This window comes from Carcharodon carcharias, chromosome 6 (genome assembly GCF_017639515.1).
Source record: "Carcharodon carcharias isolate sCarCar2 chromosome 6, sCarCar2.pri, whole genome shotgun sequence".
NCBI lineage: Eukaryota > Metazoa > Chordata > Chondrichthyes > Lamniformes > Lamnidae > Carcharodon > Carcharodon carcharias.
In genome coordinates this window covers 77,141,413-77,285,591 of record NC_054472.1, presented here as the reverse complement: position 1 = coordinate 77,285,591, position 144,179 = coordinate 77,141,413, and the positions used below count along the sequence as shown (strand labels likewise).

The 144,179-nt window shown below is 44.0% G+C and overlaps 1 pseudogene; it reads right to left on the bottom strand.

Moving 5' to 3' along the window:
* Positions 1-13,806: 13,806 nt before the first annotated feature.
* Positions 13,807-13,906, bottom strand: LOC121279443 (annotated as a pseudogene).
* Positions 13,907-144,179: the final 130,273 nt, after the last annotated feature.

Below are 144,179 nucleotides of genomic sequence, written 5' to 3'. Positions count from 1 at the left end.
CGCTGGATCATTCTATGAAATCTCCTCTGTACCTCTCTAAGGCCTCAACATCCTTCCTGAAATGTGGTGGCCAGAATTGGATGTAATACTCTAGTTGGAGCTTAAGCATTGTTTATAAAAGAACTCCCGCTACTGCCACTCGGCCAGTTCCCATTCTGTCATCTGTCAGTCAGATAGCCCAGGCTGCTGCCACCTGGGAGGTGCAGTCCAAAGCTGGGCCCTCAAGGCACAGAGCTGTTCCAGGGCATCCTGCAAAGCCATCTGCAGTCTCCTCCAGTGGAGGTCTGTGGCCTTCGACCAGTAATGCTGCAATTTCTGGGGTATCACTGTGTAGGAGCATTAGGCCAGGCAAAAGCACCTGAAGGCTGGCACTAAGGGCTTTCACAAGGAAGAAAAGTACAGTTCTTTTGTATTATTGGATGAATTTTTGGATTAAGTTGTTCAGAAAGGCTTTTTGTTGGTGGTTTTTAATCACAGGATTTTGGCAAATAGGGCACTATAATGGGGATGTTGCAGATGGATGGGAAGCTGGGGGGGTTATGGAGTAATAGTGGTGAAAGGATGACATCCTAAGGGAACAGAAGTCTCAGTGGGTGCCCATGAGCAACTCACCTGGTGTGAAGTGTCCTAGAAGGTTGCTCCTATTACACTGGTATCCACTTCTCATTTTCCACCTCCTCCTCTTCCTAAGGCTAGTTTCCATATGCCTTGTGGCAATAGCTGCCATAGTAATATTCTGATTGTTGAGGATGCAGCAAGCTACCATGAGTTTATTGACATGCATTGACCATTATTGCAGGGCTCTCAAGTGGTTCAGCCAGCAGAACAGTTGTTTGAGAATGTCAATGGTATACACCACCATATACCTAGTGATAGCGTAGTCATTGTCTTCACATGGATGTGTAGTGCAGGCTGTCAACCATGTTTACAAGAGGTATCCCTTCTCTCCAAGTAGTCAGTAAGGTTCTTCATGATGACCTGAAGATAGCAGGAATTACAGCCTGCCTCCAGAGGAAGGCACCATGTCTGCTGTCAGGATAGCGAGCTTTCACAGACATGATGGTTACGCACCAACTGCACATTAATCGATTGAAACCTTTGAGCTTCTTGTATCTCTCCCTGTTTACATTTGGGACTCGCAGCGCTACCTGTGTGCATTTGATGGCTCCCTGCATCATTGGGAATCCTGCTAGAGTGGCAAATTCACATGCCTGGTCAACTTTTAACTCTCTAGTTAGAAAGAAGCCAATGAATTCTCCTTTCCTCACATACAAAAACATTATCAACGTAGGATGTGGCAATGGAAAATAAACTGGGATATGCTTACAATATCACCTGCACCCACCTGGAAGAAACCAATCACATAGAAGTTGAGAGTGACAGTGACCTTAATGGCCACTGGCAGTGCTGTCTTCAGCCTGTTGTGAGGCTGCAGGTTCTGTTGAAGGAGGTGACCACCTTCTTGAAGAAGCTCAGGCACATCAGACATTGCTCTTGGCTGAAGTGAGATTATAGGAAGTGCACTCTGAAAACCTGTAGTGTATGGAGTCTTCTGGGGCAAGCCTTCCATCTCTTCGCTCTGTACAGAACTTCATCTCTCTGCAGCTTCTGTTCTATTTCCCTTTGATAATGCAAACCCAGGGCAACTACATCCCATGGCAGTCTTTCCTCAGACAGGTCACATAATTCCCCTGTCCTTCCTAGCTATCAGAATGCAGTAAAACTCTCTCCCAAATCAACAACTTACTAGCGCAGCTCCAAGAACACACCATAGTATTTCCACAGGCTTTGCAAGAGCAACAACAAGTCAAATGCTTCCCATAGGCTAATTAGATGGCTGGCTCTTTAAGTTGTGCTAATGGGAGAGTCCCACAGGCAGATGAATGCATGTTCATCTGGGAATGGTTAGCACGGCACAGTGTTTAGGATGGTGCAAGTTTGTAGAACATGAGTCCAGTCAACCTGAGAGGCTGTTTGATGTTAAAAACTTACACTGCATGCATGGCACGCTCTTGCTTGCACCCTTCCCAGAATAGGGAGCCACACGGGTCACACTAGAAACAACCAGAACCAGTGCAAGGACCATTTTGAAGGTCTCTGTTCACGTGGCCAAGATCCTGTATGTCTTTTTAATAACCTTCTCATCTTGTCCTACCACCTTAAGAGGCCTATGTATGTACAGTCCCAGGTCTCTCGGTTACTGCACCTGCTTTAAAATTCTGCCATTTAGTTTATATTGAATTTCCTTATTCTTCCTACTAAAAGGCATCACATCTCACTTCTCTGCACCAAAGTGCATCTACCCATTTCATCAGTCTACGTTCATGTGAAATCTCCTCACTATTTACTACATTTCCGAATTCCATGACTTCTACAAACTTTGAAATTGTGTCCTGTATACCCAAGTCCTGGTCATTAATACAAATCAAGAACAGAAGTGATCTGAATACCAAATTCTGAAGGACACCGCCGTCAGATAGTCCATTTAACAACAACTTAATATTTATATAGCACTTTTAACATCATGAAATGTCCCAAGGTGCTTCACAGCCACTTTATAAAACAAAGTTTGACCTCGAGCCACATGAGGGGCTGGATTTATTGGGTGCTGTGGTCCTAGCCCAATCAACTAGAAAATCAGTTGCTGGGGGAAGCCTGCTCATGAATTCACAGGTTGTCCCGTAGCAATTTAACGCTGGTAGGTTAGGGTGAGACTCCACCCCTTTCTGGAGAGCTGCCATCAAATCCGATTAGCCAGCAGCTTTACTGTCCCAGCAATACCAACAGTAGCAATTGCTGGGACTACAATGCTGAGGAACCTGGACTGGCAGGTAAATCTGGTGGGGGAGGTGGGGGCTTGGGTTCAAGAGGTCAGCAGCGAGGGGTAAAGTAGGGGGAATGGCCTTGGTGGTGGGGGTGGAGACCAAAAGTAGACTTCCCCCTCCTTGCCCGACATCAGCCCATGCAGTTAAAACTGCTGGGCTTCCTGCATGGCTTGGGCCTCACCTTGTCATTGGCAAAATACTGGCAGCAGTGGGTTAAGGCACTTAAGTGTCCATTAATTGGTTACTTAAGGCCCTCAATGCCTCCTCTGACACCTGTAAAACTTCAGACAGGTTGGAGGTGGGAAAGTGGATGGCGGGAAGGATGCCTACTGGATTCTACATGCCCTTACCTCCAAACCTGCCAGTGGGGGAGTGTAAAATCCACCCAAGGAGTTATTAGTTCAGATGACTAAAGGCTTGGTCAAAGAGGTAGATCTTAAGAAGTGTCTAAAAGGAATGCAAGGTAGAGAAGTGGAGAGGTATAGGGAGGGAATTCCAGAGCTAGGGGCATGGGCAACTGAAGGCATGGCCATCTATAGAGCGATTAAAATTAGGCGTGCATAAGGGGCCAGAAATAAAAACTATCAGGTTAATGTTGTGGTAGATGGTTGACAGAAAGCAAAAAGTGCTGATAACAGTATCACCTATCAGGTCAGATGTGAGAGGTCTGCTGCTGCTCACTGTCACCCATTTACAACCTATCTGAGTCAATGGTTAGTGACTAAATCAATGGTACAGTAGAAGGCAAAGCAGCTAAGGAAATGGTTCAGTTTGGCATCAGCACAAATAAATACCAATGGCATAGACGGGAACTCCTATCAAAGGACAGGTGAGGTTCAGCTTGGCAAGGGAGCGAGGCCTCCCAGGTCACCATCCAGACAAATCCTCATATATACATGCTTGATAATATTAAAAGAATAGGAAGTGGGATATCTGAATAAGGAACAGGAAAGGAAAGCTAGGAACCTAAAGCAAGAAATGGAAAAGGAGAAATTAAACATCCGAGGATTAAATGAAGTACAGTGGATAGGAGAAGACAACATCATGAGTGATGAAGTGAGAATGATATACTCAGGAGGAGAAGAAAAGGAAGAGGGAATAGCAATGATGCTAGACAAGGAAGCTGCCAAATATGTGAATAAGGTGAAATGCGATTCACCATAAATTGATGCTAGTGAAACTAAACGGGCAACCAGTGGACATCACCATCATTCAGGCATATATGCCCACAAGTGAACATCCAGACAAAGAGGCTGATGAAATGCATGTTAGAATTGAAAAACTAATCGAACAGGAGAGTGGGACAGACGATGCAATTGTTTAGGGAGATTGAAACAGGATTGTTAGAGAAGGAAGAGATGGCAAAGAAGAAATGCCATATGGTCTTGGAAAAAGAAATGAACGAGGCCAAAAACTGGCAGATTTTTGCAGAAGAACAGAACTCATGATAACAAATACATGGTTTAGGCATCATAAGAGAAGACAATATACATGGAATATGTTTGGCGGTACAGGAAGATTTCAATTGGACTATATAATGGTGAGATACAGATACAAGAATACTGTTAAGAATTCAAACGCTCAGCTGAATGATTGAGATCTGAAGACTCAGATCATAATTTTGTGAAAGTGAAAACAGTATTCTGGCTAAAGAAGATCCAAAGTGGAATCCACAGAAAATGGTGGTATCTAGAGAGGCTGAGAGAAGTAAATTAAGAATTTATAAATTAATTAAACAAATCTCTAGCTAGAAAAGATAAGTATAGCACCAATAGGAATGAGCAATGGAAATAGATTAAAGAATCTGTCAAAGAAGGAGGGGTTACCAGCATAGGGTTTTGAAAAGGAAACCATGGGTTACGACTAAAATATTGTAAAACTGGAAGAAAGGAGAAAATGGAAGAATATCAATTCTGAAGAAGGCAAGCTGAAATTCAGAGAATTGGATAATGAGTTAAGAAGAAGAATGGAAAAGGCACAAGAACAATGGTTAAAAGAGTAGTGTGATTTACTTGAAGAATTGGATCCACTGGGAAGGATAGACCATATGTATGCAAAAATAAAGGAGGTTAGCAGCATTCAGCAATAGAGAATAAGGAAGGTGCTTTATTAACAAACCTGGATGAAATGAAAAGAAGATGGAAGGAGCATATTGAAGAACTAGATGCAAAACGTGAAAAACCTGAAATGATTGAGTTAGAAGAAGAGTAATGTTCACATCATTTTCATTGGACCAGAAATACTAGAGAGCGAGATAAAAGCAGCAATAAATTAGATAAACACTGGAAAAGTGACTGGAATAGATGAAATATGGGAACTAACTTAACTTCGATGTTTACTAAGCTGTGCAGATATGTACTTATCAGGACAATGGCCAGGGGACTTCATGCAGACAATAATAATCATCCTAAGAAATAAGTCAAAGGCATGCCGACGTCCTGACTTTCGTACAATTAGCCTGATTGCTCATGTATCGAAGGTTCTTTTGAGAGTTATAATAAAAAGAATGAATGGAAAGGTGCAGAACTATATCAGAGATAGCCAGTTTGGATTCCAGGGAGGAAGAGGGACAAGAAAAGCAATTGGCTTTATAAGATGAACGAGCGAAAACAGTTTAGAATTTGGACCAGAATTACATGTTTGTTTTGTTGATTTTGAAAAGGCATTTGATCGGGTTGATTGGATGAAGCTCTTGACAGCACTGAAAGACATTAGAGTAGACTGGAAAGATAGACGACTCATAAGAAATCTGTACATATGACAAACAGCAACAGTGAGATAAGCCAACGGGGAGTCAGAACCATGCATAATTGGAAGAGGAGTTCGACAAGGGTTTTGTTTATCACCAGTCCTCTTCAATGTCTATGCAGAAGCAATGATCAAAGAAACGTTTGAAGTCACAGAATCTGGCGTTAAGATAGGGGGCGGGGGTTGCGAATGATAACATCAGTTAGATTTGCAGATGATAAAGCACTTGCAGCAAGTACAGAAGAAGGATTACAAGAACTAGGTGAAAGACTAGCAACAGCAGGCATGAACTTTGGAATGAAAGTGAACATTGACAAAACCAAAGTGATGCATATCACAAAATCACAAAGAAATATTCATATATTCATAGAAAGAAAAGAACTAGAACAGGTGCAGAATTCAAGTATTTAGGAGTATAATATCTGCAGATGGAAGATGCAACAAAGAAATAAGAACAAGGATAGCAATGGGGAAGCCCATATTTGGTAAGAAGAGATGGTTACTAACTGGAAAGCTGATTAAACAACTCAAAATACGACTTATAAAGAGCTTGATTTGCAGTGTTGTTTTGTATGTGAAACATGGACCTTATGGCAGAAAGAGACCAACTTGCTGAATAGCTTTGAAATGTGAGTTTGGAGGAGAATGGAAAGAATCTGCTGGGCAGAAGTAACATGATCAAGTGCTGAGGAGAGTGAACAAACAAAGAAATCTGTTGAACATAATTAGGAAAAGGCAGAGAGACTGGGCAGGGCATATCTTGAGAGGAAATGGACTTGTAGGTGAAGTTTTGGAGGGAAAGTTTCAAGGAAAATGAGGACGAGGAAGGAAGAGAATGTCAATGTTGGTTGGCTTGAAAATTAACAGAAGTGATTGGCAGATGAAAAGAATGGCACAGGATAGAGGGCTATAGAAAGACTACAATAAACCAATGACCTGCCTTTGGGCAAAGCACACATGATGATAATGAAGAGGTCAGAATTAGAGTATGCAGATATCTCGCAGGGTTATTGGGTTGGAGGAGATTACAAAGAAAGGGAGGGACTAGGCCATAGTGGTGTTTTGGTGCTGTTCCAGGGCTGGAAACCTAATTGGGGGGATTCAAACATGTACATTAAGGAAAAATTGGAACAGATTTGGGAAGTGATAACACGTTCTCAGGCTTGGGGCAGGAAAGGGAGGTTGGAGATGGGATGGTAGTTTGCAAGGGCAGAGGGATGAAGGGTGTTTTTTTTTGAGGAGAGAGGAGATGCCAGTAGATTTAAAGCAGAGAGGGACAACATCTGAAGAGAAAGAACCCTTTGCAAAAACAGCTAAAGTGGTGGGGTGGGGGGAGGTGGGGGATGGTGCGCAGGTGTCAGGAGGAGAAGCTGGATGATTAAAAAGGTTAGTGGGAATAGGACTGACAGGACAGCAGATCCGTCTCATAGACAAGATGAGCTCAGAGAGCACATGGGGAGAGATAGGAGAGAAACTAGAGAAAAATGCAAGTTCAGGGCCAGAGCAAGGTGGAGCATTAAAGAAGTTTGGCCAAGTGGGCTGCTGGAAGGGAGGGACGAGGCAGATAATCAGATTGTCTTAATCTTAGTGACATGAACTCCTCGCTTTTGTTTTTGGAGGTGAATGTGGAGGGGACAGGGAAGAGGGGTTTCAGACGGCCATTTGCAGTACAGTAAAGAAGCTGAGGGTTACCTGCATTCCATTTTCATTCCAAGATGATTCTGAAATAGTTTTAGCAGATGAGTGTATTATGTGGCCCAGCTATATCTGGCGGTGGATGGCTAAACCAGGGGTCCACAATATTCTTTTAAGTTGGCACAATATCAATTGCACTACCCTCATCAATCCATTCTGTTACTTCATGAAAGAACTCAATCAAGTTAGTCAAATGTACTGTGCCTTTAATAATTCCTTGCTGGCTGCCACTTATGAACCAACATTTTTCCAAGTAATAATTTTGCCTTGGAATATGTCTCTAAAACCCTCTCCACCACAGATACTAAGCTGACTAACCTGTAGTTGATGGATTCATGCCTCTCCCATTTTTAGAACAGGGACATAACATGTGTAATTACTTAGTCTTCTGGCACTGCTCCCGTATCTAAGGAAGATTAAAAGATTGCTTTCCCACCCTTACTTTGAGGCCACTAGATGATAGTAAATTCTGTGCATTGGTTAAGACAGTAGAGCGGTTCAATCTAATGCAATGCAACCTAATGCAAGGAGACTGAGATGCACTTGGTGAATGGGCCAAACATTTAAGCTAGGTAAATGCAGTGTTCCATATGTAGGTAGGACCAACACAGAATAAGCATCATTTACAGGGAACATTACTGAAAGCAGTTGAGAAAGAAAGGATCTAAGTGTTATTGTGCATAAATCACTATATGACCATTGCAGAGAAGCTGTAAACAAAACAGACAGGGTATTGGGTTATATTAATAGAACTATTCAGCACAAAGAACACCATTCTGTTATTTTATTAGTTGTTGGTTAGACCCCATTTGGAATACTGCACCCAGCTTTTGTCCTATTGTGTGGGTGGATGATATAATGGCTTTGGAAAAGATTCAGAGGAGAGTCACAGAAATAATACCTAGCTTAAAGAACCTTAGTCAATCAGATAGGATTGAAGAGATTCGTTTATTTACTCTAGATAAGTGTTGGTGTAAAGTGTTGGTGTAAAGGTTATCTAATAAGAGGTATATAAGGTAATGTAAGGACTGGATTCCAAGCCTATTGATAGAGTATTTCAGTCTGACAGATTGGGAAGACACAAGGACATGCACTTAAAATATGCAAAAGCAGGAATGGGCCTGATGCTTAGTGATTTCCTTTCCCACAGAGTAGTGAGCTTTTGGAATGTATTACCAGTTTGTGCAGTATACGCTGACATTCTACATGCCTTCAAGTGGGGGCTGGACATACTCTTGGTAAGGACACAGGTCACATCATTTAGGATGTAAACAGGCTAACAGGTAAAGTACACATGGTCAATGTGACCACCTGGAATGGTTTTGATCACCTTTGAGAAGATTGAGGAAGAATTTTGAAACTTTTTTTTCCTTATTGCCTCTGAGACTTTTTTTTAAATTTTTTTAGCATATTCTGTCTTAGGCATGGCTGCACCTCAGTGAGAGGCACCCATCTATTATTACTGACCCTCACAAAGTTCCTTGCAAATGGTCATATGCAGGTGGCATTCATGTACCCCCATCTTGGACCACAGGGTTGCTAGCATCATAGGCATTCTACTTGTCTCTGTGGAGAAACTGGCAGTACTCTTTCTTGTGCTTACTGGAAAAGACAGCACACAACACTAAAGAGAGGGCAAAGATGGGGAGAGGGGTGCTGTACCACCACATCCTGAACCCCATAGAGGAGAACGGATTGGAAATGACAGGGCACCAGGGCAGCCATGTGATTGTTGAAGGCAAGACAGGAGTGCCAACCCAAGAAGGTGAGAGAATGATTGCAGGTGCATCTGGTACACAAAAAGCACAACGGTTTATATGTCTGCCATTGACTGCAGTGAGCTCCACGTCAGGCATAGTTCCGATAAGGAAATGGGAAGCCCTTAATGTTACATTTTACGTTCTCATATGTAAGGTCAGGGTCAGGTTGAGGCATGCAGAGCTCGAAAGATTGGGGGCTAGACATCCACCTCAGAGGAGGAAGGGGGATCCTCAGAAAGTGCAATGTCACATCATTTCCCCATAACCTCCACCTGCACAGATTTTTTAAAAAATTCTTTAATGGGATGTGAGCGTCTCTGGCAAGACCAATGTTTGTTGCCCATTCCTAATTACCCTTGGGAAAGTAGTGGTGAGTCATTTTCATGAACCGCTGAAGTCCATCTGGTGTAGGTACACCCACAGTGCTGTCAGGGAGAGGGTTGCAGGAGTTTGACCCAGCAACAGTGAAGGAACAGGGATGAAGATCTAAGTCAGCATGGTGCATGGCTTGGAGGGGAACTTGCAGGTGGTGATGTTCACATGCATCTCTTGCCCTTATTCTCCTAGGTGGTGGAGATTATGTATTATGGGATGCGGATCAAGTGGTTTGCTTTGTTCCAATTATATCAAGCTTCTTGAGTGTTGTTGGAGCTGCACTCATCCAGGCAGGTGGGGAGCATTCCATCAAACCCTTGACTTGTGCCTTGTAGATAGTGGGCAGGCTTTGGGGAGTCAGGAGGTGAGTACTCACCACAGAATCCCCAGGATGGAATCATCCCAGATTTGCACTAAGTGCGGTAGCAGACAGGTAAAATGGTGTTTTACCTGCTGGCTGCAATGGCGGGATTTCGCACCATATCGTCCCAAACCTGCCGCATTAATTATGCATTTCTGGGAAACATGTCGTTTCCATGTTGGGTTCTCATTTGCCCGCCACGCCATCACCTCGCCGCTTCATCATGCTGGGCGCCATATTTAAAAGCCAGCTGTGCACACACCTCTCAGTGCTTCCAGCCCACGATTGGTCCTGAAAGGCAAGAAGACTGCAGCCCTCAAGTTCAATTACGCGCCCCTCGAAAGTCTCTTGGGTGCAGTGGAGGCTCACCGTGATGTCCTCTATCCCCACTCTGACCACAGGATGGGCAGCAACATCATTAATCCAGCTTGGGAGGCGATGGCAGCGGTGGTCAGCGCCAACGTCCTGCAAAAGAGGATAGTCATCCAGTGCAGCAAGAGGATCAATGATCTCCTTCCTTCCGCTAGGGTAACCCACACTTCTTATCACTCTCAACTCACATACTCACAAACCCATCACACGTCCACATGGCCTTCACTCAATACCAGATCAAGGGACATCGCCATTCATGCTCTCACTCATCTTCATTGTCCTCATCCCATCCATGGGACAACTCACCACCCACAACGCCAGGCATTCTTATCATCTGGCCTGGCAGGCATCCTGCTTACACTCTCTCCATCTCTATTTATGCAGGACAAGCTGGCACACAACAACAGGGAGAGGACGCTTACTGGTGGAGGAATGCCTGAAATCAACGTTCTCATGGACTTTGAAAACAGAACCATCCAGCTGGCCGGCGAGGATCTGGACTGTTCCTGTGCTGATGGTGAGATCGGCGGTGCTCTACCAAGTGAGGATCCAGCAGGGCAACATCCATCAGACAACCATACTGTGAGTGATATGTCCTGTTTCACAGGCCATTGCCATGCACTAATTATCCCCCCTTGCTTCCGCAGAAACATCTGCCAAACAGCCGACAGAGTCCATGACCCAAGGCCTCCAATCAAGCCCTGCAGAAACTTCTGAAGAGGAATCTGAAGGCACCCTCCTTGAATTCCCGTTACAGCGCTCACACACACCCTCCACCAATGCAGAGACACACACCTTGGTGGGGTCTAGCTTTAGAGTAGCCTCGGGATCACAATCTGTTGAGCACATTGCACTGTCTGATCCAAAGCAGGCAGCAGCAAGGACTTCCCTGGCGTCCGACACTCAGTGGACTGCTGGAGGCCACAAATTTGCTGAATCTGAGTCAGATGACAAGCCTCTGGGCTCACTCACACCTCAGTTTCTGGAGTTGCAAAGGTAAGCTTGGGAACATCAGGAAGGGATGTCCGCTGTACTCCTCAGATTGCAAGGCATGATGAAGGAGTCCATCCACAGTCAGGCTGAGGTGATAGTGCCAGCATGACAACACATGGAAGTCATCACTGGTAGGATGGTGGCCGCTATGGAGGCCATCGTCAGGGTGTCATTCCTGTACTGCTGTGCGGGCTCAATTCCATCGCTGACACCATAGTTGGCCTCCAACAGTGTGTACACCAGAGGCATTCGGGGTAACTCTATCTCATACCAGCTACCCCTTCTGCTCAAGGAATCAGCTAGGGGCTCTTGGGCACCCATAAGGAGGAGGATCAACAGGTGTACAGCCCAGGGCCATCCACCCAGGTGACTCCAGGAGTGTCTGGCCCATCCGAATCCCCTCTTCCTGTGACCCCAGCAGCTCCAGCTCCACAGGGTACAACTGCTACACAGCAGGTCCTCAAAAGCAGGCCAGGGCCCTCCAGGTCTCGGCCTTCCAGAGGATGCCCGTCAAGGATATCATGGACAGGGCGTCGTGGTTAGCAGGCTGCCTCCACCTCCACTGTGGATGTCCGGGAAGCACCAAGACATAGTGGCAGAGTTAGGAAGGTTAAGATGTCACTCTTATAGAGTCAAAACAATTAAACTAAATTAACAAAATTGGGATAAATCAGGCACAGCCCCTAATTCAGGTCAGCGGTAAAACCAAGAACAAAGTTTAAAGGAAACTTACAAACTTTAAATTAAAATGTGATTAAAGGGGTCGACAAAACACCCCAGTCCCCGCGGTGCCCACCGGGCATGGAAGGCCTCAAGAGTGCCAGCAGACACCGGCTGTTCCCTCTCCAAAGACATCCGGCAGCGAACATAGCCGCAGAAGAGGGACAAACAATCAGGCGGGACTCCCCCATCGATCGCCCGCTGCCTGGACCTGTTAATAGCCAACTTGGCCAGGCCCAAGAGCAGGTTCACGAGGAGGTCCTCCTCCTTCCCGACCCCCTTCCGCAGCGGGTGTCCATAGCTCAGGAGCGTGGGGCTGAAGTGCAAACAAAACATTAATAACAGGTTCTTCAGGTAACTAAAAAGGGAGTGCAGCCTACCACACCCTATATAAGCATGGTCCACGGACTCCACAAGACCGCAAAAAGGGCAGGTGTCCTGGGAGTCCGTGAACCTATGCATCCTACGATTATAGGGGACTGCTGCATGCAACACCCTACAACCCAGGTCCCCGATAGAAAGGGGGAGGACACCTCCGTAGAGGGCCTCCCATCGGGGGCTTCCGCCGCCGGACGGCAACAAGGCATGCCAGGGCGTGTCCGGGCGCCGGACAAGGGCGAGAAAATGGAAGGTGTGCAGCAGCAGTCCATACAAAAAGCTCCTCCGCGCCATGCCAAATGGCACGGAGGGCATGTCCCCGAGGCGGCTCATATTGCGGGGCACCAGCACCCGAGGGAAGGTTCGGGGCTTGGGGCCAATGTGGAATTCTGTTCGAACAGGGGAACGCTCAGACGGAAGACCACCACGCACCTGGGCCACCTCGAGACCTAATATAACATCGGGTCCGAGCACGACCGTTCTCAGGTCTTGGATGGCATCGGCTGCGACCTGGACACTCACAGACACGCGACGCGCCAACTCCTGCAGACGCATCCAGCCCAATCCTCCGCCACCGGGCACGTCTCCGATCCTGGTCACTCCTGCAGCCACAGCCCTCCTCTCCGCCAACCATTGAAAAGGACGGAGGGGCGGATTCCTGAGCAGTGGCTCTCTGACGATAGCCGCTACTCCTGACGGGGGAGAGCTGTGTCGCGAGGCAATCATATTTCAGACTTTGATCAGGTCCTGGTAAAAGACGGAAAACGCCTGCAAGGAACCACCGAGGCCTCTCTGCTCTATAAACAGGAGCTGCACGTCATAATTCAGGCCGTGCACCTGACGGAAGAAATACATCGTCAGGGCACACCATCTTGGAGGAGGCTCGACGTAAAGGTATCGCTGCAGGGTCTGAAGGTGGAAAGTCGCCACCTGTGTGCGTAGGCACACTAGCGCCTGACCGCCCTCCCTAAGCGGGAGACTCAGAACCTCAGCAGCAACCCAGTGCAATCTTTTGTCCCAGAAGAAGTCAACCAAAAATTTCTGCATTTTTGTGACAAAGTCTGGGGGAGGGGCCAAAGTGACCAGCCGATACCACAACATGGCGGTGACCAGCTGATTTATGACCAGAACTCGACCTTGGTAAGATAACACTCTGAGCAGTCCTGTCCAGCGCCGCAGGCGAGCGGTGACTTTCGTCTCCAATTCCTGCCAGTTCGCCGGCCAGGATTCCTCAGCAGGGCAGAGATGGACCCCCAGGTAGAGGAGGCTGGTCCTGCTCCAGGTGAAAGGCCTGAGCTCCTCGGGAAGGGGATCCATTTGCCACTGACCGACCAGGAGTCCAGAACATTTATCCTAGTTGATCCTGGCAGAAGAAGCGGCAGAGAAGACCTCCTGGCACTCGCGCATCCTCCGCAGGTCAGCCGGGTCACTAAACATAAGGAGCACATCATCGCTGTAAGCCGAAAGGACCACCCTGATGCCCGGCCCCCGCAGAACCAATCCCGACAATCTCCTCCGCAAGAGGCGCAGGAAAGGCTCCACGCAAATAGAATACAACTGGCCGGACAGGGGGCAGCCCAAAAATATGGAACGCTTCACGAATTTGCGTGTCATCCTTGCGCAGGGGCCTTGCTAATCTCCTCTGTATCGTTCTGGGCACGGGTGTTAATGACTTATACATAGTGTTCACTATTGGCAATAAACTCCCAAGAAGCTCCCTGCCTATGGCTCCTTATTCTGATGAGCAGTGTTCCTGTCACTCAGATGTGAAACCTTTCTGCACAAGATAAGGGCAGGTGTCTCAGTCCAGTGCCTCTTCCCTGTGCTTTGTGCAGCCATCAGACCTAAGTGATTGTCCAGCCTCACACTCCCTGGACACATTACTGATGCCTGCACCTCAATGGTGCTTGTCATTGCTGCCAGAATGTTGTAGGCAGGTGTCAAAGAGTTCCGTCATTCTCTCTGTGTGCTCTCAGCACCTTTAAGGTGGGGCTGGTCACCATCTCTTCGGCCTCTATGCTTCCAAAGTTCTGAAGGCAGACAAAGGGTCAGATGCTTTTAAAGTTTCATGGCTGCGTCTCCATGATATGACCCTGATCACAAAGTACAAGCAAGTTGCCCTTGGCCAGACAGGAGGCAGGCATTCTCAGAGACTATATAAAGATCAATGGAGTGTCCTCACTGAACGTCTTCATCATCCTCCTACAATCGAGTGATGATTAGGGCCTGCACTGCGTCTCCATGACAGGAGCATTATCACACAGGGTACGTGCGCTGCCATAAGCCAGACTGGAGTCAAACGTTTATGGATGCAATGTGGGGATCTTATGATGTCTCCTCACTGCATGTCGTCATTATCCTCCACAAATCAAGCACCTATGAAGGCTTCCCATGCATGCCTGCCTCGTCTGGCCAGCATGAGGGCTCCATCACCTATATCATTGCATTGGAGCACCTCCTCATCCTCATTCCCATCGACATCCTCCTCATCCGAGGAGACCTCCAGCTCCTCCTCAGCCAGCTCCTCTCTCCATTGCAGCGCCAGGTTGCAAAAGGTGCAGCAGGCAACAACAATGTGTGAGAACCTGCACTATATTGCAGGGCTCCTCCAGACTGGTCTAGGTACTGGAACCTCATTTTCAACATCCCGATGGTTTGCTCCACTAAGTTGCAAGTTGCATCATGAGCCTCATTATACCTTTGCTCCTTTGCAGTCTGAGGCTGCCGCAAGGGTGTCATTAGCCATGGCTGCCCAAAACCCTACCTTCCTTCACCTCACTTCACCCGACTGATTGGAGAAGGCTTTGCCCATTGGACTGCATACTGTGCTCTCAGCTCAGGCGCAGCCATTCTCCTAAACTGCCCTGCAAGGCTGCACTGTTAGCTTGGACCATGGGGAAAACTGGTCCAAAGTAGGATTATGAAATTGCAAGGGGCTGTTAGCGCCTCCACCAGTGACTGCTCCACGCACACCTTTCGCAAGGAGGTTGTACAACATGTGCAGTCATTCAACTGTTCTGCAGTCCACTAAAACACTCATTGCCTGAGGGGTGAAAAGATCTGGAGCAATTGGTGGCACTTTGATATCTCTGTGTTGCTTGAGTGGGCAGATAAGCTAGAGGCCCAAATCCAATCATATCAATGTGGCTGCACCTGAACTGTCTCAGCTGCAGAGGAATGGTCATCTTATAAAAGGTGTCCCTAATACGTGGCCGCTTCCCTCACCCATTCTACCCCCCACATGCTTGTGCGCTACCTTCAACTGCATTGCAGCCTTTGCCCCCTCCTCCCCCCAAAAGTCACCTCAGCTTTTGCTTCCCCCACCCCAACGCGCCTCAACTTTAAAGCCCAACAGGCCTCCTTTGCGAGCAGTCCGCAACGTTACTGTGCACTCACCTCTACGTTCTCCTCAAAGCATAGCCCATCAAGTGCACATCTTTTATGTGCTGTTGTGAAACACATCGGTGTGCACTAACGTCTACGTGGGCAGATGATCCAGATGGGGGGGGGGGGTCGTGGTGGGATGAGTCCAGCGGGCTAGCCTTATAGTGAGATGCTAATGTATTACAACAAGGTTCCAGACATCCCGTGGCGGGAAACGCAGCCCGCCATCAATGGGTTGAGCGGACAATCGCAAACTGGTTTCATAATATCATGAAATCGATTTTTGGCCTTCTTGCCATATTGTCCGCTCATGCCACTGAACATACTCGAAACCAGCAGGCATTGGTCTTGTAGCCACAGTATTTATGTGGCTAGTCCAGTTCATTTTTTGATCAATGGTGACCCCCAGAATGCTGATGGTGGAGGATTCAGTGATGGGTATTGAAACTTTACGAAGATTCCTTAGTGCCACACTCGAATCAAAAGCAGCCTTGATGTTGAAGGCAGCCACTTTTACCTCACCTCTTGAATTCAGCACTTTTGTCCAAGGTTGAACCAAGGCTGTAATGAGGTCTGGAGCTGAGCGGCCCTGGCAGAACCCAAACTGAGCAATGGCAAGTAAATTATAGCTGAGTAAATGCTGCTTGATCGTTCTGCCAACATCATCTTCCATCACTTTGCTGATGATCAAGAGTAGACTGTTGGAGTGGTAATTGACCAGGTGGGATTAATCCTGCTCTTTTTGCATACCTGGACAATTTTTCACATGGTTTGGTATATGCCAGGTACCCTCATGATGGCGAGGTTGTAGCAACAGCCAGAAGGAATCAACTTGTAAGCAGTTGATGATCCCTTTAAATAGCACCAGTGGTGGTCCATCCTGCTGTTGAATGTGGGTTCAGTTGTGCAATGTTAATAGTGGGCATTAGCCAGGGTGTTGATCTCCAAAATGGCACTGCTGGCATCCAATCAATGTTGCCTGTGATTTGATGTCATTCTTGCCTACCTCTGGAGGACATTCACTGCACTTGCACTAATGCCCTTACCAACCCTGTGGACATCATGACTGGATTTTTTGGGATGCCATTGTAACCCACCCTCCCAATGGCTAAAGAATTGGGGGAGCTCACCCACAATTCCACCGGCTGCCCCACATCAATTTAACACTGGGAGCAGAATTAATAGCTTTAAGGTGAGACTTCCACCCTATCTCGGGAGGAAGTCTTACCTTAGAGAGCTGCTGGCCACTTGGATGGCCAACAGCTTTGTCGCCCCAGCCGTGCCAGGCTGGGAGTACTGCCAGTCCCAAACAAGAAAAGCCCAGACTTAAAGGTAAGCCCAGGGTATCACCAGGGCTAGGCTGGCAAGCCTGGTGAGACAGGTGAAGGGCTGGGTTTGAGAAGCCGGTGGTGCGGGTAAAGGGTATGACCTGGTGGGGGTGGTGGATGTTGGTTCCAATGAGCACAGTGCACCTGCAAAGGAAGTCCCCCACCCCTTGACAAACACCAGGCCATGCAGCTAAAGCTGCCTGGGTTCCCGCATGTCGTAAGCCTCCCCCTGCCTCGGGTAAAATAGAGGCTGGAGAGGGATAAGGGCCTTAAGTGGCCATTAATTCTCTTACTGTACCTGATTTGACATTCGATTTACTCGCTCTAATTTACACTTCCTTCTTAGTCCTTGCGCTGTTAATTTCACCATCCTTTAATCTGATTGGTTAAGATGATACATAGTTGTTTGCCCTGTTCATTCAAGTCCTAGATACCCTGCTTTTCTTGGTACGATGTTAGCCGCTCACTTTCAGCAACCTGCCACATGAAGAATTGGAAAGAGTAAGGCTGGGCTTAGCAGAGTCTGCCTGAGTGGTCTAGGTGCTGGGCGGACCCATGCAATCGTGGGAAGGGCTTGTGGCCCGTTCCCTCCGGTGGGAAAACTGGCCCCCATTTAGTCAGTGGCAGGAATGGGCTGACACTGTGAGCCTACTTGCTGGCTAATCAGCTCATTATTTAGCCACAAAGGCCGTTATTCTTGAGCCCACCAGGATTTAGTGGTGACTTAGGGATTCTGCTCAACTCATGCAAGTCTCCTGTGCCTCCTGAATGCCACCCAGTAAGCCTTTTTGGGGGACCTGACTTTGGGAAGTGGAATAACTGCTAAGGGCCACCCCCACTCTTGCACCTAACCCCCTCCCAGCAATCTTCAACCTGCCCAGACTCACCTGCCTCCAGGGATCCAGTGATGATCCCAGGTGAAGGCTTCACTGAATTACCAGCAGCAGCCACCACCTCATGGTGTTGCCTGGAGCGGAGCGATGCTGGCCTTGAGTTGGCCGGCAGCTCTTGGGGATGGGATTTTCACCCTCCTGGGACTTGATTCTGTGGGAGGCCCAACGCCGCCCACTTAGATGCCTGATTGCACTTAAATAGTGTCGGGCTTCCCTTGGAGAGGTGATACGGGTTTCCCACTGGTTCTCCAACTGGTGAGCTGATCCTGCCTCACCTACACTAAATCCAGCCCTAAATATGCGACGGCAAGTCCAACTAATGGCAGATAATATTAAAGTCTAACAATTCTTGACTGCAAGATTGTAGCAGGCTTATATTTTATCATGAGTGACAGCTGCATCTAGGATTTTACCCTAAATAATTATCCAATATCAATTAACATGAAAATTTCATGAAATTGCCATTCTAAATGTATTGATTAGGAAGTAAATTCTCATGAATAATACCCGTGAGGATGTTAAATGTGTAGTCGTTTCTTTGCCCTTTCTTAAACAGTTCTTTTAATATTAATTTATTAATTAAAGCATACGCATTTTCTAATGATGCTTATACAATCCAAAGATATGGTTTTAGCCTTTGTCTACTGTAACATCTACAGATCCCACTGGGAAGTTTTCTTAGGAAGAACATGTGTTTGAACTTATTGTTTTCATATTTAAATCCTCCTGAACATTCTCAGTGTTTTATAGCTGTACCAATCAGTAGCATGAAAGCATTCAGATATACATTACAATTAGACGTCTAGGTCTTCAGTCAGCAGCAATGTACCCAGCTGCCCACAAAGCTTTTTCCATCCCGACGATATTACCTATTTCTTCCAGGATCTTCCGATCCTGGCTGAAGTAGAAATGGATCAGTTTAGGCACTCCAGTCCAGTGAGCATAAGAGAGTCAGTGGGAGGAGAGGACATGCCCCTTTTTTAAGACAGTAGCTGCCATTATTCAGGTAAGTTTTTAAAGGTCTCAAGTCTTTTAATTAATGAGTGAATAGGTGAGTGAATGGGTGTGTGGCAGATGAGTAAATGGGTGAGTGGATGAGATGGATAAATGGGTGGGTGTGTTGTTGGGTGTTCGGGAAACAGTTGGATGGTTTGGTGGGGGTGATGGAGGGTGGGGTCAGTTGTGGTGCTCAGTTCCATTACCCTGACTAATCACTGAGTTAGACCAGATATTAAACTGTCTAATATTTCCAGGGTAAGCATCCAGGTAAATCCTGCATATCTGGCCCAAGTATCCATCCTAAACACAGGGGTGGAGACATTTGTGGAGAGCCCTGGGCAGCAGGGAATTAAGCCCCATTGGGGCTTAAAACTTCCCAGGCAATTTCCACACGTCTAGCATCAAGACTTCCGCAGGATCCTAATATACAGCTCTCAATCTATGTACCATCTCCAATTCTGAGACAGGAAGATTTGGGCCTTATCTGCTAGAGGCAAAAATATGTCTTTAATCAAAATATCTTCTAGGGTGAAGCACAAGTTATGTATAATTAAGGTAAATGCCCTTGTGGAGTAAAGTATTTCCAGTGACAAAGCTGTTGTCACAGGATTTGTAGACAAGAATCATGAGCCAGTCATGAACTGTACAGCTCTTATTTCAAATATTCCACCTGTTTCTGTATCCCTGAAGTGGATATGGGATGCAGATTGCTTCAGAATGTGGAAGGCAGTGGAATTTTCTGGAAACAGCATTTGTGAGCTGGACCTTGTTATCACAGGCTGTCTTCTTGTTGAGCTTTTTAAAAAAAAATAAATTTCACATTGCATGCAGGGAAGGTGCTCTGATTGCAACATGGATGTAGTCCAAGTAGGTCTTTGGGAGATAGCAGGGCAGAAATTTTGCTGGGTCTGTGGATGCATTCTTTGTCCCAAATCCCAGAATGAGGTTCATTTTCATAGTTCTTGTGGGATCACTGTCATTTCACATGAGATACACACCTTTGATGGGGAGGAGGAAGGGGTTTACCAATGAACAGCACTTAAGGAGGCATTGGTGCAAATAAATGTAAAAATCTCACTGATTTCACTGCCATGTGGTTTTCCGAAAACAATTGAACTTTCTGAGACACATAGATGTCCCTTATTTGTTTAGTGGACTGTGAAATGTTGGTGCCATATGGTCCTGCTTATTCTGGAAGTCAGCTTTCCAAAAGGAATTATTGATTGGTTTAAGGAAAGTAACCCTTTAAAATTCAAATCTTCTTAAATTAATGGAGGATACTCAGGTAGGATCCTTCACGGTCTGATATGCTCAATGTTCACAGCATCCAAGTGATCCAGTACAACTGGGCTCAGCCCATGGAAAATCATTCCTTCTACATTATCTGTTCATTTCTTCAATGTACCACTGGTTATAAAATAAAATATCTGCCACCTCACCGGGCTGAATAACACACTCCCAAATTGAGAGCATTCCCTACCTCCAGAGATGTACTATCAGATGTGATGATGTCAGGTCATGTTCATGATGTCAGCATGCCAGTTTCGTATAAAAGGGCAGGTGGACAGGCTTAAAAATCAGGAGCCTGCCCGCGTTATTTAAATTTAATTTAAGTGGGTATTTAAGTCATTAACGTCCCAATTGACTGACATATAATAACGTGTGAGCAAAAATATGCCTACAGAGTCAGATTCACGCCATTTGGGGATCCTGTTTTTTTATGAGGAGGGTTGTTAGGGCAGATTTAAAAGCCTCAGCTGAGCCCTGAGTCTCACCCTGGCAGTTTGGAGTTCTGTAACTCTCTTGTCGCTTATGAGACATCCATCCAGGGAGTCAGGGCCACTGAACAGGTCTGGCACCTGTGCGCTTCGAAAAATGGAGGAGCCGTGGCTGCTGCCCGCGTACCTGGTGTAAACCTATATGATCCACTGATGATGATCACAGATCATCCTAGTCTGCTGGGAGTGCTTCATTCAAGGAGCACAGTTTCTATTTAAAACTCATATTATTTGGGGGCCGTTTCTTCACCTGCTGTGTGCCCGATTTGATTCTTGTCCATTTCCCAGGGTGAGAAGTAGCTGAGAGAAATGGGCATTGTGGTCTCGGTGGGCAACCAGTGAGGAGAGGAGGATGAGGCGAATAAGAGGAAGAAGGGCAGAGTGGGAGGTTCAACGATGCATTAGTGGTGAATGAAGGGGCCAGAGTTGTGCCAGATCCTGAGGGTCATGAAGACGTCAGACATCCTCAGTGAAGGCAAGAAGAAGGTCTTATGTAGTCCCTTGACTCTACAGGCAGAGGCTGAACTATCTGCAGATATCAGGGACTCAATATAAGAGAAGGCTCAGGTTAACAAGAGCCACAGTCACATTACTCTGTGACATGCTCGCAGGGGAGATCTCCTCCAACTGCACTGGGGAGCATCCGTTAGCTGTAGAACTGTAATGCTCAACTTCTTCATGACAGGCTCCTTTCAGGCAGCCTATAGAGGCCTCACACAACCTGCTGCACACCACTGCATCAAGGTCTTCACTGTTGCAATGTTTTGAATGGCAGGGAATTACATCTCCTTCACATTGGGGGATGAGAAGAGTCAATTGGATAGAGCTTTTGCGGTGATTGCAGGTTTCTCCAGGGTGCAGGCAGCCATTGATTGTACTCACATCTCCTTAAAGGTTCCTGCTGGACAGCCCTGCACCTTCATCAACAGGAAGGGCTTCCACACGTTGAACGCCCAGCTGATCTGTGATCATCATTGGCAAATCATGCAGGTTTGCGCCAGGTACCTGGGCGGCAGTCATGCCTCCTTCATTTTTGAAACTCACAGGTAACAGACTTGTTCAGTGGATTCCCTGGATGGGTGGCTCATAGGTGACACGGGCATCCATTGAAGAGGTGGCTAATGACGTCTGTGAGGGTACCCAGAAGAGAGGCGGACAGGAGGTACAATGAGAGCCATAGAAGCAGCAGGGCCATTGTTGAGTAGACCATTGGTCTCTTGAAAACAAGATTCAGGTGCCTTGATAGGTCTGGAGGGGCATTGCAATACACTCCCTCATGTGTGTCCTTGACAGTTGTGGTGTGCAGCACCCTCCATAAACTCTATCCAGAAAGGGGATGCTCGAGAGGATGAGGGCACGGCAGATAGGGGCCAATCCTCAGATGATGAGGCAAGGATAAGGTGAGGGTCACCTAAGATAAAGTGACATTCAGGTTGAAGGCCCTGGCCATGATCGCATGGCTGACCGTGACACTGGCGATGCCTTAATAAGGCAGAGGTTTCAATAGTCTCCAAAGTCCCGGCATCATAGATGTGTGGTCGCAATGTGTACAACCCTTTGCCCATGTTCACTGAGCAAATCCTGTCGCTGTCATATCAACCCACTGAGCCTTTCCAAACATAAACTCACGAGTCCTCCTGTCCTGTTTGAATACAGTCAAGCTTTCCTCTACCTCCAGATAACACAGCCATAGCACAGTATTAATACATCAGCATGAGGGTGTGTGAGATGTGGGCTTATTTACAAACGTGAAAGGAATATTTATAAACACATCAATAAGCTACTCACCCATGTGACCCTCTTGATGACTACTGTGGAGTGCTCCAGCACAGTGCTCCCTCCTCGCTTGCTGCTGCCTTGGACAGATGCTGCTGTTCTGCCATGTCCCTTGATCAGGATGATTTTGGCGGATGTCCTCAGTGTGGCTTGAGCAGCCAGGCATGTTAGAAGACTCCTGCTAAGAGGCAGGAAAATCTTCAGTCACTGCAGCACTGCATGAGGACTGTCAATAGTGATGGACAGAGGAGATGCTGCCACCATCATAAATGCCCTGAGAGGTACGTCCAGATGGAGGCAACTGCTGCTCAACCTCTGCCACTAGGAACATTTGGTCCTGCCTGCCAACTGGTGAGGTCTCTGAGCTTGGAGCCAGGGCGATGGTGTGCAAGTCGGAGCGCATCCAGATTATTGTATTTGCAATGAGCCTGGTTTTCCCCTCCAGGACAGTCACCAATCTTTCCAATTGGAGGAAGCTTGGCGCTCTAAAGAGTGGGTGATCACAGTTCATATGGCCTGGATGGACCCCTCCACAGTCTGGGCCTGGGCACAAAGCCCCTCTAGAATGCTCAAATCTTCACAGGCCTCGCGCTAGACATCCAACATCTCTCGCCTTATGGATGACTCCAGGGGTTCATCATCCAACTCAGAATCAGTCTCCGAATCACCCCAGACACTCCTCCAACTGTCCAAAGACTGCTCCATGCGCGACTGTGAAGTGTCTTCACTATTGTGTGCATGACCCCTGTCCGATGCAACAGTCCCTGCTGAGGTACCAGAATCTGCAATGGTGCTTGGTGTAGAGAGAGGATGCGATGCTGCATCCTCCGAGGGTTCTTCCTCCTCCTTGGAGAGGAGTGGCGGTACGGCATTTGCATGAGGGTCAGCAGAAAAGGCTTCCCCTGTGACAAAAAGACATAAGTAAGGAGGTTACAAGGCATCACAGACTTTGCCACATTGGCACTAAGTCACTGAGCTCAGCAACATTACTCAAGTTCAACATGAGACTTGAGACTTTGCAGACACAATTCACACTTGGAACAATAATCTGAAGCTTCAGGTAATGAAGCTTGTCAGGGTTTCAATATTTGAACTATATTAATGAGCTTCAATGAATCATGATAACCCTTCATTCACTTCCCACTTACCCTCTCCCCTTTCCTATCTGGCTGTGCCTTTTGCCATCTCACCAGACCCAGGCCTTCCTTCAATCTCATCTTTGCCAATGGTCAACACCTCCTCTTCAAAAAGACTCAGTATGACAAGGTTTGGAACACTCGTGCCAGCCCGGCATCGCTCTCGGGCATTGTGGGCTCACTTCTCCTGAAAAGATGTGTAAGAGCGCATTCATTAGCAATTTCCGATTATTTAATAGCATGCTGCTGGCCCTTTATTAGGAAAGTGCATGGCAGTCTGGATGTTGTGCCCTCAATTGCACATTTTGCCAATCACCCACCCTGTAACTGTACCAAAGCTTTAAAAGCACAATGACATTGTTGCTGACAGCTAAGTTTTCGTTGCATCATGCTGCCTTGGAGCTCCAGCCAAATGCACTTTCCTCCTGCCTTTGCAACCATGCCCTGTGGCACAGTGGCACAAGGTTGCACATACTGAGGCCTGACTCACCCTAGCTGCCCTCATGAGGTCATTGAGCCTCTTTGGCTTTGAGACCAGGTTCTCCTCACCAGCACCAACACTGCTGACCTCCTTGGCTACCTCCTCCCAGGCACCACATGATTGGCTTGGCTTTCTCCTCTTCCCACCGGATGGCATCAGTTGCTTACATTGGAAATCAAGGGGCTGGTTTGGCCTTTCTCCCCTGCCACTCCCTGGCTCCAATGGTACAGACATCTCTGGAGAGAAACATGCAACAAATCAGCAACTCCTCCATGCATGACTTCACAGATCCTTTTCTGACCCTTTAATGACATGCGCCAGTGTGGTTGTGATCTTTTTCAGGCCTTTGTACATGTTCAGTAGCCATCAAACATATGTCAACTAGTCCCCTTAAGAAAGAGAAAAGAGGCACAGCAAATTCAAATGATGCATGAGTCAAAGAAATGAAGAAAGCTGAGAAAGAATTGAAGCTATACAGAGAGAGACAGAGAAGGGCAAACTTAGAGAGAATGGGAAACAAAGAGAAAGAGGCATACTTTTATATTTTTATTTTTGTCCATGACTTTCATATTTTTATTTTTGTCCTTGAGCAGTATCCTGGGAGATGTACACACATTAATGAAGTTCCTGGATATTGCTGATGGTGGTCTGAATAATATGCTGCGGCTCTGAGGGTGGGTTTCACACCTAGAAGTCAGCAGCCTTTCAACTTCTGGTCCTACCTTTGAAACACACCTGACAGCTAAGTTTTCGTTGCATCATGCTGCCTTGGAGCTCCAGCCAAATGCACTTTCCTCCTGCCTTTGCAACCACGCCCTGTGGCACAGTGGCACAAGGTTGCACATACTGAGGCCTGACAAAAAAAAAGTGGGAAAACTTTGCATACTCTCATGAAAGTACTTCTATAGGACTGAAAGACAACTCGCAATTTTCCATGCAGAAGCACAGCAAAGATTATGACCCAAGGCAGGTTCAAGATCCTAGCTGTGGGAGTGGAACAGAAAGTAGGCCTAAGACCCTTGAGGAGATTTACTGTTCAAAATGGAATAAGTTTATGGACAATAATGTTTCAAAACTGTATCTTTTCAATGGATCAGAAGCTGCTGAGAGAATAACAGTGCGTGAATGAAATGTGGTGTTACTAATGTACAAGCCAGCCAGCAAACTGTAGTGAGGTGGAGCTACCCAATGAATTGTGAGTTGCAACAAGTTGTTGATAACTTTGCAAAAATTGTATCTGGCACTTAACCTCCCTGTGAATTTCATGAGGTTTCTGTATTTGCACAGTATAATTTCCAATTAAATGCACTACAGAAAGTTAATTCTAGCAATTAATATCATAAGTACTCCTTTAATGACAGGATAATTGCTGATGACTACCTATTAACCTCTCTAGCATAGGAAATGAATAATTAAAAAATATTCTTTTGGGTTTTAATAGTTGTTAGAAGTTTTAAAAATAACATTTTTGCTTGTTTAAGTCAATATTGCTTTCCTTTTCTTTTTTCTCTTTCTTTATCTTATTGATATTGAAATCACTCACATTAATTCACCCTCCATCTCAATCCTTCCTTTTTCATTCTCAATCCTTAAATTTCATTGGTTAAAGAGTATACTAAGGTCCAATTGCTCGCTATGCTTTCAGATGCCCCATTACCATCGTTTCACCTCGCAAATTCAGTTACTTACATGGCAAAACATTTTTGAGCTGAAGGGCGCAGGAAAAAAGTCCAACTAACTGTGAGAATCCCTGCTGTTGCAAAATTTGTGCCTTGGGTGTTTGACTACATTAAGGATGTTATATAAATGGAAATTGCAAAGTGATATATTTTAATTTGGGGGCGGGGCTTTTTGGGGTGAATGGGGATTCAACAATATACCTGATTTTTTTTCTAGATATTATAGGTTCCTTTAATGTAAAAGGGAATTTGTTTTGTTAGAGACACTTTGGCTTGGCTCAAATTTTACATTTACTATAAAGCAACCAATCTTCATACACTACAGATGATTCAGGTTTATGCCAGAAGCAAAACTTATAATTATGAATATTTTTATGATGGATATTTTAATGACTGACAGATAAGTTATGATGCGTATCTCCATCTATGAGGGAGAAGGAAAAATTAAATGACGCCACTTTGTCATTGTAATATCTGATATTATTATTATACCCATCCTAGTATTATAATTAAACAAACAGCCTATACAGTATATTTAACACTGAAGTTCAGTCACTGGTCTAGGTTCTAATTATCTTCAAATTCAGACTGCTTGTGGAGGATATGAAGTTTTAACTCAAGCCTTCGTTGTTATTGTATTTCACAAGTATCACAGCAAATTGAAACCAGGGTTCCAGAGGTATGCGTAGAGCTGAGATGCTTCTATGCAGCAGGGTGGACTAAATATTTACAGCGGTAGCCACTCTTGTAAAAGGTCATCAACTGTCAGCTGGTAATATTCTACTACTGCTCTCAATCATACAAAATCTGTGGAAGAGCAGGAGAATTTGGGGGTACAGGACATTGAAGATAGCATTAATACAAAAGGAAAATATTGTGGATGCTGGTAATATGAAATATAAAGAGAAAATGCTGGAAATACTCAGCAGGTTTGGCAGCATCTGTGGGGAGAGAAACAGAGTGGGTAAATGCTGGTTGGGCCAATTGACCTGTTTCCATTTTATAACTTAGGTCATTCTATCTTTACAACTTACAGACAAAATATGATAACAGGAGGCAGCAGGATACCAACAGGGAAGGTAATGCAAATATTTCCACCCATTTGAAGTGTAACATTAGGGTTTTATTTAAGTTTCTGAACAACAGTTTGTTTCCAGTTTTAGCTTTCAGCTCCGCGTTGTTGTTGCAGTATTGAGAAATAGTTCTTGCTGTATTGGCAAATATGACGAGGAAGTTAAAATAACTCTTTGGATGACAAAGCAGTGTTTTAGTCACATTACATTCAATTTTATGAGCTTTATTTGATTTTGTTGCTTATTTAATATAAGACTTGTTGTTTATTTCCCACACTAAAAGTTACTACAGAAATAACAAGTAATTATACAGTGCCAGTATTGGAACTCTGTGAGGCACCAGTACATGTTGTGAGGGAACACAGGGACAATAACAATAGCCTATTTCACTGAGTTGCAATGTAAATGACAGAACTGTGAGGAAATATTGAGAAAATGCCAGCCACCTCGAAATGTGATAAAGTGAGAGACCAAAATGTGGCACTGTAAAATAAGTTATGGCAGCTGCCTTAAAGAAGCATTAACAGAATCCCAGAGCAATACAATCACTAACCATCACATCACAATGGTACATAGACCAAGAAGAACTTCTACTTCTGGCTTGCTGCATTGTTCCAGTGAAGCCCAACGCAAACTGGAGGAACAACACCTCATCTTCCGACTTGGCACTTTACAGCCTTCCGGACTGAATATTGAATTCAACAACTTTAGGTCGTGAGCTCCCTCCCCCATCCCCACCCCCTTTCTGTTTCCCCCTTCCTTTTTTTTCCAATAAATTATATAGATTTTCCTTTTCCCACCTATTTCCATTATTTTTAAAAATTTTTTTTAAATCTTTTATGCTCTCCCCACCCCCCTAGAGCTATACCTTGAGTGCCCTGCCATCCATTCTTAATTAGCACATTCGTTTAGATAATATCACCAACTTTAACTTTAACACCTATGTGTTCTTTTGTTCTATTGTTGTTGACATCTTTTGATGATCTGCTTCTATCACTGCTTGTTTGTCCCTACAACCACACCCCCACTTCACTTCTCTCTCTCTCTCTCCACCCCCCACACACACACCTTAAACCAGCTTATATTTCAACTCTTTCTTGGACTCGAACTCAAGTTCTGTCGAAGGGTCATGAGGACTCGAAACGTCAACTCTTTTCTTCTCCGCCGATGCTGCCAGACCTGCTGAGTTTTTCCAGGTAATTCCGTTTTTGTTTTTGTTAAGAACTTCTACTTGTCTAGCATCTTTCACGGTCTCAGGAACACTCACTGAATACAGTCATTGCAGCAATATAGGAAAGCTCCTATGCTCTTCATCATTGGATCTATTCCATCCACCTTAAAAAGTAGATTTGGCCTTGGGTTAAAGTCTCATCTGAAAGACAACAACTTCCCACAGTACACCAGCCCCTTAGTACTGCATCGAAATGTTAGTTGCGGTGAGGAGAAATTGAGCATGGTTGGGCCTGTTTTATGGGCGTTAAATCAACAACAAGGGGATGAATTTTGGGTCACAACTTCCCACCCCTGATCTTTCTCAAAAATATGTCGGTTGGTAAATTGGAAGCCATTGGTGTGTAGGGCATCCACCTGCAAACGTGAATTGGGGTCCTAATTCTGGTTGTAGTACCCCAATCAAAATTGGTCAGCAGAGCTTGTGCCATGTATGAACCCCTCAGTCGTTCCAGGTTTTCAGTTGTCTAAGCAGCAACACTTAATGGAAGGACTGGATACCACTCAAAAAAGGTACTGAAAATTTTTAATACTTTCATTTCTGTGGAAAAAGGAAGCTCTTCCTAGCCCCAAACAAAATCCTACAGTCTGCTGCTTCACTACCACTCCCCAAATGGGTTTTGCAGGTTGGCTCATCATTGGAACTGTCTGAAATGTCTACATTTCCAATTGGCCACCTCAGGATTAGTATCTGCAATTCGCTGACATGATACAGATAAAATCCGAGGCCCAAATTTGCTCAAATCACAACATTGGGTATACATCTGGAAGCTGACATGAGTTGAATTGCTCCCTCTCCTGTGATCATGACTCTGTATTGGGGCAGGTATCGGGAGCCCAATATTGGCCCATAAGGGAGTCCTGAACCCTCCCATGTCATCATGTCCATCAGTGCAACCCACCGGAACATGGCCTCCTAATTGGCCACCTCCGCACTTGCCACCCTATGAAGGATGCCAAGCAGTTCCCAACGCTGCAGATGTAATCAGGGGTCTGCAGCAATGACAAGCCAGCAACCACACCAGGAAAGGTGGGTGCTACTGAGGCAAGTAAGAAAGTGTGAGGGCATCTCAACATGGAGGCTTACTCAGCCAGGGGAACAGGGCTGCAATCCTTTAATCCCCTGGCCCTGTCACTGGCGTATGGAACCTCTGACTCTGATGGCCCCCTGGTCTGCCACTGGGAGGGCACTTCAATTGAGCTGATAGTCTCCATAAATGCCAGGGCCTACTCGGATGTTGGTAAATTACCACAGTCACAACACAAAATGGCCTCTAATTGTTTTAATTAATGGTACTAATTGGCTGCCTACCTTTGTGGAGCAAGCTGCCAACCCGGTTTTGAGTTGTCAGTAACCAGGGGAGAGCCATCTTGACTCAGTTTTCCCTAATTATCCCAGGCCCACTGCCTCCAACCTCATTTCCTGGCTCCAGGATAATCCAGCCCAATGTGCAAGTAGCAGAATCTTTTTAAAAGCACAGTTTACAGAAAGGATTGGTAAAAACATTGATACAGAGAACAAGTAAGTTAACAGGCACCAGCCAACAGAAAGTTACACAGATCCAAATGCAGAGCACTGAGTTGATCACTCTCCATATCTATAATATTCTTGCCAAATTACAACAGCTTTAGTTGTGGGTGAATACATAATATTTGAATTTAGACAGTAATTGCTATGAGATGTGATGGATGGTCAGACATTTTGATATCAGCACAGAAACACAGCTGTCTGATTATACATAACCTATATAATATGCACTAGAAAAATAAACTGGATTGATTTGTTTAGTCAAATTTATTTCTGAGATTTGACACGAGGCATTCTGCAAATTGATGCAAAACATTTCAGCACAAGTCACAGATCATTTGTAGCATTGCTGATCCATTTGTTGGTTTATGCTGGTTGGGCAAAAGAATGAGGTGGTCTTTCTTTGTCTTTTTCTATCCAAATTGCACCAGAGTAATTTATTCGTGACCATAAGCAATATATATCGACAACATTTGATTAGACTTGTACAGGGAAAATATTTGGTGTTAAGATAGAAAGAAAAAAAATCACACTGGTATATTTGCATGAATTTATTTTTCTATTCTCATAAAGATGTTCTGGGTTGAACTAATCACTAACGTTGTTTCTGAAATGATTTACTTGTTGGTGAAGTGCTGTAGTTGAAAGGAGTAGCTCTGTGATATTAATAAAACACACTAGATTTTAGCTGCTAAAGCAACCCTGTTTCCATCAAGCGTGTCTCAGATTTTAATAAAGAAACTTGAGTGGTATAGGTGAAAAATGACTTTTCTCACCCGGTCATCTGTCTGTCATGTATTATTCAGGTCAGCGATGTTTGTCCTGAAGTGTATCATTCTGTAGTTGTGTCAGGTATGAACTATGCTCAATGTAATTCCATCAGACTCTGCAAAGTTGATTAGAACAGATCACATTTCAGCAAAGACGCAGGTTATCTCAACAGATTGACTGAAGACAACAAATCATAAGCGTACGTTCACTGAAAGAACAAATTTTAGTTTTGAGGCTCTATATGTATAGAGCCTCAGCCCTACTTCTGAAGGAGCAAGTCCATTCCTGACAATGCTGGGATATTTGGGGTTATATTGGGCAGCTGCCTAGCCACTATCAAGGCATCTTGAATGTCCTGTAGAAGGGGAGATTGGGGAATGTGACTCTAGATGGCCACTTGAGTTGGGGCATTAATAGGCTCTTCTATTCAAAGTGCAGGAAGGAATGTAGGCCATCCCTCTCATTGGCAAGTCCAACAGCAGGCCATATCCCTACTTTTCAAGGCATCATGAAACCAATCTGGAGGCCAGTGGGCACCACCTTAATCCCTTGGCAGAACTGCGTGCCAGATTCATCCTGGCTGAGGAAATCTTCAGCACGGCAAATCTGTTCACTCAGCCATGTCAACTCTAACATCATAAACTATATTTAGATGGAAGATGAAATTATGATTAAACACAGGCACAGCCTGTTCCATGTGGGGATAAAACTGGCTTCAGTCTGAATCCTTTACCCACAAAGGAAATGACAGGTCACATGACTATGGCAAGCCACAAAATGCAACAGGTGACTGCAAAGGCATTTCTCTAAACACTGCCAAAAACTGGCAGTCAACAGGAATCTGAGCAGAGACATAGCATTTCTGCATTTCACCAGAATCCCCACCTCTGCTTCTTGCCCAGCATGTACCCCCACCAGTCCTGATCTGCCTTTTGGTCAAATAATTTTTCCCCCATTTTGTAATTAGTAGTTGATTATTTTTCAGACTACAAGATTATTGTGTTCTGAACATAAATTGAAAACTTGCTACAAAAAAGGAACCGATTCTAGAATCACATGTTCCATGGTATTGCTATGAGTGATTCATGGGGTACGCTCAAATGTGATAGGAAAAGAAGGTGCTTCATTGTTAAAGTAAATTAGGCTTCTACAAAAACATCAATTTAAAAAATAAGCCAACAAAATTTTGCTCATTTAATATTAATACCTCGACATTCCCTTTGAGCAAAGAGGCACATATCATATTTCCTTGTCATGTATCATTTGCATGTTAAAATACATGTTTAATGTTTTTCCTTGTATGCTAGAATTTACAAAGTTTCCTCATCAGAGAGAAACATTAAGGTTGTTATCTTCTAAAACTTCTTTGCCAGTAGAGGCTGAAACCTTTTCACATGCAAATACCTCCTGTAAATTAATTAGTAACTCATACTATAAAAACACCACTTCTTTTAACTGAATAGTTTTAGATCAGGCTTGTCCAACATGCAGCCAGCAGGCCGGATTGTGGCCTCCAGAGCCACTGTTCAAAATGCCGGTCAGACAGATAAGTGAAGTTGAAGATTCTGCAAGGGGCTGCTTCTCCAATCAAAGGACAGTCCTCTCCCACATTTGCTGCTGATAGGCTCACGAGTGAGTCTATCAATAGCAAATCTGGGAGAGAGACAGGCCATGATTGGAGGAGCAGAGAGCACAAGTGGCAGTGAGTATGCTGGGGGAAAAAACTAAGGTTTTTGGTGGTTTGGGGGGGGTGTAGGGATGGGGAAGGAGAGGCTTCCAGGGCCACAGGGAAGGAGAGAGCGTGTGAGAGAGAGAACGCGAGAGAGAGAGAGCAAGAAAGCGATTGTGTGAGAGAGATTGAACCTATCAACAGCAAATCTGGGAGAGAAACAGGCCATGATTGGAGGAGCAGAGAGCACGACTGACGGTGCGTATGCTGGGGGAAAAAAACTGAGGTTTTCGGTGGTTGTTGGGTGTTCAGAGATGGGGAAGGAGAGGCTTATGTGGCCACAGGGAAGGAGAGAGCAAGAGAGAGGGCGCGAGAATGATTGTTTGAGAGAGGGTGCGAGAATGATTGTGTGAGAGAGGGCACAAGAGTGATTGTGAGAGAGGGCACGAGAGTGATTGTGAGAGAGGGTGCGAGAATGATTGTGTGAGAGAGAGCGAGTGTGTGAGAGAGAGAGAGAGAGAGTGAGCGAGTGTGAGAGAGAGCGAGAGAATGTGAGAGAAAGCGAGAGTGAGTGAGTGTGTGAGAGTGAGTGTCTCTGAGAGTGTGTGTGAGAGAGAGAGAGTGAGAGAGAGAGTGTGTGTGAGAGTGAGAAGGGGAGAGAGTGAGTCTGTCTTTCTTTCAATATCCCCTTAAAGCAAGTATTTTACCAGTAAATAATTTGTAAAATAGATATGTTACATTATCTAAAACAGGCTTATCCGACCTTTATGCATTGGGGCGGGGGGAGCACATTTCAATATTTTTCTTACTCAAAAGGCCAATAAGCACATTTCAGGAGGATACATGAATCTCAAAAAAAGGTTGAGTATGAAGAAAAACAACTTGATGAGCAAAAATAAAATGTCAAACCAATAAATTGATAACTAAAAAAAAGAGTAATTAATAAAGATCACGATTAGAGTATGAGAAGGTAGTAGTGTGTATGTGTCGAGTTCACTCCCAGTCTCAGGGTGCTCACTCACACCCTCACCCACTGTGTGAGTGAGTGTGATTATCTGTTGCTGTGTGGGAAAGAGGGTGAGAGAGAATTCTGAGACTGGGAGTGAGACACACACACACACACATTCTCTCTCTCTCTCTCACATTCTGGACCTCACACTATTCTGATTAATGTTGTGACACATCAGCTACATGAGGAATCACCACAGGTGCTATTTAAATGCACCAACATGATACCTTTAGGTGGCCTGTTTTGACTTTATCTTAATGTTGCAGTGTTAGTGGAAGTGCTGCGTGCTGTGTTGTTGGAGGAGCTCACTCAAGTTCTTCAAGTCAGAATGGGTTGGTGCTGGAACTTTAAAAAGAGCTGAGTGAATTTTGAAGGTCTCTGAGAAAAAAAAGTTTCCTCTCAGTCACATGGTAATTGTTGCAGTCCCTTTTGGGCTGGAGCATGACAGGGAGATGGAGCAGAGAGGGGAAGCGGTGCAAAGAGGGAGGGGAAGGAAGGCTCTTAACAGGATGTTACACCCATCTATGATCTTCAGAAGCGCTTTTCCTATTTCCACCTCAGCCAGCAACAGATCTGAGGTGGCTACAATTCACCAAGAAGGTTGACTGTGCCACCTTCTCCAATCAGACTTGCAGCTGCAGAGCAGGGCAAGGATGACATTACCAGTGGCCATCAAGGTTGCCATCGCCCAGTTAGGCATTGGGTGGCTTCTGCCCATGCTGCAGTGGAAGCTGAATGATCAATTCAGATGCTGCAACTGCTGAATCCACATTGAGTTGGTCACCATTTTCGCTGTAGAAAGGATGGGCTCCAATCTCTGCGCGAAGCCCTGTGTCAAACTGGAGCTGGACTCTTCCATGCTGCTTGGCTGTGCTAGCAAGTGCTCTGGAAGCCTGTCAATGCATCAAGCATCTCTGCGTGCCGGATTTTTTCCTGAATATTGCCCCATCAAAGTCCTCACCTGAGTCCACTGCAGCAGAAAGAATAATGGCCCGAATCTTCTGAGCAGTGGCAATGATGGTTGGATTGCTGCTGCGCTTGAAGATTCCCCTGACTGAATGCTGCCACACATTTCTTATGGGATCTTTTGATCCTGAATGTCAAAGAAATGCGTAGGTCAGTGATCCTTGGGGAAATCAGTTGGAGCAGAGAGAGTTGGGGTAAGAGATGACACCCCCCGCCCCCCCCCCCTCCCCCATTTTATAGCACTAGCTGAGATATGGTGAGTTTAAAGGTCCAACAGTCTTTGAATGTTAGTGAATGGATGTAGGAATGGGTGAGGTGGCAGTTGGGGTGGGAGGGTAGTCTGTTTGAGTCGGGGTTAGGGTTAACCGGGTGGGAGTTGGGTCTGGGGAGTGGTAGCCAGGGCTGAGTGGTTGGAGGAAAGTCAGGTCGTCGGGGAGCGGTGTAGTCGGGTTTAGTTGGGTTGGGTATTAGATGGGTGGTTGGGGGTTATTCAGATTGAGCTGGGGGGCAACATGGGTGGTCAGGAGGTAATTGGAGCATGTTGGTTGGCTGGGTGGATGGGTTAGTCATGGCGGCATGGGTGTTGGGGGTGGGGTAGTCGGGTCATGTCGAGGTGGGGGGAGCAGTTGGTGGTCGGGGGATATTTAGGTCTGGTTCAGGGTGTAATTGGGTGATTGGGTGTGGTCGGGTCAGGGGGTTAGTGTCACTGGGTTGGCGGGTAGCAGATGGTCGGGAGGGTAGTCAGGTGGGGCCAGGTGGCAGACAGGTCAGGTTAGGGCGGAAGTTGGGTGGTCGGGTTGTAGTCAGGGATGGTTAGGGGATGATGATGGGACAGTTGGAGGTGGTGATTGGGGGGTTGGTTGTGCAGTTACCCAGATGTTAAACTAGGCTTTTTTCTGTCTAACATTTCCTGGGTAACTACGCAATTAAGTACCATGGAACAGTCCGAAGTCTCAGGCTCTAGCTGCTGGGGGGAGTTCTGAGGAGCAGGGGAATTGCACAATGGAAGTTTAAAATTCCCAGGCAATTCCCACATAGGTCCACATGTCAGGCCATTCACAGGGCCCCGATGTGCATCTTGAAATATATGTCTGATGATCCAGAGACCAAAGGTTTGGCCCAATATGTAACAATGGAACCTGGAGAGAATTTAAGAAATTCGTTGAACAGTACAGGTTTAATATCATCACCTCATCAGCACTTTATGCAAAGGGACATGAGCTTAGAGAAAGACACATCCAGGCAGTAAAGAAAACCCACTCAAAATGTCGAGAGATAAAGGAAGACCCAAACCTTGCCTTATTGTCACTCCGATCTACACCTCTCGAGGCTGACATGAAATCACCCGCAGAGCTGTTGAATGGAAGAAAGCACAAAGACTAATCTGCCAAGCAAGAGAGATCCTTCAAATGACCAACAGGAAATAAGACAACAACTCACTGGTGCACAGGTAAAAGGAGGTCAACACTTCAACAAACATGCTAAATCCCTGCCTGAATTACATGTATACGATTCAATCATGAAAACCTGGGTCCCAGCAAAAGTTGCTGTTGAAGCTGAGACATAACAACATAAAAACTAAGAGCAGGAGTAGGCAATCCAGCCCCTCGAGCCTGCCCTGCCATTCAATACGGTCATGGCTGATCTCATTTTGGCCTCAACTCCAATTTCCCGCCCTCTCCCCATATCTAACGGGTTGAAAGGTTTTTTAATTAGTATCTCCTCCTTAAATTTATTCAGCGTCCCGTCATCCACTGCACTCTGAGGTAGTGAGTTCCAGATTCACTACCCTTTCAGAAAAGTAATTCCTCCTCATCTCTGATTTAAATCTACCACCCCTCAGCCTAAAACTTTGGCCTGTTTTAGAATGCCCAAGGGGAAACATCCGCTCCACGTCTACTTTGTCTATCTCCTTTTGCATCTTATTTACCTCAATTAGATCTCTTCTCATCCTTCTAAACTCTAGCTAGTATAGGCCTAAACTGCTCAATCTCTCCTCATAAGACAAGTCCTGCATCCCTGGAATCAATCTAGTGAACCTCCTCTGAACCTCCTCCAATGCAAATACATCCTTCCTCAAGTAAGGGGACCAAAACAGGGATCTGGGTGTAAGCTAGTATGCAGGTACAGTGGGTAATAAGGAAGGCAAACGGAATTTTGACATTTATTGCTAAAGGAATAGAGCATAAAAATAGGGAATTGTTGTTGCAACTGTACAAGGAATTGGTGAGACCGCACTGAAGCATGGATAACCAAAATGGATAACCTCACACTTATCTATGTTAAACTCTATCTGCCAAATTTTGGCCCATTCACCTAACCTGTCCATATCCATTTGTAAATTTCTTATTTCTTTATTGCAACTTACTTTCCCACCTATTTTGGTGTCATCTGCAAATTTAGCTATAGCACCTTCTATCCCTGAATCCGACTCATTAATATAGATTGTAAATAGTTGGAGCCCAAGGACCGAACCCTGTGGCACCCCAGTAGTTACAGCTTGCCATCCAGAAAAAGACCCACTTATCCCGACTCTCTGCTTTTTCTGTTGGTTAGCCAATCCTCTATCCAAGCTAATATATTACCCCTATCTCCGTGTGAACTTATCTTGTGTATTAATCTTTTGTGTGGCACCTTATCAAAGGCCTTCTGGAAGTCCATGTATACTACATCTACAGGAACTCCATTATCCACTTTGCTTGTCACATCGTCAAAGAACTCTAGCAAATTAGTCAAACATGATTTACTCTTCATAAAACCATGCTGATTCTGATGGATTGCAATTTGAATTTCCAAATGCCCCAATACTACTTCCTTAATAATGGATTCCAACAATTTCCCAATGACAGACGTTAAACTAACTGGTTTATAGTTTCCTACTTTCTGCCTCCCCGCCTTTTTGAATAAGGGTGTTATATTAGCATTTTTCCAATCCACTGAAACCCTTCCAGAATCCAGGGAATTTTGGAATATTATAGCCAATACATCCACTATCTCCACTGCCACTTCCTTTAAGACCCTGGGATGTAGGCCATCAGGTCCTGGGGACTTGTCACCCTTTAATCCAAACAGTTTGCTCAGTACTTTTTCTCTAGTTTTGGTGGGTTGTTCTAAATTCCTCTTTCTCTATACCCTCTGCACTACCTGCTACTATTGACATGGTACTAGTGTCCTCCACCGTGAAAACTGAGGCAAAATATTGATCAAGCGTCTCTGCCATTTCTGCATTCCCCACTATTAACTCCCCAGTCTCGTCCTCCAAAGGATCAACATTCACTTTAACTACTCTTCTTTTATATACTTGTAGAAGCTTTTGCTCTCAGTTTTTACATTTTGCACTAGTTTTCTTTCATAATTTACCTTTGCTCTTTTTATTTTTTTTAGTAACCCTTTGTTAAGCTTTAAAAGTTTCCCAATCTTCCAGCCTGCCACTGATCTTTGCAATTTGGTATGCCTTAGTTTTTGCCTTTAAGTTATCTTTAACATCCTTGCTTCATCTTCGATGCTCTTTCCCCCTCTTAACATCTTTCTTCCTCTTTGGAATATATTTTACTTTGGAGGAATTAAATATCTCCTTAAATATCTGCCACTGTTCATCAACTGTCCTACCTTATAGTCTTGCTGCCCAGTCCACTAGGGTCAGATCTGCCCTCATGCCTATGTAGTTACTTTGTTTAACTCCAGAACACTAGCGTGGGACTCAGGTTTCTCACTCTCAAACTGAACTTGAAATTCTAGCATGCTATGATCACTCTTCCCTGGAGGATCCTTTACTATGAGATCATTAATTAATCCCATCTCATTACACAAAACCAAATCCAGAATAGCCTGCTCCCTGGTTGGTTCCACAACATACTGCTCCAAGAAACAATCTCTAATACACTCTATGAACTCTCCCTCGAGGCTCCCCTTGCCAATTTAATTAATCCAGTATATACACGTATTAAAATTATCCATAATTATTGCCGTGCCTTTCTTACATGCTCCCAGTATTTCCCAGTTTATGCTGTGCCCTACTGCCGAACTACTGTTTGGGGATCTGTAGATTACTCCCACCAGGGAATTGTTTCCCTTGTTATTTCTTATTTCTACCCAGGCTGACTCCACGTCTTGCTCTCCAGTGCCTATATTATTCCTCACTATAGTACTAATCACTTCCTTTACTAACAAAGCTAGACCACCTCCTTTTCCTTCCTGCCTATCCTCCCGAAACAGAGTACCCTTGGATATTCAACTCCCAAACCTGTTCTCCCTGTAACCATTTCTCAGTAATCGCCACCAGATCATACCTAGTTATCTCTATTTGCGCTGTTAACTCCGTAGTTTTATTCCAAATGCTATGCGCATTCAGATACAAAGTCTTTAAGTTTGCCCTATTGTCAATTTCTCCAACTCTTATATGATTCTTTGGTGCAATATGGCATTCACACACTCTGTCCCTTCCTTTGACTTTTTGGTAACAACCAGCCTCGTCATCAGCCTGCACTCTTATCCTCTTAAACTTTGATTTTTTATATTTCAATGCAACTGAACCCTCCTCCCCACTCTTTAACTTGAAGCCCTATCTACAACCATAGTAATGCGATTCGCCAGGACACTAGTCCCAGCAGAGACTCCAAGGTCATACACCATTGAGACAGAAACCCTTAAGGAAATGAGATGGAACAGAATCCATAATCAATATACGCCTGAGCTGGAAAAGCAGAAAAGATCATCAATACCAACAACATCACTAACCAGTGAGACAACATCAACAGCATCACCAACAAGCAATGCAACATTGACAATGTAACCAGCAAGTGACACAACATTAGCAGCATTAAGCAAGACTCCCACAACACCAGAAGAACCATACACAACATTGCCTGTGCAACATGCCATCTCATCACTGAGAGCAATGAATGCCAAATCTAAGAGCTGGAGGCACACATCCTACCACCAAGGAATACTGTTAAATGATATTTTTAGAAAAGAAACAAGCTATAACAAGCTTTTATCTTAAAGTGTTTAGTTTATTTACAAAAGTCAATTGTTAATCTTCTTTAGTTTGGAAAAATAAGTTAATGTTTGGAATAGTTATAATGGTATAGAAGCATTATACATTTTTCAAAAGAAAGAGGAATGTTATTTGATTGTATCGTTATATTATTCGTAAAGAAATAGGAACTAACTGTTATGAAAATGTACATCCAGGGTGCCACAGTTTACTGCTGCTCAGCAGTCATGTGCTGAATAACAATGTATCAGCCACATGGAGAGCTGTAAGAAATGCACTCAATGAAACTCCAGATTTTTGAGTCTAAAGTGTGATTATTTTGTACTTAGTGTTATGCATTCTGCTTCCCTTATCAGCTCCCATTTCTTTCAAAGTCCACGTCTAGAGGGTCTCCTGCAGAAACATGGCCTCTCTCCTCCTTTCCATCTTTATCGTAGAGACCTCCACCACTACATTGGAGAATCTGGGAGGCCTCTCTCTGGCCTCCAGCTCCATTGATCCTCTGTCTTCATTGTGGAAATGCTTTCAGAAACAGTTTCAACACCCTCTGCATCCAGGATGCACCTCCTTACTGGATGCACGTTGACTTTAAGAAGTGCAGGCTAATTTTAACTCATGCTAGTCCCACCTGAACCAGCTGACTGTTCAGCTAGTCATGTGTGTTTAGCTCTGCACAGCATGTTCTAAATTATGGACTTGAGCATGCCTGTGTTATTTTGATCGGCCCTGCACCAGGAAACCAGTACTATTGAACTTTTAGCCCAAAGAACTACCACTAGCATTCGCTAAGTGCCCAAAATTAGCTCCAGCTCCACAAAAATGTATAAAAAGCAACTGTCTTTTAACTTTGTTCTTGCAATACCCTTGTACGCAGGATTAGATGGCACATACACGCAGTTAAGCACTACTGTAAAACTTGCAAAATCAGACAAATGATGTTGACGGAATGAAGACAGTTCAAATAGAACTTGAGATTTTCTGGAAAAAAGAGACTTTTTTGTCAAAGCTTTTCATTTTGCACTCATCAGGACAATTCACAAGAAAATGCCAATGTCCAGGGAAAAACAAATTTATACAGTATGAGAAGATAAGTGATTGGTCAAGACAGGGTTAAGAATTAGGCTGACAATCAATTTAAGATTGTCAGGCTCACCATGTGGCTCATGTGCATGTACTGGAAGCTACATATATTAATACACAGGGCCCGGTTTCTTGAAAACAGGAAGAACATTACACACATTGCCCTTGTTTCAGCTAAACAAAATAAGTGATAGCCATTTGCTGGTTCATTCCCCAGGGCAATGTCTTGACCAATCAAAATCAAGCTGTCTAGTTTAAATTTCAACCAATGCTTGGTAGTTATTGGTGCAGTCTCAATGGAAACGCTTCTACCAATCAGAGTCCACTTGTCAACCAATCAGCACTCACTTCTCATATAGTATAAATTTGTTTCCCCTGACATTGACATTTTCTTGTGAATTGTCCTGGCCAGTGCAAGTCAAAAAGCTTCGGCAAAAAAAATCACTTTTTTTCAGCAATACTGAAGAGAGATAACTTGTGCTGCCTATTCACCATGTCCTTCTGTGGTTATAGATTTGTGGTGATCTGATGTGTAATATACCTTTAAAAAGAATGTTATAATGGAAGACCACATGATCTTAGGTTCCAATAACAAAGTAGCGCGGGCTTACTTAGTAGTTAGTAGAGAGCAGTGTAGAGTTAGAGTCTGTAATGTAGAGGCAGGGTTTGAGTACACAAGTATAGCTGCTGAATTCCTTTGCAAATAAATAGAATGTGAAACTGTCTGCTGATCTACTCTGTCTATGGTACCAACTCAGCCATTCAGAAACAAGGCGCAACCCGGATCCATTAGTCCAACTAAACTTGTGACAAGGATTCAACAAGATTTAAGTGCAGAACAGAGACAACCATTAGAAGCCTAACTTATAGAGCCTTGGCAAACTAACTGGCATCTTCCAATTTGTAGATGCATTTGAAATCCATGCCATAATGTCTTAACTCTGTGTAAGACTAAATTACTTCTCACAATAAAACTTAAGCTTTGATGTTTTATCTTGAAGAATTAATGATGCCTGGTTCAGATATGCAAGATGGAATGATTCCGGATACATTTTTTCATTTATAGAGATTATAAAGAATGTGCAGTGTGGGGTTAGTGGCTGAACCTAACACACAATTCCCAAAAAATGGTAGCAAAGGAATTGCCTGCATCTGTAATTCAACTACTTAATATGTTATCGATAAGAATATTAGAATTTTACATTTTCCCCAGCTACAACAGAAATGCAATATAAAAGCATATGTATTATACAAACACCATTTAATCTATTTTTATTTAAGAACGTTTGGAACGCAATTACAATGCTAAGAATTATAGGTACTATGTCTATAATGTACATGGCAAATACCTGAAACAAAATGTAGTTCCTTACCAAATGCCAACAACGTGCTAAGAAAACTGAATTTTTAATAACTATATTAATATGATACATTGTATTTTTCATGTATTTTATTAGGTATCTGCATGCCTGAATAAAAATGGGTTTCAGCTAAAAAAAAACTGAGGACATTCTGTTCCTAAATTGCAAATAGATTGAAGCTGTATAGTAGTCTGTATAAGCACCGCTACACAGTTCTTTGTGCTGCTCAATATATTCCATTTCTTTCTCTAATCTGGATGAGATATTTATTTGGGGATAGAAAATAAAGTGTCATTTTTTCCATTTGCAGGGAATAGCGGAAGTTGTTACAGAGGCTTTACTGTCAGCACCACTCATGCGCAACGGTTGGTTTTCAATTGCTATGGAGCCATTTTTCTGAGTATTCATTGAATCAGTGACAGGTGAGAGAAGGTCCAAGCTGATGTACAGTAGCATCAAGCCAAGCTGAATCTGCCCCATGTCATAAATGCTATATTTCTCCACACTTTTTGGTGAGTAAATAATTTCGCACATCTCTGTTCCATATTTATGATTGCCATGGAGAACACATTCTTTTCATTTATGCTGACTTCTTTTATGATGTGGACACTAGATTTATTTTTTTCACAATGTGTCTGAGCACACAGTGCTGCTCAATTTATTTTTGCAACAGAATGCAAATACACATGACTTATCAAAAAAATTACCTGATTTAATCTTCAACATACAATATTCAGTCACCAATTTCTTTATATACTACAGGCTTGGATTTTCTGAGGTTCAGCAAAGTAAACTGTCTCCTGCCTCCTCCGCCTCGAAATAAAACACTAACTGAGCTGGGACTTATGGGACAACATAACTTTTACATAAACACATATGAATACACTTATACAAAGGTTTGACTGCTATATTAAATAATTTGCATAATTCAATAAGATTAAGGAACATTGCAAAAATAGTTGGGTAAAATGGTTCATTTAATCACTGTTGGACATTGCTTTCTTTTCTGTTTAACATTAATGAGTTCTTTTCTTTTGATGCACATAGATATTTTGAGAAGAAAGCACTTATCTGACGATATCATGCAGGGCTTTTTCTCATCACAAGAAGCCAGGCCATATAAATGATGCATGTAGCGTGAGCCTAGTATTAGTTCTGACAGAGCCAAGAATGGCAGTGGCTACTGGACAAAGGCAAGATGTCATTTGCATCACTTATACACGATGAACTTGCACTATAAATAAGTCAATACACTCATAGAAAATTTCAACAAATGATAGGATTGGGATTGAGAACTGATGTCATTTCCAAGATTTAGATCCCATATATCTAGAAATGCTTTGTGTTGGTGATAAAAAGTGAGTTTAGTCTTACATGATAACATTAGACACTGTAATTTTTTAAATACAGTTAACTGGTAAGAGTATTTCTGCATGATAGCTTTCAAATATGTATATGATATGCATATTGATTTACCTTCATTAGTGTCGGGCCTGATGGTTTCTGATCAGAGCTAACACAAACAGTTAACATTTAAATAAGAAGCTTTTTGTGGAAGCACATGGATTAGATTCACAAAATAGCTTTACTTTAAAAAGAGGGAAAACAAAATGCATAAAATATAAACAGGAAAATATAATTACTGTTTTAATGCTTTGTTTTAATTTAATCTCATTTTTATCTTAAAAATCAATATCTGACTCTTTATAGCAATAGCCAAATATTGAAATTTATTCAGGATGAAATATTTTCAATTAGAAGTCTCAGATATTGACTTATCAACATCAGCATAGGCTGTGTGTATGTGTGTGGAAGAGAGAGAGAGAGATAAATTATTTTTTAGTCTGTAAACGACAGCTTGTCAACCTTTGTAAACTAGGCAACATTTTTGTTGTAAACTAATGATTTTTCTAGTATTTGTCATAGTTTCGCAATGCATTTAAAATGTTTTTTGTGTTCTACATAATTTGTGTTCTATCACTTAATTGTTAAGCAAACATCAATATGTAGCTATACATGCTACTTGAATCACTTCATAACTGAAATATATTCATAATTATTCATAAAAAATCCTATTGTTAGGAAGGTTTATTTAAGAGTTTAGTAAAATGAAGCAAAGTCTGTAATTAATTACAGTTTCAATTGCCGTGTCTGTTGTAAAGATTAACTGTAATAGCTATGGATATATCAATAATTCAACTGCTATAGAGCTGTAAATGTGGGTTGATGAAATAGAGTTTATCATAAGGCCTAAATTAAAGTGAGAACCCTTGGTAGAAATATAGAGCTGAATTCCATCCACCTAGCACAGTGCAAGTCAGTTGATGTATTTGTGTTCAGCTCATTTGCATGTTGTCAACACACTCTGGTCAGGATGACCACCAGGGATTTGACACGTGTTATGTTATTCTTCGACGTAAGTGTACCAATCGTACTCAAGGATTGGTGAAACAATAATGTAGGTTCTTTAATTGAAGATAAGACTATATGCAGATAATGTTCACTAGGAGACTGTGAGGCACATCAAATCTCAACTCCTGCTGCTTGAAGGCTGACTCACAAGTCATGGAACAAAAACATCACATCCTGTCTAGGTGTGTAATTAATGACAGCAGTTTTAGATACGCCTCCTTAAAGGTATATGCACATCATATTATAACATCCCTTTTTTTCCTAACTAAAGGTTTACTCTTAAAGAATCAAACTATTTAAATGAAAGCAAAACAAAATAACATTGTTATTTTGAATGTACTTTAACACAGAGCAATAAATTTACAAGTCTCTGAAGCATATTGGCTTATCCATCCAGCTTTAGTTATGGTGATCTTTGCTGGAGGCTGCTATACATTTTCAGGAGGCTGGTTAGGGTTGCTTTGTTTGTGTTGCATCTTAGACCATATTCTGTTCACAATATGACTGCTCAGTGTTTCTGGTTATGGTATTGTTCTGATTTGGCATCTATTTCATCGCACTGTCATACCGTTTGGTGTTTGTACTTGATACAATCTTGGCCCTTGGCATACGGTGACAGTTTCTACTGGACTCAAGGTGCCATCAGTTAGATGTTATACTTGAAATTTCTGTCCAATATTCAGGCAGGGTACTTTGTTACCCACATACTGGCCATGGGCACCTTCTTCGATTTTTTGAGTTATGCATCTCGTACACCTGGGAGTAATGGCGAGTGCTTACTGGGGAGCCTTGTCTGTACTTATCTGCTGAGTAGTAATTCCATGTTGGTTCTGCAGTATGAAGTTTGCAAGTTCAGAATGGGTATTTGGCTAAAACAGTGCTGTGTGGCTTTTTGGCTGATGATCTGCATTGCAGAGTTAGATGATCTCTCATTATAAGCACAGGGTTTCTGATCTTGCCTCTTGTGGTCTCTGGTCCTCATCATGGTCTTGTCGTTGCCACGGTTGGTGACCAAGGACAGGTCCTTGTATGCCAGTAAGCTTGTAATCACTTACATTCAGGGGGATTGACACAGTTCTCTACAGCCCAGAGAGAGAGTCCAGATGGCTGTGTTACCTGGCTGGTGCCAGGGTTCAGGACATCCGCTCTGGGCTGAAGAGGAAATTGCAGTGGGAGGGAGCGGATCCAGTGTTCATGGTCCATAGAAGTACCAACGACATAGCTAGAACTTGGAAAGAGGTTCTGCTGAGGGAGTTTGAGCAGCTAAGGGCTAAATTAAAAGGCAGAACTTCGGAGGTAATAACCTTTGGGTTACTACCTGAGCCATGAGCAAATTGGCATAGGATAAATCAGATTATGCATGGGTCAAAGATTGGTTTGGGAAAAATTCATGGGGTATTGGCATCAATACTGGGGAAAGCAGGATCTGTACAGTTGGAACAGTTTTTAACTGAACCATGCTGGGACCAGTGTTCTGGCGAGTTCTATAACTAGGGCAGTAGAGACGGCTTTAAACTAAATAATGGGGGCAAGCAATCAAGTTCAAGAAGATCTGATAAATTAAATAGAGAAGACAAGGCAAAAAAGCAAGGTAGGAATAAGAAAAATGGTGATCAGAGTGTGGCAGGAAGGGGCAGAGTGTACAAACCTAAGAGTGAACCAGCAGATAAAGTTAGAAGTTACAAAACAAGACAGAACTAAAGGCTCTGTTTCTGAAAGCACGTGCATTTGTAACAAAACAGATGAATTAACAGCACAAACAGAAATAAATATGTATGATCTGATAGCTATTACAGAGACATGGCTGCAGGATGACAAAGACTGGGACCTGAATACTCAAGGGTACATGACATTTAGGAAGAACAGGATGCTAGGAAAAGATGGAACTGTCATTAATTAAGAATGGCATTGGTACAAAATAGAGAGATGACCTTAGTTCTGGAGTTCAGGATGTAGAATCAGTTTGGGTAGAGATGAGAAATAGTAAAGGTAAGAAGTCACTTGTGGGAGTGGTTTATGGTCCCCCTAACAGTAACCACACTGTAGGCTGGGGTATATAGGAAGAAATAATGGGGGCTTGTGAAAAAAGTATGGTGATAATTCTGGGTGGTTTTAATCTACATATAGATTGGGCGAATCAGACTGGCAAAGGTAGCCTGGATGATGAGTTCATAGGAGTGTTATTGGGACAGTTTCTTAGAGCAGCATATTCTAGAGCCAACCAGAGATCAGGCTTTACTCGATCTGGTAATGTGCGATGACACAGGAGTAATTAATGACCTCATAGTGAAAATGCCCTTGGTAACAGTGATCATAATACGATTGAATGTCACATTTTGAGGGAGAGAGGAGTGGATCTAAGACTAGTCTAAACTTAAATAAGGGCAATGCTGAGGGTATGAAGACAAAGCTGGCTAAAGTGAACTGGGAAATTAAGCTAAAGGATAAGTCAATAGAGGTGAGGTGACACTCATATAAGGGGCTATCTCAGAATACTCCGAAAAGATGCGTTTCAATGAGAAAGAAAGGCTCTAAGGGAAAGACATACCATCGTGACTAACTGAGGGAGTGTGGGGGAGAAGTTCTGATCTCCATTTTCCCAACAGTGACCATGAGGCGATGCTTGTGCACTTCTCAGGTCCCTTGCTAATGCCACCTCCTTCAATAAGAGTATTTCAAAGTCCAGGCCCTGCTAACTCCTTCCAAGTACAGCACTTGAATTACATATGTTAGCCCTTTGCCAATAATTACAGAGACCAGCTAACACATGGGATTTAGGAAAGACTAATGTAAACTGTTCAATGTATGTTTATACTTTGTGGCCTAAGGCAGCATATATCTGGTAAGAGACCATGAAGCTCATCCTTTCCCTCCTTTAGCAGAACAGCCCATTGTAGGGATTTGGACAGGAAAGCAACTGGAGGAGGAAGCATTGCCTTACCTCTTGAGTTTGTGTTACACTAAGACATTTCTAAACCTATTCATTTACGCAATCACTTACACCAAAGTTAGCACTGACTAGGGGCTCCTTTGTTGCAAGCTACTTTTGCCAGTTTGACATGTTGGTAATCCTTACCTTGTTTCTGTTGTTGCATGTTTGGCAGTAGAAGCTGTCATTGGCCCTCCCTATCTCTACTGGAGTGATCAGCTCACTCAGCACCCTGCCCACCATCTGTACACAGCCCAGAAGCAGCACAGGGCCATCCATCCTCGGAGGATTAGCTTTTGAAGCTGAGGGCGGAATTTTCCGAGCCCACTGGCGGCGGGCGTGATAAGTGGCACGCACAGAAAATATGGCGGGACTCGCTTCACAACGGCATGAAGGCAGGTCGTGATCTTCTACTCTGCCCGCCAATGGCAGACCGTGTTTCCCGCCATCGGTCAGCAGGAAGCTAATTGTAATACATTAGCATATAATTAAAAGATCATCCCACCAGGCTCTTGGAACCCCGCTGTATCATCCAACCACATCGGCGGGAAAGTACGCCGATGTGTTTCACAACAGCTTGCAGGCAACATGCACTTGGCGGCCCTGACTTTTGGGGAATGGAGCTGAGTGAACTGCAGCACTTGCCACAGCTCGCCTGTTGTTTACAGGCCTCAGGGGCGCCGGGGGCGGGGGAAACTGATGCCTGGTCCTGCAGGCGACCGTGGAGGCGGGGGTGGTCCAGGGACAAGTGTTGGCCAGCCTCAGAGGCGACTGCTGAGAGCTAGGGGTGTGTGGGGGCAAGTGCTGGCCAGCCTTGGGGGAGACTGCTGAGGGGTGGGGGAGGAGTCAAGTGCTACCCTGGCGCTGCATCCCACACACAACTGGGGGGCAGGGTAAGCAAGGAGAGTGGCATTAGGAACACCTCTATAAACTGACCATGCCTCAGCAATTAAGACAGATCAAGCACAGCCACAATGATAAGATTGGGGTCAGGCTCCTAGCCTGCATGCCCATGCAAGCAACACGAAGGCACCAAAGGGCCATCAAGCGCTCCATACCTTATCCCCGCCCCCCCACCCCTCCCGCCAGACTTCGACACAGACTTCGAGTCCGCCACAGCTTTATTGAACCGCGGAGCAGTTGGACTGCACACGTTGGACAATCTCCTCGCCAACACAGGCCATGTAGCTGTCACTGCTGGAGGCGCTCAAACCCTTGCAATTTCAGCATCCTGGTTTGGACCAGTGTCCCCCATGTCACAGGTTGACAGGGCAGCCATGCAGCGTACTCATCGCTGGCCATCCGAGGGGTGACCAGCACTCTCCGGGAAGCATTAAGGGGCGGTCACACAGGGCCAGGAAAGGTGCTAAGTACAACCATGATAACCACGTCTCTCTCTCTTTCATGCTGCAGGAGGACCACGTCAGGATCATGGATCCTGGTGACCTAGCTGTAGGCCTGATGGCCTACAGAGACCATAGAAGACAGAGGAGAGAGTGACTGAGGCACCTGGCCATGCAAAGGCAGGAGCAGCAACCTCAGGAAGAAGGGACAGCAGTCGCTCCCGCACACGCTGCCCAGGAGCGACAGCGAGCCGTGGCTGGTCGGCACCCAGCGACACCCAGGGTCTATACTATAGACGCTGCCTGCCATTCCTGCAGATGACTGAGAACCAGTGTCACCGACGACTACCTATGTCTAGGGACCTGGTGGCTTACATCTGCCACTTACTCAGGACTTGGTGCCAAGGGGACATGGAGGGCATCCACTGCCAGTGGCTGTGAAAGTGACCACGGTGTTCATTTTCTGTCAGTGGCTCCTTTCAGGGCTCCGCAGGTGACTCTGTGGAATTTCACAATCCGCCATCCACAAATGCATCCATGAGGTCATGGATGCCATCTTCTTCATGGCACACAACTTTGTGCAATTCACCTGGGACCGGGTCAGCCAGGATGCAAGGGCCATTGGATTCGCCTCAATCCTGGGATTCCCACAGGTGCAGGGTGCAACTGGCTGCACTCATGTGACGCTCAGATCTCCATCACTACACGCAGTAGTCTTCATCAACCGCAAGGGCTTCCACTCACTGAATGTGCAGCTGGTGTGCGACCGCCAGAAACGCATCCTGCAGCTTTGTGCACAGTTTCCAGGGAGTGTGCACGATGCCTATATCCTCAGTCACTCGCAGACCCCTGCAGTCTTCCAGGGTTCACAGAGGCTGCAACATTGAATCCTTGAGGACAAGGGTTACCCATAGAGGACATGACTCATGACATGCGTGCAGTGGCCTCAGATTGCAGCAGAGCGACACTATTATGAGGCTCATGCAGCAGCTCGCAGATGTCGGGATGTTGAAGATGCGGTTCCAGTGTCTGGACCTTTTCTGGTGGAGCCCTGCAATACAGTCCACAGAGGGTGTCACGCATCGTCATTTTCAGCTGCACCCTTTACAACCTGGTGCTGCAATGGGGTGAGGAGCTGGCTGACGAGGAGATGGAGGAGCTGCATGTCTCCTCTGATGAGGGGGGTGAGGGTGAAGGGGTCCTCGGTGGTGACGACGATGGGATTGAGGCTCTTGCACTGGCTAGATGAGACACTCCAACTTGGGAGGGCCTCATAGCTGCCAGGTTTGTGGAGGATGACGACGACATGCAGTGAGGTGTCTCCATAGATCCTCATATAGCAGTTGTGAATGTTTGACTCCAATCTAGCTTATTGCAGTGCCAATCCTATCTGAGAGAATGCTCCTGTCAGGGAGATGCAGTGGAGCCCATAATAGTCGCTCCATCGCAGAAGGATGATGACAACATGCAGTGAGGACACTCCATAGATCTTCACATAGCCTCTGGGAATGTCTGACCCCTGTCTGGCCGAGGGCAGCTCGCTTGCGTTCCATGATCAGGGGCATCTCAGAGACGCAGTCATGAAACTTTAGATGCATCTGATGCTGTGTCCACCTTCAGCACCTCAGCCCTTCAGGAGCTGGTGCACAGCATCACTGGTCGCAGATGCTGGTGTGATGGGGGCCAGCCCCAACTTAAAGGTGCTGAGAGCACACAGTGAGTGAGAGAGAACTCTGTGGCACCTGTTCACTACATTCTGGCAGCATACACCAGCACTGCTGAGATGCAGGCATCAGTAATGTTTCCAGGGAGTGTGAAGCTGTACCATCACTGTGGTCTGAAGGCCGCACAGAGCACAGGGAAGCAGCCCTGGACTGAGACACATGCCTTTTATCTCGTGCAGAAACGTATCACATCTTAGTGACAAGAGCACTACTCATCAGAACAAGGAGCCATAGGCAGGGAGACATTTCTTGGGAGTTTATTGACAATAGTGAACCTTATGTACAAGTGATTAACACTCATGCCCAGGCTGTGCAATTAATTCTCCTTAACTTTCCTAACCCTGCCGCTACATCTTGGTGTCCTCCCAGACATCCACAGCGGAGCTGGAGTCAGCCTGCTGACTGTGATACCCTGTGATGGCTTTGGTAGGTGTCCTCTGGAGGGCTGAGACTTAGAGGACCCTGGACTGCTTTTGGGGCCCTGCTGTGTAGCAGTGGCACCCTCTTCAGCTTGTGAAACTGGGTCGGCTGAAGTCACAGAAAGAGGGGAGTCAGATGGGCTGGTCACTCCCAGAGTCACCTGGATGGATGGCCCCAGAGTGTGCACCTGCTGATCCTTCTCCCTATGGGTGCCCGAGGGCCCCTGGCTGATTCCGTGAGTGGAAGGGGTAGCTGGAGTGAGATCGAGCTGCCCAGCACCCCTCTCGCATACACACTTTTGGAGGCCAACAATGGCATCAGTGATGGAGTTAAGCCATGGAGGCCACCATCCTGCCAATGTTGATCTCAGTGCGTTGCAATGCTAGCACTATCACCTTAGCCTGAAGAAAGATGGACTCCTATATCGTGCCTTGGAATCTGAGGAGTGCAGCCAACATCCCTTCCTGATGTTCCCTAGCTTTCCTTTGCAGCTCCAGCAACTGTGACATGACCGAGTCCAGGGGCTTCTCATCTGACTCGGACTCAGCAATGTCCTGGCCTCCAGCGGTCCTCCGAGTACCAGGGACCTGGGAAGTCCCTGCCTCTGCCTGCTCTGGATCAGAAAGTGCAATCTGCTCAACAGATTGTGATCCCAAGGCTACTCTAAAACTAGGTCCCACCGAGGATTGTGTGTATGCATTGGTGGAAGGTATGGGTGAGTGCTGAGATAGGGCTTCAGAGAGGGTGCCTTCAGATTCCTCATCAGAGGTTTCTTTGGCGCTTACTTGGAGGCTCTGGGTCGTAGACTCTGTTGGCCGCTTCACAGATGTGCCTGTGAAAGCAAGTGCAGATAATTAGTGCTTGGCAATGGCCTGTGAAAGAGGACACATCACTCACGGTATGGTTGTCTGATGGATGTAGCACTGCTGGATCCTCATTTGGTACAGCAGCGCCGATCTCAGTGTCAGCACAGGACCAGTCCTGGTCATCGCCGGCCAGCTAGATTGCTCTGTTTTCAAATTCTGTAAGAAATTTGAATTTTAGCATCCCTCCACCTATCTGCGACCTTTCCCTCCTGTTGTGAGCCAGTTTGTGCTGCATGGATAGAGATGGGGAGAGTGTATCAGGATGCCTGCCCAGCCAGGTGATAAGTGAGCCTGGCCTGTGTGGATGCTGAGTGGTCCCATGGACAGAATGAAGACAATGACGGTGTGTGTGAAAGAGTGAATGGTGATGTCCCTTGCAATAGCAATGAGGGCCCTGTGGATGTGTGATGGGTTTGTGAGTGAGAAAGTTGGGAGTGATGAAAAGAGTGTCTTACCCTGGTGGAACAGAGATCATCATTCATCCTTTTGCAGCACTAGGTGGCTGTCCTCCTCTGCAGGGCTTTCACGCTGACCACCACTGCCACCGCCTCCCAAGCCAGGTTGGTGACATTGCTATCCATCCTGTGGCTAGAGTAGGGGTAGAGCACATACTGGCTGGCCTGCATGGAATCCAGCTGTCGCTCGAGGGACCTGTTGCTGAAGTGGGGTGGGGGGGGGCGCTGCAGTCTTTTTGCTTTTGCTGGCCATGTCTCCAAGGGAGCAGTGGTGAGCTGGTGGTGATGAATGAATTGCTGGCAGCTGCCTTTTAAAGATGGTGGCCGGCACGATGCAACAGCGGGGTGATGGCGAGCAGGCGAATGAGAGCCAGTCCGCCATGGAAACAGTGTATTTCACGGGAGTGAATAAATAATGAAGCGGGCTCAGGAAGGTACAGTGCGAAAACCTGCCAAGGACTCCATTTTACCCGCCCGCTACTGCACTTAGTGCAATTGTAGGAAAATTCAGCTCTGAGGCTCACCCTATAAGAGCAGAATGAAACACAATGAACAGGAGTGGTAGGGGAGGTGGAACAAGAAGTACGAAGCATTGGCCAGAGGGTCATTGACATCCCTCCACTGTTGATAAGGCAGGATCCTCAGCTTCAATTGCCGCAGTTAAAAAGTGGACACATTTGGAGATTGGCAGATTGTTAGTGTTATCAAAGGAATTGCCTCTGAGCTTTCAGCACATGACAAGCAATATGGAGGATTCCACAATGCAGGCTTCCATTGCATGGCATTGAATGCCTGCTGGGGAAATATTTTAAGTTCACTTTCTTGTTACTGAACTTGGTCTCCTGAGAATCAGTGCTTGAAATAGGACAGCTGAATTCCATCCACCGCCACAAATCACTGATCAACTGGTGCATGTTTTAAATGCACCTGACTTGAACCTGCTTGCGTTTCTGAGTTCATATCATGGATGCAAGTTTCATGATTTTCCTCACATTAAGTTGAATAGATGGAGACCATGGGGAGCAGCTGATAGCTGCTCCTTTGGGTGCAATTCTGCATTGAGAGTGGAAAATCATAAAATCACTCCAGTATTTAGATTAAATTTTGCTTCTATGTCTGGAAAAAGTGGTATTTTAATACTTTAATTGTACAACAAGAGGCTGTGTATCTCACAATCAACAATTGTAAAGGAATTTGTTCTGAATAAAATATTTAGCAGATCATATTGATTTTAAAAACCTTTGAAAGCTTGATTTAAATTAATGGAAAATTAAAGTTTTGCTTGCAAAGTTGTCACAATGAAACTGCCTTTGATTTATCAACTTTAAGTAAAAAGGTAGAATATACACTGAAACGTTTTCTGGAATAAATGTCCAAATGAGTACAACGCTGGGAAGATATCCTCTTGCCACTTAATGTGGAGAAATTGTAACTATTTTTATAAAATGCTGGCTGATGATATTGCTGCACTTCGGAAATATTTTCCTGGATTATTGTAAATCTAGAAAAATATCTATTTCCCCGTTGGTTTGTTACAAAACATCAAACTTTAACTGATGCTACAAAACTTAAATAAAACCAGGAAATGCTGGAAATACTCAGCAGGTCTGGCAGTATCTGTGGAGAGAGAAACAGAGTTAACATTTCAGGTCAATGACCATGATGCTGCCTGGCCGATTGAGTATTTCCAGTATTTTCTGTGCTTAATTCAGATTTCCAGTATCCACTACATTTTGCTTTTGTATTACAATGCTAAAAGCTGTGAATGAATTATTTGAGATTCAGTATTTTTGCGGCTAGTATGAAAACATTCAGTCTTTTTAAATTAATGCAAAAGAATGAGCAATAAAATTCAGAAGCATAATTATGGGCGGAGTTTTCTATGCCCGCTGGTGTTGGGCGTGCTCGGCAGCGTGAGCAGACAATATAGCGAGAAGGCCAGAAATTAGTTTCACGACGTCATGAAATCAGTTTGCAATCGTCTGCTCAGCCCATCGAAGGAGGGCTGTGTTTCCCGCAATCAGTTGTCGGGAACCTCACTGCAATACATCTGCATATCATAATAAGGCCAGCCCGCCGGAATCATACCCCCACTCCTGGATCATCTGCTCACGCTGGCGTGATCGCATGCTGGTGCAGAATATGCTTTTAAAAGTGTGACGTGCAGAAGTCGGGAATTACTGCCAAGGTCTTGCTCACCTTGTGGACATCCGAGGAGCAGAAGATGCTAGAGCCCGACAACAACACCACAGTGAAGGAATGTCCATGGCATACTGGGTGGATTCTCATGGACACAGCTCTGCGGTAAAGCAGCTCATGGAAGTTCTGCTCAGAACAGATGATGGTTGAGGGGTTGGAGAGGAAGGTCCAGCTGTGTTTGGGAGAGGAAGAGGAACCAGGAGATGGGAGAGGTAGGTCTAGGATCAACGAGGAGAAGAAGAGGTGTTAAGGTAAGGTGAGGTTGGGAGGGATGCAATGAAGGTGTCAGGATGGGGTAAGGTTGGGAGGGGGCAAATGAAGGTGTCGGGGGGAGGTTGAGAGGGGCTAGAGGAAGGAGAGGATAACGGGAGGAGATGGCAACTGGAGAGGTAGTTATAAGGCGGGGTGGAAGGTGTATGGAGGGGGGAAGGAGTGCAGAGTTGGGAGGGAGTCCAGAGCAAGCAAGGAGTGTGGAGAAGGGAGGGAGTCTGGGGGGGGGGAGGAAGGAGTAAGGGTGGAGGAAGGAATTGGGAAAGGGGAAGGAGTAAGGCTGGAGGAAAAGGTCATGAGAAGGGGAAGACTAAGCGGAGACAGAGATTTTGGGTGGGGGAGGACTAAGGAGTCCGGGAGTGGAGGTAAGGGGTACTGGGGGGGGGGGGATTCTAAGAGAGGAAAAAGGGTTCCAAGGGGGTAAAGGAGTCCAGAAGGGGAGAGGGGTCAGGATGGGGGGATGTCCATGTGAACGTGCAATGAAGGGCTCTAATGAGCCCATGACTGCCTCCTGAAGAGCGAACTGAGGGTGGAATGAGGGAATGGTGAGGATGACCGAGGGCAGAGTGAGGTGGTATGGTAGGAGTGCGAGGGTTCAATGATAGTGGTAGAAGAGATGGCGAGGGTGGTTGGGGTGGACTCAGAGGCAGACACAGACCCTGGGGGTGGGAAGGAAGAGGTCGGGGAGGTGAATGGGGATGGGGGTGGTGTTTTCGGGAAGGAAGGGAACATGCACGTTCACCTGTACATCCCAGAAGGAAAAGGGTTGTTGCTGGTAGGTCATGGAGGGGAGGTGGGAGGTGATGCCAAGGGGATCAACAGTCATGGGGGAAAGGAAATGGGTGACTGGTGGAGGGGAAAAGACGGGGAAGCGCACGAAAAACTGACTCCTGACCATGCTGCCTAAATCAAAAGTGAAACAACAGTTGTTTTGAGTGAGATCAGGTGCTACATGGCAGTGTGATCAGTGGGTGGGTGGAGATGTAGGTCAATTCAGATGGACAACAGAAAACGAACACCAGCAGGCAGCACTGAAAATGCTCAGGGCAGTGAGAGGAATGTGATACATAAAGGATCCGTGTGCGAGGGAGAGTGCTTGCACGAGACTCTGAAAGGCCCTGCCACACACATCCTTCTCCTTCCAGAATCACTCGCTAGCCAGCTGCTCCCTCTGTAGTGACAGAGGACGAGGCTGAGGGGCCGAAAGACAAAGGGGACTCGGAGGGAGAGGACAGCTTCTGAGATTCCTGAGTAGATGATGCAGGGGTGTCCAATTGCTGTTCCTCCTCTCTTCGGGTGCCCGGGGGCCCTGGCCTGACTCCTTGAGGGGAAGGAGCACCTGGAGGGATGTTGTAGTTCCCTTTCCTTCTTGCGTTGCCACTCACCCATGGCTACTGCGATAGAGTGCAGGTCTGCACAGATCTATGTTGTGCTGGATCAGGGTCTCCATGGCATCCACCCTCCTCCCCATGGAGACCTCCATACATGCACAAGTGGGCACCACTTCATCAGAGAGCAGGCAGACACCCTCCTCCAAATTGCATGCCACTCTGTTGACGGCTTCCAACAGCTCTGCATGATGTTCCCACGCCTTCTGATGACTCTCCAGAGAGCCATCATCTGACTCGGACCTCACAGATGCCTCTTCTCCAGCAGTCCTCCAAGTGCCAGGGTGCTCGGCCGAACCTGCCTCCTCTTGCTGCAGACATGTGTCCATGCGGTGACCATCCGATTGTGAACCCAAGCCTGCTCTAGATCTAGGTCCCACCAAGGTGTGTGTCTCTGTGTTGGTGCAGGGTGTGGGTAAGCGCTGTGACCGGTCTTCCAGGCTGCTTATTTCCAGCTCTTCATTGGAGGTAGCGTCCTCTTGGCTGGAGGTGAAGACGTGGATGGAGCTGAGGGACTGGCTGGCTGAGGGTGTCAGTTGCTTGGCAGAGCTCCCTGTGTACCAAAGTAGAGATAATTAGTGCATGTTAGCAGGGGAGACAGCACTCACATTTGCACTGAGAGAGGGATGATGTGATGCAGAATACCACGAGAGAGTTCGTCGTGTCGGCCTCACCATCACCGCAGACACTGTCCATGTCCTCACCAGTCAGTGCAATGGCATATTCCTCAAAGTGAGTGAGGGGCCTGATGTGGGCCACTCCACCACCGGTCTGGGATCTCTCCCTGCTCATTTGAGCAGGTTTCTCCTGCGTGGAAACAGATGGAGAGAGAGTGAGCAGGACACATAGCACTGCGTGGTATGTTTGTGTGGTGAGCGGAACCATGAACAGGATGAGGATGCAAGCTCGAGAGGGTTTGAACCTGATGGAGATGTGAGGGTGTGTTTGAGAGTTAGTGCTGTAGTCCCTTGAGCTGTAAGATCCCGATGGACATATGTTGGGTTTGTGAGTGTGTGAGCTGAGAGTGATGAGAAGAGTGAGTTACCCTAGCGGAAGCCTGTAGTGATACTGGGTGGCTGTCCTCTTTTGCAGGGCATTAGCGCTGACCAACACCTTCCATGATGGATTGGTGACACAGCTGCCCATCCTGCAGCCGGAGCGAGAGTAGAGGACTTCACGGTGGGCCTCTACGATGTTCGAAAGGCGCTAGAGGGACTCATCACTAAAGCAAGGGGCTGCAGCCTTTTTGCCTTTTGGCGCCATCCTGTCTTCTGTGCAGCAGTCGTAGGCTGGAACCACGGAGGTGCGCGTGCGGCTGGACTTTAAATATGGTGCCCAGTGTGAAGAAGTGGTGGGGTGATGGTGTGGCTGGTGAATGAGCTCTCCTGCATTGAAACGGTGTGTTTCCCAGGAATGCATAATTAATGCGGCATGTTTGGGACAAAACAGCATGAGAAGCAGTCATTGTAACTGGCAGATAAAACACCATTTTACCCACCACCCCCACTACTGCACTTAGTGCACTTACTCCCTCGCTGCCCCTGCGGACATGATCCATTTTCGACCTCCAGATAAAGTGGAAGATGGCTCGGGTGATTGCCACCACGCAGGAGTGTGGAATGGGCCAGACCTGCGCCACGTACAGCAACAGCGAGAGTGCCTCACACCTGATGACCAGGTTCTTACCCGCAATGGAGAGGGAGTGTCGCTCCCATATGCCCAGTTTCCTTTTCACCATAGACACTCGCTCTTTCCAGTTTCTAACACGTGCCCTGGTCCCTCCAAACCATATCCCCAGCACCTTCAGGCCATCAGCCCTGATAGTGAAGGGGACAAAGGATCGGTCAGCCCAGTTCCCGAAAAACATGGCCTTGCTCTTCCCACGATTTACCTTGGCTTCCGAGGCCAATTCGAACTGGTCGCAGATGTGGATCAGTCTGCGCACCGACAGCGGATCCGAGCAAAAGATGGAGACATCGTCCATGTACAGGGAGGCTTTGATCTGAGTGCCTCCATTGCCTGGGATCATCACTCCTCTTATGCCCGGATCCTTCCTGATGGACTCAACAAAGAGTTCTATGCAACACACGAAAAGAACAGGCGAGAGAGGGCAGCCCTGCCTGACTCCAGATTTAATCGGAAAGCTATCTGATTCCCACCCATTGATTGAGACTACACTACTGATGTTAGTGTAGAGCAGTTGGATCGAATTGTGAATTCCCTCCCCAAACCTCATTTTGGAGAGCACATCCACCATATAGGTGTGCGATGTTATGTCAAAGGCTTTCTCCTGATCCAGGCTGATGAAGCAGGTATCCACACCCCTGTCCTGTACATAGGCAATCATATCCCTGAGCAGCACGAGGCTGTCAGAGACCTTTCTGCCCGGCACAGTGCAGGTCTGGTCAGGGTGGATCACCAATTCCAGAGCGGATTTGACCCGATTGGCGATGACCTTGGACAGAATCTTATAGTCCACATTCAACAGTGAAATGGGTCGCCGATTTCTAATTTCCTCCCTTCCCCCTTCTGCTTGTAGATGAGGGTGATAATGCCTTTCCTCATGGATTCTGACATACTGCCGGCCAGGAGCATACTCTCGTACACTTCTAGCAGGTCTGGGCCGATCCAGTCCCACAGAGCCGAATACAACTCCACTGGCAAGCCATCGCTTCCGGGAGTTTTACTCTTCTCAACGGACTCAAGGGCCTTAGTTAGTTCATCAGGAGTTAGTGGTTTGTCCAGGCTCTCCCGTGTACTGTCGTCTAAGACCTCCGTGATAGAGGACAGGAAGGACTGGGAGAATGTGCTGTGTGTGGGCTTCACATCATACAATCCGGCATAAAAGGATTTGCTGATCCTCAAAATGTTGGACTGTGATGACTTTACTGAGCCGTCTTCTTCTTTCAGGCTGCTGATCACAGAGCTCTCTCCGTCTACCTTTTGGAAGAAGAAACATGAGCACGTCTCGTCCTGCTCCATGGAGCAGACTCTGGAACGGAAGATGATCTTGGAGGCTTCCGAGGCAAAGAGCGAGGCTTGCTGGCTCTTCACCTCTTGGAGTTCCTCCTTGACATCAACCCCCATCGACTGCAGCCGGAGCAGATTCTGCACGTTTTTCTGGAGTCAGGACATTTCCCTCTGTTCCTTTCTAGCTTTCTGGGTGCCTTTGAGAATGAAAAACCTCTTGATGTTTCCCTTGATCGCTTCCCACCAGTGTGTCAGGGACTCAAAGAGGGGTTTCACAGTTCTCCAACATTTGTAATCCCTCTTGAGCTCCTCAATGTTCTCTGAGGTCAGCAGTCGCACGTTTAGCTTCCATGCCCCCCTGCCCACCCTCTGGTCCTTCTCTAAGTGGCAGTCAGCCAGTAGGAGGCAGTGGTCAGAGAAAAACACCGGCTTGACGTCGGTGGATCTGACTGCGAATGCACGGGACACAAACAGGAAGTCTATCCTGGAACAGATGGACCCGTCTGGCCGCGACCAGGTATATCTACGCTGCGCTCCGTCTGCAGGGTTGCTGAAGACGTCGTGCAGCTTGGCATCCTTAACTGTTTCCATCAGGGATCTGGACGTAGCTTCCAATCTGCTGTCTGCTCTGCCGGATCGTCCAGCCGCATCGATGATGCAGTTGAAGTCACCACCCAGAATGACCGGCCTGGAGGTCGCCAGCAGCAGTGGGAGCTGCTGAAAAACCTCCAGCCGCTCAGCCACTTGTGACGGGGCGTACACGATAATTAACCGGAGTGGAGTGTTCTTGTACATTACGTCTGCTACGAGGAGGCGCCCGCCCACCACCTCCTTAACCTCGGAGACGGTGAAGTTGCCTCCCCACAGCAGAATACCCAGGCCGGAGGAACGATAGTCGTTTCCGCCCGACCAGATCGATGGCCCGGGGGACCACCATCGTGACCATTGCCTGTAGGAGCTTTGGTGCAGTATCGCACACTCCTGCAGAAACAACAGATCAGGTTTTGATCTTGGCAAGGTTGTCCAAGGTCGCAACAGATCGCGTAGTAGATTTAATGCTACGCACATTTATGGATACAATCTTTAAACCCATTTAAAGCATTTATTCTCTTACCAAACCTGTTGTCTCTGAGAGTCCCAGATCTTTAGTCTGCTCCTTCATACCCGTAATGTGCTCAAATTGCCTCACTTTGGATGGGCTGAGGAAATCCCCATTGGCAGTGTTCTGCTCGGGTGGCATCTGGGGGTCCGTGCAGAGAGCGGGGATCTTCCAACTCAGTCCCAGTCTTCTTGGGTTCTGATTTTTCTAGCACTTTTCTGACTCCTGTCCCTTCCCCTTTGATATATAAGGCAAAACTCAGAAACAGGTTATCTGATTGGCTTTCAGTACTTCAATGATTCATCTTTGGCACCTCACCACCCCCTTCACGATCACATAGCATGTGGTCTGTTCACAACAGGGGGTGAGGTGGGGCCTCCAGACACATACCAGTAACAGATGTCCTTTGTCTAGGATACCTTAAGTCAGATAAGGCAGGAAGAAAGCCATTTACATCTTCTTAGAGGGGGGAGTCATTGTCTTTGAGGATTGTTACAGATAGAGTGTTTGGTGATGTGATCAGTCGGGGCCACCAGCTCAATGACATGCCCAGGCATTCGGCATAGAATTAATAGTCACATGGAAAAATATGGATTGATTCGGAAGAGTCAGTATGGATTTCTTAAAGGAAAATAGTGTCTAACTAAATTGCAGCAGTTTTTTGAAGAAGAAACAGAGATGGCTGATGAGGACAAGGCTGTTGATGTGGTGCATATGGACTTCCAAAAGATGTTTAATACAGTGCCACAGAACAGACTTGTGCAGAAGGTTATAGGTCATGGAACAAAAGGGACTGTGGATACAAAATTGGCTGAAGGATCGGAAACAGAGGGCAAGATTTTCCCCTTGTCAGGCAGGCACGGTGGGCGGGCTTGGGTGCGGCCACGAAACCGACTGCCGCATGTGATTGGGCCCCGACCGCGCTTTCACACTGATAGGCCAATTAAGGATTGCCCAGCGGAAAACACGGCTCCGCACTGGCCGGGAAGGGCCAAGCGGGGGCAGGGGCCTTTCAGCCCCGGGGTTCAATGGTAACCCAGCAGCCGGTTTAAAAACAGCCCCGGCAGCCCCAGAAAGGCTGCCATGGAAAGATGTACCTGTGAAAGTGGCTTGTTAATTAATGGCGGGCTCCGATCCAGCAGCCCCGCACGTCAAGTGAAATATCATGCGAGTGTGTGATGACGCTGGGACGCTCACCCATTGTCAACACGCACTATCAGTTTCAAAGTTTGTGGACAACTCAAAACTTGGGAGAGTTGTAAACTGTGAGGAGGACAGTATAGAACTTCAAAAAGGCATTGACACATTGGTGGAGTGGGCAGATAGATGGCAGATGAAGTTCAATGCGGAGAAGTGTGAGGTGATACACTTTGGTGCAAAGAACATGGAGAGACAATATAAAATAAAGAAAACTGTTCTAAAGGGTGTGCAAGGGCAGTGAGACCTGGGTGTGCATGTACATAAGTCATTAAAGGTGGCAGGACAGGTAGAGAGAGCTGTTTGTAAAGCATACAGTATTCGAGGCTTCATTAATAGGGGCATAAGAGTACAAGAGCAGGGAGGTTATGATGAACTTATATAAGACACTGGTTAGATCTCAGCTGGAGTACCGAATATAGTTCTGGGCGCCACACTATAGAAAGGATGTGAACGCATTAGACAGAGTGCAGGAGAGGTTTACGAGAATGGTTCCAGGGATGAGACACTTCAGTTGAGGAAAGATTGGAGAGGTTGGGACTGTTTTCCTTGGAGAGAGGAAGGCTAAAAGGAGACGTGATAGAAGTTTTCAAAATCATGACGTGTTTGGACAGGGTAGATAGGGAGAAACTGTTCCGACTCGTAAATGGATCGAGAACCAGAGGGCACAGTTTTGAAGTGTTTTGCAAAGGAAGCAAATGTGAGCTCAGAAAAACTTCTTCACACAAAGAGTTAGGTTTGGAATGCACTGCCTGGAAGTGTGGTGGAGGCAGGTTCAATTGAGGCATTCGAGAGGGCATTGGATGATTATTAAATAGAAAAAATGTGCAGGGTTATGAAGAAAAGGCAGGAGATTGGCACTTTGGCACTATGTTAAAATGCTCAGAGAGCCAGTGCAGACACGATAGGCCAAATGGCCACCTTCTACGCCATTACAATTCTGTGATGTCAGTGTACATGTGTATTCTTGTGTCCTTAGTCCTTTTCATTATAAAAAGCCCAATATATGAGCCCCGCTAATGATATCCCTGGTCAGGATTCTTCTCCCCTGTACTCATGTCCCTATCATGAACTCTGCACACAGGATCCAAACCACAACTGGTTAACATAGTTAAAAATACAAAACACACAAAATGAATATAAAAACACTGAATTAATGGAACGATTCAGGAAGTTCATCTATAGTTTGAAACACAAAACAAAATATCAAAAATAGCAGGTGCAGCAATCACTTCATGGGGTACATAAATTTTTTAAAAATCAGCTGGATTGCCTTACAGCCTTGTAAGAGGCTAGCAAAGGTACAGCCCCATACAAAGCTCAGAGGAAAATTCCAGTATTGGTGGGATCCTCCACAATCGGGAGGATTGCTCATTTTTGGTTGGTTTTCCCTGGACTCCTGTTAGACTTGTCCTGTGGAGTTTGATGAAAGCCCCAGTAAAATTGAGGGATGGCAGAAGGTAACCCAACTCACAGGCAACATGGATCAGAAATATTTTTAACGTTTTATTGTGGCAACACCTAGCTTGTGTTGTGACAAGTTTAAAATGTGTGTGTCTGGTAACTGACTGAAATATGTGCTTTCTGCCTTGTGCAGATACCAATTCAAAGGGCAAGAAGCATTCTCCAAAGAAGTAGATTGTTTAACAGATGACTACTCTTAGCAGGGCTCACTGGAGAATGGTGATCACTTTTTATATCAAACTTCTCTCGTTTCACACGTGTAAACACCTGTACATCAGGTAAAGCTCTATTGACTTTGAAGTCCAGTTTTGATCAACAGCTTTATTTATTGTCAAACGCCTTTGGTATTTCTTTGTCTCAGGTCAGATTTCAAAGCAGAGATTAGTTGGAATTGCCGCCCCATATCCAGGCTTTTGAGCAAATGTTTGCTTCAACAGGCAGTTGACAGACTGGAGTCAGTGGAGTACCCTGTGTAATGTCTGGCTCCATCTGCATTATGGACATGGATTGAAGATAAAAATGTTAACTCCAACATCTTTAAGAAGTCCATGGCAATTTACTGTTTTCGAGTAGGGACTGTAAATTTAAGCAGAATTTTTTGCAGTCTAATTCAAATATGTTGTGGTATTTGAGCTGTCTCCAATAACAACTTTTGCATAAAGACCTGCATCTATGTAGCGTTTTTCACAACCACCTGATGTCTCAAAGTACTTTACAGTCAATGAAGTAATTTTCTGGTGTGGTCTCAGTTGTAATGTAGGAAATACAGCAGTCAATATGCACCCAGCAAACTCAAACAAATTACAGGGGCTAAGATATGATAATAGATGAGCTGCTTTATTTTTTGTGGTATTGATCGAGGAGTAAATATTGGCCAGGACAGAGGGGATTACTCCCAGCTCTTCATCAAAATAGTACCATGGGATCTTTTACATCCACCTAAGGAGAGAGAGGGGGACTCGGTCTCACGTGAGGTTTCTACTCCACGCACTTTAGAAGACTTCACTTCAGAAAAATTTGCTCAGGTCAGACATTCGTAATGGCGTAAAATAATTTAATCAGAGTTATTCATTCCCAGAGGCAAGCAATGTTTTATTATGTTAAAGGTGTCATGTAGATTGTCAGCTGTGACTCAGTTGGTAGCACTCTAGCCCCTGAGTCAGAGTTCTGGGTTCAAGTCTTCACAAGGCAGATGGCAGGCAAAATGGGCAAGACAGTACAATGGAGCTTTGAAATAAAGTTTATGAACACGAAACAGAAGTGCTGCACTGTGTTAAACATCCAGTGAATACCTTTGTGCAACTACAAATCCTGATCTATTTCGCACACTACTGTCATCACCCTTTCCCCTCCCTCCCAGAACCACGATAGGGTCCCCCCTCTCCTCACCTTCCACCCCACCAGTTTCCGTATTCAACAGATCATCCTCTGCCATTTTTGCCAGCTCCTGCGTTGATGCCACCACCAAACAACTTCCCCTGCCCTCTCCATTCAGCATTCTGAAGGAAGCATTTCCTCCGTGACAGCCTTGGTTCATTCCCCAGGTACTGCAGCACCCACTTCCTTTCCATGCAAGCACAGGAGATGCAACATCTGCCCCTGTTAACTCCTCCTTTCTCACCATCCAAGGCTCCCAAAAAAACTGCTTCTAAGTGTACTACTTTCAATTTAGCATACTGTATTCGTTGTTCAGGACGTGATCTCCTCTACATTGGGGAGATCAAATGTAGACTGCGTGATTGCTTTGAGGAACATCTCTGTTCAGTGTGCAAACATGACCCTGCTTCATGTTGCTTCTCATTTTAATTCTCCACCTTGCTCCCATGCTGACCTTTCTGTCCTTGGCCTGCTAATGTTCCAATGGAGCTCAACACAAGCTCAAGGAACAGCTCATCATCTTTCGTCTCTGCACTCTACAACTTTCTGGACTCAACATTGAGCTCAACATCCATCTTGTTTGATTATTTTTATTTGTTATTTTTCTTTTGCTTTTTTGTTTTGCTGGCTTGTTCTTTTCTTTATCCCTTCATGGTGCATTCAGATGGCTGTTATATAGTCAGTCACACCTCATCTGGACACAACCATTGTGTCTTTACTATACTCAATACCACTCTCTTTGGTTTCTGCATCATGAAATCTTTTGTTTGTTAATTTCTCCTGCCCTTCACCCTATCACAGACCTTCCCTTTTGTTCTTCCTGCCCCTCCCTCCTACTAGCTTAAAATTTCTTATATTTCTATCATTCTTATATTTCTATCTTTCTATCTGGCTGGTTAGATGGGGATGTGAGGAGATGCCTTGAGAGATGGGGTGGGTGCACCAGCAAGGTGTGTTGACATGAAGAGCAAAGTTCAGGAGAAGGATTGAGAAGGCAGAGGGAAGGGGGTTGGGTAAAACACAGCTCAGGATATACTTGAATCTGCGAAGTTACTCACTTTTCCTGACCCAATTAGGTAATTGAACCTCTTGTGGAACTGTATCCAGTGTGGCACCACAATGCTGCTGTTGACCTCCTTAGCAACTTCCAACCATGACTTCTGATTTGAGGCAGGTTTCTTCCTAATGTCTATAGTGAACAGAATTTTCCTGAAGTCCATATAGCCTGCAGCACGTCCAGAGATGCATCCCTTAAGCGTGATGCTACTTTGTGTCTCCATTTCTGCAGCTTCGAGCTCTGTCTGCCCATTTGCTAATGCTTCAACTCAGATCCTCACAATGTTCCTGAGGTGAAATTGACTACTGCTGGCCAGCATCGTGGCTGCTTGCTCCAGGAATGGTCAGGAAAGCTGGAGGTCCAATGCAAATGCTGACCACAGATAAACGTATTGCTGAAACTTCTGTCCGCAATATGTTGCCAGGCTTTCCCGCTGACAAGGGGTTGGGAAGTTGAAATTCAGCTTTAAATCCATCAGCACAAGCTGATGTTTGTGATAGTTGGTGAGATTGACATAAGGTGCCTTAAAGGGTTGGCTTCCATGGGCCACTTATAATGCTGCTAGCCTGTTCTACCAGGCCTTAAATAAAAAGAGTAATAATTATTCTAATACTAGCTGCACAAAGTGCTTACATTATAATACTGTTATATTTCTGGTCGGTTGAATGAATAAGCGATTGAATGAGTGAAATGGTTGAGATTATTGGAGGCTAGCCAATCAGTCCCAGGACATCACTGAAGGAGTTTCTCAGGGTAGTGTCCTAGGCCCAACCATCTTCAGTTGCTTCATCAATAACCTTCCCTTCATCAGAAGGTCAGAAGTGGAGATGTTTTCTGATGATTAAACAGTGTCCAGTACCATTCGAGACAGCTCATATAATGAAGCAGTTCATGCCCATATGCAACAAGACCTGATTAACATTCAGGCTTGGGCTGATAAGTGGCAATTAACACTCATGCCACAGAAATGCCAGGCAGTGACCATCTCCAACAAGAGACAATCACACTTTCACCCCTTAATGGTCAATGGCATTACCTGCTGAATCCCCCATCACCGACACTCATGGGGGTTACTAGTAACCAGAAACCTAACTGAACAAGCCAGATTAAAATCTTGGAACTCCCTTCCTAACAGCACTGTGGGTGGACCTACACCACATGGATTGCAGTGGTTCAAGAAGGCAGCTCGCCACCACCTTCTCAAGGGCAACTAGGGATGGTCAATAAATACTGGCCAAACCAGCGAAGCCCACATCTCATGAATGAATAAAAATTCTATGGTGACCAACTCATCTCCTCACTCCTCAAAGTCTGACCACTATCTACAAGGCACAAATCAGCAGTGTGATAGAATGCTCTCCACTTGCCTGGATGTGCAGCTACAACAACACAAGAAGCTTGGCACCATCCAGGACATAGCAGCCTGACTCAACGGCACCCCATCCACCGCTTTAAACAATCATTCCCTTATTCCACCAGCGCAGCAGTGGCAACAGTGTGTACCATATTTAGGATGCACAGCAGCAACTTGCCAAGGCTCCTTTGGCAGCACATTCCGAACCTGCAACCTCCACCACCTAGAAGGAAAAAGGGAGCATAGGAACACCACTGCTTGCACATTCTCCTCCAAGCCACATGCCATCCTGACCTGAAACTATATCACCATTCTTTCACTGTCACGAGGTTTAAAGTCCTGCAGCTCCTTTCCTAACCACACTGTGGATGTACCTACGCCACATGGACTTCAGTGGTTCAAGAAGGCAGCTCACCATCGCTTTCTCAAGGGCAATTAAGGATGTGGCCTAACCAGCGATGTCCATATCCCGTGAAAGAACAAAAAATTCCTGCTATTTATATAGAAAAGCGGACTGCAGTGGTTAAAGAAGGTGATTCATCGCCACCTGCTCACATCCTATGAATGCATATAAAAAAAGCAGAATGGTATTAAGAGTGAGTTTAGCATTCAGGCTGGGGCAACCATTTTGGATGCAGCACTATTGTGTAGCCTTATGTTGGCAGGTCTTGTCAGGCCTGTCATCATCTTCCAGATTCACAGCCAGTGTTTTTCTGACAGGATTCTGGGCTGACCGCTGGGGGCATGTTATAAACTGGGACCAGTGTCCATGGAACAAATAAGAGAAAAGAGGTTGGGGGGTATCCATCAGCTTCAAATTCCTCACATAAAAAATGATTTTGAATTGGCATTTTCTATATTAAGGCAACTTCCTATCTTGTCACCACAGTGCAAGAATTAGCATGAGATTTTGGAAAGAGATTTAATTTGGAAACTCTATTTTCAGGCTAAGGTCTCAATGAAAATACAAAGGATCATGGGGAGGAAAGGAACCATTGTGCACCTTTGTATAATTCCTTGTGCTCATTGAAATGCACTGGGAGCAAACAACAAACTTGCATTTATATAGCACCTTTAATGTATCACAACATCCAAAGCCCTTCAGGAGCATTATCAGACAAAATCTGACACTGAGTTACATGAAGAAATAATGGGTCAGGCAACCAAAAGCTTGGTCAAAGAGGTAGGGTTTTAAGCATCATATTAAAGAGACTGTCAAAGGGGTGGAAAGGCTTAGGGAGGGAATTCCAGAACTTAGGGCCTGTACAGTTGAAGGCACGACCACTAACTGGGAATGTAAAATCTTATACCAAGGGTAGCTTCAGCAGATGGAGCCTCAAAGATGTGTGTCAGTGCATAGAGGGACAGTTGGATTTTGCAACCACATTTGCAAATGGGTCAATCTAAAAGATTATAGTAGAGTGCTAAATGAGTAAGATTATTCATTGAGCATTGATATCAGATCTTCAAAGCTGTGAAGGCACTGATGGCATAGCATTTAAAAAAGTGAATATGAAGCAGATTTCATAAATTCCTGCTCTGGCTGTGGAGTGTCTAATGTACTAAAATTTCAGGTGTAGGGCTCAGTGGACCTAGAAAGATTGTCTGCAAGTAAAATTTATAAGGTCTACCCTCAAAAATATGTAACATATTTGAGGGTGATTTTGGTGAGTCTTGTACTTTCTTCAGTATTGCTTAGGTGAGTGTCTCTTCCAGGACCATGTTTTTTTTCAGTGAATGTGAAATATGTAGCTCACAGGTTATTAATTCACAGTTGTATGAAAGTTACCCACTGAAAATTTCTCTAGTTAAAATTTGTTTAATCCTGACTTGTTTAATTTATTTAATCCTACAAAATACATTTGTTCATGCATATTTTCATTCAGTTTAAATCACAATTGTATCAGTATGTTTGCAATCAGTGCTTTTCCAAGCAGGCTTACTAATCATTTGGTCAAGTATGAGTCTGTGTACATGTGTGGATATGCATCTCCATATGGGTGAAAAATGTATTTGCTTTTGATCAAATTATGAGTGACAAAGCTAGTAGTTCCCCTGTTGGGGTCAAATTTGTTTTATATTGACTTTTTGATTAATCAATTTAATCTTTTGGACTACATTTCTGATACATTTTGTCATTCTGTTGAAAGCACAGTCGTAACACTCGTGTATTTCTAATTATGACTTTGATCCAGAAAGGCTGCCTGATAATCCAACAGTATGGCCTGGATTATGTGGTTAGCAGTGAACGAATGGCCCTCATGTTCACCTTGCTGACAGCTGTCCACAACAATCTGAATGGCTTTAGAGCGGAGGCTTCCTGTCATTGAGCTTCTAATGCAGCGTGGCATTTTCCACAGAGGATCGGTTGTGTCTGTGGACAGGAAACCGTGAGGCTCTTTAATCAATCAGATTGACAAATCCTCACTGAGACATGTAGAATGTGAAACTCAGATCCATGGCACAGCTGGAGGTGGCGCTAAAGAGGCTGATCACCCTCCTGGGGGTGAGCTGTGTGCCACTAGTTGCTTCCATCAGGGCTCACCATCTTGAGAAGGGTGGCTCCTGCAAGCACCAGAAGTAACTGAATTGTCTGAACATAATGTCACACAGCCGTAGCAGCTGTTATGATATGGCTGTGTCAGGTTATGTTAGGACTAGGACAACATAACATGTTTTGTGAAATAACAAATATATTAAATTTTCCAAGTTTGGACCATGTAGGATTAATCCATTCAATGAATTCGCACGTCGCTCAAAAAGGATAAGGTATTCAACAGCACCAGTGTTATGTAAAGGGCCAGGCACCTGATTTATAAGTAAGATGATTTTGAAAAGCTGCTGTTGCAAAGTGTCTGACTCCGAAGTGTTTTTGAAAGTGTTGATGAGTTGTGGATTTGTCAGAAAGATTCTGCTGCATACTCACAGTAAGGGCAGAGACGTAGGTGACCTGTCCACACAAAGGCTGTAACATTGCGTCACCATCTGCAGTTTTAATGCCTCTTGGCCTCCAGCACAAGGAAATGGAACAAAGGCTGCAGAGAAGGGAAGTGACAGAAGGCTGTCTGGAATGCCAGCCAATACACTCAGCCACTCAATGTGTATGCCCATTTGCATTCTCCTGTATGCCACCCCATCAAACTCATTAGAGTCCCCTGCAACAGAATTCTTAACTTTGTCTTCCAATGAGCTGGTACATGAACCATCCATTATCTCTGGCTTGGCTGCAGCCCACTTATGCCTAATGATTCATAATGTACTGATCCCAACTCCATACTAGCTTTAACATACACACAGTGCCAGTATTTGAGCTGGTGGTTGTGAGTGTCAGATCAAACATTAGGGCCTCTTCTACAGTGCTGATGCTCTCCCTCCTCCTCCTGGGACTGCTGTGGCCGGTCAGGCAGTAATGCTTGGGTGGTTGGAAGCAGAAATCCAGAAGGGGAAGATCAGGGTGAGGGAAGTGGGGTAGGGGCAAGTTAAGCAATCCATTATATTACCATGTATAGCTTGCTCATCATGCCAGATAGCAGGGTGAGGGTTAAACTTGACAGGGGGATAGTAACCAGGATGTAGCTTAAGAAAGAAGAAACAAGGTACACAAAGGATTGGAAGAGATAGATAGCAATGGAGTAAGAAAAAGTGAGGTATCATGTGGGGTCAGACAGAATGAATACAGTAAAATTAAATTCAGGTTTACAGAGCGTGTATCTCAATGCACAAAGCTTGTCGAACTGCAGGCACAGATAGACACAGGCAAACATGATATTGTGGCAATAATGGAGACCTGAGTCAAAAAAGGGCAGAACTGGGTACTAAAAGTTCCTGGATGCAAGATATTCATGAAAAATAGGGAAAGAGAAAAAAAAGAGAAGGAACAGACTGCCTTTAGGAACAGAAAGTAGACTGTACCATGTGCTATTACCACACACTGTTGCTAAGTGGAGAGGAAGCCAGCAGCAAAGCCGATACTCTGCCATATGCTACATTCAGATAAATGAGGTGGCAGTACAAATTTGCATTCCATCTACCTCCACCAGAACTGGCACAGAGGGGTTGCAAATCATGGCCCCTAAGCACAAAAGATGGCACATACCTGATTTTTGTTTAATCAGTAGAATCTAAACTGTCATGACAACGGATCACAGCCTGAATTACCTATGGGAATATTGATCTTTTTTGAGGATCTTGGGTTTTTTTTTAAAAAGGACATACAAGTGAAAGATGGCTGACAATGTAAAGTAACCACTTTCTGGAAAATTGCTATGTGGATTATGCTTGACCAGAGGCGCCCTGGAATGTTGCACCTAAAATGGTTTCAAGGCCCACTTCAGAAAAAGACACTTGAAAGGGAGAGATGCAATGCAAAAGACTGAACCAAAATTTCCTGTGGTTGCAGAGACAAAGGAGACTGATTACCATCTCAGCAGAATCCATCTCCTGTTGAGTTATAGCTCAGAATGTGGAAATGGTCCGAGTTGAATGAAAGCAGATTCTGGGTGAAATGCATGTTTGTTTTTTTCCCTTCGAGAAATAAGCAAGGGGATGGATTAAAAAGCCAGCTGCAAACTTGGCCTGTGTGTTCTGGTTCTGGGTGCTAGTGTGTGCTGTGAAGGTCTCAGCAGAAAAACAGCAACCAGATATCCCTGCAGCTTGCAGGGGAAAAAAAGTTTCTCTCTCCCTCTCTCTGGCTGGAGGCAGGTCAATAAAGCTCAGGCAAAAAGAAAACAGGACAAAAACAGAAATACCTGGAAAAACTCAGCAGGTCTGGCAGCTTCGGTGAAGAAGAACAAAGTTGACGTTTCGAATCCTCATGACCCTTCAACAGAACTAAGTAAAAATAGGAGAGGGGTGAAATATAAGCTGGTTTAAGGTGGGGGGTGGGGGGAAGAAGTGTATATTTCACCCCAGTCCTATTTTTACTTAGTTCTGTTGAAGGGTCATGAGGACTCGAAACGTCAACTTTGTTCTTCTCCGCGGACGCTGCCAGACCTGCTGAGTTTTTCCAGGTATTTCTGTTTTTGTTTTGGATTTCTAGCATCCACGGTTTTTTGTTTTTATTATTAAAAAGAAAACAGGACAACTTCATCAGCTAACCTGCAGAACCAGCTGTTTCCAAACCAACCGCTCAACCGCCAGAGCCAGCTTTACCGGAATCCGACTTAATGACTGCAACATTTCGCCATTTACTCCTCATGGACAAGCCAAAGGCTGATTTGTATATCTTTTTTAACATTTATTTTTGGACTTAACTTCTCATTTCTGATCTGTGTGTATGAGTGTTGCGTTTTTATTATTTTTTCTTGGGTTTTTAGTAACTAATAAGCTTACTCTTTATTTGACTCAAGAAAGTCTGGTTAAATTGTCTTCTTCTAAAGCGTAAATATATTTGGACTGGGAAAAGGTATCCACGAGGGAAGGGATCCCTTTCAAATTAACCTATTGTGACCAGCCAAGAGGGCTGAATAAAGAAGGGGAGCCAGCTCATTCCTCCTCACCTGGGAGCATAGCAAAATTGGGGTCCCTTCGGGAAATTAACAATTTGGGGTGTCTCATCCGGGATTGTAACAAATTGGGAGACCTCACCCAGGGACCAGTCGTAACAAAACCAGGAAGTATAAAGCAGGAAATAGAAATTAGATTTAAATGGTGCACAGAAAGTGAAAGAAATATGGGGGAATTCAAATAGGATAAAGAGAAAAAGATTAGGAACAGATGGTAATGGTAAAAAATAAAAATCACCAATGCCTATTACCTTCTGAGGAAATATGAGACTCCATACTTATAAAATTATTTTTCCAGAGCCAATCACCTGTCAAACTGTTAAAAATCTCACTTACTCCTGAATGCAACAGTTCTAACCTTCTCTGCTGTCATTGGTGTGGAACTAAAGGCAAGCACTCTGAGTTCAGGCTGTTGGATTCATTTCAAGTGTCGAGTCTATTGGTGAGAACTGCACCAGCACACCCTTTGGAGGAGCAGAGCTATCACTAACAACAACCTCTGTATTTGTGTTTAATTGTGCATTGTAGAGGCCAGAAGTAGCTGGCCAATTGGGGGGGTGGGGGGTAGCGGGATTAAGAAGTTTAAAATCCTGGAATGTGATTCAAACCCCCCACATTTTTTTTTCATTCGTTCACAGGATGGTTGGGGTTCGCTGGTTGGGGCCTGTATTTTTTGCTCATCCCTAGATGCCCTTGAGAAGCAAGCTGCCTTCTTGAACCGCTGCGGTCCATATAGTGCAGGTACACCCACAGTGCTGTTGGGAAGGGAGTTCCAGGATTTTGACCCAGCAACAGTGAATGAACGGTGATATATATCCAAGTCAGGATGGTGACTGCCTTGTTGGGGAACTTCCAGGTAGTGGTGTTCACATCTATCTGCTGCGCTTGTCCTTCTGGGTGGCAGTGATCATGGGTTTGGAAGGTTGTCTAAGGAGCCTTGGTGAATTCCTGCAAAGCATCTTGTAGATGGTATACGCTGCTGCTACTGTGCGTCAGTGGTGGAGGGAGTGAATGTTTGTGGATGTGGTGCCAATCAAACGAGTCGCTTTGTCCTGGACAGTGTCCAGCTTTTTCAGTGTTGTGAGAGCTGCACTCATCCAGGCAAGTGGCGAGTATTCCATCATAATCCTGACTTGTGCTTTGTAGATGGCAGACAGGCTTTAGGGAGTCAGGAGATGAGTTATTCCTAGCCTCTGACCTGCTCTTGTAGCCACAGTATTTATATGGCTAGTCCAGTTCAGTGTCTGGTCAATGGTAACCCCCAGGATATTGATCGTGGGGGATTCAGTGATGGTAATGCCATTGAACATCAAGGGGTGGTGGTTGGATTCTCTCTTGTTGGGGATGGTCATTGACTGACATTTGTGTGGTGCAAATGCTACTTGCTACTTGTCAACCCAAGCCAGGATATTGTCCAGGCCTTGCTGCATTGAGGCATGGATTGCTTCAGTTCTGAGGAGTTGCAAATGGTCCTGAACATTGTGCAATCATCAGCAAACATCCCACTTCTGACCTTATGATGGAAGGAAGGTCATTGATGAAGCAGCTGAAGATGGTTGGGCCTAGGACACTACCCTGAGGAGCTCCTGCAGTGATGTCCTGGAGCAGAGGTGACTGACTTCCAACAACTGCATCCATCTTCCTTTGTGCTAGGTATGACATAAATGTCTGTTGTCAGTTTATGGTGGTGGGTTGCATGACATGTCTGTGATCAACTCAAGAGGTGAAACACTTTCGTTATGTTACTTAAACTAGGCAGTTGGGGGTCTGATTTTATTTTAATTGGGGCTTGAGAAACTAAGCAGTTAAATGGAGATAGGAGCTGTTGGTTCAAGCAAGTTAGTACTTTTTGGAGTGCTTCCTTTGGGCCAGGAGGAACAGAAGTTTTGCTTCTGTGCCTCAAGCAAAGCTTGTTAAACATGACTTCTCATTGCAGCTATGATTAGCTGACCACCACCACCCCCCACAGCGCCATCATGCCCCAATCTTTACCAATTGCTGAACTATGTCCAACAGTCCATGGCTGTGGCCTTCTAATGCTGGCTTTCTCATCTGCCAGCTCCAGCCTGTCAATCTGGCTGGCTGCCAGGCAGGAAATGGAATTAAAAAACGATAATGAGCCCCTGCTTTTAAATTTGGCAGAGGCCCTATGTTCCTGTGATTTTCAACTCACTGCCTTGCCTTTCCTTTCCTTTCCTACCCCCTCCCCACCCCAGTAAACATCAGGGCCAAAATATTTGCTGAAAATAACGCTATTCGAAAAACACAGCTAGCATCTGTGCAAAGTCAAAACAAAAAGCAAGTAATTGTGGCTTTGTGTAACAGTGTATATTGGTTGACAGCCAGTTTTATATTGAGATTCATCTGCTTTACACTTTTGCACGAAGTCAAAATTACCCCGATAGTCTAGAAGTTCTCACGAAAGGATCTTTTCTTTCATGCACTAAAACTATTAATTGCATGAATTAACAATCTCCTCTATACATAGGTAAGCAATTGTTGTCAATATACATGTAAATTGTACAAAACATGGAGCTCCTTTAGCTTCTCTCAGTAACACCAGGATTCTTTAAGTGCCAGAAAATAACAACTCCAAAACAAAAACCAGCTTTCTCCTCACTGACCCCTCACCCTACAAATGCTTCCAGGCCTTAGTCAAGGGCATATACCAGTAAGGGTTACCCTGTTAAGCTGAGCACAGTAATTGGAAAGGACTCTGGAGAAACATCTGCTGTGCTGCTTGATGCAAGTTTGAGGCTGAGAATCCAAACTGCAGGTAGTTTTACAACAGTTCCTTGCTTCAGCTGTGGAAACACTTAACCAGGTGATGCCAGCAATATTTAGGAGCCTCCGGGCTGAGTATACGCAACATCAATTTGGGAGATATACAAAATTCAGTTTAGTCAATTTTGAATTCCTAGGCCTCCAGGAGTTGGTTCTTGGATAAACCTCATTAACTTTATATCTTGTTCTGCAGCATGGAGATCCTATCCTTGCAGATATTTTTATAGTGTAGTTCTGTTAATTTCATGCATGCAATTGGATATTTACTTTGCCACAGGGATAGCCTTTGGCTGTGACTGGCATTGCAAATAGTATAAGACAGTTATGGTAAGTTAGCAAAGAAGTAAATGTGGCCAACTCCTAATTTATTGTGCTGACCTTCACTAATGAGTAAATTTGCTTACTGTTGTTACTCACCTCTTTCATGTTGCACTCCTCACTGAGGGCAGAGCTCTCAGTTCAGGAGAACTTTGATATGAGAAATAGGGCTATAAGATGGTACGTTCAATCTAAAGGCAGTCTCACGAAGGTTCTATGAAAACAGTCAGGTGTAAACTGCCTGGATCGATAAGAAAGCTTTTGCTTGCTGACTTCCAGTCTAGGCAAACTTCTGGATTTTTTCAGTGTTGGTTCTGATGAATTAAGCATGACATGCTCCTTACCCACATTGGATCTGGAATTGCTTTCTCACCAAAGGGAAGCAGGGAAATCACAGAATCATAGAATAGTAACAACACAGAAGGCAGCCGTTTAGCTTGTTGTGACCATGCCGGTTCTTTGCAAGAGCAACTCAGCTAGGTGTAGTCCTCCCACCTTTACCCATTGGCACAAGAATATTTTCTCTTCAGATAATTATCCAATTCTCTTTCAAAATCCACAATTGAATCTGCCTCCGCCACACTATCAGGCAGCCCATTTCAGATCTTAACTACTCACTGCATAATAGATTTTCCTCATGTCATCTTTGATTCTTTTGCCAATCACCTTAATTTTTGACCCTTCTGTCAATGGGAAGTTTCTCCCTACCTACTCCATTTAGACTCATGGTTTTGAGCACCTCTATCAAATCTCCTAACAACATCCTCTTCCCCAAGAAGAGCCTCACTTTCTTCAATTTACCCATTTAACCAAAGTCCATCATCCCTGGACCCATTCTTATTATTCAGCCCAGAACTGGACACAGTTCTCCAGCTGAGGCCAAACCAGTGTTTGTAAAGGTTCCCCATAACTTGTTTGCTTTTGCACTTGCCTCTATTTATAAATCCCAGGATCCTGTATGTCCCATTAATTGCTTTTTTAACCCGCCATGCTGCAAGATTCGTGCACACGTACGTCCAGGTGTCTCGGCTCCTGCACCCCCTTTAGGATTGTATCCTTCATCTTATGGGGAGTCTGAAAGCAACGTGAGAGGAGAAAGCAGCGGGAACATGAAAACAGCCCGAGAGCAGCATAAAAATGAAAACAGCGTGAGAGGGGAGAACAGCGGGAACATGAAAACAGCGTGAGAGGAGAGAACAGTTGGATTCTGAAAATAGCGTGTCAGGAGATAGAGCAGTGAGTCTGAAAACAGCGCGAGAGGAGAGAGAGCAGTGGAAGTCCGAAAACCATTTCAGCTGCTGAAGAAACTAATTTTAAAAACTGACATCAGAGGAAACTAGTAAGTTGATTGGCTGGTAAGCTCTTGGTGTAAGGGACAGTGTGTTGATAGCTAGCTTCGGACACCAGAGTCAAGGTAGACCTATAAATAAGAAAACCAAAACTCGAAAATAAAATAATTTTAAAAATAATTAAAATAAATACCCTTAAAACACAACTGTAATTAAGTATAATTTTCAGTTGTAGGTGGTACTAGCATTTAATAAGCACAGTAAATTCAAGTATACATAGGAATCATTCTAAGTTAATTAAGAAAACAATAAAATTAAATTAATTAAATAGCATTAGAACAATGGCAGGACAGGTGTTATGTCATAGCTGTGGAATGTGGGAGCTTTTGGACGCCAAGGTGATTCAGGACAAATATGCCTGCAGAAAATGTAAACAGCTAGATGAATTCTGGATCAGGATTATTGATCCGTAAGCCAAACTGCACAACATCCGGGAGAGGGAAAAATACCTGGACACTTCTCCAGAAGTCGGTCACACCTCTTAGAATAGGGCCGTCTGTTTTGGTCAGCAGTGAGGGACAGGAGGACGTGATCATGACTGAGGCAGTTAAAGGGACCAAGCAGACAATAGCGGAAGAGTCTCAGACTTTGCAATCGTTAAACAGGTTTGAGGTGCTCACAACTTGTGTGGACGAAAGCGAGGTCTGCAAGATGGATGAGCAGACTGGCCATGGCACCATGGTACAGGAAACCATTCAAGCAGCGGGGGGCAAAAAGGAATGTCGTGGTAGTAGGGGACAGTTTCTTATCGGGGATTGACACTGTTCTCTGTAGCAAAGAGCGAGGCTCCAGAAGGCGGTGTTGCCTGTCTGTTGCCAGGGTTCGGGACATTTGCTCCATGCTTGGAGTGGGAGGAGGAGGATCCAGTTGTCATGGTCCATGTAGGGACTAACAACATAAGAAGAACTAGGAAAGAAGTTCTGCATGGAGAGCATAAGGAGCTAGGCACTAAATTAAAAAGCAGAATCTCAAAAGGTAATAATCTCTGGATTATTACCTGAGCCATGTGCAAATTGGCATTGGGCAAATAAGATTAGTGAGATTAATGCGTGGCTTAAAGACTGGTGTGGGAGAAGTAGATTTGGTTCGTAGAGCACTGGCAACAATACTGGGGAAAGCGTGGGCTGTACCATTGGTACAGTCTACACTCGAAACATGCTGGGACTGGTATTCTTGCAGCCGTGTAACTAGGGAAGTAGAGGGGGTTTTAAACTAAATAGTGGGGATAAGGAATCAAATTTTTGAAGATGTGGGAAATCAAAGAGTAGAGGCAAGGCAAGAGAGGAAGGTATTAATGTGGGTAGTGATAAACAGATTATGACAAGAAGGGACAGAGAATATGAATCTAAGAGTAAATCAGCAGATTAGGCTGGAGGTTACAAAAATAATAAAAGGACAAAACTTAAGGTTCTGTATCTGAATGCAAGTAGCATTCGAAACAGATTAACTGATAGTGCAAATTGAGATAAACAAGTATGATCTAATAACCATGACAGAGACATGGATGCAGGATGACATAGATTCCTTTTCGGCTGTAACTTAAAACCGATGATCTCAATCCTGAACTTTTAAAAAAATTTTTTTAAAGAAAATCATGCTTTGATTTCTGATAATTCTAAGTCATGCATGATCAAGAATGAACATCAAGATGCCTGTTAGTAAAAAAGGACAGCAGATCATTTATGACATACTATTCAAGGGTATGTGACATTTAGGAAGGACAGGAAGCTAGGAAAAGGCGGAGGGATGGTTCTGTTAATTAAAGATGATATTAGCACAATAGAGAAGTATGACTCAAGTTCAGGAAACCAGGATATAGTAGCCGTTTGGGTAGAGGTAAGGAGTGATAAAGGTAAGAAGTCACTTGTGGGTGTGGTGTACAGGCTACCTAACAGTAACCACACAGGATGGGGTATCAAAGAAGAAATAATAGGATGTTATCAGAGGGGTGAAGCAATTACCGTGGGAGATTTTAATCTACATATAGACTGGAAAAAAATCAGATGGGCAAAGGTAGCCTAGATGAGGAATTTATAGAATGTTTTCGGGATAGTTTCTTAGCACAGCATGTTCTCTTGCCAACCAGAGAGCAGGCCATACTATTCCTGGCATTGACCAATGAGATAGGATTAACAAATGACGCCCTAGTGAAGGCACCCCTAGGTAGCAGTGATTAGAATATGACTGAATTTTACTTTCAGTTTGAGGGACAGAAAAATGGGCCTAAGAATATTTTAAACTTAAATGAGGGCATGAAAGCAGAGCTAGCAAAAGTGAACTGGCAATTTAGGTTTAAGGGATAGGTCAATAAAGATGCATTGAAGTGGATATTTCAGTATACACAGAATTCATACATTCCAATGAGAAAGAAAGGTTCCAAGTGGAGGACAAACCATCCATGGTTAACTAAAAAGGTAAAAGATAGTATCAAACTGAAAGGTATATAATTGCACAAAGATGAGTGGTAGGTCAGAAGATTGGACAGAACATAAGAAAAAACAACAAAAATGACTCAAAGATTAATAAGAAGGGAAAAAATTAGAGTACAAGAGAAACCTAGCTAGAAATATAAAGACAGATAGTGAGAGTTTCTACAGGTATTTAAAAAATGAAAGTTAACAAAGTGAGCATTGGTCCTATAGTGTGTGAGGGCAGGATTTTGTGTTTGGCGAGCCGGGGCGGGGCCTGCTTGCCGATGCATAAAATGATGCGGGATGACATCAGGTGGAACGCCCAACGTCACCCTGCGTCATTTCAATTTTCAGGTTGGCAGGGGTGCAGCCGTATCAGCTGTGCACCTGCTGACCTGTCAACAGCCAATTGAGGCCACTTAAAAACTAACTGAAGTAGTTAAAGGACCTGCCCATGGCAGATGAACCAGTATTTTGCAATGGTCTTCAATATAGAAGATATGAGTAACACCCCAGGAATAGGTGCAAACCAGGAATTGGAAGGGAGGGAGGAACTCAAGAAAATTGCGATCACCAGGGAAGTAGTGCTTAGTAAATAACTGAAATTGCGGGTTGACAAGTCCCCAGGTCCTGATGGGTTTTAGATGATGGATCCTGAGGGCCTTAAAATAAGTGACTAGTAAGATAGTTTGTGCATTGGTTTTAATTTTCCAAAATTCATTAGGTTCGGGGAGGTTCCATTAGATTGGAGAATGTAATTTCTTTATTCAAAAACGGAGGGAGAGAGAAAGCACAAAACTATAGGCCAGTTAGCTTAACATCTGGCACAGGAAAAATGTTAGAAGCTATTATTAAAGACGTTAAAACAGGGCACTTAGATAAATTCAAGGTAATCAGGCAGAGTCAGTGAAAGGGAAATCATGTTTAACCAATTTATTGGAGCTCTTTGAAGCAGTCTTATGAGGAGAGATTAAGTAGTTTAGGCCTATACACGCTAGAGTTTAGAAGGATGAGAGGAGATCTAATTGAGGTATATAAGATGCTAAAGGAGATAGACAACGTAGACGTGGAGCGGATGTTTCCCCTTCTGGGGCATTCTGGAACGAGAGGCCATAGTTTTACGCTAAGGGGTGGTAGATTTAAATCTGAGATGAGGAGGAATTACTTTTCTCAAAGGGTCATGAATCTGTGGAATTCATTACTTCAGAGTGCAGTGAATGCCAGGACGCTGAATAAATTTAAGGAGGAGATTGACAGATTTTTAATTAGTAACGGGTTGAAAGGTTATGGGGACAGAGCAGGAAATTGGAATTGAAGCCGAAATGAGATCAGCCATGATCGCATTGAATGGCGGGGCAAGCTAGAGGGGCTGAATTGCCTACTCCTGCTCCTAGTTCTCATGTTATGAGTCACATGTGCTGTGGATAAAGGGGAACCAGTGGATGTACTGTACTTAGATTTCCCGAAGGCATTTGATAAGTGCCACATCAAAGGTTATTGCGGAAAATGAAAGCTCATGGTGTAGGGGGTAACATATTGGCATGGACAGAAGGTTGGCTAGCTAACAAGAAATAGAGAATAGGCATAAATGGGTTATTTTCTGATTGGAAAGCTGTAATGAGTGATATGCCTCAGGGATCAGTGCTGGAGCCTCAACTCTTTACAATTTATATAAATGATTTGGATGAAGGAACCGAAGGTATGGTTGTTAAATTTGCTGATCACATAAAGATAGGTAGGAAGGTAAGTTGTGAAGCGGGCATAAGGAGGCTACAAAAGGATATAGATGGGTTATATGTGAGCGGGCAAAGATCTGGAGTATAATGTGGGAAAATGTGGAATTGTCCATTTTGGCAGGAAGAAGAAAAAAGAAGCATATTATCTACATCCCAGAACACTTAAGGAAGTGGCCCTAGAAATAGTGGACGCATTGGTGGTCATCTTCCAAGATTCTATAGACTCTGGGACAGTTCCTACAGATTGGAAGGTAGCTAATGTAACCCCACTATTTAAAAAGGGAGGTAGAGAGAAAACAGGGAATTATAGACCAGTCAGCCTGATGTCAGTAGTGGGGAAAATTCTAGAGTCCATTATGGAAGATTTAACAGCTGACCACTTGGAAAACAATGGCAGAATCAGACAGAGTCAGCATGGATTTACGAAAGGGAAATCATGCTTGACAAATCTACTGGAATTTTTCGAGGATGTAACTAGTAGAATTGATGAAGGGGAGCCAGTGGATGTGGTTTATTTGGACTTTCAGAAGGCTTTCACCAAAGTCCCACATAAGACATTAGCATGCAAAATTAAAAAGCATGGGATTGGGGATAACATATTGAGATGGATAGAAAACTTGTTGGCTGACAAGAAACAAAGAGTAGGAATAAACGGGTCTTTTTCTGAATGGCAGGCAATGACTAGTGGTGTACCACAGGGATTGGTGCTGGGACCCCAGCTATTCACAATATATGTTAATGATTTAGATAAGGGAACTAAAAGTAATATCTCCAAATTTGCAGATGACACAAAGCTGGGTGGGAGGGTGAGCTGTGAGAAGGATGCAGAGATGCTTCAGTGTGATTTGGACAAGCTGAGTGAGTGGGCAAATACATGGCAGATGCACTATAATGTGAATAAATGTGAGGTTATCCACTTTGGTATCAAAAACAGGAAGGCAGATTATCTGAATGGCCATAAATTGAGAAGGGGGAATGTGCTCTTCAAAATGGGGTTTGGGGAGGGAATTTGCAATTGGATCCAACTGCTCTACACTAACATCAGTAGTGCAGTCTCAATCAATGGGTGGGAATCAGATAGCTTTCCTATTGAATCTGGGGCCAGGCAAGGCTGCCCTCTCTTGCCTGTTCTTTTCGTGTGTTGCATAGAACCCTTTGCTGAGTCCATCAGGAAGGATCCGGGCATAAGAGGAGTGACGATCCCAGGTAGTGGAGGCACTCAGATCAAAGTCTCCCTGTACATGGACGATGTCGCCGTCTTCTGCTCGGATCCGCTGTCGGTGCACAGACTTATCCACATCTGCGACCAGTTCAAACTGGCCTCGGGAGCCAAGGTAAATCGTGGGAAGAGCGAGGCCATGTTCTTTGGGAAATGGGCTGACCGATCTTTTGTCCCCTTCACTGTCAGGGCTGATGGCCTGAAGGTGCTGGGGATATGGTTCGGAGGGACCAGGGCACGCGTTAGAAACTGGAAGGAGCGAGTGTCTATGGTGAAAAGGAAACTGGGCATGTGGGAGCGACGCTCCCTCTCCATTGCGGGTAAGAACCTGGTCATCAGGTGTGAGGCACTCTCGCTGTTGCTGTACGTGGCGCAGGTCTGGCCCATTCCACACTCCTGTGTGGTGGCGATCACCCAAGCCATCTTCCGCTTTATCTGGAGGTTGAAAATGGATCGTGTCCACAGGGACACGATGTACAAGCCTCTAGATAAAGGGGGAAAAAACGTGCCCAACATCGCCCTCATACTGATGGCCACCTGTGTGTGCGGCTGCATCAAGTGATGCGTAGACCCTCAGTATGCAAACACCAAGTGTCACTACATGCTGAGGTTCTACCTGTCCCCGGTGTTGTGTAGGATGGGTCTGGCCACGATGCCGCGGAACGCTCCAAGTAGTTGGACCGTGCCGTACCACCTGTCCCTCGTGGGAAAATTTATGCAGAGAAACACCTTCGACCACAAGTCCATCAGGCAGTAGTCGGCACGTAATGTCTTAAAGGCCCTGAGGGAAAAGGAGAGGGTGGATCCTGTGGGATGGTTCCCTGAGCAGACTGACAAAGTCATTTGGCAGAATGCCTCATCACCAGAACTTTCCAACAAACACCAATATGTAGCTTGGCTGGTGGTGAGAAAGGCCCTCCCTGTACGATCCTTCCTACACGCCAGGAGTCTCACCCCCTCTGCACGTTGCCCTCGAGGCGGCTGTGGTGGGGAAGAGACCGTTGTTCACCTCCTTGTAGATTGTCTCTTTGCGAAGAACGTCTGGAGAGAGATGCAGTGGTTTCTGTCGAGGTTCATCCCGAGCAGTTCTGTGACAGAGTTCTGTGCTCTACGGGCTGTTCCCAGGGACACACACCGAGACAAACATCAACTGCAGCTGGAGGATCATCAACTCGGTGAAAGACGCTCTTTGGTCTGCCCGAAACTTGTTGGTTTTCCAGCGCAAAGAGTTGTCCCCGACCGAGTGTTGCAGACTGGCACATTCCAAGGTCCAGGACTACGTGCTGAGGGACACAGTTAAGCTTGGGGCAGCCGCCGCAAAGGCGCAATGGGGAAGGGTCGCTGCCTAAGACCTTTCTGCCACAGTGCACTGGGGGGCTGGGAACGTAAAGAGCCCCTCAGGCTGTACAGATTAAAATGAATGTCTGCCAATGATTGTAATATTCATTGTTTGTTCTGATACACCTTGTGATTCATGTTGTAAAAGTTGAATCTGATTGTATTTTTGTAATGGTGATTTGAAATGGTTCGAAATGTTTTTGAAGATTTATGAATAAAGTATATTTTTGCAAAAAAAAATGTGCAAAGCGACCTGGGTGTCCTCGTGCACCAGTCGCTGAAGGTAAGCATGCAGGTGGTAAAGAAGGCAAATGGAATGTTGGCCTTCATAGCAAGAGGATTCGAGTACAGGAGCAGGGATGTCTTGCTGCAATTATACAGAGCCTTGGTGAGACCACATCTGGAATATTATGTGCAGTTTTGGTCTCCTTATCTGAGGAAAGATGTTCTTGCTATAGAGCAAGAAGGTTTACCAGACTGATTCCTGGGGTGGTGGGACTGATATATGAGGAGAGATTGAGTTGGTTAGGGTTATATGTGCTGGAGTTCACAAGAATGAGGGGGGGAGCTCATAAAAACCTATAAAATTCTAACAGGACTAGACAGGGTAGATGCAGGAAGGATGTTCCTGATGGCGGGGGAGTCCAGAACCAGGGGGTCACAGTCTGAGGATATGGGGTAGACCATTTAGGACTGAAATGAGGAGAAATTTCTTCACCCAGAGAATGGTGAGCTTGTGGAATTCGCTACCATAGAAAGTAGTTGAGGCCAAAACATTGTGTGTTTTCAAGAAGGATTTAGATATAGCTCTTACGGCAAAAAAGATCAAAGGATATGGGGAGAAAGCGGGAGCAGGCTACTGAGCTGGGTGATCAGCCATGGTCATAGTGAATGGCAGAGCAGGCTCAAACGGCTGAACGGCCTACTCCTGCTCCTATTTTTATGTTTCAATGTAAATGATGAGAGGTTGCGTTGCGAGGGGAATTGAATGCAAGTGTAGGGAGGTTATGCTTCAATTGTACAGGGCACTGGTGAGACCACATCTGGAATACTGTAGAAAGGTACTGGTCTCCTTATTTAAGGAAGTGTAAGAAATTGGGATTTTTAAATAAAGTTATTTTCTGCATAATATAAAACCACCTAAAAAGCTTTGTAAAAAGGCAACAATTTTCAAACAGTCTTTGGAAACGGGCAAGGTCACTTCGGTCAGGCTGCCGTGATTCCTGTGTGCCCCCTTATCTATGCAGTTGCTTAGAGAGGACCAGAATATGACCTTCAGCATTGTGCAAACTAAGAAGCTGACCTTAAGCAGGATGACGAACATGGAACATGGTAACCACCCTCATGTCTGCAGTACCTGTCCTGTATCCATTGGTCAGAATAGTTAGATAGATGATTGGGGGTGGGGGGATGCTGGTAGCTTACCCAGTGTCAAAAAATATATATATATATTGGTGTTATACTGTTGGTAGTGGGCTGAGGTGCTGGTGAGCTGGCAGTGCTTGTTGGGCAGCTGCTTTCTTCAGATGGAAGATGGACCACAGGAGGAGGAAGATTGAGAGAAGAGCTTCCTAACACTGTGACTAGAGAGCAGATGCAGTTATCACAAGCTACTGAGATCAATACACTCTGTGCCAACAGTCCGTTTGTCCTCTGGGATCAATAAACTGCTCTCAACTGTTACAGGTCATATTTGTTTTCTGCATAATTAATTAATGTATCATATCTAAACTCTTGCTTCTTAATAAACCATTTTAAAATTACTTATGACTAGTCGTCTGCCTATCTGTGAGTCCGAATCCAAAAATCTTACAAAGGGATGTAAATGTGTTGGGAACAGTTCAAAGAAGGCTTACTAGACTAATACCTGGAATGGGTGGGTTGTCTTATATGGAAAGGCTGGACAGGCTAGGCTTGTATCCGCTGGAGTTTAGTAGACTAAGAGGCAACTTGATTGAAAAATATAAGATCCTGAGGGGGCTTGACAGGGTGGATGTGGAAAGAATGTTTCCTCTTATGGAAGAACCTAGAACTTGGGTTTACTGTTTCAAAATAAAGGGGTCTCCCATTTAAGACAGGTGAGGAAAAATCTTTTCTCTGAGGGTCGTGAGTCTTCGTAACTCCTCAAAAGGCAGTGGAAGCAGAATCTTTGAATATTTTTAAGGCAGTAGATAGATTCTAGTTAAGTAAGGAGGTGAAAGGTTATTGGGGATAGGCAGGAATGTGGAGCTGAGGTTAAATTCAGATCAGCCATGATCTTACTGAATGGTGAAGCAGGCTTGAAGGGTTGAGTGGCCTACTCCTGCTCCTAATTCATATGTTTGAATGTCCTCTTTCTTCTTAACCAAATGTATCACTTCACACTTTTCTGCAATAAATTTCATCTGCCATGTATTTGCCCATTCCACCAGTCTTGCTATGTCTTCTTGAAATCCACTACTACTCTCCTCAGTTTACAATACTTCCAAGTTTATGTCACCCATAAATTTTGAAATTATATCCTGTGCATAAAAATCTAAATCATTAATGTATGTCAAGAAAAACAGCGATCCTAGTACCAATTCTTGGGGAGCCTAGTATATACTTGCCTCCAGTCAGAAAAACAACATTTCATTATGAGTCTCAGTTTTCAGTCACTCATCCAACTATCCATGTTGGTACTGTCAATTTTATTCCATGGCCTTTCAATTTGCTAACAAGCCTGTTATTGGGCACTTGGTCAAATACCTTTTGGAATTACAAACACATCACATCAACTGCATTATCCTCATCAAATCTCTGTTGCCTCATTAAAAAACTCAAATCAACTTTGTTAAATATGATCTGACCTTTAAAAATCTGTGCTGGCTTTCCTTAATTAATCCCCATTTGTCCAAGTGATTGTTAATTTTGTCCTAAAATATCATTTCTTAAAACTTTCCCATCACTAATGTTAAACTGACTTCCCTGTAGTTGTTTTTTGAGCAGGGTATAACATTTTCAATTCTCCAGTCCTTTGAAACCATCCCTGTAGGATTGGAAAATTATAGCAGGTACCTCCACAATTCCCATCCTTACTTCTCTTAGCATCCTCAGATCCATCTGATCCAACCCTGGTGACTTATCAACTTTTAAGTACAGCCAGCCTTTCTAATTCTTCCTCTTTATCAATAATTAGCTGATCCAGTGTCTCAATCACCTTCTCTTTCATTATGACTTTGACAGCATCTTCTTCCTTGGTAAAAATAGAAGTGAAGTATTAATTTAGTACCTCAAGCATGCCCTCTTTCTCCATGTGTAAATCCCCTTTTTAGTCCTTAATCAACCCCACTCCTCTTTTCATCAACTCTTTACTATTTCTATACCTATAGAAGACTTTTGGATTCACTTTATTAGCTACCAGTCTCTTCTAGCACTCTCTCTTTCATGTTTTCTTTTTCTCTCTTTCTCTCTGAACTTTCTACATTCAGCCTGGTTCTCTCTTGTATTACCCACTTGTCATCAGTTATATCTGCCCTTTTACTGCTACATCTTACTTTCTCTTTCATCATCAAGGCAGTTCTGTCTTTGTTTGTTCCACCTTTCTTCCTAACGATATTGTATCTCAACAAGACCTGAACTCACTCCTGTTAAAAGCAACCCATTGTTTCCATGCGTATTTTCTGCCAATCTTTGAATCCAATTTGTGTGTGTCAGATCTGTTATCGCCCCGATGAGATTGGCCCTCCCCCAGTTAATTGTTTTTACTCTGGATTGCTCCTTGGCCTATTCCATAGCTAACCTAAACATTATGATACTATGATCGCTATTCTCTAAATGTTCCCTGACTGACAATTCATTCCCCAGAATGAGATTCAGCAATGTCTGCTCCTCATTTAGCCGAAAATTTTACCGATTGATAAAAATCTCTAGAACACACTTCAAAACTTTTCTCCCTCTCTACACTATGCATCTTTCCTTCACGGTCTATATTAGGATAATTAAAATCTCCATTACAACTATTCTATAGGTTTTGCACCTCATTACAATTTTCATGCAAATTTGTTCCTCTATATCTTTCCCACTAGTTGGTGGCCTATAGGATACACCCAGCAATGTATTTGTACCTCTGTTGTTTCTAACCAGATCTGTCCATGATCCCTCTAGGACCTTCTCCCTCTCTCTCTGGCACCACAATATTCTCTTCATTCAATAATGCTACCCCTCCTACTTTCCTGAACTACTCCTATCCAGGAATATTTAGTACCCAGTCCTGCCTGTGCTTGTGTGTGTGTGTGTGTGTGTGTGGTCTCCAATGCCGTCATATCATATTCTCACGTTGTTCCCCGCGGCTACAGTTCACCTGTCTTTTTTACCACAATCTATGCATTCATGTAAATGTACAGTGAACCTAATTTAAACCTTATTGCATTCCCTCTTACTCTGTCCTTTATTATTTCTTAAAGAAATGCGATCTGTCTCTCCCAATTCTTTATACAGCTTCCTTTCCCTCTCTACTTATACCTGCTGCTTCCCACCCCCCTGCCATGTTAGTTGAACCCATCAGCAACATTTAAAGGGCTGCAATTAAAATTTAAAGTGGAACAGTCACTAAAAGATGAGCTGCAAGTGGGAGCACAATTTGTTGCAGCCTTCACAAATGCTGCAAATGTTTTAAAGAAAAACTTACCATCTTTTCAAAATGGCTAGGGAATAGGAGTGAATAGTACAATTCTGGCAGAAGGTAATGACCTAGCATAGGGGGAGCACCCAAAATGAGTGCTCCTACATTGCTGGCTCATTAAAGCCATAAAAGGCCTAGATCATAGATGTACCAGGATGATGCCTGAGATGGGTAATCATTGTTATTAAGTGGGATTTAAGGTATTGGAACTATTTCCACTGCAGCAGAGTAGGCTGAGGAAATGTTATAATGGTTTTAAGATCTTTAAAGGTTTAGACAGATGGAAAGGGATAATCATTAATGAGGGGTCATCAATATAAATCATTAAGTGAGGAGAGAGATTATAAGAACATGCAGGAATAGGCCATTTAGGCCATCAAACCTGTTGCACCTATCAATGAGATCATAGCTGATCTGTGGCCTAACTTCCTGGCTTTCCCCAAGTTATGAGCAATTTCTTCATTCAGAATAGTTGCTTCATTCCTGGAAATCTCACACTGGTTGTCAGTGAGGTTTGCTTGAGTGTAGACAAAAGCTTATAAAGCTCCAAAAGAGCAAGGACTAAAATGGCTGCATATGTAGCATACCTGGTTCCATTTCTGAAAAGTGTGAAAGCTAGTAGTCAGGTGTGTTCTACTAGAGCCTGCACTGTGAAAGATGTGACTTAATAAGAAGTAAATTGTTCTGTTTAGTACCGGTGAATATTGGAAGTGTTATGAAATTTCTTGGCACAGTTGTCCATGGTAAAAGATCAGAGGGGAAAAGGCTATTTCAAAATTATTCTCTTTTAAATGTATGCAAGTTCTTTCATTCCTGATTATTTGATGTCAGCATTTTTATTTTGTTGCCCTGACAGGCAACTGTTGTCTTTCTGATTGGCACATTCACCAGGGTGTAACCTGTCTCATAAAAGGGTATCACTCTTGCCCAAAGCACCTTACATGAACACCTAGATTAAGTAGTTGAGATATACATCGAGAAAATGCTAGAAATATTAAACAGGTCAATGTGGCATCTGTGGAGAGAGATGCAGAGTTGAAAGCCGAATCTTCCTGGCCTTGTGGTGCCAGGTTTTGAGGCAAGGACCGGGAGCAAAATTTGAAACTCGTGCATCGGCTTGGCTCCCCAATCCATTTCCGCCCCCAAGCTATCTTGCCAGTGGGAGTGTTGACATGGAAGTGACTATACAACTGGCAATGGCGGGTAGCCAATTAGAAGAATTAAGTGACCAATTGGGCACAAGTTGCTGATGCAACTAGCATGTTCCCTTCCTCGGAATGACGCCCCACAAAATTGGAAGGCCAGGAGCGGTTTAGGGTTGACCTCACAGCTAAAGGCAGGATTTCTATTGGGGCCTCATATCACTCGATGCAATTAATGTGCCACAGAAGTGCAAAGGCTGCAGAGTTGGCCATAACCCTTCCTGTGGAGGAGTTTCCCATCGACACGGATGGCCCTATGAGCTGTGAGCCCTCCATTTTTTTTCAAATATTAATTATGCTTTCAAGGGCACTTCTATTTTGAGGCTCCCTCACTCTCCCCTACCTACCTGTCGATGGGGCTGCTTTCTGTCCAGTACAGTGTGTCCTTGTTATGAAGCTATTAATGTATATAATATTTTGGAAAATATTTTTCTTTTAAAATAGAGGTTTAGTCTGCAGGTGTGTCATTGGATTAAAATCATCTAGTCTGGGTGCTTTGGTATGTACTAGTTTGAGATGTAAACAGAGAGGTAGAGTGTATTTGCATTTTTTGATTAGAGCATTCAAGAAGTGGGGAGAAAATTTGACGTCTTTCTAGCTGTTACCAAGCAACATGCTTATATTACTAATAAAATTTGGTACAATGAATGGGGTTTCATTGTTAACAGGTAAAGTTCAAAGAGACTGGTGGGATAATGAGAATTTGAATCCAATCAGTGATAGGTATAACTTCAGTAGTTTTCGAGTGTGCAGAGAGAGGCAATGTAAAATCAAAAGGCAGCTGCAAACTCCAACTGGTTCCACAGTGAAGAGAACCTCATTTTGAATTCGGAAGGTGAAAATGCTTTGCCTGATGCTTGGTTAAGTCTACGGGTTGCTGTTGCCTTAATGGAGATTAGTTTGAGAATTTGTTAAAAGTTATGATAGTAGTAATTTGTAGCCGTGTGTGTGTGTGTGTGTGTGTGTGTATATATATATATTCTTTTTAACCTGTGTAAATTAATAAAATGTTTCAATTAGCTTAATGCAAAACCTCAAGAACTGATGGTCTGATTCCTGAATTTAGAGTCACATCACAAACATAACACTTAAAATTATAGGTTATGACAGTTGTTTAAAGTTTCCCCCTGGGATTTTTAAAAAAAACTCCACTTTACCAACTGCATCGGTCATAATTGGGGCTCGTCTGGGATAAATTATATTTCTAATTCCTCGATTGGTTAGGAATTGGTGAATCTTAGAGCTTATGAGTACAAGAGGTTCTTTGAATTCAGGAGTTGGTGAGGCATTTTAGAAGTGGTGAGACTGCAAGATGGCTTTGGCAATTGCTAACACCCTAGAGTAGAAGAGATAACTATGATTGGGTTGGAGAGAATAGCCAAAAGTAAGTTAACAGAGTTGGTTGATAATTTACAATTGGGGTTACCTGCAGGAGCTAGGAAATCTGCTATAGTTAAAAGTATAGCACAGTATCTACAGTTGGAAGTGAAACTTGACACTAGTGAGTCACAGCTGGAGGTAGTGAGTCTTCAGTTACAAATGAAGATGCTAGAATTGGAACAAGCAAAGGAACTGAAAGCTCAAATTTGAAGCAAAGGGCAGAGAAATGACTTTTAAAAGGGAACTAGAAATTGTGAAGGTAGAGAAGGAGGAAAGAGAGAGAGAAAGAGGATTCCAACTGCAAATGTTGGCAGTTAGAAAAGAGATGCCACTAGGTGAGGAAGGATTTATCTCTACAGTAGAACCCAGTAGGGATATGTTTAAATTTGCACAAGCTCTTCCAAAGTTTGAGGAAACAGATATTGAAGCATTCTTTATTTCATTTGAGAAGCTAGTTAAACAGATGAAATGGCCACAAGAAAACTGGACGTTATTATTACAGTCTAAGTTGTTAGGTAGGGGGCTTGAAGGATATGCTTCGCTTTTAGAAGAAATGCCGGTGAATTATGGTGTGGTGAAAAAAGCTATTTTGAGTGCATATGAATTGGTTCCTGAAGCATACAGGCAGACATTGAGGAAGATGAGAAAACACCTTGGGCAAACTTATATTGAAGTAAAAGAGAGAAACAAAGTAATTTTGACCAGTGGTTAAAAATAGAGACAACCTATGCAGCTCTTAGGGAAGTCATTCGTTTGGAAGAATTTAAAGATTCAATCCCTTCGGTAGTGAGAACTCATGTGGAGAAACAGAGGGTTGATTCTGTAAGACAAGCAGCAGAGATAGCTGACGATTATGAGTTAGTTCATAGAGCTAGCCCTTTTTTCCTTCACCCTTTCAAATTGACAAAAGGATAAAAAGTGGAATGGTGAAAGGAAGGTAGGTAGTCAGGCAAGAGGAGTAGCTGGAAGTTCCTAGGAAGTTTTTTTCTCAGAACAAAAAGGTGCTGAAGGTAGAGGTCACATTCGAAAATTGAGAGGTTTTCATTGTAATAAAGTGGGGTACATAAAAGCTCTGGAAGTAAAAGTGCTCTGGATTCTGAGGTTCAGGCACAGGAGAAACCAGTGGTTTGTGTACAGGTGCAACAGGGAGAATCAGTGAAAGGTAAAGAAGTGGGATCGTGTTCACAGTTTACTCAAGAGATTTCTGAGGAGCAGGTTGCAGAAATGTTTAAAGGCTTAGAATGCGAAGGGAAAGGCTTAGTATGTGCACAGGGTGGAGTAGGTAAATATGTTAAAATTTTAAGAGACACAGGGGCTAGTCAATCCTTAATGTTGTGGGATAGTGGTATTTGCTGTTCAAAGGGAGTGTTGCAGGCGAAGGTAATAATAATTGAGGTTCATGGAGATGTTAAATCTATTCCGTTGTGGAAGGTAAATTTAAAGAGCAGATGGAAGACGGGTGAAGTTATAGTTGAGTGGTGGAAATATTTCCCATTGCAGGGCTTCAGTTTATTTTGGGTAATGATATAGCTGGATTGCAAATGTGGGTGATGCCTGTGCTGGTTGAGCAGCCTGTAGAAGTGTTTTCAACAGAGGTGTTACAGAAAAACATTCTGGATTGTTTCCTGATTGTGTTATAATGAGATCAAAAGCCCATAGGGAAGAACAAAATAAAGATAAGCAGGCAGTTCAAAGGCAAGAAGAAGTCAAAATCCAATTAGCAGTTGGTACCGTATTTGATAACATTGTTCAGGAGGAAGGAATGCAGGACAGTTCAGTTGAAGCGTTTAACTCAAAGAGGTTAGTGAAATTACAGAAAAATGATTTGCAATTAAAACAGTTATATCAGAAAGCCTATTCAGAAACCAAAGCAAAATGTATCCCAGTGTGTTATTATTTTCAAAGGAATATATTAATAAGAAAATGGCGGTCGAATTACGTCTGAAATGAAAGCTGGAGGGAGGTGCATTAGGTTGTTATCCCATTAGGTTATAGAAATGAGATTCTGAGGATTGCTCATGAAATTCCAATGTGGCGACATTTAGGAATTAGGAAAACACAGGAAAAGATAGAGGTTTTTTTTTGGCCAAGATTGCATAGGGATGTCGTCAAATTCTGTAGAACCTGTTATATATGTCAAGTAGCAGGAAAGTCACAAGCAGTGATTAACCCTGTGCCTTGAATTCCAATACCAGCATTTGAAGAACCTTTTACCAGGGTCATGATAGATTGTGTATGATCCCTCCCTAAGACTAAAAGTGGAAATCAGTATTAACAATAATGGATGTGTCTACTTGGTTTCCTGAAGCAATACCTTTCATAAATTTTACAACTAAGATGATTGTGGAGGAGTTAATTAAATTTTTCACAAGATATGGTTTACCTAAAGGAATACAATCAGATCAGGGGTCAAATTTCATGTCACAGCTGTTTAAGAAAGTAATGAACAGTTTGGGGATAGAACAGTTTAAGTCAACAGTTTATCATCCGGAGTCACAAGGAGCTTTGGAAAGATGGCATCAAACTTTAAAAACTATGATAACAGCTTACTGTCTTGATTATGCCAAGGATTGGGATATGGGAATTCCATTTTGTTACTTGTATTAGAGACACTCCTAATGCATCGATTGGTTTTAGCCCTTCTGAACTAGTTTATGGTCATGAGGTAAGGAGACCACTGAAATTGACTCATAAGAAATTGGTGGGTCAAAATTCAGAAAGTACTTTCCTGGATTACGTATCAAATTTCAGGAAAAGATTAAACAGAGCATGTGAGTTGGCTAGGGAACATTTAAAGATCTCACAGCAAGTGGTGAAAGCAGATAACGTTGCTAGAATTCACAGTTTTGCTTCTGGAGAGAAAATATTAGTTTTGTTACCAGTACTAGGGGATTCATTAAATGTAAGATTTATTGGGCCTTACAGGATTGAAAAGAAATTGAGTGAAGTAAACTGTTTACTAAATACTCTAGCTAGAAGAAAGAAGCCGAGGGTGTGTCATGTAAGTATGCTTAAAAAGTACTTTGACAGGGTGGAGGAACAAAAAGAGGTATTACTGATGGAGGATGGTGAGAATGAGGTAGAAGTGCAGGACTCTGAAATTGATTTTCTTCTAATCAAATTGGATAATAAGGGGGTGCTTGAAAATTTAAATGCAGCATTGAGTTACCTTCCAAGCAAGTGTCAAAATGATTTGGAAAAACTATTGCAGTCACAAAAATCTATTTGTGGAAATAAGCTGGGAAAGACACATTTGGATTTACATGATGTATATATAGAAATATTGTCAGCGAGGCACCAGCCTCATAGATTAAATCCGGCAAAGTTATCACAAGTACAAAAAGGAATTGATTTCATGTTTCAAAATGATATAATTAAGTCTAGTTGCAGTAACTGGAGTTCGCCTGTTGTGCTGGTACTGAAACCAGATGGAACACAAAGACTGTGTGTGGACTATCGAAAGGTGAATGCGGTGACAAAAGTGAATTCATATCCCACCATACCACAGTTGGAAGACTGCAATGAGAAAGTGGGACAATCGAAATTTATCACAAAGATTGACTTGCTAAAAGGGTATTGGCAGGTACCATTGTTGGAAAGGGCAAAGGAGATATCAGCTTTTGTAATGCCAAGCGGACTATATCAATTTAAAGTTATGCCATTTGGTATGAAGAATGCACCTGTGACATTTCAAAGACTGACAAACAAAGTAATTGCGGATCTAAGCAATTGTGCAGTTTATATTGATGATCTAATTGCTTTCAGTCAGACATGGGAGGAGCATTTACAGCATTTGGAAGAATTATTTGCTCGACTACAAGAACCTAATTTGGTGATGAACTTGGCTAAAAGTGAATTTGCAAAAGCGCAAGTTACATATCTAGGCCATGCCATTGGACATGGTAAGAGCTCCAACAGGTGCAAAAGTCTAGGCTATCATGGATTTCCCAGTGACTACAACAAAATGAGAAGTTTTGAGATTTCTGGGCTTGAGTGGGTTTTACTGGAAATTTGTACCAAATTTTAGCCAAGTGGTTGCTCCACTGACTGAGCTATTAAAAAAATACCAAGAAGTTTCAATGGACACTGGAGTGTCAGAAGTCATTCGATAGTTTGAAAACCGTATTAACATCAACACTAGTGTTGGTGGTACCCAATTATGCCACGCAATTCAAGTTGGCCGTTGACAATATAGGCATTGGGACTGTACTGTTATAAGAAGATGACACTGGAATTTAAAAACCGAAAGGGTATTTTTCACGGAAGTTGAATGTACAACAGAGAAGATATTCACCAATCGAAAAAGAGACTTTGAGTTTGGTGTTAGCATTGCAGCATTTTGAAATTTATGTTGCAAACAATTCATCAGAAACAATTGTAAACACAGACCATAATCCTTTGAAGTTTTTGGACAAATTTCGAGACAAAAGTATCAGGCTTTTCAGATGGAGTCTATTATTACAACTATTTAATCTACGTATTATACATATTGCTGGAAAAAAATCTGTTCATAGATGCGTTATCAAGAGTTTGAAGCTTAAAGGAAAATGGGACATTTAAAAAAACTGGACACTGAGCTGAAGTAATTTCTGCTGATACCAAGGACTTGTATGTATATATATATATTTATGTTAATGCATGCATCTGCTAATGTATTAGTGTAATGAATATAGGAGATAGTGTAAGATAGGTTTTTAAAATGAAGCCATCTTTTAGAACTGTGACAGTTCATTTTTCAATAAGAAGGGGGATGTCATGAAGCTATAAATGTATGTAATATTTTGGAAAATATTTTTCTTTCAAAATAGTGGTTTTACTCTGCAGATGTGTCATTGGATTAAAGTCAGCTAGTCTGGGTGCTTTGATATGTACTAGTTTGAGATGTAAACACAGAGGTAGAGTGTATTTGCATTTTTTGAATAGAGCATTCAAGAAGTGGGGTGAAAACTTGACGCCTTTCTAGCAGCTACCAAGCAATACGTTTATAATGCTAATAAAATTTGATAACAATGAATGGGGTTTCATTGTTAACAGGTAAAGTTCAAAGAGACTGGTGAGACAATGAGAATTTGAATTCAATCAGTAGTGGTAGGTATAGCTTCAGTAGTTTTAGGGTGTGCAGAGAGATGCAATGTAAGCTCAAAAGGCAGCTGCAAGCCTCCAACTGGCTCCACAGTGAAGAACCTCATTTTGAATTCAGAAGGTGAAAATACTTTGCCTGGTGTTTGGTTAAGTCTATGGGTTGCTGTTGCCTTAATGGAGATTAGTTTGGGAATTTGTTAAAAGTTATGATAGTGGTAATTTGTAGCCATGTGTATATATTTTTTTAACCTGTGTAAATTAATAAAATGTTTTATTTAATTTAATGTAAAACCTTAAGAACTGATGGTCTGATTCCTGAATTTCGAGTCGCATCTCAAACATAATACTTAAAATTATAGGTTATGACAGTTGTTTAAAGTTTCCTTGTGGGATATTTTTAAAAATTAACTCCACTTTGTCAACTGCATCGGTCATAACAGTGCTCCTATTGGGTCTCCCACCTCGGGAACCCGCCCACTGTCCTTAATTGGACAGTGAATGCAGAGGTGTCCTGTTAATTATTCACCTTGCAGGAGATTCTAGCTATTACCCCACCTGCGTGGGGTCAGGGCCTGGAATTAATCACAACATCTGAAATTTTTCAAAGAACAGAAGAAACCACCCAAAGTTTCAGATTGGTGGCCTTTCATCAAAACTGGAAAAGGTTAGAGGTGTAACAGGTTTGAAGCAAGTACAGAAGCAGGGAAAGAGGGCAGGGGAGGAAAAGAACAAGATGGAGGCCAAGATCTCCCTGTATCCAGATAGTCGTACCCCAGAAGTACCCCGGAAGATGTCCCAACAGAAGGACTCTGTGGGAATTGCCCAGGAAGTATCAACTTCTGATGGGAAATTCCTCTGCATCAGTCTCCAACACTGAGTTTCAGAGGGTTCTGACTCATTTACCAGAATAGTTACCCAGGAAATGTTTGAAAGGGAAAAAAAACAATATGGAGCTCCTGGGTAACTATACAACTAACACCCTGACTCCCTACTGAACACCCTCCCCCAACTCCTCCCTGATCCTCTGACACCCCCCCTGGCCTTCCGACTCTGACTCCCCCTCCCCCCACCCCCCCGCCCCCGGACATGACTGATCTGACCTCAACAGCCTGCCACCCTACTGCCCTGCCACTTCAGTGTGTTAATGAACGAAGACTTGCCAAAATATGCCAGTGCAGTAAAAAGAGAGTGTGGCTTGGCTTGCCCTGACGATCCTGTCCTATGAAGGAGGACTCCCAAAACAGGTACGCTCTACATTTCTGAAGGAGGCCCAGTTTGAAAATCCAGACCAGAAATGCAGAGTTCTGGCAGTGTGTAAAATAAAAGGAGTGGAGTGGAAATCCAACGGTGTTTGCCACTCCTCCGAAGATTCAGCCAGTAATGGCTGTGATAGGGTGGAAGGCAGGGGAAGTTAAATGACCAAAGAGATAATGATGCAAGACAAAAGGGCGTGGTAATGAGACAAGAAAAGAAAAAGACAGGTCAAAGAGCTAAATGTAACAAAAGCTGAACCATTATTAGTAACTGTCAGAAAAATGGAAGTAATGGTTGTGATCTGAAATTGTTGAACTCAAGGCAAGCCCATAAGGTATTGAGTTTGACAATTTCGGATCATAAATACTCAGTCCCATTCCTCTAGCCCTGCCCTTCTTACCTTTTAATTTATTTTCACATATTTAATCACTTCTTTTTGAGAAGTTATTATGGATTCTTCTTCCAGCATTATTTCTATTATGGAATTTAATTTCTTAATAAACCTCTGCATTAACAAAAATCCTAACTGTAGCATAAGGGTGTTTTACATAACAAGGATTAATTAGAGACTGGAGAACAGTATCGCCCATAGTGTGATGTAAAGAGTCACATGGCAAGAGATCTGTACACAGAGCAGACAGGTTAGGAAATGGAGCAGGCATGATCTAGAGACTTGTGTCGAAGTAAGCATGGAGTTAGCTGGGCTGGGCTGGGCTATACTTCGTACGTATGTATACAGTTATATGTTACCAATGAACGTTACTGTTCAACCTTACAACCCTCTGAACTTCTTCATGCGGCCTAGTGAATAAACCCTTACAACATGGTGGCAGCTAATGGAAGAATCCATAGTCTCAGAGAAGCTGGACCAGGACTCCAGAATCTGAAAAATTAAAGGATCAGCATTTTGATCTGACTGAAGTGCACCTGAACTGAAGACACAGCTGGGGATCGCCGAAGAGAAATCCACTGCAGACATGGAGACTGAAGAGCAGAAAAGAGAATCCACTGTGCAGAGCATATGGGGGTCCATTGTAAATCCCCACTGATTGCAGAGTTAAAGGACCTAACAAGCGAATACAAAAATTCAGTTCTAAGGCAGAACAGTCAGAGCAGTCCATTTTGTTCATCACCACAGCCAGCACGGGTTCAGAGTTGGCACGATACCATGTGGTGGCTGAGCTCGTTAAAAACCTCATCCAAGTCAGGAATCGCTTTTTAAATGCTCATACATTCTCCAAACATGCTGAAAACAGCCCAAACCATTGATTTTAAAAATTGCTGCAGAAAATAGATTCTCTCGAGGTCAGGTCCATGATCACAACCCGCCAAGTACAGGTAGGAGTGAAAAAACAGTTACTGCAGCACCAACTTTAAAATTGCAACAGCATTTAAAACTGTACTCTCCTGAGCTGAAATGCAACCATGGATTACAAATCAACTCTACCAAATCAATTTGGGATATTGCAAACGCCAAGCCAGATGCAAAATTGGGCATATTGGAGAAGAAAGTTTTTAACTTACAGGAGTACATCAGGACTAAGATGGAAATCAGAGGATGTCCAGGTTAATACGTTTTTATATTCGTTTGGTGAATTTATGGATGAAGTAATCCTAATGCAAAGCATTGATGAATCTTCAACCAGCTTTGGTTAGATATTAAACGTCTTTGACAAGTATTTTAATCTTCAAATTGTGGAGCATGCAGAGCGTAAAAAGAATAGAATACCCCCAATGAGGCAATGAAAGAGAAAAAGACAATACCCAAACAAACCACATGACGTCAGCAGACCAGGTCAGCACAATGGAGTGCATGAGCCAAAGAGTTTAGTGCAGAGGAAAGAGGAGGCACAGGACCAGCTGGAAGGTTTAGAAATATAACTTTTTGAAAATGCTGACACATTACTCAAACTGCAAAAGCAGGTGGCAGTGCTAAGCCAGCCAGCTCTGATTGAAGGCAAAGTCATAGAGTGTTCCAAGCTGCAGGTAGACAAAGAAAATGTAGAAGATTGGTAAATGTTTGTATCAAAGCTAAATTGGAGGACTTGAAACATAAGATTCAAGCAAAGCATGTATCTTTGAACTCACGTTACAAACCAAAGTCTTCAGTGAACCAAACTGTTCAAGATCTGAACAAACAAATTCCTGAGGCATCACAGTGGTATAAGGAAGCTTTGAAAGAAACAAAAAGGTTGAATGTTGAGAAGAAATCAATATGCGCAAATCTGAATCGAGTGTAGACTCTGTATATATCTTCAAAAAAGCACAAGGAGAAAATAACAATTCTGAATTTCATTGTTGGCAAATCAAAGGGGGAGTGGGAAAAACTTAACTAGAAATACAGACAGACACAACAGACAGACAGAAAGGGCACTCAAAGAATTTGGTGCCTTGAAGGATTCTTTGGAGAATCAATACTGTCCCTGGAAAAACATGGTGTTAGAAAAGATGTTGACTGCTACTTCAGAAAAAGCTGCCTTGGAATGATCAGTAGCAACAAAGCAATGTACTGAAGCACAGAGTGAGATGGCAAGAGCTGAACAAGAAAATAAACAGTTGAAAGAATAGCTGATTGTCCTTCAAGATCAAATGCAAAAAGAGTACATAACCCTTCAGCAGCATGAAGAAACGAAGACTGCTTTGAAAAGCTGAATGGAGGAAAAGCAGAGCAAAGTCAAGGAGACGCTGTTAAATTACCACAAAATTCAAGTGGAAACAATGGAGCTTCACAAAGAAAAGGGAAAGCTGTTGAATGAGCTTCACACACTCCAAGGATTCCTCAGGTCAAAGTTTGTTCCTCTGGAAAATTATGAAGGGAAACAAAATGAATTTAATGTCACTAAAAGAACTGAAGAACCAGTTCACAGAGAAGACTTAGCAATGTTCTACATTCCAGAAGACAGACACGAGGCACAGGAAAGAGACTACAGAACTGTAGAAAACGGTTGGCCATTTGGAAGAAAACTTGGAAAAACATAACATTTCAAAGATATATATTAAGAAACAGAAAATGTTTGTTAATGCTATGGGTAAAAGGATAAGCACCTGGAAAAAGTGATGAGGAAGTATGCAGAGGTCAAATTGCAAAGTGAAAGATCACAGGAGAAAAATGCCAGGCTGCAATCAGCTATCCAGGCATTGAAAGAGGGAATACAGTAACAGTACATTCCTGTTGAAGAGTTTGAGACAATGAAAACATCACTCAACAACAGTTTTGGAAACTGCAGAAGGGAAAGGAAGGAAATGAAGAAGTCTTGTGCACAGGAGCAACAAAAAGTGAAACTTGCAGCTCCAGTGCGACAGACAGAAAAAGAGTTCTTTACCACTTCTGTAGCATACCCAACTGAAAATTGAAGTTCTTACAATGGAGCTTGAAAAGACTCAGAAACAATTAGTAGAAGTAAATTACAGAATGTGAGCTTGAAAGATAGCACAGAGGAATTCGGCTGTGCTAAAGAAAAACTGATCTGTGTAGAGCACTAACCTTCACGGATAAAAGATGAGTCTGCTAATGAAAAACGAGGCCTGATTTTTAAAAAAAAATATTTGTTCCTGGGATGTGGGCGTCACTGGCTAGGCCAGTATTTATTGCCCATGCCTAATTGCCTTGTTCAAAGGGCATTTAAGAGTCAACCACATTGCTGTGGGTCTGGAGTCATGTGTAGGTCAAACCAGATTTCCTTCCCTAAAGGACATTATGAACCAGCTGGATTTTTACAACAATCAACAATGGTTTCATGGTCATCATTAGACTTTTAATTCCAGATTTTTAATTTAATTCAAATCCCACCATCTGCTGTGGTGGGATTCAAAGCCGGGTCCCCAGCGAATTCCCCTAGGTCTGTGGAATACCAGTCCAGGAACAATACCACTACACCACCGCCTCCCCTCTTTCTGTCAGCACAGTGGAGTGTCACAGGAAAGAGAACACTAGAAAGAGGATCTGAAATGTTTAAATGATAACCTTGCAGAAGCAAATTTAACAAAGGTAGATCTTCAATTGGAACTTGATGAACTTCAAGTAGCAGAAATTTCTATTAAGTATCATTAAAAATGCCTGGAACTGAAGAAATTGCTGATGAATCAGAACAATTGGTTTAATGCAGAATTAACAACCAAAACTGATGAAATTCTCGAACTTCGATCCCATCTGAAGAATATGAAAGATGAGATATGCAGTATGGAACAGCAAATTCAGACTTTAAAAGCAGAAAAAGAAAATTCTAAGAAACAGATAGAGGATTGAATGATTGAATTTAAAGAGCTTAAGGAATAGTCAGTGATCATGGAAGAAAGATTCCAAAAAGAACTGAAATCCCAGATGAAGTTGTTAAGCTTATATAAGGATTTCACAGATAACTCTGAAACAAATACAACTGAATTCACCAGAATAGTTGCTGAGCTGAATGAAAAGATGTGTAAAGCTTGAAAAACGGATTGGAAAATAAGGGAAAGGGAGTAAACAAATATTTGGCTAAAATTGTGAAACAAGTGGAAATGAGTGTTTCATTTTGGAAACATCAACTTTCAGAAGGATCATGGCAGACCCAACAGAAGAAGAAAACCCGTGTTCATACTATGAAGGGGTGGAATGGACATGCTCTCCAGAAGGAACAGGGCAAGCCTGTGGTGTCCATATAAAGCAGATGGGTTGTTGAAAAGGGAAGGTTCAACTCCAACGAACGCAAAAAGCAAATCAAGTGGAGACAAGCAGGAGAGAAGGGGAGCATGTAAAGAAAGATTGGAATGTAAGTATGTTGGGTAAAGACTTGGAGGGAGATGTGGTATAAGGGTGCTTGGCATAGCAAGGGTTAATATGGGACTGTAGAACAGTACTACCCACAGTGTTATGTAGAGAGTCACATGTCACGAGATCTACACAGACAGGTTAGGACATGGTGCAGGCATGATCCAGAGACTTGTATAAAAGTGAGCATGGAGTTAGCTTATAATCTGGGCTATACTCTCTATGTATGTATATAGTTATATGTTACCAATAAACAGTTACTATTCAACTTTACAAGACTCTGAACTTCGTGAGACCTACTGAACAAACCCTTACAACACTAACCTCTCTCTTCATCGTTATACTGACAATCTTAAATTTATACCATCTAGTTATTGTATCACCAACCAGTGCAAATAGCTTCCCCATTTTTACCTTATCAAAACCCCACATAATTTTGAACAGCTCACTCCAATTTTCTCAGAATGTTCTTTCTTTGAGGGATAATGTACCAGCTTTTCTAGTCCTTCGTCATAACTAATACTACACCTTCTCCAAGGCCAATATAATCCCTTCTCTGATACCTAAAACTGAATGCAATACTCCAGATGGGGTCTGCTCAGGGCTCTGTACAACTGAAACCATCACTTCCTCACTGGTAAATTCCAAACCTCTTGAGATAGATGCCAACATTTCATTAGCCTTTTAGCACAAAGATGTTACCAAGAATGAGACGCACAAGTTCACCAGAGTGATACCAGGGTGTAAATGGTTAAATTATGAAAATTTGTATTGGATTATTTTGGTCTTAACTCTGGTTTTTAACTAAGGTGAGTTAGACAACATACAAAGTTGTTAATTAATTTGCAAAAAGTAAGACAAGTTGCATTTTCCTACTAAAATAGCCTGGACTTGCCACATCCCTTCTTCAATTAGGTAAAAATATTTTTTATTTTCTTTGAAGTAGATACAATGTTCTGACAGGTTACCATGAGAACATGGTCTTATTGCACAATTGCTTCTGTGATTTGGTGAGGACCTCACCATGCATGATGAAATTTGCAGCGTGGTTCAAGGGCTTTGGGCTTAACATTGCAATTAGATTACAACTTCCTTAGCAGATAATACTAGGCTGTATCGCTAACTAGGAAGTAGCGGTAAACTATGTTATTCAAGGTAAAGAAAGAAGTCTGTGCTAAATAATAGCTCAAATAGGTGTAATTAGAGGCTGCGAGATAAGATAATATATTTTATACTAATGCAAGTAAGAAAATACAGGATTTAGAATTATATGCAACCAATATAAATAAAAACAATCTTGCCATCAAGGAAACATGGGCCCTGATTTTTATAGGGGTTTGGAGGGGCTGTGTGGAGAGCCCTGCTAGCGGGTGGCAAATCTGGCAAGGTCAGGGATTTGGAGGCCCAGCTGATCTTAAAAGCAGCGTCTAATTTGACATAATCTCTGCAAGAGTCCCAGCCAACATTCAGGCAATAGGAGAGAGTAAGCATCTGGTAGCAGAGGCAGCAGCTAACAACTGATGCGGACAGCCCTTTGCAATTAATGGGGAGAGAAGGCTCTGGCAAAGAGTAGAAATGGATGCAAGGGAGGCCTAAAGCTTCCTTGAGAGGCTATGAGGAGCTGTCCTGCCTGTCATGGCCACAAGAAAATCTAATTTTTTTTTTAAAAAAAAGAGGGTTGAATTGGATAGCCACCAAAATTGTACCTGCTCAAAATAATTCAGGTAGCTTGCAAACTTTGTGATACCAACTAATTACAATGATTGTTGTACGCAGCCAAATGCTGAACACACTGTTGAGTGACTATGCACCTCAGTAGGGGGCCCAACTTCGTGCAAGTTTGGCACCACTTAAAGCTAGCCTGCACTGCTTAATATCAGATTGCACCTCTTAAAGGAAAGGTGCATTCTGGCTGCAGCAAGGGCTGGGAAGTCATGATAGAGGAGTTAAATGCTAGGGAGAATCTTAAGCAATAGCACAACAGGCCAGAGAGTGGACGCCAAGGTTCTCCAATCCAGCACTGGAAGCCTTAGTGCAGGAAGCGTACAGGAAGAGAGTGGTCTTCTTCCCTCAGGGTGCCAAGAGGCTATTCAGGTATCTCCTAAGAAGGCAGAAGGACAGATAACGGCTGGCTGTGACTGCAATGGTTGAGTTCTGAGGACCTGAATACAGTGCCTCAAGAAGTTTAATGATCTCACATAAATGGTCAAGGTGAGTGAGCATCATCAAATGCCATATTTTACCAGCTGCATCACCAGCCCCACTCACATACTGCTCAATGCACCCACAACCCCATCACTAACCTACCAACAACCTCCATCAACTATAACTTTCATCTCACATTCGTAGTCTCACCTGACACGCTCAGGCTCAGCACTGCTATAAGTGTTATGCACAATCTCTCACCTTACATGCATTATCAGCTAATCAAGTGTGGCAAGCACATCACTCAAACACATTGGGCAACAATCACTAACAAGCCTCCTCCACTCCTGCAGGGCAAGATGGCACACTATTGGAAGCAGCAGGACCAAACCAGCAGGGAAAGGCATGACTGTTTGTCTACACCCTGGTGAAGGATACTGTACTGGAAATCATTGACGTGGCAAAATTGAGGCCATAGCCAGTGTCGGAGCTGAAGCCATCAAGGATGATGGCATGTTTCTAATGGCTCCACCTTCTCACATCCCAATCCTCTCTCAACACACAATCCTGCATCATTTATAATTTACAGATGGCTCACCACACACCCCTTGTTTTTCCTCCCCTTCCCTCAGCCAATCTTAGATGTGTGCCTTTCTCCTTTCAGATCCCCAAGAACTACTACCTGGCCATGCAAAGGGATAGGAGGGCTGAAGTCTGAGGAGCAAAGGACTGATGAAGAAGAAACAACATCTCTCAATCTCAAACTTGTGGCCACTTGCTCAGATACTGAAAATGTATGCTTTAGTGGGTAACTCAGAGGTGAGATCTGCAGATGGTAAGTCACTAGGCATGAATGATCTGCAATCAAGGGAGGCAAGAATAACGGAGGTGTCAGCTCACTAGAGGGCAAGGTCGCACGCGGGTTCTGGAGTAGGGGAGTCAGATAAAGACTTTGATGGGTGGTGTAGAAAAAAAAGGCTAATGGGCATATAAATTAAAAGGCTTGATGATTGGTAGGCCTGCCAGAAAGCTTGCCATCACTGTTAAGAAGCATGGAGAAGTCTAGCACGAGTCTGGCACAAGGCTTTGTGCAGAACTTGAAGCCCACCCTTTCCAGCATGGAAGTGGTGACAAACACCATGAGAAAACTCGAGGACCCGACCACGATGCAATGTCTGATGATTCGGCTTCTACTATAGCAAAAGCAGAAGCCACTCAACATCCAAGTAATGCAGTGGAAGCTCAGGCTGAAGTCACGCAAGCACAGCTTGGTGCTTTCCAGGCTCAGACTATGGTAATCTCATCTGTGGATACCAGCATTCAAAGGGGTTTCAGGGTCTTATAGCAGTCCAGCAATCTGTCCTCCAACAGATTACTAGGATTGCTGAGGTGCTGCCCAGCTGTGGTTCCATGGTGCTGCTGTCCTCTCTCTTGATGACAGAATTTGCAGTCCCACAACTGCCAATCCACCAGTGATCTTGCTGTTGCCTATAAGCCAGCCAGGCCAGATTCTTGCCACCCATGCGGAGGTGGTGCAGTCTGAAGACAGGTCATTTAGGTCAAGGGCTGCTGGACATCATCCTCCAAGACCATTTGCAGTGTCCCGAGTGAAAGTCAATAGCCTTCCACCGGCCCTGCGACAGCCACTGGGATAGCACTGCATAGGAACACGAGACCAGGCAAAGGCATCCAAAAGATAGGCATGGAGGGAATGTTAAAGAGTGTTCAATTGAATTTTGTACAGAACATGGATATTTTGTTGGATAATGCAATGGTTATATCATGGTGACTTTTATCTCAGTATTGTGATCAAGATGATGCTGTGATGGCCCATAACTGGTACAATGGTTGTCCAATGGGGAGCTGAAACTGGAGTCCAAAGATGCACTTAAAGATAGCCTGTCTGGAATGCGGATGTAGTTCCTCCCTTTTTCACCCTCCTGCTCCTCCTCCACCCCCTCCTGAAATGCTCAGTAAATCCCTGGTGGCAAGGTATGCGTCAAGGCAATGGCCAGGTTGTGGAGGATGTAGCAGACCACCATGAATCATAACAAAAGCTCCACTGAGTACAGGACAGCCCCTCCAGAGGGACTGTTTCAGCAGAACCATTGTATCAACACTGTTTGATGATGTTTCTCATGACAGCTTGCTTTTCATTACATGAGAACTGGCCAATGTGATTGGGTTGCAGAGGGATGTCATGAGCCAGGTGTAAAACAAATCACTCATCACCAAGTAGTCACCCTCTGGTTTGGTGAGGTGATTGAAAGATTGCTGGATTAGTGGGCTGTCACAGAATGAATCCATTATGACTGTTGCCAGGATAGTGGGCATTCAACAGCATGATGTATTGTATGCAGTCACAAACCAAATGCACACTGAATGAGTGGAAACCTCTGCATCCCATCATCGAGAGGTAGCACCCGCGGAACAAACGTGTGCAGCTGATGGCACCCTGCACCACAGAGAAGCTCGCTACCCTGGCAAAGTCATAAGTTTGCTCAGCCTACTTCTCTCAATTTAGAGAGAAGACAATGAAGTGCCTTTTCCTGGTAGAAAGAGTCTCGGTTACATCGCTGACGCAACAAGGGGTAGTGAAATGGGAGGTGTTAACAATGTCAAAAATTCCAACCTGGAAGGATCCAGAGAAATTAAGGGGCATGGTCACCTTCACTGCTTCTGGAAACACGTTCTCACCGTGCTGTGAAGCTACTCTTGTTACATGAGGTAGCAACATTCCATGTGCTCCTCCTTTGAGAATCACAGACACCAAACAACACTCGAGAAGCTTGACACCATCCAGGACAAAGCAGCCCGCTTGACTGGCACCATGTCCACCACCTTCAACATCCACTCCCTCCACCACCATACCGACTCCACACGTTAACTGTTTCTCTCTCCACAGATGCTGACAGGCTTGCTGAGTTGTTCCAGCACTTTGTGTTTTTATTACAGGAGAAGCTCTCCCTGAAGATCCTAGATGGATGAGGCCTCCTGCTGAGTGGCCCCATCCTCCCTCTGTGAGCAGTTTGTCCTCTTATTTGCTGCCTCTGCACCATTCCCCTCTCCTGCTGTAGCTTAAGGGGCATTGCAATTATAGCCCTCATGACTGGGAACAAGTATGTCCAAGGTTTTGCAATCTTCAGCAGCTGTTAGCAACTTCTCTAAACACCCAAAACTTCCACTAACTAACAGAAGCAGCAGAAATAAATCAGCAACTAACCTGCAAGTTATGAGTACCCCTTTAAGTAGCACTACTGAGTGGTCGCTCATACAGCTGAACACATGCTGTGTGTGTTCAAGAGAGCCCGTTAGCTGGGGTAGTGAGGTCAAAAATGACAATGCTCAAATTAATATTAGACACTAGCCAATATCACAATTTGGCTACTCTGCAGAAACACTGTGCTAACACTCTCACCATTGATGTACAGTAGTCAGTTTCTTAGTAAATTAGTAAAGCCAAATTTGAAAGTTTTTAAAAGTGCAAATTAATATGCTTACACCTAAAAAAGTAGGCTTGAATTTAAGAGCATCCTTGAAGGTCAGGGACATTTGCAGGAGGGCCCAGGACAGCAGGGAAACAGCCTATCAGAAATTTAAACTTCCTTGGGAATTCTCATGTACTTCTGTGATTCAGGACTTCCCCAGGATCCTGATGCTAATCTTTGGTAATCTGGAGACTAGAAGATTTGGACCAATGTTTACTGCCAAATGAAAACAGTGAAACAGTTTCATAGTCCCTCTTGTTAAGATGTCTTCTTCTTAAGTAGTTCCTCAGGATCGAGGGTGACTTGCTTCCACCCTGGTGTGATGGCTTCTGAGATGGCTGTTAAGTCCAATGTGTGATTTGCAGACTCTGTCACATGCAGGACGAGTGGTGCTTAAAGGGTTGGGCAGATGAGGTGTTTGGGGGCTTATGTGCACCTTCCAACCTTTTGATTTCGATTGCATGGTCTCAACAAAGTCTCTCGATGTGCTCCATGCCGTCCTGAATAAACCTTGGTTGGTCAGTAGAAATAACAATCGGGAATACAGGCAAGTTAATAAGTACAAACATGTAATGATTGTAAAAAGCATGATACCTTCACAATCGCCTCCACTGCCACCAGGCCCCCACCCCGTGCCCCAGTTTGAAAATCTTTGCTTCAGGCTAACAGAAGCAACAATTATGGGCTGCAATTGGACTGATTTTAACTGGCTCAAAACCTATTCAAATAAAGATAAAATCTGGCCCCAAGTTAGTTTTCAGAATTCTGGTTGGACCCCAACTCGAGTGCTGCATTCAGTTCTGTGCACTGCACCCCAAAAAGGAGATATTGACCCTGGATGGGTGAGAAAATGAGAACAGGTTGTACAAACTTATATTTACTTGAATATAAATGATTAAGGGGCAATCAAATTAAGGCGTTTAAGATGCTTAAAGGGTTTCATAGGGTAGATAGAGCAAAATTACTGCCTCTGTGAAGGAGTTCAGGATAAGGTGACATGACCCTAAAATTAGAGCTAAGCAGTTCAGGAGTAATTTCCACTTCTTCACAGAAACAGCAGTGGAAACTGGAACTTCCTTCTCCCAAAATGCTGTTAAGTGAGGCTGGGTCAGTTGAAAGTTGAGACTGTTAATTTTCGTCAGGCAAGCATGTCAAGGGTAATCTAAAATTGATAGATGAGGATAAGACACAGGTCAACCACAATCTAAAAGAATGGTGGAACAGGCTCAAGGGGCTGAATGGCCAACTCCTGTTCCTTTGTTCCTAACACAATGTTTTATAGTATCAGTTTTTGAATAAGAGGTGTCATGAATGTTTTAATCACAAAAAATGATTTATCTTCAAGGGCTAAGGACATTCATGAAGAATGTGTGTTTTAAATGACACTGTCCCTTAAAGAGTTAATGCAGAACCCCGATTGCAATACCTGGAAAAAGCATCCTTTTACAAGAAAGGGTAATTAAGCAGTTGTTTAAAAAAACTGTCAACCTCTTACCTGGTGAACTGTGTACAAAGGGAGTTACATGGGTTTTATGGCTCTGAATAAAAACATGCCTGCAAGACTGTGTTTAAAAATTAGTTTGGGGTTTGCTTTGAGAAGAGAAGGACCAACTGCTTGAGAAGGAAGATAGCAGCCTTTTTGTAGTCCAGAGCCATCTGCAGTCAGAATTGAATGTAAGCTGCTCCTAAGTTGCTACATGCTGGGATAGAGTACCTGTGAGTGTTCCAGAAGCCCACCTGAAAAGCAGTGCCAGAGTCATTGATTGTTTCACAGATCTGTGCTGAGACACCAATCATATAACCTGGACACCATTTCAAGGACTCCACCATCTATCCTTTGCCTTTGAACCACTGAGTTTTTAGCTTTGGCAGAATTCCTCCATTCCTATTTTTGTGTGTGTCTGTGTGAGAGAGAGGGGGGAGGGAGGGAGGAAGGGGGAGAAAGACACTTGGGGTATCTCAAAAGAGTAATTAGTATAATTTCATATTCCATGCTATGGTTGATAAGCTTTACCTTTCTATTCGAAAAGATCGATTTATAATAAACTAATAAGTTTGTTCTTTATTGAAAGAAGCCTGATTAAAGTCTCTTTTATTCTGGGTAATAGTGGTGATGGTAAATAATTGGCCATTTTGGTGAAAGAACTGAACACTTAAGCTAATGTTGCTACCTGTAGAGTAGTGGGGCTAGAACAACTGCGCACCCCTCCCATCCCAGTCATAACAGAAATCAGTGCTAGGTATATTTTGCATATAAATCTATCTGCACAATCCAAGTAATAAAACAAAATTTTTCTAATTATACAACCATACTGACACATTAAAAATTCTTTGCAAACAATAGGATTGATTTTCCTGCGATTAACATCCAGGAAACTCGGGTGTTGATTTCAACTTGCCTAGTCAGTAAGGAAACCAAGTGCTACAGATCAGCTGTCTCTTACTGACTCAATTCCTATCCACTGTTGGAAAAGAAAATCAGGGCATAACATAAGATCAATCTGCAATGCTGATTTTCCAGAGAGAGTGGAAGATATGTCTACCTTGCTTATTCAAAAGTGTCGAACATAGGAAATAAGGATAGACACCCATAGCACCCGAGCTGTGCCTCATTCACGTTGTCATGTCATTCCAGGAGCTTCCTTTGTGGATAAGAGATGGGTTGTCAATATCAGCATTAGAGAGTTGCCCAGAAAAGAACCTAGGCCATGTCATAGGCTCTATTCCAATTGGAGGATCAGAGAGTGGTAGGCAATGGTCCTAGAAGAGAGGAGCTGTTTCCATTGACAGAGGGAACTGAGAACCAGAGAATGCCAATATAAGATTAATGGCAAAAAAACAAAAGCATAACACAGGAAAGCATTTTTATGAAGCAAGTGGTTAGGATATGAAATTTACTGCCTGAGAGTGTGGAGGAGGCAGATTCAATTACGACTTTCAAAAGGGATAAGCACCTCAAGATAAAAAATTTGCAGCGCCATCGGTAAAGGGTGGGGAGTGAGGCTGAGTTACTCTTGTAAGAGCCAGCACAGACATGGTGGGCTGAACGACCTTCTGTGCTGTAACCATGGTAGGATTCTATAAGTAAATTTCTTATCTATGTTTTAGGGATGTCAGGACATGAAGCAGGTGCTTTTAAACAGGTCCCAAATACAGCGAAGTTTCTTCCCTGACTTTGAGGCATGAGACTCCTACCAAGGGTCAGGCTTGTATCAGAGAGGCAACCAATTCATTCAAATGACTCAGCCCACCATAATCTTGGGCAGCTGTAGCACACTGCAGCCTTATTCCATCTGGCCAGCACCCAGGCAGATGAGAGTTAGGAAACTGGGATCCAATTTTCAAAAAATAGGAAAAAATTGGAAGAGGGTTTGGTCCTTGAAGGGGGCATTTTATGAAAATAAATGCTTCAAAGACAAATCTTGGGGCATAATATCCTGAGACCAATCAGTGCCTGTGGTGCCATATCCATGAAGACAGCTTCCCAGGCATCCATTGTACTTGCCTGAAAGAAGCAGGAGGCCCTTTGTGAATATGAATGGGGGACCCAACATCAGTGTCAGGATCACTCCAGGAAATTCAGTAGCACCCAGTGTACTCTGCTGACCAATACCTGGTCTACATGTGGCCTTACCAGCTGGAAGCCATTATCAAAATTGTTTTTTTTTTAAATATATAGTGCCTTTGATGTGGAACCAGAAGGAATGCTACTGCAGGCTTGCACTCAGCCCCCTCTCCTCCACAACTCTGCTGTTTCTTTTCTCCTCCTCTCCAGGACATATATATGTTGGAGAGGCGGCCAGCCAAAATTGGATTCTGGCAGATTGGCACTATTTTTACAATGAGGTCCAAGACTTCTGTGGTGTTACTGTCAGAGCCATCAATTATGTCTCTTAACAACTTAGATTTGACTCGATTCTCCGATTTTATTCTGCCAACTTAACCACCACCCCACCCCCACTATCAGCACAACCATTGCAGCCCTATAAGCTTGTACAATTTGACCTTTGTGAGCCAATATGGAATACAGAATATACCACCCAGTATCTAATCTCTGAGGTTACTTAACAATCAGTTATCATCATGACACCTTGAGCTTCCTGGTTCTGCCATGCATAGAAGCGCACTGTCTGAAAACAGACTATAACTATTTTTTAATCCATTGTCTATTATGGGAATACTTGGAGGAACATGATTAAAGTGGTTTAATTTTTTTCTAATGGATAAATTTGGAAAAATCCTAAACTTCAGATATCGGAATGGTTACACTTTCTCATTTCAACAAATCCAATCAAAGCTTGGTTACTTGCTTAGCGTGACTATTGCAATAATACTTAATCAGCACTGTCAATCACCTATTGTGAGCCACGAGAAATATCAACAGTCGGTAACTCAGTAGCATTGGGCATCTCCCTAGATTAGGGTGTAACTTCACTTCAGTAGTCCAGCTGTTCAAGTGCAGCTAATCTCATTTTTAAATTTTCCTTTCTTGCTAACCAAAGAATCACAGGAATATTACGGCACAGTGTATAATAGTGTATCGCATGCTGGATGATCATGCAACAGCACTGGGGAGACCAAAGAAAGGTTTGTGGCCTGCTGTGTGCTAGAAGATGATTTATAGTGGCAAGTGGGAAAAGACAGCCTGCATTCCTTCGCACCATATTTTCATAAAAGAACAGCAAACACAAATTCAGCCCTTGGTCTACAGGCTTACCTTGGGGTCTGAGCTCAATGTAACATTATGCTTTATGTTCTCCATTAGAATTATTTTGCTTTTGTAAGATAATGTTCTTGTCATTTAATTGTTAGCTGCTGGCAAAGATTATTTCACTTACTTTGGACAACTATATGTTACATGGCAGTGTGTAAAACACCTACGCTCATTCTGCTTGAAGACTAACCTAGTGTTGGACCAAGCTTGTGGTTGTTTGTCCAGTGAGAAGTTGTCAAATAACCATTTAAAGCTTGAGACACAATCTTGAGAAGCACAGCCAGCTAGTGACTGCAAGTAGACTGGAGAAGGGGTTTCATCATAAAGCGTCATAATTTATTACAGAGACTTAACCAAGTTGCAAAAAGTTAACTATGAGGGGCAAATTGTCCACAGCATATTCAGGGGTTAATAAACCTCCGATGTGGCCAAGACTTGAGCCGAATTGCTGATTTCTTCTGGGTCTAATGAAAGATGCCTGCAGTAGGGATGGCCGCCTTGAGCCTCGTTAAGGGGCTGATTACCACTTAAACTGCTTGCTAGCACACATTAAAATGGCTTCATAGCGTTTTTGTGGCTAACACCCTCTCCCATCAGTGACCTGTTTGGCAAAAACATGGTGTTGATGTTGCTTTCAAGTACTAGTTAAAGGGATGCTCGCCATTTTATGCTCACTTCTTGCTGGAGCCGTGCTTCTAAGAGGTCTTTTGAGACAATCGGGAGATATTCTGGTTCAGTTTGCCAAGCCTTCATCAATACTTGACCAACATTTGTTCAGAAAATTCTCAGAGGATTTCTCCTAAAGAGAGGGCTGTGCTACCCCACTTTACTGGAGACCTTCGAGGAGTCACCAGGAATAAATGGAACGTTTGATCATGAGAATTTTGCTAGGGCTCCCAAAGTGAACATTTCAAGTCCACAAATGTTGTCTGACCTAATAAGTATTTCCAGCATTCTCTGTTTTTATATTCAATTTTCATCACCTGCAGTATTTTGTTTTTCTGTTGCTAAGCAGCAACACTGTCAGCTGCTGCAGGACTGGCAGGAGAGTGAGGAGAGATCTTTTCCCCTTCTCTGGACCTACTCCATCAGGACCTCCAGTGGGTGATGGTCAGGTCGACCTTGATAAACACAGCAGATTAACGAGGGATAATGCATGACAGTCACTGAGATGTCATTCCTGTCTTTGGCCAAGGCAGTCTTGGTGCAAGGAGCAGGGTGTGAATAAATGAAGACACTCATAAAATTAGCTAAACTCTGAGGTGAAAGGTCAGTGTTTAACCCATTAAACCACTCAGTCCCCCTGGGGTCGATGTTACCTTAACATGGGGCTGAATTTTACCAGCCCTCATGTAGCAGGAAAGGAAGCTGGGCATGGCCTGTAAATTGCAGGCGAGCCATGTTAAGACAGATCCCTTAATCAGACCCACCACCAGGAGGTTTCCCAGCAACTTGCTCCGTGCCAGATCGGCTGCCCTTCGCAAGGAGGTAAGCATCTAATTGAAGCACTTATGACGCCAATTAGGGGCCATTAAGTGGGGCTGCTGGCATTTTGCCAGCAGTGAAGCAGCAAGGGGAAACCACCGCTTCATGCAGGCGGTCACCTGATTATTTTTATTTGAAATCATCTGTCTGGGGGTTCCTCCACGTAGAAGTGCCCTCGAGACTCCAGCCTGTCTCAGAAGTGCCCTCCTCTCCTGGTGAGACTGCTGAGGCTTCTGAGATGCCACATTGGATGGCAGCATGTAGACCCTTTCTGCCATGTTAGTTGGATAGGTGGCCTGAAGGTGGCTAATTGGGAGGCCGCTTGTGCTAAAATCACTGAGTAATTCCTGCTGCCGGCAAGAGTGGGCACGGGACCTCCATTTTGTCCTGACGTCAGGGTTCCAAAGTCCATGGGAAAACTCAGCCCATGATGTCTGATTTGGCTCTAAAATTATTTTAGCTTTTCCATTGATAACTGTGGAGTTCTTGTAAAATTGAAATAAAACTTTGAACCCTAATAGGTCAGATGTGTGTAAAGCCCTTCTACTTTTTGTCAAATATTAGTTGATCTCCCTCAGCATTACTACTGAGCAGAGTGGGCTCACAGAATAATATTTAAGAGCCCAGTTAAAGTACATTCTGTGAGGAAGTGGTCAAAATAAGCCCAAACGTGAGGCCGAATATTACTTCTCCAGATTAGCAAATGATTGGCCCAAGGCTAGAAAAATGCTACAGGGAAAGATTTGGATTTCTTTGATCTTTTACCGTCCCTTTTATTTAAGACTGCATAAAGCATCAGTGAATTACACCTGAACATAGCATACTGGTGCCAGAAGAAATAGCCTGCGCTTGGAGTGGTGTCAATTGAAAACTCAATAAAAACATTGGCTCCAATATTTATAGGGAAGTGGTGAGGGTATGGGGGTGGAGAGGATACAGAAAATGGATGAAGAACCCAGTAACGCAATGGGATAGAGGTCCTGCTGAACTAAATGGCTGTACCTCATTAACACTTAAAGTTCCATTTTCCACCCAGCAGCTAGACAAATGGTCATAGGCCAGGATGAATCACCAGTAGGAGATCACAGCTGGAGGCTCTTGGAGATGGAACCTGGTGAATGGGGTTGTGGGCAGAAGGTTTCCTTGAAGGGAAGAGAAAAACATTCTTGCTCCTCCCAATTGTCTCACAAGGAAGACTGTGTAAACCAATTATTTTGTGGAGCAGGAAGTAGCCACCTCCTTTTCACTGCTGGATTTCCTGACTGCTGGGAACCTGTGCAGCAATAGTAAATTTTAAATCAGGTTCCCATTTGCAGGTGGGAGTTCAATTTAAATAAATTAAGTTGTCCTGTCCTCCCACAACATAAAACAAGTGGCAGGCATGTGCGTGGCATATTGGGAACTCATTCTAGTTAAGTCTTTCACCCCACACCCCCACCCTCCCCATCTGTCATTTGGGTGGGGGCAGAATTTAATATCAAATGAACAAGTGACAAATCAATGGACCGAGTTTCCTAGGTGGACAGTGGAAACAGATAAATGTTAATTCATTCAAATACAAATTAAATAGACTATTTTCAGAAAATAATACTTCAGGACACATATTGAGTACAAGTGATTTATGGTAAGTGTAGCAGATTCGAGATGAACAGGTGTTTTTGGAGCCACATTTCCAAAGTTTTCCGATACTAAGGTTTTCCTCCTTCATGTCTGGGCCTGTTGTAGACACAGATTGATTGCTCTGATGAGTTAGCAACCCCACAATCATTGTATCATGTGACTGTGGTAGATGGTAAACAAGACAGACCATAGTCATTTTCATCTAGCAATTCCTAAGGTCCTGTGTGGAGTGTGTTAGGTGTTCATAACAGATATTACCTCTTTACTGGTTAAAATGAAAATAAACTGAGTTTACAAGTCTACGTTCAGAGCTTCATATGCACTTTTGGAGCACACATTGGGAATTTGAGTACCAAGGTTAGTGGACCTCACAGAATTTTACATCCACTGAAATAAATGGTTGGGCGATCCTGCGGATATGCTGACCTTGACAGCTAAATTCCCAAATATGTCCTCCCAGTACATCAAACATAGTGCTGGCAGCAGGAATTCATAAAATCTACACATGGTATCTGAATATCTAATGCACAGTGTGAGACTATTTTTTCTCAGGCATTCTGGCGTATCAATATGACAGTGTGATAGAAATCCTTTTAAATAGGCTCATTAACAGTGCTTCATGTTACCAAATAAAATTAGTGGATTCAGCCTTGAGACAATGCAAAGCAGAGAACCTAAATGGGAACATTGATCTCTAGCAAAGGACAAAACTACCTGCTATAATATTTTTTCTTACTTCGAATATATTATTATTTGGGCCCAGTTTTCAGAGCTTTTAACCACATCTACACTGTTTATATTTACTGCTTGTAGTGTTGCTTACAGGCAAAAGTAAATTGGGAAATAAAATCCTTCATACCTTGCCACCAGCATAAGTGTGCCACAATAGTTGTATTGGCCTTTGATCTCGACCCCAACAGAATATCCAGGATGACATCGAGTTATCTTACTTGAATTTTTTTGGCAGACACCAATAGCGATATAGGAACGTGCCAGTGGGCCTATGGATTTTCAGTTCCATTTTGTCTTTTTTCCTCGGTGCTTGGCTTCCAGGCACCATTTATTCCAGTCTCTCTGCCTTTCACTTTGCCCTTCACACTTCCTACCTTCCCCACCAGTTCTCACAAACTTTGTTATTGTCATCTCTGAAAATCAGATATCCTGGCTATTTCTTCTCCCCATTCTCTAACTCAGAAGCGCTAAGGCTAATTTTGACGCCACTTCACTAAATGGAAAATGTGGAAAACTTACCTAAAATGCTGAAAGGTTGTCACAGAGGGAGCTGTCCTCAGACTCTTAGCTCAGGTGACAATGGGTTGGCCTAGACCTCTGGATGGGAAGGTTACTTTTTAAATTTGTTATCTTTGTGGATTCCTGATTTGTTCCATGAAACATTTTATTTTTAAGGGCAAGAAAGTGACATAGAGCTGAATGCTACACAATTCTTTTGTTGTTGATGTGATTTGTGCTTTTCTGACAGAACCAAGCAGACATGACACAATTGAGATTATTCCGATATTTGACTGGTTTCTGTGGACATGGTTTTGGGATTCAGTTGGTTGGAGCTGTGATTATTCTGAGAGATAATGACCTCTGATTCTGCAATTTAATTGTTGGATGGAAAAGGAATCAAGGAAACACAGTTCAATGGCACAAGGTCTGAAAGTTACTGTTGCCGAAATTAACTTAAATACTTAAAATACACACATGACCATCCTTTGTCCACTAATTTAGCAGGCCTTTAAGAAAATAAGCAGGAGGTCAACAGCTATTTTAAAATAATGCACAAAGGAATATCATATGAATATAGTCCACATTTATCCACTAATACTTTTGACAGATGTTTCTAGCCTTATCCTCATAGTTTACATTTATGGTGTCAAAAATAGCCATGGGGAAAAATAATGTTTTCAAAATCAAGGATCAAGCCATTCAGAAGGACAAATAGGACAAAGGAAAGGAATATGGCAATGTCTTTATGCAGTTTGATAGTTTTGCTAAAGCACAAAAACTAAAATAATAATTCTATTCATAGATGTTGGCACAAAATCTAATGAATGGCAGAATTAAGGTCAGTGAGAATAGTTAGTTGAAATGGTGGCAGTATATCTACATCATCCCAGCAGTGCAACTTTTAGATGGGGCAGCTAAGAACCAGAGGAAACCCTCTCTCTCAGCGTACAAAATTCAGGTTGTCAGTAAAACCAGCTTTGGGGCTCACCAGACAGCAAGTGTGAAAAGTCATCAGCATATTGCTGTGAGGTTAGCATGACCTCCACTAGGATTTGAACCTTTGACAATGATGTAAAGAAACTGTCCAATATGGGGACAATCTAATAAACTGAAAGAGTATACCTAGCAGTTGTAGTAAAAAATAAATCTTTAACCCAAGTAAATTATATATATACTATTAGAATAGAATCATCATAAATGAAGGCATTGTTAGAATGTATATGCAAACAAATTTTGTTTTGCATATCTTTACAAGAAAAATATGCAGTTTAAAAAAAACTTTCATATTTTCCAGTGCATCACCCAATCATATACTTCCTTCATTAGCTATATTGAGGACTTTTGTTTCCTATGATTGATCAAATGACTATATGATCTCAATCTTTATGGGGGTGGAGTGTGTGTGTGTGTGTGTGTGTGTGTGTGTGTGTGTTTGGGGGAGGGGCTGAAGTGGTGGTGGGGAGGGTTAGCAGGAAGGATGTGATGAGTCGCAGTAGCAGGCAACAAACTTGGCAAGGCCAGGTTCATAGAGGCTCTGCCAACCTTAATGGCAGGGTCTGAAGTGAATAAATATCTGCAAAGTCCTAACTGACATATAAATTCACTACTTTGATCTGAACTCACATATTTGAGTGAAGACTGCAAATTCTGTTCGATCTCAATATACGGGACAGGGAGTAATTGGAGAGCTTGCAAATGCAAAAAAGCCTACTACCAATCAGAATTCTGAGGTCAGATTTGTCGTTGTCTTTTTTGACTGGAGATGTCAAACTCACGGGTAGTTGTTCTCGGCAGCCTGTCCTTGCTGCGGTCTCAACCGCCCACTGTTGGACAGACCCATATCACCTTGACGCCACACTTCAAATTTGGGCATTCCTGAGCCTCTGCTGAGGCCTCAACACACGTATGATCACACTGGAGCTTCCTGATTGGATGACATCGCGGCACCCACCTGACATCTCAGTTAACCGGCTTATTTGATTAACCGGCATCACCCATTCCCGGAACATGGCGCATAACAGAAATTTTCCTGTACATACATTTGATCATTGTCTAGGCTGATTCCACACCCACTTATTCTGCTGTTGACTTCACGATGTATTCAACACCAAGCAAGAATAAAGTTGGGTGAGTGCACAATATTAATAAAAGCGAAATACTGCGGCTGCTGGAAATCGGAAATAAAAACAAAGTGCTGGAAAAACTCAGCAGGCCTGACCGTTTTTCTCTCTCCACAGATGCTCTCGGACCTGCTGAGTTTTTCCAGCATTTTCTGTTTTTATTTTCATATTTTCCACCTAAGGGTTCAGAAAGCTTGTCAATTTGCACCTGGCTTCTTGTGGACACAAAGCTATCTGATTAATTATATAATTTTGGTGCCATAGGCACTCTATTAACTGAAACAAAAGCTTCTTCAAATCAATGTTGAAAGCTTATAATGTTTGCTTATAATTGTGTCATTTAACTGGCACCTGACAGTATAAATATCCGTCAATGGTGTTTTTTTCTAGAATTCTGGAGAGATGTCAAATATGTTGATCACTTTTCATCCTTCAGTTGGCTAAAGCTTCTTTAATTACATCAAGAATGGAGGGGTTCATCTTACACTTTTAGTTCTATCAATGAGCTCCTAAGGTGGATCTATGTGTGAGGATGTAAGCAGCTCAAGGCTGTATTCCTGCTTAGTCATTAACAATTGATCAACAGCCTCCAGTAGCTGCTGCTATGGGGCAACTTGAAGGCTGGATATTCTTTTCTGCAGTCATTTCACTATTGCATGTGATATCGTGGTGCTGTTATTTTGTGTTGCTGTTTCTGTCTGATCCTACAGTTGTGACTGACTCCCTGCCTCTCTTTTTCTGTTGTATTAGCTCAATGAGCTCTGGAACCTAGTTGTCTTCCTAGAACAATGAGTGTATCATCCATGATCCTTTTGAAATACCTAGAATGCCTACCTCCATGGATAGCTTCTGTGATGGCACTGAACCATCTCTAAAAATGGCCTGGTCTGTCACCACGTCACTTGTGGGCTCCGCCAATGCCTGAAAGCAGTTACATAGTTTAAGTTTGAAATTGTACTTGACTGATAATGATTTGAGCTTCTTGGCATCAAGCCATTTGATTTCAGAGTCTTTGAGGGGGTGAGAATTTTTCTTCAATTTCAGAGCTCATAAACCACAAGAAGACAGTAATCTGAGTGGCCATATTCACTAGTAATATCAATTTTCACTTGCCTGGCATTAATTGTACTCAATCAAGCCAGATAGACAACAGGTATGCTTAGATTAAGAATGGGTGTACATCATGGCGAACTCTTAACCCGATTGTTCATATTTGAGTATTTATGGCAAAATAACTTCTTCCTTTTAAGGAATAATAATTGAACACTCCTTGGGAAAAAAGTGCTATTATTGTTAGGATTACATAGGTTATAAGGTACAGAAACAGGCTATTTGGCTCAACCAGCCCATGCCTGTGAATTCAATACCATAACAAATAAAGTGCCCATTTACAATAACAATTAACTGCAACTCTTCTTTCTTCTTGACACCAAAATATTTCAAATGGAAACTTGTATCATCCTGAATTTTGATCAAACTGAACATTGTCACTGAGTCTATGAAAATAGTGAACTATTCACAGAGCTTGAAATATATATTTCAATATAACTAGCTATTTCCTCACAAACAGCAGAAAGTTGTTTCAAAAGAGGACACCTCTCCCAAAGCAGAGTACTTGATTATTATTGAAACTGTTTTCAGATGGGTTTAGGATTTGCCATGTATTCTCTCACATCAACAACTTCCCCTCAATCTGGCAGCCATCCTATAGCAAGAACATTTCATCCTTTACCTGCAGGTCTATATTAGTAGTCATTGCATTTTTTACTTTAAAAATATTCTACACATTCAGTTTCTGTAATTATAACTGTTGCCCATAATGATATCGATTTCATTGGAGAATATTGATAGCTCATCGTTTTAAACACAAGCTAGAATGATGAACAAATCATCCCACTCTTCTGTCAAGAATGTCTTTTCCTATTTCAGATAACATGGCAGCTGAGATCTCCAAGATGTTGGGGAGTGTGTTGGATGATTGTTTCGCTGTGACAGGATAAAAAACAACACTTTGGCTGTGGAATTAAGTAGCGTAACATCCCCCTTAGTGGTGTGAGGGGGACCTACCGCAGGTTTCAATGTGGAAAATACCACTGGCCATTTTCTGTATGGCTCAGACAGAGTTACTGAAGTAGAATAATACTTGCAAATGTGCCCCTGTATGTGCTTGAATGCTTCAAATGGACAGTAGCATGACATCAATCAGCCAAAGTGGGCTGATGCAGTGCCAGGATACCAAATTTGGTCAATACATATGCAATCAACATCTTTGTAAATCACTTCTGAAACAATAAGTATTATTTTGGGCAGAATTTTGAGTTTGTTGGGTGCGCGCAGTTGGTGGGCCCAGGAGCGGCTGGGAAACAGGCTGCCGCCCGCAATTAGCCCCCAACCATGATTTCACGCTGGCGGGCTAATTAAGGCCCACCCAGTGTGAAATACGGCTCCTCAGAAGTCGGGAAGGGCCAAGTGGGGGCCAGAGCCTGTCAGCCACCAGGTCCAATGGCGATGGGGCAGCCGGTTTAAAAATGACCCAGGCAGCCCCTGGAAGGCTGCCAGCGAAGAAGACATCTTCGACGTTGTCAACAGAAAATTATGGCTTCCAGTGCGGCTGCAGACACCAGACGGGAGCGCAGGTCAGGTGGGCACTCAGCAAACCCCCCCAACCCCCGGTTTTCTGATGAGTGTCTCGTGGACCTCCTGGAAGAGGTGGTTGCCAGGAGGGACATCCTCACCCCCAGGGATGGAAGGAGAAGGCCACCACTCCTTAGAAAAAGAGCTTGGTCAGCAGCCATGATGTTATGCGACGGACCTGGATCTAGTGTTGCAAGACGTTTAATGACCTGCTCCATTCAGGAAGGGTGGGTACCGTGTTGGCATGGATCAGTGTGTTGAAGGGTTAAGGTCTGTCGTTTTGCCCCCCCACCCCTGCAACTCCCGTGAAGCTCAGGGGTGTTAGGATCTGAGTGTCAACTGCCAATGACGCCAGAGGTGGCCAAGGGGGTGAGTCCTGGCTGCTTGGACTAAGTGCCTTGTAGCTTGAGGGCCACGACTCGGATGTGCCCTTCAAGGTGCTCCTCAGGTGTGGTTGGCCAGGCCAGAGTGGACTAATCAATGTTCCCCTGGCCTTCCAGGAGAAGATTGCACATAACAACATTAAAAGATTGCTGACTGGTGGAGAATTGCAAAACTTCCTAATCCTCACGAGGTACGAGCGGGAGGCCTTGGAGCTGGAGATCCAACACGCACCTTGGTCAACTGACCACGGAGAGGCTGGGATGTCAGACGAAGAGTGCAGTGCACAGAGCTGAGAGTTTCGGATGGTGCAAACATTCTTGTATAGTCTCATCATTGAGGGGAGCCTGAAAACTGGATTCCCCATCGGTCATTGAAAGATGATGGCACCATGATGCAGTTCTCCATGGTTTCTCCAGGGTGCCTGGTATGTACAGTGACAGTGTGATGGCTTAAACTAATGGCATGTCATTGTTCTCCCTTAGATTTGCCACCACGCACCCAATCGCAGGACCCCAAAGAACCACCCCTGACACCAGAGGACCGCCAGGCTCCAGATGTACCTACGTCACACCTACTCTCTGAACCAGGCGCCGACTCAGATTACAGCACCTTGGTAGGTGTTAGATCGGGGGCTAGAATGTTGGTGCACAGCGATGAGGGCACTTCATACTCGCTTGAGGTGCAGGCGAAGGCAGAGAGTGCCCAGGGTGCTGGCAGACAGAGGGCTGCTGGAGACCAGGATAATGCTGTGTCGAAGATAGATGATGAGCCTCTGGAGTCATCCATTAGGCAGCAGATGCTGGATGTCCAGTGAGATATGTGGGAGGATCTGGCGAAGATCCATGAGGGTATGCGTGACATGGCCTCCTTTATGGAGGAATACATGTGAAGCATCAGCACTGCATTGACCCTTATGACCGAGTGCACTGCCTCCTCCTTTGAGAGAGTGGCGACTCTCATGGAGAGGCAGCTCCAGGAACAGAATCAGGGGTTCCTGCGCATGTGCTTGAATCTGCAAGCCCTCACCACAGGTACTGGCCTCAGATGGTCAGTGTCAGTGTGGGAGATGGATGAGGTACTCAGTATCCCAGCTAGGTGCCCATCCATCAGTGGTGAGCTTGGAGGTCTAGATCGACCTCATGTTGGCGGATGAGCAGCCTGTCATCTCTGCAGGCTTCTCTCAGATTGCTCTGGATGACGGCAGCAGTTCCTCCGCCCCTCTGCCAGTGACTGTGGCATCTGATGAGGCTGCGGTGACTGGGGAGATGTCAGCCGTGGCACTGGCCACTCCATCCCAGGCGGGAACAGCACAGTCTCCACTGGCCATAGGACGACCGCCAAGGCCATCAAGACCAACAGGACAGCAGAGTCAGCAGGCTGCCTCTAATGCCACTGCCAGTGAGGGGGAAGGACCAAAACATAGCACTCGCAAACGTAAGTTTAAGGCACCATGAGCACAAGAGGGACTGTTCATGAGTGATCTTCTGTTGTGCAATGTTTTGTTTCTGTGTACTGGTCTGGGGTTGAAGACCAGAGAATGTTCTGTTAATTTGTTTGGACTGTCAAAATGAGATTAATTTTCTTTTGTCATAATGACCTGAGTTCGCTGGACGTGGGTGGCTCTAAACTTTATTGCACAGACACTGAGTGCATTTTGGGGTCAAAGGAAAGTGTCATTTCAGACATCCAGTATGGAGTTAGCAGTCCTGGTATGAGGTGTTAGCGTGTATTTGGAAGCCGAGCTGAAGGAGTGTCAGATCAAGGCGTTCCTGATGTCCCTGACTTCCTATAGATTACCAGAGATCTGTCTCCATGCCCTCAGCATTCTCCTCACCACGCTCCTCTTCGGACTCACTACTGGATTCATTGTCTGTGGCTTGTGAAGCTGTATCAAGATCCTCTTCCTCCAGTGGATCCCCCTTGCCAGTGCCAGATTGTGGAGAGCACTGCATGCGGCTACGATCAGTGACACCCACTCTGGTAGGGTATTGTAGTGCTCGCCCTGAACAATCCAGGCATCATAAGTGAATCTTCATAAGATCTATGGTTCTCTCTATCACCACCCTTGTGGAGGCATAGCTCCTGTTATACCACTACCCTGCATCTGTTCTTGGGTGGTGGAAAGGTGTCATAAGCCACCTTTTCAAGGGATAGCTCTCGTCACCCAACTGACATCCATCCAGTCGGAGGGAGCACTGAATAGCCTCGGCACCTGGAAGTGTCTCAGGATGTACACGTCATGGGAGCTGCCAGGATACCTTGCACAGACTTGCAGAATATGTATCCTGTGGTCACTCACACCATCTGCACATTTATGCAGCGGAATTCCTTCCTGTTAATCAAGGCACCCAGCTGACCTGCTAGCGCTTTGATGGCCATGTGTGCAGTTGATTGCACCCTGGATGCGGGGGAACCCAGTAATCGCTGCAAAGCCTCTGGCTTGCTCAGCCTGAATGGCCTCGTCTGTACAGAAATGAATGAAAGTCAATACCTCCCTGAACAGAGCTTCTGTCACCAGCTTGACGCAACTATAGACAGCTGATTGGGAGACTCCACACAGATTCCCAACTGACCCCTGGAAAGAGCTGGATGCAGAAAAGTTGAGGGCCACTGTGACCTTCACAGCCACTGGCATGGGGTGTCCACCCACAGTTGGAGGTGATGTCAGGCCCAATCATCTGACAAATAGTGGTCACTGTCTCCCTTTAGAGGCGGAGCCTCCTTCGGCATTGCACCTCTGACATAATGAGGTAGCTGCGTCGTCGCCTTTAAATCCTGGCAGCAGGATAGTAGCATCTTCTGCGGTCTCTAATGACATGGATTTCCTTCTGTCCTTGCGCCCCTTGTGCCTGCGCATCTCTTCCCACAGGTCACTCACCTGCTAGCTGCATTGGAACACCTGGACCCCTCTCCCTTCTACCCCTTTCTTCCTCCTCAGAGGTGGTGCCTCCAGCAGAGACCACAATCTCCATTACCAGGGTTGCAGAAGGTTGTCTGATACCTGGAAGGGTCCACATGATCTGAATCCTCTGGAGTCCTTGGAGATACCAAGGAGATCTGAAATGAAGCCTGGAAATGCTAAGAATGAAGCCCCGAACAGAGATGAAGCTGGCAAGCACAATCAGTCACTAGCAAACTATCTACCAAACTCCTCACTACTCACACTGGCAATGCTGCTGACTTTTTTTATCCCACCCGTGGATAAGGTTTTGCAAATTGTCGGATGGCCGGCTGCATGTTTTGCCTGTGCAACGAGCTCAAAATTGCACGGGCAATGTAAAATTGGGATCAATTGCCTTTTCAATGGCCTTAATTGGCCACTTAATTAATGGCGGGCATGGCTCTGACTTCTACTCACGCCTGGCGACCGAAATATCGCACGAGTGTGTGATGACCTCGGGCCACTCACCCGACCCCATCACGCACTACTTTATGCTCGGGCACGTGCCCGCCCACTCAGCGAAAAATAATAAACAGGTCAGACCATGTTCTGGGGCTATTCAAGGTATCGGTCACAGGTCCATTTAACAAGTTGTAACTGGTGTTTTTAATTTACTTTTTCTAAGGGAAAGTTTTTGGAGCATTGTTTTGGGTTGCTGGAGCAATTTGGAGATCTTTGCTGCACCAGGAAGGGAAGAAAGACCAGTGCATAGCACTGGGGAGTGGGGTTCGTGTCGGGCTTCAAGGGGATGGATGGTCGGGTTGGACCTTGGGGAGTGAGGTGTGGGGGGGAGGGGTCAGGTCTCAGAGGAGGTGGGTGTCGGGTGTGGCCTTGGAAAGAATGCCGATTCAAGGGGGGTCAAGTTGGGACTTGGCGGGTGGTCGGGCCAGGCCTTGCGGAGAAGGGGAATGGGTTGGGTTGGCATCTGATTGGGGGGGGCCATGGGGGTGGGGAATGGGGTTGGGGTGAGGGTGGTGTTGGGCGTTGGTGGGGTGGAGGTGAGAGTTGGGTCTGGCAGGAGGGCAGGGGAGGGAGTGAGATTCAGGCCTGGCTGGGGTGTGGGGGGAGGGTGGGGAAGAGTCCCTGTGGGGAGGGGAGAATTCCATGGGTTGGGGAGTTCCCGTTAGGGTGTGTGGCCCCTTAGATGTAGGGGGGAGTCCCTTGGTGCAGGGGTAGCTGGGGTGGTTGGGGGAGTCTCTTGGGAGTTCAGGGGTGTGAGGGGAAACCCATGGCAGGGTTGGTGTGGGTCTGCAATAGTTACTGAGAAGTTAGACAAGGTTTTTATTCTTCTAACCTTTTCTGGGTAACTATTGATGTAACCCAGTCGGAACCATCCGAAGTTTGCGATTTAAATCGCATTTTCAGATGGTTCCCAGTGCAGTGTAATTACCCACGAGAAGTTTGCACTTCAGGGCAATTGCCATGCAAATCTTACTTGCAAACGTCTGGGCGGTGTACCCCAACGCATCTTTGGAGTGACCCCTGGTACGCCGCCGTGGAGCTCAGAAGTTATGACCCAAGTAGGTCATCATGGAGTTGTACCACCTCCTTCACACCAACCTGGAGCCCCAAACCAGAGCAAGGACAGCCCTCCCAATGGTCATGAAAATCACCATTATCATAACATTCTGCAGCAATGGACAAGAGCAGATGACATCAATAACATTTCACAGTTTACCATTGATAGATGCATCAGAGAGTTATTCCGTGGGAGGAGAAGGGATTTCCTCTCAGGAGCAAACAGTAGAATGAAAGAGCACATGGATTTGGCAGGATAGCTGGCTTCCTGATACTGTAGAATGCCATTGACTGTACATGCCTCTGGAGGATCCCCAGTTCAATGGGAAGCAATAGCACAACCATTAGGGCTGTCACTATCCGAACATGCACTTGGAATGCGTGCACACCAATTCGTTCAGCCCAGTGAATGTCCATTATTCTGCATTTATGGACCAACATTTGTAGGCCATCGCTAATTAGCTTTGATAGTTGCTGTCAAAGAAGCTTTGGCAAGCTGCTGCAGTGCATCTTGTAGATGGTACACACTGCAGCCATGGTGCACATAAATGAAGTAAAGGTTAATGTGGTGGATAGGATGTAGGTCAAATGGGCTGCTTTGTCCTGGAAGGCATCGAGCTTCTTCAGTGTTGTTGGAGCTACACTCATCCAAACAAGTGGAAAGTATTCCTTCACACTCCTGACTTGTGGCTTGAAAGTGGTGGACAGGCTTTGAGGAGTCACTTTGGAGATACAACCAGTGCCCTGTCCTTTGCTCCTCAATCCCTGACTTTGTTTTAAGTTGCTGAGAATCCTAATGAGTGGGATTTAAACACTTCATCCAAAGATTTAACCTTAACCATGTGTGCACAAAGAAGCAGAAGTTGCTTCAGCAATTATTCAGACTATTAGATTTGTTTTAACAATTATTTCTTATTCATCCATTAAATTATCTGTACATTGAAATTACTTAATGCGAAAACTTAAATCTTGGTACCAATTGAGGCTTTGAGGAGGTAATGTTCCTTCTAAGCTGTGCAGCTGCCTGTCCATGAGCAAGCCAAAACTTCCCCAGCAAACTGCGCATATGAACCCCTCTATGCTGCCTTTCTTGCACAGCCACACAAAAAAACCAAAGGTTTCACACACTTAAACAGATTGGCCGCACACTGCAAGAAAAAAGCTAAAGAATAGGTTGATTAGGTTTTATGTGTCCTGCTGCAGCAGACCAAGCCTCTGACCAGCTCTGGTAGCCACAGTATTTATGTGGCTGGTCCAGTTGCATTTCTGGTCCATGGTGATCCCAGGATGTTAGTGGTGGGAGAATCGATAAGGGTAAGGCCATTGAATGTCAAGAGGACGTGAATAGGCTCTCTCCTGTGAACTGATCAAAAGTTGATTATTGATCAGAAAGCACTTGTAATGCAAAATTGTTCTTGCAAAGGTGATGGAATTAATTGGGAGGAACAGTCCCTAGTGGAGGGTTGCACAGTGACGCAGTGGTTAGCACTGCTGCCTCACAGCTCCAGGGACCCAGGTTTGATCTGGACCTCAGGTGTCTGAATGTTTGCACCTTCTCTCTGTGTCTGCATGGGTTTCTGCCCGGTGCTCTGGTTTCCTCCCACTGTCCAAGGATACGCTAGTTAGGTGGATTGGCTATGGTAAATTGTCGCCGTGTGTGTGTGCATGTGTGTGTATGCCCTGTGGTGAACTGGCATCTTGGCCTGGGTGTACCCCGCCTAGCGCCCATTGCCTGTCGGGATAGGCTCTGACTCCCTGCGACCCTGAATTGGATGAAGCAGTTCTGAAAAATGAGTGAATAAGTCTGTAATGGATTTACTTTGCATAGCATTCACATATACCTGTAGAGGCACATCAAATCTGCCTTGATAAATAAAAACAAAGATCTGAGTGGATACTTTCAGTGAGCAACGGACCTATTCTTACAACAAGATCTCAACAGATGATTGGCCCCGAATGTTCAGTGTGCAAAAGTGAATAGCTCATTCAGTGAACTCCCATATTCCTTCTGTGGGTCTTAAAGCCCACGCCATCCGGCATCTTCTCCTTTGCAATAAAAACAGAACATGTTGGAAATACTCAGCATGTCTGGCAGCATCTGTGGTGAGAGAAACCGAATTAATGTTTGGGGTTTTACCAACAGGGGATAAACCCAGATGCAGTTGCGCATGTGGGCAATGGGACTGTAGTGGCAATGTTCCCAGTAGCCTCTTAATCGGCCAATAAGAGAGCCAGCAGCTTTGTAGCCTCGGCAGCATCACTGAGAGAAGTGGCCATTGCTGACACTACAAGGAGAATGAGAGGGCACCTCTATTTTCGGTGCTCCCGCAGGGGAGTTGCAAAATGTTTTCCTGTGTTGGTGCCAGGCAGGCAGGTTCTGGAAATTGAAGGGATAACCCCTCTAAGGGTGGCGTCTGAGCTGTGTGGACTGCTTTTACCTCCAGGCGCCACTTCGTTGGGCCATGGAGTCTCTGAATACAAGGTTGTAATGAGGTCAGGAGCTGAGTGGCCCTGGCGGAACCCAAACTGAGCGTAAGTGAGCAGGTTGTTTCTGAGTAAGTGCCACTTGATAGCACAGTCAGTGACCCCCCTTCCATCACTTTGCTGATGATTGAGAGTAGACTGATGGGGTGGAAATTTTCTGGGTTGTATTTGTCCTGCTTTTTGTGGTCATGACATACCTGGGCAATTTTCCACATTGCCAGGTAGATTCCAGTGTTGTTGCTGTACTGGAACAGCTTGGCTAAGGGTGCAGCTAGTTCTGGAACTAGTCTTCACTGCTATTGCTGGAATATTTTCAGGGCCCATAGCCTTTGTAGTATCCAGTTAATCTGATTGGCTAGCAGTTCCAGCAACGCCAAGATCTCACTAGTGGATACTGCTGGGAGTGCAACCAGTCCCAAGATCAAGACCAATGGATCCTGGAGTAAGGTAAATCCAGGATATTGGGCAGGGAGGGTTTGGCCGGCTTAGGGAGGAAGGGGGGATGGGGTTGATGTGTTTTGGAGGGCAGATGGATAGGAAGAAAGAGGGTGCTATCTTAGCGGGGCTTCCCCCTGTTGCACAAAAGGCATGCCCTGAAGATAGTACCCCCCCTTCCTTCCCACCCTTCTAAAAAATTTTGAACGAAACAGCCTGCCCATTCTTGCCGAACTACCTATGCCAACAGCATTATGTCATGGGCAGCGTATCATGGGGGTCAATTGGCTTGTTAACAAGCTAATTTTGCCCTCAATTACTTATTTAAATATGGCGGGTAGGCTGCCAGTTTTGGTGCCCGCCCATCTACTGTGTTATAGTGGTGTGCCTGGGGTGTGCGGGAAGGTGGTGGGCTGGGCGCCTGCCCTATCTTACGTGCCACCAGCCCCCCCGCCGGCCCCACCAACCGCCCCCCACCCACCCCTAATACATGCCTGGCAGGGGAATGTAAAACCCAGCCCAATGTCAGTGTTGGGGAGACAGGTCTGAAGCGAGATGCAGCCTTTCCACATTGGGAATCCTTTTATGCGGTTTCTTCCTCTATTGAAACACCTAGACAATCCTTCAACTGTCATCTTCGCAGGCTCACTTTAAATACTTCAGCTGAGGTATTCACATGCACTCATGCAAGTTAGTCAGGAAACCTGGAAGTCAGATGCTAATTCAGTGACTGGTTTAAAAAGCCACTGACAAACCCGCTGCAGAAACCTTCAGGTTTCCTATTCATTTCTAGCCTGCCCCACTGCCTTTATATCAACAAGTTAAAATTCAGCCTAAGTGTCAGTCCACAGAATTTTTTGCTTCAGAGAAGAAACAGAAATTGCTTCAGTCACTGTTCAGACATTAGATTTGTTTTAACATATATTTTCTAGCTCTCCCATTAATGTATCTATACTTTTAAATTACTTAATGTGAAAACTTAAGTCTCAGTTCAGCAATTAATCACTTACATAACATTAATTTAGTAAATCAAACATCCACCTTTAAAGTCTATACTCTTCTATTTGGTCCGTCATTGATGCATATTTAATATAAATTTAATGTATCAATTTCTGAGTTTATTTATGAATTAAATTAGAAAATTCTTACTTGGTGTCTAATAATTCCTTATGTAAATGTTCAGATGTAAAGTTTTCTCATTTAGATTTTCTAATTCATAATAGCTACAGTGTAGGGACTGACCAAAAACTAAAATTTCATGAGTTCCCCCAAAACAGATGTGAGAATTGAGGGTACATGATTATCCCGTGTCAGTTTACAGGCAGCATGCAAACTTGGTGCTGCTGGCTAATTTAAATGGTAGTGGCCTGCAGCACAGTGCTGCATATGCTGCTTGTTTGGTGTGAACTAAGTGTCCCAAGATTGTACAAGGCTAGCACCACTTAAAGCTAGCCAACAACATTTGAAGGGGAGGTGCATTCTGCCTGCAGCAGACAGTGGAAGTTGTTGTTGAAGAATGTAGGGCCTACAGGACGAGTCAAGGTGTGCAACGTGACAGTCAGCAGGCTTCCAGATATTCTGATAGAGCAATTGAGGTATAGGTGGCAAACTCAGAGAGGAGGAGAGATATTCTGTATCCACAGGTGTCCTGGAGGTCTATGTGGACATTGTTGCGAGAAGTTTAATAACCTCGCAGCAGTGATCAAGGAGAGTGAATTCATCTGTAAATGTCATATCCTTACAACTGAACCACTAGCCTCACTCATTGCTCAATTCGCCATACCCCCTTCATTCACCTACCAACAATATTCAACAATCATGACTCATAACTCACATTCGTCATTTCACCTCACGCTCGGACTCTTAGCACTGATGCAAGCCTCGCCCACATTTCACAGCTTGCACACATTATTAAGTTTACAACCCTGACAGCTGCATCAGCCTATTCATGTTGCATCATACTCACTGAGACACTTTCTTCTTTCTTGCAGGACAAGCTGTACATTTTGGTATATGGGTCTGGCATAGAAAGGGTTAATGTGGGACTGGGTACAGTACTGCTCACAGTGTGATGTAAAGAAACACATTATATGAGTCTGATGGGCAGTCTTGGACTGGACAGAGACATGTGTGGAGGCAAGCATGGAAACAGTTCCTAGCTTGGACCTTACACTGTGTATATGTATATAGTTACAAATAGTTAATAAACTGTTAAACTATGGAAGACGCAGAACTACTTCATGAGAGCTCCTGACCTACATATACATCTTACAACGCACACAACTAGAGGCAGCTTCAGCTAACAGGAAGGGTCAAGCACAGTTCCATGCCCACACTATCATGGAAGAGATGGTGCTCGCCATAATTAGAGCGGCTGTCTCTGGGGCCATTGTCTGCGATGGGACTGTGACTATAGAAGGTAATAATGGTATGTTTCTACCTAATTCACCTCCTCACGTCCCTCTTGCCCCTCAAATCACAATCTCTTTAGAAAAATAAGCTGCAGATGGTGTAAGAATACACTTTTTACTTTACCCCCATTTCCTGACCCTCCCAACCTGTAACCCTACCTTTGTGCCTTTCTCCTTTCAGATACCCAAGAACTGCACCTGGTCAGGCAGTGGTGTGGGAGCACAAAGGTCAAGAGGAATAAGAGACTGATGATGATGTAATATTGCCATTCAGTCTTGCACTCACAGCCACCAGTGCAGACACTGGCACTCCATTTTGTTACAACCCCTATATAGGCCAAAAACTTTGAAAGAGGTTTAAAGTTCATGTTATTAGCTGAATGACACAACATGATTTCATGCTATAAAACTTTTGCTGTAACAAATAGCCAAAAAAACACTATTGACTAAACACTTTTCTCTTAGGCAGCTTGTACTTTAAACTACAGAAAGTGATGTTCCCCTTTTATACTTTTAACTCATTGCACTCTCTATGGAATTGCAGTGCTTTTAGCAAACAGTCCACAGTTGCTCCCAGCTTCCAATATGTTCCCGCATCCCCTTTCTGCTGAGTAGTAACTTCGAGTGATTGTCTTCAGGTGTTTTCCTCAGTTTTTGCAAGTTTTTTAAATGTACCACCAGCACTAAAGCCGATCCTGATGATTTTTCTCCATTTACTATAAATTTAAAGCTACAGCCTCAAACTGTAATAATCTTATAAACGTCATAATTGTAACAGTATACTTTAGAAGGTGGCATAGTGACAGGATGCATGTGATGAGTCACTTCCTTGCCCTTCAGCTAAAGCAGGAGGAAAGGGTAGTGCAGGTGCCAACTTGCTGGAAGATGAGGTTGCAAACAGGTTCTGCTGCAAAGGACTCACATGAGGACTTTGAAGGGGTGGACTAAAGGAAAAGACTGATAAGTCAGAAATGCCTGGTTCATTGGTCAGCCTGCCAGAAAGTCTGTTGTCACTGTCAAGCAGCATGGGGGATTCCAGCTCCAACTTGGCATAGAGATTTGGGTAGAGCTTCGAGCCCTTCATTTCCAGTGTGGAAGGGGTGACCAACTCCATGAGAACAGGTGTGAACCTGAACATGATGCAGCATCTGATGTCCACTATCTCAGCTTCCATTGCAACATAAGCAGAAGCCACCTAATGTTCGAGTACTGCAGTGGAAACTGAGTTTCAAACTGAGGTCATGAAATTTCAGCCTGTTTCCATGCAGCCTGTTGCCATCATGGCTGCAGATACCAGTGCTCAAAGCGGGATACAAGGTCTCATAGCAGTCCAACAATCTGTGCATGAGCATACTATTAGGGTTGCTGAGATTGAAACTGAAAATGCTGAAAATACTCAGCAGGTTTGGCAGCATCTGTGGAGAGAGAAACAGAGATCGCTGGGGTGCCCCCCCCTGGGGAAGTGGCAGTGAGTGTGCTCTCTTTGAGGATGACAGCATTTATCTTCCACCACTGCAACTCCACCAGTGCTTTTTCTGTTGTCTGTCAGCCCACCCAGACTGCTGTGTCCATGTCAAGATGGTGTAGGCCCAGAACTGCTCAAGGTAATCCTGCAAGGCTATTTGCTGTCTCCCCAGCTGAGAGTCAGCAGCCTTTCAACAGCTGCGCTACAGCCATTGGGGTAGCACTGCATATAAGAGCAGTAGGATAGACAAAGGATTCAGTAGACTGACTTTAATGGAATGTACAAATGAGCTGAGTATTGTATGAAATATTGGATGGCTTTTATTTAGCATTGTGGTCAAGAGGACACTGTGATGCTAAGTAACAGGAATGGTAGAGTGTGGGTCTGTTGTACAATGGGGATTTGGGTTTGTGTTCATGGGAGCTTGAGTCAAATGAGGTGTTGACGGACAGCTCTGCTGAATTATGAACGTGCCCTTTGCCTCCTCCCTTCCTCCTCCTCTACTTTTTCCTCTTCCTCATCCTGGGGTGCTCACCTTATCACAAGTGGCAAAGGCTGTTCCCTCATGCTGGCCAAATTGTGAAGGATATAGCAGACTGCCAGAAATGGGTTCACCCACTCCAGCGAATAATGGAGAGCCTCCTTAGAGCAGTCAAAAGAGCAGAGCTTCAACATCCCAATGTGTATGATATTACTTAAGGCAGCATGGTCTTCATTGTACCTATTCTTGTCACATGTGCAGAGTGGAGCTGTGAGTCAGGTATAATAACCCTCTGGTCTGATGTGGCGGTTGGAAAATGGAGGGTATAACAGACTGGTGCAAAATGAAAGCATCATGACTGCTAGTAGGATGGCGAGCATTGATCAGCGTGATATACATGACATACTGTGTGTGGCCACACAGCTACTACACATTCAGTGAATGGTTATCTCTCCATTTGTATTACATCTCAGCATTGAGAAGCAGTACCCTCAAAGCCACTTGTGTGCACTCAATGGCATCATGTGGAATCCTGCTATCCTGGTGCTGTTCCACCTGCTTCTCTCTGTTCAGAACTCCCCTCTCCTGGCATAAAGAGTTTCTGTCACCTCTCTGATAATGCAGTGGTCAACAAACTGAGAGACGTTAGACATGTTGTTTGCTCTGGCCTGGAAAGATCCCAACACAAAGAAATTCAGCTGAAGGTCAGCTACGCAGCCACAGGCAGTGCCATCTTTGCTCTGCTCTGAGATTGCAGGTCTGGTTGCAAGTGGTTGCAGAGCTCTGTGTGCACCTCCTACATAAAGCAAAGCCAATGCACACACTGCTCTTGGGTTAGGGTGGAGTTAAGAGAAATACTCCGGGAAGACTTTAGGTGAATAAGGCTCCCTGCTGAGAACTCTTGTCCTCTTCTTTGCTGCCTCTGCTCCATCCCCTCTCACGATGTAGTTCTAGGGAATTGTAACTATAGCATCCATGGCTGGGAGCAAGTGGTTAGACCAGAAACCTTGCAGTCACATACAAAGCATTCTATCTATTCAACACCACTCCCTGAAGACTTCACTAATTTCAACCAACTCCTCAAAACTCCAAGCATGGCCACAAACACAAACAGATCCAGCAGAAAGTAATCAGCAACTAACCTACAAGTAATGATCCCTTTAAATAGTGCTGTTGAGGCCTCCTGCTGCTGAACATATATTCAGTTTTGTAGGTTAAGAGAAGGTGCTAGTTCAATTGTCAAGATTGGAAGTGACAGTCCTGGTGTCAACTCAATATTACACGTTGACTGACATCACAATCTGCCTACTCGAAACATTGCTACAGAAAAAACACTCCTCATCCCCTAGTGTTTAGATTTACTGAGGGACCCCAGGTCTACAGTTAGCTTGGACTTCTCGATCTTCTATTTTACAGTTAATCTATCAATGCATAGATTGATAGATCGTGTTTCTGATAATGTGGCTACATGAAATATCAAATTCTTACCTTGAAAAAGTTTCCTGATAACAGTCAGCTTGGATGGAAAAGTCTGTGGATTGTGAACCATATTAGTTGATTTTCCCCTTCTACGAATATTTCAATACAGGTTATTATTTACACCTGGCAGTAGATATTTTAATTCCCTTATTCTACCGTGTGCACCATAATATGACAGTTGAATAATTATTTGACAAAATGGCATTTTAGGAAGCTCTTTTATAAAATTATCTGATGTGTTCAATAAAGTTATGTATACTTTGTGAGCAGAGTTAGGGATAAACTATTCTTAAATTAATTCTTCCTAAATGAATAGTTGATATTGAATATTTACCAAATGAATATGGTTAATAGTGACATATCCTGGGGAGGTGGAAATCTATAACATTTCTTTGAATTAATTTAAAAATGCTGTATCAGTGGAAATCTTCAAAAATTTAATGGATAGTGGATAATGCAAATATATTCCTATAAGGTGAAGGAGGTGTGCATCAAAGGATAGGATTCCATAAATAGAAAAATTAAGACTAAATTAAAACTTCAAAGGGAGACATATGATAAAACTAAGGCTAACAACACTGAATAACTTCATGATACAGATTGTGTAATGGGGAGGTGCAAGGGGTTGAACAGGGAATATGAAAGAAAACCAGCTAATATGGAATAAAATAATAAGAGGTGAATACAAAGTAACTAGATGTCACAATGGTTCAGTCATAGCATTCTCACTCCTGAGTTAGAAAATTGTGCTTTCAAGATCCAGTCCAGGGATTTGGACACATAATCTAGGCGGTACTGAAGGAAAGCTGAACTCCGAGATGCTGACTTTTGGAGGAGATGTTAAACCAATGACCCCTCTGTCCTCTCAAGTAGACATAAAAGATCCCATGGCATTATTTCAAAGAAGAACAGGGGAGTTCTCCCTGCTGCCCTGGCCAATAGTTATCCCTTGTCTAAAATCTTTAAAACTGATAACTGGTCATAATGCCATTGTTGTTTGTGGAAACTTGCTATGCTCAAATTGGCTGCTGCATTTCCTAGTTCACAGCAATGTCTATACTTCTAAATTAATTGGCTGCAATGTGCTTTGGGACTTCCTGAGGTCATGAATGGTGGTATATAATTGCAAGGCTTTCTTTTTAAAGAGAGGGTTGATAGCTCAGGAATAAAGAACAAATCTACTTACCGACATTGAAAGTGCAGTGGGGGGGTGTTAATAAGTATTTTGCATGTCACAGAATGGTGATGATGGTGAGAATCTAGGTGTACTAAAGGTATAATTATCAATGATAACTGTGAAAAAGAAATAGATTTTGAAAATTTGAGCAGAACTCAAGGTAAGTAAGTGATTGGGCTTTGACACCACATAGTTTGGGTTGTTGAAGGAAGTTGGCAAGTAGGTAGCAGAGGTTTTGGCCATAATTTCTCAAACCTTCTTAAATATGCAAATAATGCTGGGGCTTGAAGAATGGCTGGTACCAATCTTATTTGAAGACGAGGAAGATAAGATGTGTAACTATTGGCCAGTTAGACTCTCTTCAATTGTGGGCAACTATGAAAATCCATAATTCAAAATCAAATTGATGAGCATTTAGAAATGTATAGGTTAATCAAAGACAGCCAGTGTGGATTTGTTAAAAGTGAGCGATGTTTAATAAATTTGGAAGAGATTTTTGAAAATGTGATGGATTAGGTGAGGAGGAACAAGCAGATGTGCCATATATAATTTTTGGAAGTTGTTCCATGAAGTGTTTAATTGGAAAGTCAAACAGTAAAGTTTATAGTTTGGTGAATTTTCCTCCCAAGGTGACTGACAAGAGGTAGAGGCCCAGATCTTGCGGTCTCCAGATAGTTGGAGACCAGATGTACACCCCCACCCAAGATGCACTACTGGACCCCTCAGAAGTCCAGACTGAATGACTCTATGGAAATTGCCTGGGAAATCTGAACTTCTGAGGAGCAAATCCTCTGCTCCCCAGGACCCTCCGAAAATGTCTCCAACTCTGAGTTAGAGTTGGAAACTTTGGACAGCTCCAACTCACTTACCTGGATAGTTACCCAGGAAATGTTAGACAGAAAAATCCTAGTTTAACTCCTGGGTAACCATACAATTGACACGCACCCCGCCCCCCCGCCCCCGAACAACCTTCCGTCAATCCCCTGTCTCCGACCAACCTGAACCCCCGATTCCCCAATAAACCCCTCCCTGACTACCCCTGATGCCCCGACTGCCTCCATGATCCAATCTGACTAGCCCCCACCCAACTCCACGCCTGGTCCCCAACTCCCCCAAGACCTGACCTGATCCGATCTCACCCAGCTGCCATCCTACCCCCTCACACACCATACCCGTTACCTCCTTATCTCTACCCACTTACCCTTTCCACCCTACCCACTTACCTTACCCACCAATCCCCAATTTATTCTTTCCCCTTACCCACTTGCCTCACCCACCCTACTCCCCTTCCCATTTACATTCTCTATGCAGCTTTTCAAAGAAGCTTTGGGACATTTAAACTCTTTACTTACCAGAATACAGCAGCTCATGCTTTAAAAGTAGGTGTGTGGCTTGTCTCCCCCTAATGATCCAGGGCTTTCGAGAAGTGGTTCCATCTCAGCTACACTCTATTTCTGGAGAAGCTGGGATAGAAAATCCAGGCCACAAATGCGGAGCTCTGGCTTGGCACAGAAAAGTAGGAGCCAAGTGGCAATCCGATGGTGATTGCCACTCCTTGGAAGATTTAGGCCTTGATTAAGATGAAGCAGTTTTTCTTGATACATTTTCCCTGACTTGCCCCCCCCCCAACCCAAACTGACTCAACCTCAGCACCCCACCACATACCACCCTTCCATCCTCCCCATTCTGCTACCTACCATCTACCCTACCCACTCTGCCACCTACTATAGTAGAGGGATTTGATACCTAAAGGGTTAATATTGGACTGCGTACAGTACCACCCACACAGTGATGTAAGAATGCACTTGACCTAGAGATAAGGGCTGTCTAGAGATTGGTAGCAACATGTTAGGACCTAGTATGGGGTCCTCTCCATACCTTTACCCTATCTGTAAATATGTACATAGTTCAGTAATGTGAATGAAGACTTCTTTGTAACTTCTACAAGACTGCTGCATGGTGTCCAGGTAGTACATATCATGGGTAGCAATAACAAAACAGATCATGGTGGCAGCAAGGGATAAAAATCCACATCCTCTCAATAAGACTGAAGAACTCCCAAGAAAAGGACACCAACAACAATTCTGCCCTGAAACAACCTCGCTCAAAAAGAAAGATACTGTGACAATTCACGTGAGAAGCTCCAGAGACATATGATCCTGGCAGCAGAAAAAAGCTAGAAGTTCAACTCAAGTAAAAGTCTCCACTGAAGATCAGCTTCAACAAAGCAGAACCAGCAGCCAGCAGCATGCAGGGTGAGATAAAATCCTTTCAAAGTTCCAGGCAAGCCAGTCCTGTGAATAATTTAAAAATAAATTTCTTCAGGCAGAAATTCCATTATGCATTTCATCACTAGCCCGAACTCCAATTCGGCACCCTCCCCATGTGGCGCCCTGAGTCCGGGACAAGAAAAAAAAAGAAATCGAACAGAGGAATTTTTTGAAAAAATCAAATTGGGTCCCTTGCGATTTTTTGGCCTTCCTGCTAGCGAGAATTCTGCTCTCCTGACCTGTTCCCAACTCGCAGCCTGCCATTGTAACTAAAATGACCCTGAGTAGTAACCCGGTCCACAGCTATTTTGAGGCTTTTTCTTCCCCGGTGTACATAAGAACTAGGAGCAGTAGTAGGCAATTCAGCCCCTCGAGCCTGCCGCGCTATTCAATACGATCATGGCTGATCTAATTTCGGCCTGTGCTCCAATTTCCCGCCCTCTCCCCATAACCTTTCAACCCGTTACTAATTACAAATCTGTTTATCCCCTCAAATTTATTCAGCATCCCGTCATCTACTGCACTCTGAGGTAGTGAATTCCACAGATTCATTCCACAGATTCATGACCCTTTGAGAAAAGTAATTCCTCCTCATCTATGATTTAAATCTACCACCCCTTATCCTAAAACTATGGGCTATATACCTCAATTAGATCTCCTCTCATCCTTCCAAAGTGTAGTGAGTATAGGCCTAAACTGCTCAATATCTGCTCATAAGACAAGTCCTGCATCCCTGGAATCAATCTAGTGAACCTCCTCTGAACTGCCTTCAAAGCAACTACATCCTTCCTCAAGTAAGAGGACCAAAACTGTGCACAGTACTTCAGATGCGGTCTCACCAATGCCTTGTACAGTTGCATTGTTCCCTATTTTTATATATACTCTATTCCTTTAGCAATAAATGCCAAAATTCCATTTGCCTTCCTTATTACCTGCTGTACCTGCATACTAGCTTTCAGCGATTCATGCACGAGGACATCCAGATCCCCCTACACTTGAAGCATTCTGAAGTTTCTCTCTATTTAAATAATAAGTCGCCTTTTTATTCTTCTAACCAAAATGGATGACCTCACACTTATCTACGTTAAACTCCATCTGCCAAATTTTGGCCCATTCACCGAACCTGTCCATATCCATTTGTAAATTTCTTATTTCTTCATTGCAACTTACTTTCCCACCTATTTTGGTGTCATCTGCAAAGTTAACTATAGTACATTCTATCCCTGAATCCAAGCCATTAATATAGATTGTAAATAGTTCGGGCCCAAGGACCGAACCCTGTGGCACCCCACTAGTTACAGCTTGCCATCCAGAAAAAGACCCATTTATCCCAACTCTCTGCTTTCTGTTGGTTAGCCAATCCTCTATCCAAGCTAATATATTACCCCTATCTCTGTGTGAACTTATCTTGTGTATTAATCTTTTGTGCGGCACCTTATCAAAGGCCTTCCGGAAGCCCAGATGTACATCTACTGGATCCCTATTATCCACTTTGCTTGTCACATCGTCAAAGAACTCTAGCAAATTAGCCAAACATGATTTACTCTTCATAAAACCATGCTGCCTCTGATGGATTGCATTTTGACTTTCCAAATATCCCATTACTACTTCCTTAATAATGGATTCCAACAATTTCCCAATGACAGACATTAAACTAACTGGTCCATAGTTTCCTACTTTCTGCCTCCCCCTGTTTTTGAATCAGGGTGTTATATTAGCGTTTTTCCAATCCACTGGAACCTTTCTAGAATCCAGGGAATTTTGGAATATTATAGCCAATGCATCCACTATCTCCACTGCCAGTTCCTTTAAGACCCTGGGATGTAGGCTATCAGGTCCTGGGGACTTGCCACCCTTTAATCCCAATAGTTTGCTCAGTACTTTTTCTCTGGTGATGGTGATTGTTCTAAGTTCCTCCTTCTCCAAACCCTCTGCACTGCCTGTTGCTATTGGTGGTACAAGTGTCCTCCACCATGAAAACTGAGGCAAAATATTCATTAAGCGTCTCAGCCATTTCTGCATTGCCCACTATTAACTCCCAAGCCTCATCCTCCAAGGGACCAACATTCACTTTAGCTACTCTCTTTCCTTTATATACTTGTCGACGACTTTGCTATTAGCTTTTACATTTTGCGCTAGCTTTCTTTCCTAATTTATTTTTGCTCTTTTTATTATTTTTTTAGTAACCCTTGGTTGATCTTTAAAAGTTCCTAATCTTCCAGCCTGCCACTGACCTTTGGTATGCCTTAGTTTTTGCCTTTATGTTATCTTTAACTTCCTTGCTTAGCCATGGAGGCTTTTTTCCCCCTCTTAACATCTTTCTTTCTCTGTGGAATATATTTTACTTGGGATGAATTGAATATCTCCTTAAATATCTGCCACTGTTCATCAACTGTCCTACCTTGTAGTCTTCCTGCCCAGTCCACTAGGGCCAAATCTGCCCTCATGCCTATGTAGTTACCTTTGTTTAACTCCAGAACACTAGTGTGGGACTCAGGTTTCTCGCTCTCAAACTGAACTTGAAATTCTAGCATTCTATGATCACTCTTCCCGAGAGGATCCTTTACTATGAGATTGTTAATTAATCCCATCTCATTACATAAAATCAAATCCAGAATAGCCTGCTTCCTGGTTGGTTCCACAACATATTGCTCCAAGAAACAATCTCTAATACACTCTACGAACTCTCCCTCGAGGCTCCCCTTGCCAGTTTGATTAGTCCAATCTATATGCATATTAAAATCACTCATGATTATTGCTGTGCCTTTCTTTCATGCTCTCAGTATTTCCCAGCTTACATTGTGCCCTACTGCTGAACTACTGTTTGGGGACCTATAGATTACTCTCACCAGCGACTTGTTTCCCTTGCTATTTCTTATTTCTACCCAGACAGACTCTGTGTTTTGCTCTCCAGTGCCTATATCATTCCTCGCTATAGCACTGATCTCTTCCTTTACTAACAAAGCTAGACCATCTCCTTTTCCTTCCTGCCTATCCTTCCGAAACACCGAGTACCCTTGGATATTCAACTCCCAAACCTGTTCTCCCTGTAACCATTTCTCAGTAATCGCCACCAAATCATTCCTATTTATCTCTATTTGCGCTATTAACTCCTTAGTTTTATTCTGAATGCTACTCACATTCAGATCCAAAGCCTTTAAGTTTGCCCTATTGTCAATGTCCCCTACTCTTATATGATTCTTCGGTGCAACATGGCTACACTGTCCCTTCCTTTCACTTTTTTGGTAACAACCAGCCTCGTCACTAACCTGCAGTCTTACCCTCTCCTTAAACTTTGATTTTTTTATATTTCCATGCAACTGAACCCTCCCCCCCCATACTTAGTTTAAAGCCCAATCTACAACCCTAGTTATGTGATTCACCAGAACACTGGTCCCTGGATGATTCAAGTGGAGCCCGTCTGAACAGAATAGCTCTCTCTTTCCCCAGTACTGGTGCCAATATCCCATGAACTTGAACCCATTTCTCCCACACCAAAAAAAACAAAAATTGCTGGAAAAACTCAGCAGGTCTGACAGCATCTGTGGAGAGGAAGACAGGGTTAATGTTTCAAATCTGTATGAATCTTCATCAGAACAAAAGAAAAATAGAAATGTGGTGAAATGTAATCCCCCGCACCAATCTTTGAGCCACGCATTTACCTCTTTAATCTTATTGATGCTGTGCCAATTAGCTCATGGTTCAGATAGTAATCTAGAGATTATTACCTTTTTGGTTCTGCTTTTTAATTTAGCCCCTAGCTGCTTGTATTCCCTCAGTAGAACCAATTTCCTCGTTCTACCTATATCGTTGGTACCTACATGGACCACGACAACTGGATCTTTCCCCTGCCACTCCAAGTTCCTCTCCAGCCCAGAGGAGATATCCTTAATCCAGGCACCAGTTAGGCAACATAGCCTTCGGGACTCTCGATCATGGCTAAAGAGAACAGTATCTATTCCCTTAACTATACTACCCTGATTACAACTACATTTCTCTTTTCTCCTCCTACTTGAATGGCTCCCTGTACTACAGTGCTATGGTCATTTTGCTCATCCTCCCTACAGTGCCCGCTCTCGTCCACACAGGGAACAAGTCATTGTCATTTTGAATTTCGCACCAAAACTGCGAAATGTGCAAACGTCCCATCTTCAACAATATTGGTGATGCCATATTGAAATCCCCTTCATTCTTAAAGGGACACCCACACATTAAAATGTTTTAAGATGGAACACAATTCTTCACTACCACCACCAATGGGTTTCACCTATGTTCCTGACCAATCTCTCAATTGGAATAATTGAAGGAAAAGGTTCCTGAGGTATAGCACTGCTGAGGATTAAATAAAACGTAATAGGAAGAACAAATTAACATATGACTGGGTAGGTGGTGGTGCAGTGGCATTGTCACTGGACTAGTCGTCCAGAGACCAGGAGTAATGCTTTGGGGGACCCTGGTTTGAATCCCACCATGGCAGATGGTGGAATTTTAATTCCAGATTTTTTAATTGAATTCAAAGTCTAATTATAACCATAAAACTATTGTCGATTGTTGCAAAAGCTCATCTGGTTCACTAATTCCCTTTAGGGAACGAAATCTGCCATCCTTATCTGGTCTGGCCTACATGTGACTCCAGATTCACAGCAATGTAGTTGACTCTTAAATGCCCTTTGAAATGACCTAGCAAGCCACTCAATTGTATCAAACTGCTAAAAGGCCAATAAAAAGGAATGCAACCGGACGGATCACCCAGCATTGACCTAGGCATTGGAAATGACAACGACAAACTCAGCCCTGTCGACCCCACAAAGTCTTCCTTACTAACATCTGGGGGCTAGTGCCAAATTGAGAGTGCTGTCCCACAGACGAGTCAAGCAACAGCCTGACATAGTCATCCTCACTGAATCATACCTTACAGGTAATGTCCCAAACGCCACCATCATCATCCCTGGTAATGCCTGTCCCTCTAGCAGGGCAGACCCAGCAGGGATAGTGGCGCAGTGGTATACAGTTGGGAGGGAGTTGCCCTGGGAGTCCTCAACATCAGCTGTGGACCTATATGAAGTTTCATGGCATCAGGTCAAACATGGGCAAGGAAACCCCCTGCTGATCACCACGTACCATGAGGCACTGTGAGCCATCCATGAGGTACTGTGGGTCATCAGCAGCAGCAGCAGAATTGTACCCAACCACAATCTGTAACCTCATGGCCTGACATATCTCCAACTCTAACATTACCACCAAGCCAGGGAATTAACCCTTGGGACTTCCCTCATTCAAAGGCACTCAGTGCCTGATCAAGGGACCTGGCTGTAGGATGGAGGAGGGCCTGGTGAGTGCTACCTCTTGTCCTTTTCTCCAACACCCCTCCCCCACCAGTAACCAGCAACCCCCTCCCCAAAATCTCTGTCCCACCCTCATTCACCTGTGGCCTGGGGTCCCCTGTTGATCTTAGGCCTCTGGACGGTGCACTAATGCATTTGCCACCGCCCCTGGTGGTACTAATGGGCAATGGAGTTCTGCCAGCCTCTTATTGGCCGGCAGCTCTGGGCAAAGGGGCCCAGGATTTCCATCCCTGGGGTCCAAAATCCTGGCCAGTCAAATACTTGATGGACAATTAATTCTGGGGGGCCTTTGTCAATGGAAGTGACAATGGCCCCCACACTGATGGTTAAGACCCCTATCGCCACCATTAAATTCTTCCCATCATTGCTGTGCAGGAAAACCATTTAATGACCTTTCTAGGACTGTCAAGATAAGAATCCTCTTCAGTTTACAGATACGTATTATAGTGTAGAGGTAGGCCATTCAGCTGTTTGAGCATTTTCTGCCATTGTTAGATTGGGGTGGATTTGTACCTCAACTCCATTCACCCGCTTTTGTTCCATTTCTCCCACTGCCCTTCCCTAACTAAAAGTTATCTCACTTTTGACTATTTTACTTGTCCCAGCACCTAGGAAGCAAATTTTCTGAAAAAGTGCTTTCTGATTTCACTTCAAAATGACATTGCTCTAATTTTAAATTTATGCCCTCTTGTCCTGGATTCCCCCACCAGAGGAAATAACATCTATGCTATCAAATTCCTTCTCCATTTCAAATGCCTCAATTAGTTCACCCTTCAACCTTTTAAACTTAGGATCAAGCTAGGTTTATGCAACCTTTCCTCATAATTTAACTTGTAAGCCTTGGTATTCATTCTGATGAATCTGCATTTTAGCCCTGCCAAGACTAATACTTTTTCAGTGCCCAGAACCAAACGCAATACTCAAGATTGGATTTGACCAGAGCTTTTTAGAACTGAACCATCCGACTCAGTTTTGAATTCTAACACCACCATCACCAACCCTGAGATGAGGGCCAATGTGCCATTAACGTTTTCAATTAATTTTTGTACCTGTGCATTTACTTTTGGCAAATTTTATAGATGGACACTTACAAACATTTACTCCTCCACAGCTCCTAGTTCTTCACCATTCAGAAAGTATTTCTATTTGTCTTTTTCAGGTTCAAAATGAATGAACTCACTTTTACTGACATTGTACGCTATCTGACAAAGGTTTTTTCCACTCAATTTATCTATGTCTTTATATAACATTCTGCTCTCATTCACACAACTTACTGTGCTTCCTAAGTTAATGCAATCTGAAATCTTCGATGTACAACTCTATTCCTGCATCCAGGCCATTAATATATATATAGTAAAAAGCTGAAACTCCAGTACTGATCCATTGGGAACATCACTTGTCACCTACCAACAATCAGAAGAAAACCCTTTACCCCTACTCTTTGTCTCCAACCAATTAACAATCCACATCACATGGTTACCTTTAATTCAATGAAT